The sequence below is a fragment of the Mesoplodon mirus genome (genome assembly GCF_964341445.2).
Source record: "Mesoplodon mirus genome assembly, chromosome: 17".
NCBI classification, from domain to species: Eukaryota; Metazoa; Chordata; class Mammalia; order Artiodactyla; family Ziphiidae; genus Mesoplodon; species Mesoplodon mirus.
In genome coordinates this window covers 29,664,477-29,808,655 of record NC_138993.1, presented here as the reverse complement: position 1 = coordinate 29,808,655, position 144,179 = coordinate 29,664,477, and positions in this window count along the sequence as shown.

Here is a 144,179-nt window from a genome sequence, read left to right as displayed (position 1 = left end):
CAGAAACTGTGTTGTAGGCAAATTATGGTGAGAGGTTCATGGACTTTTGCAAAACAGGTGGAGAGGAAGAAAAACCTATGAGTGTAGTTCTGAAGATAGTCTTGAGACAATAATTGTGTAAATATGGGAGATGGAAGGGGACAGGATAAAAGATTCATCTGTAACAACCCAGTTTTTGAGTTTGGTTATGAAGTGACTTAGATAATGCTATTCACTAAGATTAGGAATACAGGGTAACAAAAGATAAAGAGTTTATTTTCAAATTTATGGATATATTTATTAGATGAAGCTAGCTATTTATTTATGTTGTTCAACTTTTCTGGATTTTTGCTAATATTCTGTCAGATTGACATTTTAGCTGCTGAGAGAGGTGTTTTAAAATCTCCAAAGGTGGTTATAGATTTTCATAAATTTGTTTGAAATTCTAACAATAGTAGTTCTGTGTATTTTCATTCTTTGTTTTTAGCTAATATGAAGTTAGAATCATTGTAATCCAATTAATTCAAAATTCTTTGACCAGCCAACCACACAACTTTTATCTTCTACTTCAGTTACTCTATATTACTCTGCTTGAGCCACACTCTCCCCTACCTTGCTACTTGGAATATGCCTAACTCCCTTCTCAGACCATATACAAGTATAATACTTGCTTTGCCTTCTTCCTAAACAATCCACACTCTCCTCTCCCTTGTTACTTGGAATATGTTTAGCTCCTTTCTCAGACCGTATGCAAGTATAATACTTGCTTTGCCTTCTTCCTAAACAACCTTTAGTGAACATGACTTTCTTGAAGTATCTTTTGAAATGCCAATTCATTAAATAAATCTTCTCTGGGAACTTTATATAAAAATAACACTTCACTATATCAAAATCCATTCATTTACTATGTTGTATTTTTATTTCTAGCTCTTATCAATGAGTTATTTATTTTTTATTGATTGTTTATCTCCACTAGAGTATGAGCTCTGTGACAACTAGAATTTTATCTGCTCCTTCTTTATTGTTTCCCTGTTGTCTATCATATTGTAGTAGGTTAATAAATACTTATTGAAGAAAAATAGGAATTAAATATTTTAAAACTACACTATAACTTTCTTTAAGTCTATTAATAGCTTTGCCTTAAAGCCTGCTTTGTATCATATTAATGTATCTCAGTTGTCCTCAACTGGGGGTGATTTTGTAATCTAAGGGTACTTTTATAATATCTGGAGACATTTTTGGTCGTCACAACAGGGGTGTGGTAGTGCTGCTGGCATTGAGTGTGTAGAGGCCTGGGATGTTGCTAAAGAACCTACAAGGACACTCCTTCCTGACAATTATCCAGCCCCAAATATCAATAGTGTCACTGTTGGGAAACCCTGATATAGCCCCTCCATCTTCATTTTGATTAGAATGTTCTTGTATCATTTTAACTTATTTTACTCTCAACCCGTAGGTGAGTTTATGATTTAAATACATATTTCATTAAAGATTGCCTATGTTTATATTTTTATATTCTAACTGAATGGTTAATCTATTTGAATTCACCATGAGGCTTGATATATTGGAATAGTTTTTATATATGCTGACTATTTATCTTTTTCATTTTCTTCTTTACTGAATTCTTTATTATTGATAAGGAAATGTTTTTAGAGTTTTTAAAAACTTTTCATCAAAATATAATATACAAATCAAAATGCCCATAAATATAATAATCATTGAATTTCACAAGTTGAACATACCTCTATGTCCAGCATTCAGATTAAGAAACAGTGTATCACCATTACTCCATGATGTTCATGCTCCCTACCAGTCTCTAGCTAGTCATGAGGAACCACTATTCAAATTTTTAGCAACATAGGTGAGTTTTTCTTTTTGTACTTTAGATGAATAGATATATGGAGTATGTGTTCTTTTTGTATGATTTTTCATTCAATATTATGATTATAAGAATCATCCTTATTTTCCATGTAGTTGTAGATTCTGTACTCTAGTGGCTCTATTTTATTTGTGAATACACCACAGTTAACTTGTTCATTCTATGGCTGAAAGGCGTTTGAATAATTAACAGTTTGGGACTATTATGAATAGTACTGTTATATACACTAATATATATCTTTTGGTAAACCCATTCCACATTTAATCGGAAGATATACCTTCAAGTGAAATCATCAAATAATTTTCCAAATTGGTTGCACAAATGTATACTCTGACAAATGGCACACAGAATTCTGGTTGCTCCCCACCTTACTGACACTGACAATTAATATTTTTCACCTTTTTCATTTGAAACATTCTGGGCTTTAGATTTAAGGCATTGTGATTTTAATTGTCATTTTATTGATGGCTAATGAAATTGAACAATATTTTTACATATATTAATTAGGTATTTTGATAATATCATATTTTTTTGGTGAAGTGTCTTTTAAAATATTTTATTCTCTTCTTTTCATTATCTGACTTTTTTGCTAATAGATTTCCTCAAACACTTTATATGTTTTAAAGTTGTCAAATATGTGTATTGTGAATATCCTATTCCTTTTTGGGGGTTGCCAATAAATTGAGTTTTAATTACCTTATTTCTTCTCTATTGATTTGGAGTACATGCATTCTATTTCAATTATTTTAATGATTGGTTAGTTTTACATTTTTAACATACACAGAATTCTATGGCCAGTAATTTTCTCTACACTGTTCCCAAGGGGTATATGCTTTTAACCTATTTACTCAAACTATAAGAAACATTCCATCTTTTTCTGGTATTTTATTTCCTTCTTTGTTTTATAGCCCTACAAATTAGGCATTAATATATCATTATTTTATGTAGTCCATGTTTTGTAAAATTCATTACATATTGAACATTTTCTTTCATTTGAGTTTTTCTGTGTTAAAGTTGCTTCCTTTTGAAACAGTTATTTAGAACAGTGATTCTGAAATATACCATGTTTAAGAAAAATGTGAAAGACTTGTTGAACCAGAGATTGCTGGGCACCTGATAAGTGCACAACTCCTTCTAAGGAGACACTGGCAACCTGGAGTGGGCCAGAGGGAGAACTTGGAGATGGCACCTGCTGGAACTCCTTGGTTTCTCTGAAGAATCACAGTCAGCTCCTTGATGTGTGTTAAATTAGAAGCCTGACCTTACCATAGCACCTTCTGAAGTATGCAAATAGACCTCCTTCAGGGAAAGACTGGGAGCTGGATGTTTCTGTCTGCTCCTTCTGTGTTGAGCCTGAATCTTTGATGAATAGGCACAGTGAGTCCTCAGGAGCCAATTAAGAACGATTTCTTTGTTTGCTATTGTCTTGTAGGTCTCATGGATGCAAGCCCAATTGGCTTTCAGAGCTTGCCGTTGCAGTGGCCTGTCCCTCAGGTGGAAGTTTTACAAGTTGAGGTGCTAGATATTGGGTCCAGTGCCTTTGCTCCTCAAGGAGAAGCTGAGAGTTGTGAGTTCCCTCCTGATTGTATGACTCTGTGCTGGGGATGTGGTTTAGGTGGGAGTGTGTTTCAGCCTTTTCTACTCAGTTGATTGTGGATATTTTCTTCGTCACCTGATGTGTAGGAGTTACTCAAATAATTTCTGGGTTTCCTTCCATGGGAATTGCTCCATGTGTAGCTGTAGATTTGCTGAGTCAACAGCAGGAGGTGAGTTCAGAAGCCTCCTATTTCACCATCTTGGAACAGAACCCTGTCATTCTTTTCACTATTTCCTAATCTTGTCATCAAACCTGTTCCTGCACAGTAATCCACATCTCAGTGTATGGAATCTCACTGCTTTAGGTGCTTAGATTAAAAACTTTGGTATTTTTTGTTTCTTTGAATATTTTCTCATATTACTCTTTTTACTCACATTATGCTCCCCTCACTCTAATTTCAAGCCACACTGACTTTCTCACTGTTCCTAAAACAGACCAGCAAGTCCCTCTTCTTTGGGTCTTTTTAAAAAATATTTATTTTATTGAAGTTTCATTGATTTAAAATATTGTGTTGATTTCTGTTGTGCAGCAAAGTGATTCAGTTATTTATATATGTGTGTGTGTGTATATTCTTTTTGATTATGATTTATCACAGGATATTGAATATAGTTCCCTGTGCTATACAGCAGGGCCTTGTTGCTGGGTCTTTTTTGCACTTACTATTTCCTCAGCACAACAGTGCCTTGCACAAAATGTGTGGTTAATAAATCTTTATCGACTAAATAAATTGACCTTAAAGATCATATTATTTCATTTTCCTTGTTCTATATTATTACCTGATCCTGTTTTGTGTTTTAAACTTTTTAAAAATTATTTACCTCTATATAGTTTTTCTTCTTTTCCCCCCTAGTTAAAGAGATTATAAACTCCTTAGTGGTAGTATTCACATTATCCCATTTTTAAAGCTAGGTTTAAGGTAACTAATTCAAGGAGAAGATTACTTACTCATTTATCAATTTCTGTAAGTTCTTTTCAATGTAAATCTATTCTGTAGGATTAATGATTTATTCAACACAAAGTCTGGTACATGCCCAATAAATATTATTTTACTAAAGAACAATTTTTTTCATTAATATTTTAATTTTTTCCAAATTCATAATAGACTAGATATTCATTAGTTCTTTATCATACATATTGCTCAAATATTTAGAGTGGCTTGTATCTTATTCTTCACTTAATGTTTAATCTCTTAAGATTTTAAAGATAGATTATACTTTTAAAGCCTAAATCATGTTGTTGTTCTCTTTACTCCTGCTTTTTTGAGTAGTTTTGGTGGTGAGATTAAAAAATGTTCAGAATATATAGGCTTTCAATAGTCACTTTGATTTATTGATGATAGAACATTTTCTTAAAATCCAAAATGCATTACTTTATAGGATAGGTATTTGCAAGAAAAAGCAAAAACAGCAACACAATTTGTAGTATATTTAGTACTACTTTAGAGTTACTAACACATATGTTCCAAAATGTGTCATGAATAGAATGCTGAGGAAATTAAAAAGAACTTAAAAAGGAGAGACTTCAACTCAGTATTGAAGGAAGCATTCCATTTCAGCAAATGACATAAATAAAATGCTTCAAAGGGACAGAGCTGGGATGGATTAACTGGACTTTCACATCCATAATGAAGAACTAACATTGGTCAAAATTATTATGTTCCAGTGGAAGAAACAATAGAATGTATAGTTAGATATTTTTATTTTATGGATACCAATATACTTGACCTGTAGCCTATAGCACACATTAGCATTTCTTCTGAATTATTCTAGTGAGCTTGGAAATATGTATAATAAATCATGGGGAATCATTTTAATGATTTTTAAAAACATCTAAATAGCAAGCAGTACAAATTTGCTAAGGAAATTTTTTTTATCATTAAAGACTTTTGTAGGCCATTCCTATGTTTATTATTCTTAAAGTAGCTGTAATTTGTTGAAATTAGTCCTCTCATTCAAGAGAGATGAAAGCTGTTATAAGGGTCCTTTTGTCTGTTTAATTAGTCCTTGTTCTAAATCCTCTAAATAGCCTTAAAAAATGAGTTGCACATTAGTAAATCCAATAAAATTAACAGGTGGAAATGAGGGGTTGGAAGAAGTAAAACCTATGCAGAAGTATTAGGAGGATGGAAAATAGTCATGGATTTTTCTATGAATCACTGCATTTTGGTATAGGGGATCCTGTGGAAGGAGTTGATGTCCAACCAATCCTAGATCAATTCCAGGTAAAAGGTGATATATATGTGCTTATAAAGTTTTTCATTAAAATATTATAAGATTATAATATTACTAGTTTCTTGTTAACACCTTGTATTTTATCTTAAAATACACTGAACTGGATTATAAACTCCTTGGTGGCAAAGTTATGTATGATAACTTTTTATAACATTCGTAAGGAAGCACATGCCACTCATTGTAGAAATTAAATACCTAACAAATCATGAATGCTACATTGGATGTCCCTGAACCCTAAATTAAAACAGCTGCTAAGCATTTCTCTTTTTATTCTATATAATTATTTTGGAAAGAAGGACAGTGTTAGAAAGCGATTCCTCTTTCTTACATTCTTGTATCTCACAGGTAATCTTCTCAGGAACGAGAAGCCACCCTCTAGAGAAATGGCCTGCAACTACTCTTCTGAATTTCACTTCTCATTGTAATGCAGTGCATTACTCCATAAGGACTGTTGTAAAGAACATTTAGAATTTTGAAGATATGCTTTTATCGCAGACACATCTGCTTAAGCTCTTTTCATTTTTCCAAGGGTAAAGAGTGCCTTGTATTTTTGTTTTTCAGGCTTTAGAACTCAGCTGTAAGAATCCCATTTATTTTTAAGGTAGAAGAAAAAAAAAGAGGATGATTAGGAGATACACTGAATAGATGCAGCCACAAAATCTTGTGCCAAATACAGCATGTCTGCATGTGCAGGGGAGTTGCTTAAAGTGTCTGCTGACAAATAAATATTATTTTGTCCACTTGAGGCTATAGCAACACTTTGGCAAGATACATTTATGAGAAAGCCAGAATGAAATTAAAGAACTTAGTCATTCATTTTTGTCTTGTTTATACAACACTTTACGTTTGTACAGTGCTATACAGTTATCTTCACGGCTTCTGTGTGAACTTTATTATCTACATGTTATCACACAAGGTGGAAGCTTAAACACACTGAAGTTAGGTCACTCACCCAAGGTGACATGAAAGGATTCTGAGGAATTTAGTGCTCAAGAAACATCTATTTCACTAAGTAGAAGATATTCAAGATTGTTTTGTGCAAGTAGAAATAAAACTTGAAAGAAAATTCACTGCAATGTGTGAAGTGATGTTCCAGATAAAGCTAAAGGCTATAGCTGATTGTTAGTGACAAGATTACACAGTATCAGTGAGAAAGGACAAAATGATATTGAAATAAAGAAAATACTTAACGTGAAAAATCCAAAAAGTTATTTGAAGTGCAGTCATCATTTTAGGACCAATCTTCATTATGTGGTAGCAAGACCATCAAGGCTGAATTTTTTTCAGACACCTGAACACTATAATCCCCACACATAAAATCTAAAATAAGTTCATAATTTGAATACTATGATTAAAAGCAGTATAAAGGCATGATTTTAGGTAAAATAATTTTTCAATAATGTAATAAACTAATTTAAAATATCTGAAGACAATAGCTAGACCAAAGGATAGCACAGTAGTGGAAAGTGATTCAAAGTTGATAAAAAACAAATCAGAGGTACAGTAATTAATTTTAATGTGGTTAACCAGATCAAACAAAATGCATCAAAAGAGCTGTCTTTTTTAAAATTTTTATTTTATATTGGAGTGTAGTTGATTAACAATGCTGTGTCAGTTTCAGGGGTATGTCAAAGTGATTCAATTATACATATACATGTATTTATTCTTTTTCAAATTATTTTTCCATTTAGGTTATTACAGAATATTGATCAGAGTTCCCTGTGCTTTCCAGTAGGTTTTTGTTGATTATCTATTTTAAATATAACACTGTGTTCATGTCAATCCCAAACTCCCAATCTATCCTTCCTCTTACTCTTCACCCCTGGTAATCATAAATTTGTTCTCTAAGTCTGTGAACCAGTTTCTGTTTTGTAAATTGGTCCACTTATATCCTTTTTATTTGATTCCACATATAAGTGATATCATATGATATTGTCTTTCTCTATCTGACATACTTCACTTAATATGGTAATCTCCATGTCCATCCATGTTGCTGCAAATGCCATTATTTCATTCTTTTTGATGGCTGAGTAATATTCCATTGTATATATGTACCACATCTTCTTTATCCTTTTATCTGTCAATGGACATTTAGGTTTCTTCCATTTCTTGGCTACTGTAAACAGTGCTGCAATGAATATTGGGGTGTATGTTTCCTTTTGAACCATGTATTTCATATATGCCCAGGAGTGGAATTTCTGGATCGTATGGTAGCTCTATTTTTAGTTTTTTAAGGAACTTCCATACTATTCTCCATAGTGGATGTACCAGTTTAGATTACCACCAACAGTGTAGGAGGATTCCTTTTTCTCTACACCTGCTGCAGCATTCATTGTTTGTAGACTTTTTTTTAATTAATTTATATATTTTTGGCTGTGTTGGGTCTTCATTTCTGTGCAAGGGTTTTCTCCAGTTGCAGCAAGTGGAGGCCACTCTTCTTTGCCGTGTGCAGGCCTCTCACTGTCGTGGCCTCTCCCATTGTGGAGCACAGACTCAGTCTCAGTAGTTGTGGCTCATGGGCTTATTTGCTCCATGGCATGTGGGATCTTCCCAGACCAGTGCTCAAACCTGTGTCCCCTTCATTGGCAGGCAGATTCTTAACCACTGCACAACCAGGGAAGCCCTTGTTTGTAGATTTTTGACGGTGACCATTCTGACTGGTGTCAGATGATATCTCATTGGAGAAGCCCTTTTATAGTTGAGATCAATTATGCATCTATATGCATAATTTTAAAGGAAATGTTAATAATAGAAATTAATCCCACTTAGAACTGAAATAATGATCCTTGCAGTTAATTTTTAAAAGAATAAAAACTATTCTCAGAAAAGAGGGAGGAACTATCTGTGAACAAGTACAGAAGATAATTTTCAAATAAAAAAAAAGAAAATATAAGTTAAATTATTAATTTAATTACATTATTGCCAGTATTTAAAATAAATTGATAACATGCTAGATATATCTCTTATTTTTACAATCTTAATTATATATATATATATTTTTTCAGGCAAATGTTTTTTATACAGTAGGGTGTATTGCCTTAGGCAATTCATTCTCTGATGGATAAAGTCCATAATTACTGGTCTGCCAAAAGGACTCTCATGACCTTACCTTTTTGGGAACTCTAGTCTCTGTCCCTGTTTGGGATCAGGCTGTGTGTTTAACTGGCAAGAACTCTGCTGAAGTATATGGGAAAACTGTACTTGCATCTACCTCCCTTTCTCTGTGTTATCATTTCATTAGTATCAATTTAAGAAATTGCTACCCTGTCCTGTAATTGGTAATTTATATCACCTTGAGGACAGCTTATGCTTTATTTATGTTTTTTTTTCAGGAATAAACTATAGTTCCTGGTTTAGTCTGAGTGCTCAGTAAAAGTTTTTGAATACATTTGCCACTTGCCACATGATACTCTGAATAATGCCATTGTGTGGGAGGAAAATCAGTGTTATAATAGCTACACTAAATTATTTTTATTAGTGGGTAATAAGTTCCAGAGAAGACTGTATATGCATTTCAGGAATCTTCAAAACTCCTTAAATTGAATAAAAACTTAGTGCATATGAATGTGAGTATTTAACAAGAAATTTAAGAGTTTTCATCAGATTCTCAAATGGCCTGTTACACAAAATAGTTCCAGAAGTCTCTATCATTTCTGCGGAATTGCTTGGTATAACATGGACTGTAGGGCTTCCCTGGTAGCACAGTGGCTGAGACTCTATCTGCCGATGCAGGGGACTTAGGTTCGTGCCCCGGTCTGGGTAGATCCCACATGCCATGGAGCAGCTAGACCCGTGAGCCATGGCCACTGACCCTGTGCATCCGGAGCCTGTGCTCCACAATGAGAGAGGCCACAACAGTGAGAGGCCCACATACCACACACAAAAAAAAAAACCAACATGGACTGTAATTCTCACCCCTCCAGATTCCTCTACCTGTAAACAACTTAGAGTCTTAAATCTCTATGATGGATGATTACCAAGTTCTTAAATTAGATAATTAAGCTACAAAAAAAGAAAGAAAGAAAGGGAGAGAATTTAAAAGAGACATATGAGGATGTGTTCAATGATAAAAAATAACTGTGCCCTTAAATAATGGCTATGGCTTGCTCTATTCACTGAACTCTGTTCTTTAAAATTCATTCTTTGAAAGGAGAATTTCACAAGGTGAAATAATTATGCTACAAATTTGGCAAATTTCTTTAACAATTGATATAGTTGACCAATATATTTGTCTCTTACCTGTGTTAAAGAGATTTAGAAGATTTAGAATTTATTCCATTGAAATGTTACAATTTTGGGAATCACTATGTTTGTTAAAAGGTGGATTTCAGAGGTAAATAAATAACAGCAGTAAATGCACCCATAAGTACTATGTCCATACACATTTTTAAATTAATACATTTGTATTATCATTACATTATTTTACTATGCATTTTATTTGGAATCAAACACAAATCCCCTACTATTTTGCATCCTGCTTTGTTTAATTAACTTTTATCATAAACATTTGTCCAAATTGCTACATGATCTTCATAGCTATCAATTTTTTAACATCTTTATTAGAGTATAATTACTTTACAATGGTGTGTTAGTTTCTGCTTTATAACAAAGTGAATCAGTTGTGCATATACATATGTCCGCATATCTCTTCTCTCTTGAATCTCTCTCCCTCCAAACTTACATATCCCACAACTCTAGGTGTTCACAAAGCACCAAGCTGATCTCCCTGTGCTCTGCAGCTGCTTCCCACTAGCTATATATTTTACATGTGGTAGTGTATATATGTCCATGCGACTCACTTTGTCACAGCTTACCCTTCCCCCTCCCCATATCCTCAAGTCCATGCTCTAGTAGGTCTGTGTGTTTATTCCCATCTTACACCTAGGTACTTCATGACCTTCTTTTTTTTTTTTCTTAGATTCCATATATATGTGTTAGCTTACAGTATTTGTTTTTCTCTTTCTGACTTACTTCACTCTGCATGACAGGCAGGTCCATCCACCTCACTACAAATAACTCAATTTTGTTTCTTTTTATGGCTGAGTAATATTCCATAGTATATATGTGCCACATCTTCTTTATCCATTCATCTGTTGATGTATACTTAGGTTGCTTCCATGTCCTGGCTATTGTAAATAGAGCTACAGTGAACATTTTAGTACATGACTCTTTTTGAATTATGGTTTTCTCAGGGTATATGTCCAGTAGTGGGATTGCTGGTCCATATGATAGTTCTATTTGTAGTTTTTTAAGGATCCTCCATATATCCTACATAGTGGTTGTATCAATTTACATTCCCACCAACAGTGCAAGAGGGTTCCCTTTTCTCCACACCCTCTCCAACATTTATTGTTTATAGATTATTTGATGATGGACATTCTGACTGGTGTGAGATGATATCTCATTGTATTTTTGATTTGCATTTCTCTAATGATTAATGATGTTGAGCATTCTTTCATGTGTTTGTTGGCAAACTGTATATCTTCTTTGGAGGAATGTCTATTTAAGTCTTCTGCCCATTTTTGGATTGGGTTGTTTGGTTTTTTTTTGTTATTGAGCTGCATGAGTTGTTTGTAAATTTTGGAGATTAATCCTTTGTCAGTTGCTTCATTTGCAAATATTTTTTCCCATTCTGAGGGTTTTCTTTTGGTCTTGTTATGGTTTCCTTTGATGTGCAAAAGCTTTTAAGTTTCATTAGGTCCCATTTGTTTATATTAGTTTTTATTTGCATTTCTCTATGAGGTGGTTCAAAAAGGATCAAGCTGTGATTTATGTCATAGAGTGTTCTGCCTATGGTTTCCTCTAAGAGTTTGATAGTGTATGGCCTTACTTTTAGGTCTTTAATCCATTTTGAGTTTATTTTTGTGTATGGTGTTAGGGAGTGTTCTAATTTCATACTTTTACATGTACCTGTCCAGTTTACACAGCACCACTTATTGAAGAGGCTGTCTTTTCTCCACTGTATATTCTTGTCTCCTTTATCAAAGATAAGATGACAATATATGCATGAGTTTATCTCTGGGCTTTCTATCCTGTTCCATTGATCTATAGTTCTGTTTTTGTGTGAGTACCATACTGTCTTGATTACTGTAGCTTTGTAGTATAGTCTGAAATCAGGGAACCTGATTCCTCCAGCTCCATTTTTCATTCTCAAGATTGCTTTAGCTATTCGGAGTCTTTTGTGTTTCCATACAAATTGTGAATTTTTTTTTGTTCTAGTCCTGTGAAAAATGCCAGTGGTACTTTTATATGGATTGCATTGAATCTGTAGATTGATTTAGATTGCTTTCATGGAGTCATTTTCATAATGTTGATTCTTCCAATCCAAGAACATGGTATATCTCTCCATCTACTTGTTTCAGTTGTAATTTCTTTCACCAGTGTCTTATAATTTTCAGCATACAGGTCTTTCATCTCGTTAGGTCAGTTTATTCCTAGATATTTTATTCTTTCTGTTGCAGTGGTAATTGAGAGTGTTTTCTTAATTTCACTTTCATATTTTTCATCATTAGTGTATAGGAATGCAAATGATTTTTGTGCATTAATTTTGTATCCTGCTACTTTACCAAATTTATTGATTATCTCTAGTAGTTTTCTGGTAGCCTCTTTAGGATTCTCTATATATAGTATTATGTGATCTGCAAACATTGACAACTTTACTTCTTGCTTTCCAATTTGGATTCCTTTTATTTCTTTTTCTGCTCTGATTGCTGTGGTTAAAATTTCTAAAACTCTGTTGAATAAGAGTGGTGAGAGTGGGCAACCTTTTCTTCTTCCTGATCTTAGTGGAAATACTTTCAGTTTTTCACCATTGAGGACGATGTTGGCTGTCAGTTTGTCATAAATGGCCTTTATTATTTTGAGGAAATTTCCCTCTATGCCTACTTTCTGAAGGAATTTATCATAAATGGTGTTGAATTTTGTCTAAAGCTTTCTCTGCATTTATTGAGAAGATCATATGGTATTTCTCCTTCAGTTTGTTAATATGGTGTATCACGTTGATTGATTTACATATATTGAAACACCCTTCCATTCCTGGGATAAACTTCATTTGATCATAGGGTATGATCCTTTTAATGTGCTGTTGGATTCTGTTTGCTTGTATATTGTTGAGGATTTTTGCATTTATGTTCATCAGTGATATTGGCCTGTAGCATTCTTTCTTTGTGACATCTTTGTCTGGTTTTGTTATCAGAGTGATGATGGCCTTGTAAAATGAGTTTGGGGTGTTCCTCCCTCTGCTATATTTTGGAAGAATTTGAGAAGGATAGGTGTTAGCTTTTCTCTAAATGTTTGATAGAATTCGCCTGTGAAACCATCTGGTCCTGGGTTTTTATTTGTTGGAAGATTTTTAATTACAGTTTCAATTTCAGTGCTTGTGTTTGGTCTGTTCATATTTTCTATTATTTTCCTGGTTCAGTCTCAGAAGGTTTTACATTTCTAAGAATTTGTCCATTTCTTCCAGGTTGTCCATCTTATTGGCATAAGGTTGCTTGTAGTATTTCTCATGATCATTTGTATTTCTGCAGTATCAGTTGTTACTTCTTTTTCATTTTTAATTCTATTGATTTGAGTGTTCTCCCTTTTTTTCTTGATAAGTCTGGTTAATGGTTTATCAATTTTGTTTATCTTCTCAAAATACCAGCTCTTAGTTTTATTGATCTTTGCTATCACTTCCTTCATTTCTTTTTCATTTACTTCTGATCTGATCTTTATGATTTCTTTCATTCTGCTACATTTGTGATTTATTTTTGTTCTTCCTCCTCCAATTGCTTAGGTGTAAGTTTAGGTTGCTTATTTGAGATGTTTCTTGTTTCTTAAGGTAGGCTTGTATAGGTATAAACTTCCCTCTTAGAACTGCTTTTGCTGCATCCCATAGGTTTTGGGTGGTCATGTTTTCATTTTCATTTGTTTCTAAGTATTTTTTGATTTCCTCTTTGATTTTTTCAGTGACCTCTTGGTTATTAAGTAGTGTGTTGTTTAGCATCCCTTTGTTTGTGTTTCTTACAGATTTTTCCTGTAATTTATATCTAGTCTCGTAGTGTTGTGGTCAGAAAAGATACCTGATATGATTTCAATTTTCTTAAGTTTACCAAGGTTTGATATGTGACCCAAGATAAGATCTATCCTGGAGAATATTCAATGTGCACTTGAGAAGAATGTGTATTCTGTTGTTTTTGGATGGAATGTACAATAAGTATCAATTAAGTGCATCTTTTTAAATGTATCATTTAAAGCTTGTGTTTCCTTATTGATTTTCATTTTGGATGATCTGTCCTTTGGTGAAAGTGGTGTGCTAAAGTACCCTACTATGATTGTGTTACTGTTGATTTCCCCTTTTATGGCTGTTAGTATTTGCCTTATGTACGGAGGTGATCTTATGTTGGGTGCATAAATATTTACAATTGTTATATCTGCTTCTTGGACGAATCCCTTGATCATTATGTAGTGCCCTTCTTTGTTTCTTATAATAGTCCTTGCTTTAAAGTGTATTTTGTCTGATATGAGAATTGATACTCCAGCTTTTTGTTGATTCTATTTGCATAGAATATCTTTTTCCATCCCCTCACTTTCAGTTGTATGTGTCCCTAGGGCTGATGTGTGTCCTTTGTAGACAGCATATATATGGGTCTTGTTTTTGTATCCATTCAGCCTGTCTATGTCTTTTGGTTGGAGGATTTAATCCATTTACATTAAAGGTAATTATCAATATGTATGTTCCTCTTTCCATTTTTAATTATTTTTGTTTTATTTTTGTACTTCTTTTCCCTCTCGTGTGTTTCCTGTCTAGAGAAATTCCTTTAGCATTTGTTGTAAAGCTTGTTTGGTGGTGGTGAATTCTCTCAGCTTTTGCTTGTCTGTAGAGATTTTAATTTCTCTGTCAAATCTGAATGAGATCCTTGCTGGGTAGAGTAATCTTGGTTGTAGGTTTTTCTCCTTCATCACTTTAAACATGTCCGGTCACTCCCTTCTGGCTTGCAGAGTTTCTGCTGAAAGATCAGCTGTTAACCTTATGGGGATTCCCTTGTGTGTTATTTGTTGATTTTCCCTTGCTGCTTTTAATATTTGTTCTTTGTATTTAATTTTTGACAGTTTGATTATTATGTATCTTGGAGTCTTTCTCCTTGGATTTATCCTGTATGGGACTCTCTGTTCTTCCTGGAATTTATTACCTATTTTCTTTCCCATATTAAGGAAGTTTTCATTTATAATCTCTTCAAATATTTTCTCAGTCCCTTTCTTTTTCTCTTCTTCTTCTGGGATTCCTTTAATTCGAATGTTGTTGCATTTAACATTGTCCCAGAAGTCTCTGAGACTGTCCTCAATTCTTTTCATTCTTTTTTCTTTATTCTTCTCTGCAGTAATTATTTTCACTCTTTTATCTTTCAGGTCACTTATCTGTTCTTCTTCCTCAGTCATTCTGCTATTCCTCCTTCATCTGCTGTGTTTTCTCTGTCTTCTCATTTTGCTTAACTTACTGTATTTGGGGTCTCCCTTTTGCAGGCTGCACGTTCATAGTTTTCTTTGTTTTTGGTGTCTCTCGCCAGTGGCTAAGGTTAGTTCAGTCAGTTGTGTAGGTTTCCTGGTGTAGGGGACTATTTCCTGTGTTCTGCTGGATGAGCCTCTATCTTGTCTTCCTGGTGTGCATGTCCATATCTTGTGATGTGTTCTGGGGTGTCTGTGGACTTATTATGATTTTAGGCAGCCTCTGTGCTAATGGATGGGTTTGTGTTCCTGTCTTGCTAGTTTTTTTGGCATAGGGTGCCCTACACTGTAGCTTGCTGGTCATTGAGTGGAGCTGGGTCTTGGCATTGAGATGGAGACCTCTGGGAGATTTTGTGCCATTTGATATTACATGGAGGTTGGAGGTCTCTTGTGGAACTGTGTCCTGAACTTGGCTCTCCCACCTCAGTGGCACAGCCTTGATGTCTGGCTGGAGCACAAAGAGCCTGTCCTCCACACAGCTCAGAATAAAATTGAGAAAAATAAGAAGGAAAAAAAGAAGATAAAATAAAAATTAGTTAAATAAAGTAAAGTAAAATAAAATGAAGTTATTAAAATAAAAATGAAAAAAATATTATTAAGAAAAAAACATTTTTTTAAGTAAAAAAAAACAAACAGACAAACAAAAAAGAACAGAGAGAAACCTAGGACAAATGGTATAAGCAAAGCTATACAGACAAAGTCACACACAGAAGTATACACATACATACTCCCAAAAAGAAAAAAAAAAGGAAAAAAATATATATATCACTGCTCCCAAAGTGCACCTCCTCAATTTGGGATGATTCGTTGTCTATTCAGGTATTCCACAGATGCAGGGCACATCAAGTTGATTGTGGAGATTTAATCCACTGCTCCTGAGACTGCTGGGAGAAATTTCCCTTTCTCTTCTTTGTTCACACAGCTCCAGGGGTTCAGCTTTGGATTTTTACCTGCCTCAGCATGTAAGTTGCCTGAGGGCATCTGTTCTCCACTCAGACAGGACGTGGTTAAAGGAGCAGCTGATTTCAGGCCTCTGGCTCACTCATGCCGGGAGGAAGGAGGAGTATGGATGCGGGGTCAGCCTGCAGCGGCAGAGGCCAGCAGGATGTTGCACAGCCTGAGGTGTGCCATGCGTTCTCCCGGGAAGCTTTCCCTGGATCCTGGGACCCTGGCAGTGGTGGGCTGTGGGGTGTGGAGAGTGACCTGTGCTCGCACACAGGCTTCTTTGTGGTGGCAGCAGCAGCCTTAGGATCTCATGCCAGTCTCTGGGGTCTGCGCTGTTAACCGCGGCTCACGCCCATCTCTGGAGCTCCTTTAAGTGGTGCTCTTAATCCCTTCTCCTCACTCACCAGGAAACAAATAGGCAAGAAAAAGTATTTTGCCTCTTCGGCAGCTCCAGACTGTTCCAGACTCCCTCCTGGCTAGCTGTGGCACACTACTCCCTTTAGTCTGTGTTTACACAGCCAACCACAGTCTTCTCCCTGGTATCTGACCTCCAAAGTCCCTAGCCTCAGTTCCCCACCCCCATCCGTCCTGATGAGTGAACATACAAGCCTCTCGGGCTGGTGAGTGCTGGTCGGCACTGATCATCTCTGCGGGAATCTCTCTGCTTTGCCTTCTGCACCCCTGTTGCTCCGCTCTCCTCCACAGCTCCGAAGCTTCCCCCCCTCCACCACCCACAGTCTCTGCCCACGAAGGGGCTCTTAGTGTGTGGAAACCTTTCCTCCTTCACAGATCCCTCCCACTGGTGCAAGTCTCATCCCTATTCTTTTGTCTCTGTTGTTTTTTTTTTAATTTTTTATTTTGCCCTACCCAGGTAAGTGGAGAGTTTCTTACCTTTTGGGAGGTCCGGAGCCTTCATCCAGCATTCAGTAGGTGTTCTGTAGGAGTTGTTCCACATGTAGATGTATTTCTGATGTATTTTGGAGGAGGAATGTGATGTCCACATCTTACTCTTCCACCATCTTGAAACTCCTCTCTGGTTCTCTGTCCATACAATTTTGTTTCCTGAAATTAATCTACATGATCATCAGATGTCAGTTATTTGTTCCCAAACTAGTTTATCCCATTTTAATGTGTTATTGAAATGCTATAATTTAGTTAAGTCTTATTTAAAAAACAAAATATGATAATAAAGCAGAGTTGTTACTTCTATTAAAAATACGTCAAATTATTTGGAAAGACTCAGTAAAGATATTCCATAAAAGAATTTCTACTTAACTTGATGTGAAAGAATCATGTGTATGTATTGGAGGGGATCACAGAAATCTAGAAGGATAGTGTACTCATTGTTTTACAAAAGTCTTAAAATCTTACTTCTTTAGTCATGCAGTTTAATTATGAATTTTACATGAACCAGTGGATGCATAGCAGAGAAAACAAAAATTGCTTGAAGTCAAAAGTGGTTGAGTGAATATACATAGTATGTATAAAGGTAATATATTTATATACATATATATAGATAATATATATGAGTAAAATTTTCTATGTATGTATGTATCTTTCTATATATGTATATATATATTTGTCTATCTCTTTTTAGTTTGTCTTCTTTAATCTATTCTCATATTCATCAATTAAGACCAACTATATATTTCTATCTTATTAGATAAAAAGCTTCTAATATTCTTGAGAAAAACTTTGTTATACTTATTGATTATGGCCTTTTGAGTCAAATAAGCCAGTGATTAATCTCTACTAATTGTGTCTGTTTGATTTAGTTAACAAGCTTTCTGATATTTTTGGAAACCACTCAATAATAAGTTAGGTCTTAGGATTCCTGCAATCTCTAATTCTCATTGCAACCAGCCAGTAAATCAATATAATGTGCACTTCAGAGTTCCCAAAACTGAAGATCAAAAAGTCAAAGTTCTAGACCTATAGTGTCAGAGTTCTAAGTTATCTAATATGAAATCTATCAGCATTTCCATTGTTCTCTATATCTGTTCTCCCTTTCTTTCTGCTATTACATATTTAAATATTCAGCTTTGAAGCTCCACTGTCTTATGTTTAACAAACAACCTCTTCCCCAAATCATATCTCCTTCCTCTTTATCTTCATTTATAATGACCTTCATACCAACTATCTACCAAAATAAATGAAGACTCTGAATCCTCCAGATCTATATAGTATACTTTCAAGTGCATGAATGATCTCTTCATGACATGTTTTATTCATTTATTAAGAGAAATCTGCCCAGCAAAAAGTAGATGCTGCTCTAGGACCTGGAAATTAAATCATGTTTGTGTGTGTGTGTGTGTGTGTGTGTGTGTGTGTGTGTGTGGTGGCGGCAAGGCAGTTGTCTTGAGATATTGATAAAATGATCTTACAAACATTTGTAATCATCTGCTTTGAACAAGAGTATGTGAAATTTTGAGTGTCTATATTAAGTAGGTATTGGGAAGGCATCTCAAAGAGATTTATGGTCAACACACATTAAGCACGAGGTTCTATGTGGACATCTCTTGTTTCTCTTAAGAATCTGACTCTTTCAACAAATAAACCCTCAGGGTTTATAACTCCCTACTCCCTCAGGCTTCCGAACCATGCTGTGAAGGAGAGGTCAATATAAGTAACTCGTGTTTCTAGTGACTAAATTGTATCCAGAGGCATACATTCTCTTTATCAATATTATCTCTGATTGAAGAAGATACAATTACCCACATAACCTATTACATCCAAGTAAATATTCTGGATTAATGACTATTCTTTTGATTCAATCTCTTGTATGAAATGACTTGAAGTAAAACTGTCAAGACATAGAAGACTCAATCGTACACAAAAGGGAAAGCTTCCAAGGTCACCAGTAGCTATTGTCATATCCACATTCTGTTTTGCTCATATCCAGTCTCCAATTCTTCAGAATTTTCCAAATCATTCCACAGTGGCCCCTGAAACTCAAGGTCTAGCATCACCAAATTCCTCTCCTCAAGTAAGTCCTCTAATATTCCCTTAAATTCCTTGAGTTAACTGAAGACTTGCCATCTTCAGAAGACACAGGTTCTCCTGCAATTTACTTGTGACTGCCTCTTTGCAATACCCTGTCAGGCAATGCCTTCAGATACTCACTACTGTTGTCCCCATATAATTTATCTTATTTCTTACTTCGTAAACTATAGTTCTTGTGAAGCACGTAGTATCAAAATATACTGAACCTTATTCTTTCCAAATGAATAATATTTACAATTTCCAGTCATCCACATGTATCAGTAAAATCTTTAACATAAGGACCACTGACATTTGCTCTATTCTCCCCTTCTTATCATTATAACCTATTTCATTAACATTAACATATTCCTTTCTTCCCAACTAGTACTCACTCTCAATGCCCTGAGTTTGTCATCATTAATGATGGTTCCTGCTCCAAAATTTTTAATTTATGTGTCATACACTATGACTACCACCTTCTATACACCAACTCCCATAGGTAACTATGCCCTTCTGAACAAATTTTAGGCAGCATTAATTTGTGCCCATTTACCCTGTCCCATTCTCCACTATACATTACTGCCCCATTCACATCATATCCTGTCTTTTATCCTTTTGAGTATAATTTACACTTCTAGAGCCGCCTGTTACAAAGTACCACCAACTGGGTGGCTTAAAACAATAGAAATTTATTGCCTCACTGGTCTAAAAGCTACAAAATTTGATATCAAGGTGTTGGCAGGACCATGCTCCCTCTGAAACGTGCAGAGGAGAATACTTCCTTGCCTCTAGAGCTTCTGATGTTGGCTTGCAATTCTTCGTTTTCCTTGTAAGTGCATCACTCTGCCATCATTACCACATGGCCATCTCCTCCCAGTATGTCTTCACATTGTCCCCTTTCTTTACAAATCTGTATGTGTGTGTCCAATTTTCTTCTTCTTACCTTTGCTGGAACATATGTTAAGAGTACATTTAGTTTTGTAAACCACCAAACTGTCTTCCAAAGTAACTGAACCTTTTTGCATTCCAATCAGAGATGAATGAGAGTTCCTGTTGCTCCACATCCCTTCTAGCATTTTATCTTGTGTGTGTTTTGGATTTTGGTCATTCTAATAGTTGTGTACTGGTCCTCTTCTTTCTTTATTTAGAAATTGAGAAATCTTAGACCAGGAATTGGGGGTACTGTATATTTGCCCTATTTTGGACTATAAGGCAGTAGAACAGAGTAGAAATATGTAGGTGTTGATGTCATAGGAAATCTAATTGAATTCCATATTTACCATTTAATTGGCAGGATAATTTTATTATTTTTAATTTTTGATTTCATTGTCTTCAAATTAACTTACCAAGAGGTTTAAAAGAGATGTATATGCTAAGCATGTAACACTTTGCCTAGGGTGTTGTTTGCACCCAGTCAATATATATTTATATATTAATATAAATATAAATATGTTTAATTTAGTGTATATACATATATAATAGTGTTTTTAACTTTTTAAATATTTAACCTTATAAAAAATATAATAATCATATACTAAAAATACCTGAACCATAGGTCTCAATTCTGTCAAATTATATTTAGTTCTTTATTATTAAAATTATTTATTATTTATCATCATTATTTATTATTATTATCCATATAACCCCATGGATTCTCTGCTCAATTTATTTTCTTTCTATTTTACCATAAGCCAATCAGTATGTTGTACAAAGTTTTTACAATTCTCAAACATATTTTGAGGCTACTATTATATATGTCAGTATTCAAAAACATTTAGTACTTTTCACAGTTCTTCAAATTGTAATAAAGATATCATAGATTAAGTTTGCACCTTGCATTTTACACCTACCCTTATGCTTTTAAGCTTATTCTCATTGGTACTGTAACTTTGGTTCATTTATTTTGATTTACTGTATTCATTTTGTGAATATGCCACTTAGCAGTAACCACCATTCAATAAAAATCTTATTTCTCTATTAATTCTGGTCTCCCTTATATATATTAAAAAATGTTTTATAATACTCGCTGTAAAGGTTGTGCAGTTTGTTAGATTCAATCAATTCTCTTTTCCTCAAAGTAATACAAGGATATGATTATGTTTAAATATTACAAATATATGACAAAATATGATAGTTTCCTGCCTATCCTTTCCTAAGCATGATTCTGTGGCCCTGAGGAAATTACTTTTCAAATTTCAAATTCATTCTTCTAATATTCACTCAATATTTCTTAAGGAAAGAGGCTTTTTTTATTACTCTAAAAATTTGTGCTTTCCTCTTCTATTATAAATCATTGCATTTCAGTTTTTTGTAGTATGGAAACACATTCCCAAATTCCCTTAAGATTTTATCACATTTTTTTGGATAAAACAGTGTTCAGTGTCAACATCTTTATATATAAATTTTGCATATAGATAAACCTTCATTGTATAATTTTCATAATTAATTTTAAATTCTTTAAAATTATGTGGCCTTGGGTTTCTGTGCTTTCTTAATCATTTGACTCTAATGTCCTGACAAAATTTTAAAACAATTAACTGCATTTTGTTATCTATTAATTACATTTTCTTTTTTCTAGAAGCATCACTGATAGAGCTCTCTGACTTCCTTTTTTCTAATTTAGACTCTGTGTTAACTATGCTCACTACACAAATCTTACGTTAGGACTTTTCTGATACTGTCATCCTAAGATTTTACTTCACTTATCACCTATGTTGGATATCCTGCTTTCTGCACTTCCAAATCTTGCTCCTTCCTGACTTTTATTTATGTATATTTTTTTAACATCTTAATTGGAGTATAATTTATTTACAATGTTGTGTTAGTTTCTGCTGTACAACTAAAGTATCTACTGCATAACTAAAGTGAATCAGCTATACGTCTACATATATCACCGTATCCCCTCTCTCTTGCGTCTCCTTCCCACCCTCCCTATCCCACCCCTCTAGGTGGTCACAAAACACCAAGCTGATCTCCCTGTGCTATGTGGCTGCTTTGCAGTAACTATCTATCTTACATTTGTTAGTGTATATATGTCAATGCTACTCTCTCACTTCATGTCAACTTACTCTTACCCCTCCCCGTGTCCACAAGTCCACTCTCTATGTCTGTGTCTTTATCTTGTTCTGACCCTATGGTCTTCAGAAGCTTTTGGTTTATTTTTTAGATTCCATATATATGTGTTAGCATATGTTTTGTTTTGTTTTTTTTTCTCTTTCTGATTTACTTCACTCTGTATGACAGACTCTAGGTACATTCACCTCACTACAAATAACTCAATTTCATTTCTTTTTATGGCTGAGTAATATTCCATTCTATATATGTGCCACATCTTTTTATCCAGTCATCTGTTGATGGACACTTAGGTTGGTTCCGTGTCCTGGCTCCTGTAAATACCACTGAAATAAACATTGTGGTACATGACACTTATTGAATTATGGTTTTCTAAGGGTATATGCCCAGTAGTGGGGTTGCTGGGTTTTATGATAGTTCTATTTGTAGTTTTTTAAGAAACCTCCATACTGTTCTCCATAGTGGCTGTGTCAATTTACATTCCCACCAACAGTGCAAGAGGGTTCCCTTTTCTCCACACCCTCTCCAGCATTTATTGTTTGTAGATTTTTTGATGAAGGCCTTTCTGACCAGTGTGAGGTTATATCTCATTGTACTTTTGATTTGCATTTCTTTAATGATTAGTGATGTTGAGCATCCTTTCATGTGTTTCTTGACAATCTGTATATCTTCTTTGGAGAAATGTCTATTTAGGTTTCCTGCCCACTTTTGGATTAGGTTGTTTGTTTTTTTGATATTGAGCTGTATGTGTGGCTTGTATATTTTGGAGATTAATCCATTGTCAGTTGCTTCATTTGCAAATATTTTCTCCCATTTTGAGGTTGTCTTTTCATCTTGTTTATGGTTTCCTTTGCTGTGCAAATGCTTTTAAGTTTCATTAGATCCCATTTGTTTATTTTTGTTTTTCTTTCCATTTCTCTAGAATGTGGGTCAAAAAGGATCTTGCTGTGATTAATGTCATAGAGTGTTTTGCCTATGTTTTCCTCTAAGAGTTTTATAGTATCTGTCCTTACATTTAGGTCTTTAATCCATTTTGAGTTTATTTTTGTGTATAGTCTTAGAGAGTGTTCTAAGTTCATTCCTTTACATGTGTCTGTCCAGTATTCTCAGCACCATTTATTGAAGAGGCAGCTTTTCTCCACTGTATATTCTTGTCTCCTTTATCAAATGTAAGATGACAGTATATGCATGGGTTTATCTCTGGGTTTTCTATCCTGTTCCATTGATCTATATTTCTGTTTTTGTGCCAGTACTATACTGTCTTGATTACTGTAGCTTTGTAGTATAGTCAGGTAGCCTGATTCCTCCAGCTCCATTTTTCACTCTCAGGATTGCTTTGGCTATTCAAGGTCTCTTTTTTTTTTTTTTTTCCATTCAAATTGATAAAATTATTTTTCTAGTTCTGGGAAAAATGTCATTGGTAGTTTCATAATGATTGCATTGAATCTGTAGGTTGCTTTTAGTAGTATAGTCATTTTCACAATGTTGATTCTTCTAATCGAAGAACATCGTATATCTCTCTGTCTTTTTGTATCATCTTTAATTTCTTTCATCAGTGTCTTATAGTATTCTACATACAGGTGTTTTGTCTCCTTATGTAGGTTTATTCCTAGGTATTTTATTTGTTTTGTTGCAATAGTAAATGGGAGAGTTTCCTTACTTTCTCTTTCAGATTTTTCATCATTAGTTTATAGGAATGCAAGAGATTTCTGTGCATTAATTTTGTATCCTACTACTTTACCAAATTCATTCATTATCTCTAGTAGTTTTCTGATAATGTCTTTAGGATTCTCTATGCATAGTATCATGTCATCTGCAAACAGTGATAGTTTTACTTCTTCTTTTCCAATTTGGATTCCTTTTTCTTCTGTGATTGTTATGGCTAAAACTTCCAAAACTATGTTGAATAATAGCGGTGAGAGTGGGCAACCTTGTCTTGTTCCTTATCTTAGAGGAAAATGTTTCACTTTCTCACCATTGAGAACAAGGTTGGCTGTGGGTTTGTCATATATGGCCTATATTAGGTAGATGAAAGTTCCCTCTATGCCTACTTTCTGGACGATTTGTATAATAAATGGGTTTTAAATTTTGTCGAAAGCTTTCTCTGCATATATTGAGATAATCATATGGTTTTCATCCTTCAGTTTTTTAATATGGTGTATCACATTGATTGATTTGCATATATTGAAGAATCCTTGGATTCCTGGGATAAACTCCCCTTGATCATGGTGTATGTTCCTTTTTTTTTTTTATTTTTATTTTTTTGAAAAGAATTTATTTTCACTTGATTCATTCAATTTAATGGTAGAAAACAGTAAAACATTATTTGACACCAGATAGGCAAACATCTACTTATGTTGTTATGTCCATATCTTTCAACTTAATTCTTTTTTAAGTCCTTAATGAGTCTTCAGGATGATTTCATAAAATATATTAAGATGTAGTTTATGTCACTGTATGAATATATATATTACATTATATATTATTTATATTTACATTATATGTATTATATATCACATATGATTATTATAGCATAGTATGCATGGGGTACAATAGGAAGTTGAGAACATTGATTTTCATTGTCATTGTATCAGCACTCATAGCAACAAGCAACTGTCCTTTGTGTATGTTCCTTTTAATGTGCTATTGGATTCTGTTTGTTAGTATTTTGTTGAGGATTTTTGCATATATGTTCATCAGTGATATTGGCCTGTAGTGTTCTATCTTCGTGACATCTTTGTCTGGTTTTGGTATCAGGGTGGTGGTGGCCTCACAGAATGATGTTAGAAGTTTTCCTCCCTTTGTTATATTTTGGAAGAGTTTGAGAAGAATAGGCCTTAGCTCTTCTCTAAATGTTTGATAGAATACTCCTGTGAAGCCATCTGAGCTTGGGTTTTTGTTTTTTGGAAAATATTTCATCACAGTTTCAAATTCAGTGCTTGTGATTAATATGTTTATATTTTCTATTTCTATCTGATTTAGTCTCAGAAGGTTGTGCTTTTTAAGAATTTGTCAATTTCTTCCAGGTTCTCCTTTTTATTGACATAGTGTTGCTTGTAGTAATCTCTTATGATCCTTTGTATCCCTGATGTGTAAGTTGTTACTTCTCCTTTTTCATGTCTAATTCTGTTTATTTGAGTCTTCTCCCTTTTTTTAATTGATGAGTATGGCTAATGGTTTATCAATTTTGTTTATCTTCTCTAAGAACCAGCTTTTATTTTTATTGATTTGCTATCATTTCCATTATTTCTTTTTCATTTATTTCTGATCTGACCTTAATGATTTCTTTCATTCTGCTGACTTTGGTGTGTGTTTTTTTTGTTGTTGTTGTTTTTGTTGTTCTTCTTTCTTTAATTACTTTAGGTATAAGGTTAGGTTGTTTATTTGAGATGTTTCTTGTTTCTTGAGGTAGGTTTGTATTGCTATAAACTTCCCTCTTAGAACTGCTTTTGCTGCATCCCATAGGTTTTGGGTCTTCTTGTTTTCACTGTCATTGTTTCTAGGTATTTTTTAGTTTCCTTTTTGATTTCTTTAGTGATCACTTCGTTATTAAGTATTGTATTGTTTAGCCTCCATGTGTTTTTTATTTTTTACAGTTTTTTTCCTCTAATTGATATCTAGTCTCATAGTATTGTGGTCAGAAAAGATACGTGATACAATTTTAATGTTCTTAAATTTACCAAGGCTTGATTTGTGACCCAAGATATGATGTATCCCAGAGAATGTTCCATGAGCACTAGAAAATAAGGTGTATTCTGATTTTTTGGGGTGGAATGCCCTTTAAATATCAATTAAGTCCATCTTGGTTAATGCATCATTTAAAGCTTGTGTTTCCTTGTTGATTTTTATTTTGGAGGATCTGTCCATTGGTGAAAGTGGGGTGTTAAAGTCCCCTTCTATTATTGTGTTACTGTCATGTTCCCCTTTTATGACTGCTAGCATTTGCCTTATGTACTGTGGTACTCTTATTTTGCGTGTATAAATATTTACAATTGTTATATCTTCTTGGATTGATCTCTTGATCATTATGTAGTGCCCTTCTTTGTCTCTTGTAATAGTCTTTCTTTTTAAAGTCTACTTTTTCTGTTATGAGAATTGCTACTCCATCTTTCTTTTGATTTCCATATGCATGCAATAACATTTTCCATCCCCTCACTTTCAGTCAGTATGTGTACCTAGGTCTGAAGTGGTTCTCTCACAGATAGCGCATATATGGGTTTTGTTTATGTATCCATTCAGCCAGTCTATGTCTTTTGGTTGGAGCATTTAGTCCATTTACATTTAAGGTAATTATTGATATGTATGTTCCTATTTACTATTTATTAATTGTTTTGGGTTTGTCATGTAGTTCCTTTCCTTTCCCTGTGTTTCCTGCCTAGATAAGTTGCTTTAACATTTGTTGTAAAGCTGGTTTGCTGGTGTTGACTTCTCTTAGCTTTTTCTTGTATGTAAATGTTTTAATTTCTCTGTCAAATCTGAATGAGATCCTTGCTGGGTAGAGTACTCTTGGTTGTAGGTTTTTTTCCTTTCATCATTTTAAATATGTCTCGCCACTCTCTTCTGTCTAGCGGAGTTTCTGCTGAAAGATCAGCTGTTAACCTTATAGGGATTACCTTGTATATTATTTCTTGCTTTTCCCTTGCTGCTTTTAATATTTTTTCTTCATATTTAATTTTTTGATAGTTTCATTAATATGTGTCTTGGTGTGTTTCTTCTTGGATTTTTCCTGTATGGGACTCTCTGTTCTTCCTGGACTTGACTATTTAATTTCCCATATTAGGGGAGTTTTCGACTATGATCTCTTCAAATATTTTCTCAGACCTTTTCTTTTTCTTTTCTTCCTCTGGGATCCCTATAATTCAAATGTTGGTGTGTTTAATGTTGTTCCAGACGTCTCTGAGACTTTCCTCAATTATTTTCAATCTTTTTTCTTTATTTTCCTCCATGGTAGTTATTTCCACTCTTTTATCTTCCAGGTCACTTATACATTCTTCTGCCTCAGTTATTCAGCTATTGATTCCTTCTAGAGAATTTTTAATTTCATTTATTTGTTCATCATCATTGTTTGTTTGCTTTTTAGTTCTTCTCAGTCCTTGTTAAATGTTTCTTGTATTTTCTCCATTCTATTTACAAGATTTTGGATCATCTTTACTATCATTACTCTGAGTTATTTTTCAGGTAGACTGTCTATTTCCTCTTCATTTGTTTGGTCTGGTGGGTTGTTACCTTACTCCTTCATCCTGTGCATATTTCTCTGTCTTCTCATTTTGCTTAACTTACTGTGTTTGGGTTCTCCTTTTCACAGGCTGCAGGTTTGTAGTTCCCATTGTTTTTTGTTTCTGTCCCCAGTGGGTAAGGTTGGTTCAGTGTGTTATGTAGGTTTCCTGTTGGAGGGAACATGTGCCTGTGTTCTGGTGCATGAAGTTGCATCTTGTTTTTCTTGTGAGCAAGAATGTGTCCAGTGGTTTGTTTTGTGATGTCTGTGACCTTGGTATGATTTTAAACAGTCTCTCTGCTAATGGATGATGTTGTGTTCCTGTCTTTCTAGTTTTCTGACATGGGGTGTCCAGCACTGGAACTTGCTGGTCATTGAGTAGATCTGGCACTAAGTGTTGAAACGGAGATCTCTGGGAGAGCTGTCGCCAGTTGATATTACTTGGGGCCAGGAGGTGTCTGGTAGTATAATGTCCTGTACTCAGCTCTCCCACCACAGATGCTCTGACCTGACACCTGGCCAGAGTGCCAAGATCCTGTCAGTCAAACAGCTCAGAAGAAAAGGAAGAAAAATGAAAGAAAAAAATAATAATAAAATAAATTTATTAAAATAAAAGAAGTATTAAAATAAAAAATAAAACTTAATTAAAATAAGATTAGTGCAATCAAACCAATATACAAATCCACCAATGATAAAAAGCGCTAAAAACTATAGTAAGATAAGCATAAAAATCAGAAACTAGTCTGTAGCATACAGGAAACCCCAAGTCAATACTTGCTCCCAAAGTCCATGGCCTCAATTTTGGGATGATTCATTGTCTAGTCAGGTATTCCACAGATGCAGAGTACATCAAGTTTATTGTGGAGATTTAATCTGCTGCTCCTGAGGGTGCATGGAGAAATTTCCCTTTCTCTTATTTGTTCACACAGCTCCTGGGGTTCAGCTTTGTATATGGCTCCACCTCTGTGTATAGGTCGCCTGAAGGTGTCCAGGCACCTGGAGATTTTCTTACCTTTTGGGAGGTCTGAGGTCTTCTGCCATGGTTCAGTAGATTTTCTGTAGGAGTTCTTCCACATGTAGATGTATTTTTGATGTATCTATAGGGAGGAAGGTGATCTCCACATCCTACTCCTCTGCCATCTTGAAGGTCCTCCCCTTCCCGACTTTTACATCCTTGTTTTACTAGTGCACAGCATTCATTGTCTTCCTGGGTAAAATTCTTAATATGTGATATTACAAATAATATCCTATAAATGATATATGATAATGTGTATTTGTACTCATCCTACATAGTAAGTATACTTTATTGTTTAGAATTCTAGATTGAAAATACTTTTCCCGCAATATGCTCAATTGTCTGTAACTTCCCTTTGTTCTGGAAATAAATGTAGTTAGATTTAGAGGAATTTTCCTCCAGTAGTTGTTCAAAAATATCCTCTTTTAATTTACCTTACTTTCAATAATATTATCAAACAATTCAAGGATTCAAAAAAGTTTTAAAATATTATAACATAATCCCATTTACCTACCACCCAGCAAAAGTTGTTGTGAAAAACTATTACAGGTAGCTTACCATAAGGAAATGGATCAAAGAGTATGCATAGTTTCAAATAACATTAGGTATTGCTAAATTACCTTCTCAGTCATCTTCTTAATTCAGCTAGATCAACAGCACATGGGAGTTGCTTTTGTTCTACATCATTCCCAACACTTAATATTGTCATTTAAAAATTTTTCCCATATCAAGGGGAAGAAATATCATTATGTTTTGTTTGTTTCAGAAAGCAGCTCTTTATTCAGTGACAGAAAATAATAAGGAAAGGGTGGATTTAAAAAAATGCATATAGTCACCACTGTATTTTATTTTATTTTATTTTTTATGAAACAATCTGCTAAAGGCACTTCTTGTCTTTAGATAAACTCTGGTCTGAAATTTCTTTCTTTTTTTCTTTAATTGAAGTATAGTTGTTTTACAATGTTGTGTCAGTTTTGAGGGCTCAGCAATTCAGTTTAATTCAGTTATACACACACACACACACACACACACACATATATATAGCTATTCTTTTTTCAGATTATTTTTCCTTATAGGTTATTAAAAAATATTGAGGATAGTTCCCTGTACTATACAGTAGGTCCTCATTGTATATGTATTTTACATACAGTAGTGTGTATGTGTTAATCACAAAATTCTAATTTATCCCTCCCCCCACCCTTTCCCCTTTGGTAATCATAAGTTTGTTTTCAAAGTCTATTTCTGTTTTATATATACATTCATTTGTACCATTTTTTTTTTTAGATTCCACAAATAAGCAATATCAATATGATATTTGTCTTTGTCTGGTTTACTTCATTCAGTATGATAATCTTTAGTTCCATCCATGTTGCTACAAATGGCATTATTTCATTGTTTTTTTATGACTGAATAATATTCCATTGTATATATATATATATCACATCTTCCTTATCCATTCCTCTGTTGATGGACATTTAGGTTGTCCTTGATGTTTTAATTTGCATTTTTCTGACTTCCAGTGAGTTGGAACATTGTGTTTTCTTATGTTTCATGCTTCTTCCTTTCTTTCATACAGCACTTTCAGTGCCTACATATCAAGGGCCAAACCCAGATTCCAGATGTGAGGCATAGATGATATTGATCTCTCTCCCATTGAAAGTTAGAATGTCTTTTCCATTTCTGGTCTGTGGAGACATTCATTTTGTTGCTTTAGCTCAATTATGTGTTTTGAATGTACATATACACATATTTATACACATTCATGTTCATATATACATATGTGTATATGTTTCTGTGTTTTTTAATTGTATCTCTTTCTGAGGGGTATAAACCGTGTCAAAACTACCTTCTGTGACTTTTGCTGTGAATGAGAGTGGAACACTGATTTAGAAGTTGTTTTTTCATTAGATTTATAAAAACCTTTGAAATGTATAATTGAAAAACATTTGAGTTTATAAAAGTTGAAGCTATTCAATATAATCCATTAATGTTTTAATGTAAATTAAGGTTCTTTATGATTTGTAATATTTGTTAGTTATGAAATTAGATTTGCCATAATTAGCCAACAAAAATATAGGTTGTGCAATTAAATTTGAATTTCATATAAACAGCAAAATTTGTTTCAGTGTAAACATGTCTCAAGTATGCCCAGCTGGGACATCCAGTATTTTTTGTAGTAACAATAATAAATTCATATTTATAATTAAATACTTTGGCAAATATTGCCATCATTTTACAAACAGTTTCTTGAGTTTTTTGCTCTGGCGGAGTTTTCTACTCCTCGATTTTTCTAATTTATTAAAATCAGCAATAAAATGAATAATGTATGCTTTTGAGTGACAATAGACTGATGACTACAAAGTGTGACTGCATTGGGAGAAGTATAATATGGTGCCTAAGAGTACTTTCTCTGGAACCAGATTGCTGGGCTAGAATTCTGGCTTCAACATTTCCTAGCTTTGTGAATTCAGTCATACTCTGTAAACTCTCTGTGCCTTAGTTTCCTCTTTCAGAAATAAGCTAATATGTGCATTAAATATGTGACTCAAAAAAGTATCTGGTATGTGAAAAAAAATCTATAGTCTTAACTATTTTTATCTTCTATCACTACATTTATTTTTTAATATCTGTAAATGTGTTTGCATATTATAAATATTAGAAGATAAATAGGAATAACTTAATGATTCTAGACTTGCCAGCTTAAATTTAATACATGAAGGAATACTGAGACAAGCCATCACATTATCAATTTACAGTTCCCTACAATAAGAACGTTTGCAAGCACTATATTATTTTAGAGAGTACTTATTATAAGCCCAATTTGATATGTATCTGTAATAGAATGACTTTTTATCTAAACAGCAAAAGACCAAAATATAATCTCTATGATTTCAGTTTTATCTTGAGATTTTATCTTGTATCATATTTTCATAAATGACTAAGAACCTGCAGTGGAAATTGAAATACTGTTGTGTGAACATAACTGCCTAGAGAATGCCATTCAGAGATTCCTTGCCGTTAGTTAACTGACAATCTTAGAGCTGCACAAGACGAGTATCATTTAATTATTGTACCCTCTTCACCAGTGGATTAGTTTCTAGAGTACCACTTAAGCTGAGATAATGCATTAATATTGGTGAAATTCACCAATACTTAGGTGGAAAGTTTGGGAAGCACCAATCTCCAATCAATTTTGTTGGAAAGAAAAATCTGAGTGTTAATTGAACAACATCATGAACACAGGTAACATTTGAACAGAAACCTTAATGTATTAGAAATAGTAAATAAGAACAAAAAAAAGTTGACCAACAAACCTAAGCAAAAAAATAACTAAACAAATAAATATATATATGCTATGTAAAACAGCTATAGAGTACCAATGTTTTTTTGATAAAATAAACATTAGTACTTGACTAAATTAGTACTTGACTGAATAAAACATTATATATGACTATTTGAATTATAAAAATTGCCTCAATTACTTTTAATATATATTAATAAATAAATATCTTCTACATTTAAAAAATTAGGCAATATAATGAACATAACCATTCATAAAAGCAGAAAAAATATATAAGATATAAGAATATTATGAAGAAAAGAGTACTGCATATATGAATAAAATTTACAGCTATGGTGAGGATTTGTTCTAAAAAAATTGAGAGATATTTTGTGTCTTTCTAAGTAGCTGTCTTTGCCCCAGTTTACCATCCTTGTGTGTAATTAATTTGGTGTATGTGTGTCATTCATTAAAATGTTAACAATAATCTGCGAGTAGTGAGATTTAGCATGCTATTTACTTTCTTTCTCATTTTTTTCCTATAGTCTTTGAATTACTATCTTATGTATTTCTTTCACATTAAAAATATTTTCAACTAAACAATCAAGGAAATATCACTCACAGTACTAACATATAAGTTATACAAGACAAAGTTTTATTTATTTATTTTAATTTAACAAAGGAAGGTTTTAGCTAGATTTTTCCTCTTACTTTTAAACATACTTTCTTTTAACAATATGGGCATCTTCTCTTGTTAATTTCCTAATATACTTTCTTCTTCCCTTATAAACACAAATAACACATTTATTTTTTGCTTGGAATCTTTTTTTTTTTCTGCCCTATATGTCACATTATTTAGGCTATTGTTGAGCATCTCTGTTTCTTTTCCATCTACACAATTCTTGTGACAGAAAGCAGACAACATATTACTCTTGGAAGCTAACACTGTACCTTTAAGGATGTGGGTAAATCATTCTTAAAACGTGTAAAGGTGTTTTAAATGCCTTAAATACATTTTCCACTTAAATTTCTCTTTCATTAATTATTTTTTAAATCATTTGGTAATGGAGATACAAAACGCTTTATCTGTAAGTCTGTATTTTCACTTTTCAATTTCTTACAATTGAGGATAATTATATTATTTTAATGAAAGATTTTTGAACAGGGTAGAAAGACAATTTTCTAACTGCAATACATTGAACAAGTAACACAGTGGGGTATTTTGTTACTATTTTTTATAAAAAAAAATAATATTTTTGTAAGTTAAAGACAAATCCATTCTCTTTGAGTCTTTTCAAACAATAGCAAGGAATCTAGAAGGCAATTATTATCCACAATGATCTCTCCACTTGAAATAGTCTGTTACATATTTTTCCTGCAGTGCTTTACCTATACTACTTCACATTTTTACTTTTCTAAAACATTAAACTAATTTTGCATACAATTTTGCCTATTTTTTTCTTTCAGTAGATATCATATTATGAGAAGTCGTTTCTCATTCCCTTCACTTCCCACAAAGGAAATATTGAATAGGCCCATGCTCCATCCTTTTGACACTGCTAAACAACAAAATCTATTAAGATATTGAAAACAACAAAGGGAATGTAAACATTAGTTCAGAGGAAAGATGGGGAGAGAGAAAAAGAGAGAGAAAGTGAAAGAAGGGGAGGAGGAGGAGAGGGGAAGGAGGAAGAGAAATTAGGTTGACAATTGACTTCTTTTAAGGAGTATAATTGGGCTCAGAAGAACAATAGTTTATTATCTCCAAAATGTTTATGGAAGGTAATTCTCAACCAACAAATTATACTTTCAAAGAAAAAGTAGAGTTAGAAATAGTGAACAACCTCAATTTTGAAGTTGCCTGTAATAATATACAAATTGAATTGTATCTTCCACAGTTTTTTGTACACAAATTTTCTCTATGAATTCAAAGTGGTGTGTGGAAAACTTTGTTAGCACATGTGTGAAAGCAGCATAATATACTATAAACATCTTTTATTTTGCACTTTTTTTTTACTTCTCCATTTTTTTTCTTGACCCAGTCTGAAAAGTAAAGAAAGCACACAAAAAAGAATAGTATACTTGGAGCACTTCACAGGTGTTTTTACCTGCAATGAAAAATGTGGACACTCATAATAGCATGTTTGAAATTCTTATCCATGCACATTGTGATCTCTGTGTTCTTTTAGTTGATGACAAAAATTAATTAATAACCAATATTTTTTAGTAACATGCTTACAATATAATTAACTCTGGTGGGGCAAGTATAAATATGTCTTAAAATATGTACTTTTGTGTGATTTGTTTATTTTAAAATGCAATCCTTAGACTCAGAGTCATTATATAATTTAAGAAACATTTTTTTTTACTTTATCAATTTTAAAATCAGTTATATTTTTGCAAATTAACTGTTTTTTTATTAATCACTTAAAATATTTTAGAATAATGTTTTTTGAATATTTCCTTATTTGTAAAACAAATGTAAGGGCCCCATTAAAATATTTTAGTGTTAAGATATTTGCTTCAAAATAAGCATGACATCTGAGAGCAAAGTTAATGGAAAATCAGGGAAATATTTTCTACAATGTGTTTAACCCTGAATTATACAAATATATAGCATTTATTTTAATTGAATAAGTTTAGGTTATTTTACAATCATATGCTCTATTATATTAATCAATTTTATCAAATAATATCTGTTGTCCAAAAAATGATGTAAAAAGAGTTAAATATTTACAATTCATATGGTATATTATGTCAGCATGCATTTCAATTTAAGCATAATTACAATATAAACCATAGAAGTATGTCAAACTCTGGTGTTATAATTATGAATTTACTATGTGCTGGCATTATATTAGGAAAGATACAAATGTATTTGGGTGATGAATAACATGATATGTAGATAATTAAAAGGAAATTCTTAATCTAAAAATAATTGAATGATAGTATGAAGAATCCTTAAAAGGTCTTTCTTAAAAAAGAAGATTCTGCCTCTATTCATAACTATATTTCATCTAAGGTAGATAATCATCTTTCAAATTTTACATGGATCAAATCAAATTATACTTATACCTGTAATATCCATGTCACATGTGAACATCTATCAGTAATGTAAAGGTTTTAAAAATGTTCCCTTAATCTAGAAATTCCACTGAATGAAAACATTAAAATGGTGTTTTATAGTTATCATCATATCTCCTGTCCAAATAATTCTCTGATTCCCCACATATATTGTTTAACCAGCAAGATTTGTATTAGTTATATATTTATATAAATTTACCCACATGTACGTATGTACTTAAAGAAAAATGTTAGCAATTTCGTTGGTTTTGTTTATATATATATATATTTATTTATTTATTTTCCCTACTAAGCAAGAAAATTCTGTCTGTTACATAACATTGTGGTAATGGTTATTATGTCTGCATTAAAAACTGATAAAATGAGACATTCAAACAGAAGAAAGATTTCACAAAAATGATATGTTTGACAGTTTCTTGTCATACTCTTATTTGTAGCTTCACAAGTACCAAGGAAGTATTGGACATCTAGTAGGTACACAAATGCCAAGATGCTTAAAAATCAAATAAATTCATACTGAACTTGTGTTTTGAGGGAGAGTATAAAGGAATAGGGAAAATAACATAGTCTCCTTTTGAATACACTTATTGATTATCATAGTTATTTATTTAACAACTACTATGTGTCACTGTAGATATGTAGGTGAATAAGACAAAAGACAAATTATTACATATTCAATATATCAAATGGTGAAAGGTGATATTTAGAAAAGTAAATCAGGTCAAAGTGAAAAATGTTGATAAAGAATTTTTATGCATATGTGTTTTCATGAGCATGTGTATGGGGGGCACACACATGCTTACATGTATAGATGACCTGTTCCTTAATATTACTGTGGTGCCTCTATTATAAAAATAGCTTTTCCATCTTTATGCTATTCTCTTATTCTTTCCAGTTTCCATCTGGGCAGAGGTCAAACATTCATTTGAGGAACAGCCAATGTTTCTAAAATTCTAACCTGCTAAGAAACATTCAGATTCTGAAAACTTGAAATCTCACTCAAAGGTGTAGTTTAAGGGCAATAGTTAGATTTATATGCTTTTGGATTTCTTCTGAATGTATCACCAAGGCATAATACACTTTACAAAGGCCTGTAATGGTTCCAAATATCAATGTTATGCTCCAGGTCATATTTCTATTACAGGAGATATGAGAGTATAAAAATTGCATTGCATAGTGCATCAATAAAAGAACACTATGGGCCTTATCTTATCTTACATAAATTTCCAATTTGAAATGTGCATTTGTGTTGTTAAAATGTTTTAAAAGTTCACAGTACTTTCTGCCTCTACTGTCTGAATTATATCCAAGCCATTTTAGGCTAAGCTTTTGTTCTGGTTGAAGATCTATGAACAGAAGTGGTGCTTTCCTAAAGGAGAAACAGAGGGGAGTGGGGCAGAGAGCCTACTGCTGGATGATAAACTGAAGGCAACTTGGGAAAACATTCTCGTAAGAGATTCAAGGAAAGAGTATATCAATTTTGACCATAATATTGTTTTTCCAAGAAGAAAATAATAAAATAATTTATTCTAATATCTCCCAGCTTACTTTCTCAGAAACCATCTTTTAAAAAAATATCTCTATGAGTATTGTCAAAACAGCATATTCTATGTGGCTATTTACTTCACAATGGCAGAAAGCTAAAACGAATGAAGCACATCTGTTTTATTTTTTCTTACCTCTTATCATTACTGGCTTAAATTATTTACCAGTCTCTATTTTTTTTTTTTTTTGCTGTGGCCTCTATCTATTTGAATAATATTAATTCTAAATGGTAGCATATTATTTTTACTGGGTCATGCAAAGGTCTCCATTAATAAGATAGATGTTTGTTAAAAACCTTAATGAAAATAACCTAGGAATTATCTTCTTTTACTCAATAAAAATTAATTGATTTGTGAATGAGTGTAAAAATAATTAGTCAAATATAAGGATATTACAAGGAAATGAAGATAAGCTAATAAGAAACAACAGAAGTATTCAGCTTTATCTTTATCTGTATGTGTCACAGCCTCAAAGCAAAAACATATTGGACATATTTAGTGAATAAATTAATCCCTGGGCATAAATTAGGAATTTATAAGATTTATTTACTCTTACAGTGCCTGAAGTATCAGTTATAAGACCTAAAATAAATAAGTAAAAATGAAAACAAAATAATTTATTAATTTGTTCAAACAAGCACACAGCTTTAGTATGTTTTAATGCCCTGAGTCTGAAAAAGTAAACAATTTTTCTAAGATCCTAGCATCTATATTGCATAGATGAAATTTATTAATATGCTATGATTTATGTGAATATTATTTAGACTATTGTTTACCCAAATACCCAGTGCTATGAGATCATCATCCTTGAACATTTTGCAGATACTTGTTGACTACTTACTGTTTAGAACCTATGTACAATAGCATTGGCTTCTTTTTCCTGGCAGAGTTTTGTAACCCTGTGTTCTTTCTAGCCTCTATCATGGGCAACATTTTTGCTTGAAAAAAAGGAGAAAACAAAGAAAAAATAAGTCAAATAGTACATATTTTAGTGAAATATTTGGACTTAATACCATCAAAGCAACTAATTCAATTAAAAAAATTACAGTCCCTGTTAGATGTGTAGTTCTTGGCTATGACTTGGAAAGGAGATACTATTAGGTCCCAAACTGAATTTGAACCAGGGCTTAGGCTCCTGAACTAATCACCAAAATGAAACTGTATGTACTGAAACAACCTCAGAGAATAAATCGGAAGTGATGGTTGAAATGTTAATAAGTCCCTAAATACTAGCCTTCTTTACTGACTATGCTTGGAATAAATTGGGGAACCGACACAGGAGTTATACAGATGGAGACCAAATAGTCAGCTTTATTGGTAATAAAAAATAGATCAAAGGCTTAAGGACATGGCTTAGATACATAGCCAAACAGACTTGAGAACACCTTCTAGAACTGAACCAACTTATTTACCCAGTTACTAGAAGAATTTCAAGCTGTTCCCACAGAGCATCACCAGCACCCCAAACTCACCACAAAGCTGAGAAATCAGGTCAGACACATTGTCCATATGCAGGTTTGCTCCAAAGTGGAGTGCTCTTTCAAACTCATTAGCTGGATAACTCACTTCTCCTTCCTTGGAGAGGAGTAAATAAGGAGTCTAAGGGAAGGGGTTGGGTCAATGAGTATTTGTCTAACTGAAATCCCTCCACAGAGAAATCTGAGGAGCTGTGGTGACTGTTTTTCCCTAAGGGCAATGTCATGTGGTAAAGAATATATAATTAAAGTTGAGGAGACTTTGGTCTACCTTCCTCACTCTACAAATCTGCTTAGTTGAATTTCACATGCTCTTGGAAAATCCTTGATTTTGCTTCCTTTTCCCTCCTCCTAGTTTTAGTTAAGTGACCTTTCATAACAATGATTTATCTTCATCATCATCAAGGCTGATAGCATTTTTACTTAACAATTCCCCTCTTATGTTTGAACTCCTTGAGGATAGGGACTGTGCCATAATATTACATAATTATTACACTGTCTTTATCAGCTAGTATGGTGCCTGGTACATAGGTCTATTTAATTGAATCTGATGTTTTATTAAGACCATTCCTTCTTTCGAAATGTTGAGCATAGATTAACATAGGTAATGCACAAGTATGATATGGTCCACACTCAATAAGATGCTCTTTATCTCATTTTGCCTTCTTTGTGTGTCCAACTTATCAAAGCATAACTGGAGTAAGATTTGTTTAGAATGATTGCAAAAACACTGAAAGCTATGTATACTTTATTGCAGCATTTAGAAAAGATGACAGATAGATGATAGATAGATCATAGATGATAGATAGATAGATAGATAGATAGATAGATAGATAGATAGATGGAATGCTCCTTCTCTTGATACTTATCACTAAAGAATCAGAAACAATCTTATGGTAGCTACTAAGACTATTCATAAATAAGTGGTTCTCTCTCCTGAGCACATGGTAGAATTGACTTTCCCAACAAGTTGAACTCAAGTTTAGGTAGATGTCATGCTTTTTCTGCCTTTGGAAAAAACTCACGAATTTTCTAAACCCACTAATTTTCTTACATAGTTCCTTATTAATACATTAATTAACTACTTAACTATTTTATTCTTCCTGAATATTTTACAAAATCCATGCTGATAATTTTTTTATTATCAGAATATAAAATTATTTGACAACTGATACAATATGGGCACCATTTACAATCTTACCCTTTAAGATTGTTAGATCATGTGTAGTCTAGGGAGTCCAGGAAGAGGAGCCAGAGCTATCTGAGTCAATGTGGTCCTACTAAGTGAATTATGGTAGCAACTACTTAATAACTGATATGAAATATTGAAACATTTATATTCAGATTGTCTGTGATTTATGATGTTTCAACATAAAACTTTTCAAGATGGTGGAAAAATGATGCCCATTCAATAGAAACCTTACTTCAAATATTTTCCTAGGCTAGCGATAGGGAGTCCTTACTCTCTCATGATTCTGGGCAGTAAGCTGCAGCACCCAGTTAGCTTATGCAATAATGAGAGTAAACAACCCATAGACTTACAACCCTTCTGGACACAGACAACCATTCTGGTATTCACTTTCAGTACAGTATTTAGTAAATTACATGACATAGTCAACACTTTATTATAAATTAGATTTTATGTTAGATAATTTTACCCAATTGTAGGCTAATGTAAATGTTTTGAGTGTGTTTAAGATAGGCTAGGCTAAGCTATGATGTTTGGTATGTTAGGTGTATTAAGTGCATTTTTAACCTAACAATATTTTCAATTTATAATGGATTTATCAGGATGTAACCCCACAGTAAGTCAAGGAAGATCTGTAATATTTTAACAGTTTGTTCAGCTAGAAATCAATCCATTTTTTTTTCCAAAGAATGTTCTCTCTCCTTCCATCCCTTCTCTGTCTCCTTTTCTTTCACCCACCCTATTCCCTTTTCTGTTTCTTTCTTTGATTTTGCTTGTTCTACTGTCTCTCTTTAATCTTAGCCTTCTGTGTTCTCTGGCCCAGAGATTTATTGTCCTTTCCTATGCTTTGAAATAATGGGAGGTAAAAGTAAAATTTGTTAATCTTTTGTTTGTTTCTTGTCTTAATTTCTTAACCTGAAAACAGATAACTTTTTTGTGTGTGTGTATGTATATATCATGGCACTGTCTTCTACACTGGCTCAGCTCAAGGTTTGGCTGTTTAATACTGTCATAATCGTTATCATGTGGGCTACATGAGTCACACAGTCTTAGCCATTCATGTCCTTTTTCTTACTGACAAGTCTATGGAAGTAAGTACTGCAGTTGAAACTGAAGTCTGGGTGTGTTAATGCATCAATAATACAATGACACATCATGGTCCTTAGTCCAAGGGTGTCTCAGCAGTAGCAAAAATAATTTTTAACACTTTGAATAATCATTAGTTATATTTGATATGATACATGTACAAATTTATGTATCCTTCAAATAAATGTTAATTACATATACAGTTTTGGAAAAAGCATGAGTACTACCAAGGTCAGAAAGTATGATATTTGTTACAATAATGCTTTATTTTTTTTTTTACATTGTCCTGAGAGCAGGACATTAGATCTTACATTTTAATAGTATATTGTGAAGCAGTTTGATATTATTTACTAACAAGTCCCTATAGCTATGAACAGGCATAGTTAATCTCAAGGTGTTCTTTTTTAGGCCAATTATTCAATGGTTTTAATTTATTCTGATTCTCATCTTATTGCATGATTATGATAATACTCAGAGTGGTGTCAGTCTTTACACAGATTTCAGTTTGGGACAGGCTCTACAGTTATACTTTAATTTTTCCTCAGTTGAGTTTAACCTATTAATCTTGGAATGGAACATACATATGTTATTTTAAGTTTTTAATCTCCTTCCAAAGAAAATAATAAAAATAAAGGCAATTTACCACTCTCCTTATATTCCCATTATTTTGGCAATCTCAAAGAAAAGTAAAATATATCCTTACTTTATTAGAAAATTAAACATAGCCAAAACTTAATAATTTCTTTTAGTTTCAGAATAAATTTCAATATTTTAAAACAAGCACTTATCTTATACATTACAGTTTGGCAAATATATATCTCTTAAGGAGAAAGTTACTGTGTTTTCTAGATGTGGTTGGACTAAGATTTCCCATGCTTTTTAACTGAAAATGTGCTAACATGCTGCTGTCTTTGGTATTAAAATGAGAAAACTCTCCTTGGTCTTCATAGTCTTTAAAGTCCTCAGCAAATGAGGTTGCCAAGGTAATTTGAACTGTCCAAGATCAATATGCTTACATATTAATCACTTGAAAATATGAAATATATAAATGCCAATAAAATAAATGAGATTTTTACAAAATAGAAAAAAACACACAAATGAATGAAAAAAAAAAAATTAGGGTAGGAGCTTTTCACTGCTTTTTACTATGCATCTTCATGCTGATAATTCTTGGAATTTAGAAGGTACTCAATAAATATTTTGCACTAATAAACACTTTTTCACTAATTTTAAGCATAAGGTCAACACTGAAAATGTATGGGTAATATGTAAATTATATGTTGAATGGTATTTTCTATGAAATTTTCAGTGAGATTCTCAAATAGAAAAATAATTATTTCAAAATATAATAAATCATATATAAGAACACTAAATTCACTTCAAAGAGCATACACTCTACAAGAAATACTAAGTAAAATCCATATATGTGTGTATACTTGTGATGGTTAATTTTATGTGTCAGCTTGACTGGACTAACAGATTCCTCGATAGCTGGGAAAACATTATTTCTAAGGGTGTTTGTGAAAGTAGACATTCCAGAGGAGATTAGCATTTAAATCAATAGACTGAGAAAAGAAGATATTTCACCAATGGGTGAGTAATATCCAGTCTGTTGAGGGCCCAAATAGAACAAAAATGTGGAAAAAGGGTATATTTGTTTTCTACTTGACTTGGCACATCCAACTTCTGACCTTGGTTATCTGTGTTCCTGGTTCGCAAGGCTTCAGACTTGGACTGGAACTACACTACCAGCTTTCCTGGGCCTGCAGTTTGCAGAGAGCAGATCTTGGAACTTCTCAACCTCCATGACTGAGTGAACCAATCTGACAATAAATCTCTTTGGATATATCTATCTTTTGTATCTATGTGATTAGTTATTGGATAGCCCTGAATATTATATATGTATATATAGCATATATAATATAAAAGTGTAATATATTCTGTTACATATGATATATAATATATATAATATGAAAATTATCTTTTTATACTTATACATATATATATAATATATTATATTTTTATATATAACATAACATATGTATAATTATAATATATAGTATGTATAATATAAATTATATCATATTATACATATTATATATATTCTATGTGTCATATAGATGTAATATATAAAGTCTATGAAGTCTAATATATCTGTATGTATATATAGGCTACCAAGCCTAATGAATATTTTGATATAAAAAGATGAGGAGCAACAGTAAAATTATCTCTGACTGAAATAAATTAACTATGGAATGTATAACTTTTGGGTTGAAAACACATAAAGAATTTAAAAATTACAGATTCCTGAGATTGTAAGGGACTTAAGACAGCATTGTTTTCGTTTGTCATCATCCAGTGCACAATGTGTGAGGGTTGCAGTCTCCTGGTACAGCACCAACCAATTCAAGAAGTATCTGGAGTCTGTCAACACCTGTCTACTGTCTTCCTGACCAAGTGAGGTGAAAGGCTGTATCTATTGGAAAAATTGGGATGATAATACCTGAAACCCCTGATCAATCTTAAAAGTACCAAGAGAGAAACCACCAGATACTGTACAATTCTGATGTGTAATAGGAAGTACAGAGCGTTTTCTGTTAGTTAATCATGCCACAACTCCAACATGGATCTGAGCAAGGCTTCTGCCTTAAAATTTTAAAAGAAACAAAAGAGACAGAGGGCCAAGTTAAGCCACATCACAGGGAATCAATTATCAGAATCCAGCAGGTGGAGAATTATTTATAACAGATATCCTGCATTCTTTACCACAAATATTTCCAGAACAAAAAAGAGTTGGGGCACTTATAAGTGAAAAAGGAGAGTTAAAAGACTAACATGTATGGGCATTGTTTGATATAATTTCCAACAAACGAAGAGTCAAAATGAATTTATGAAATAAGTGATGAACTTGGAATTCTAATTAGATATTTAATAATATTAAAAGTGAACTCTCTTGCACTGTTGGTGGGAATGTAAATTGATAGAGCCACTATGGAGAATGGTATGAAGGTTCCTTAAAAAACTAAAAGTAGAATTACCATATGACCCAGCAATCCCACTAGGGTATATACCCAGAGAAAACCATAATTCAAAAAGACACATGCACCTCAATGTTCATTGCAGCACTATTTACAATAGCCAGGTCATTGAATCAACCTAAATGTCCATCGACAGATGAATGGATAAAGAAGTTGTGGTACATATACACAATGGAATATTACTCAGCCATAAAAATGAATGAAATTGGGTCATTTGTAGAGATGTGCATGGATCTAGAGACTGTCATAGAGTGAGGTAAGTCAGAAGGAAAAAAACAAATATCGTATATTAATGCATATATGTGGAACCTAGAAAAATGGTAGAGATGAACCGGTTTGCAGGGCAGAAAGAGAGACACAGATGTAGAGAACAAACGTATGGACACCAAGGGGGGAATGTGGCAGGGGGTGGTGGTGGTGTGATGAATTGGGACATAGGGATTGACACATATACACTAATTTTTATAAAATGGATAACTAATAAGAACCTGCTATATAAAAAATAAATAAAATAAAATTCAAAATTTCAAATTAATTAATTAGTTAATTAATTAAAAAAGAAACTCATTATATTTCTAAAGATTGATAAATTAATTTTGATTTTATGTTTTAAAATAAGAACATTTTCTTGAGGATACAAACAAATATTTAGAGTTATAATTTTTTAGACTACTCATTTTCAAACTTATGTATATTCAATATTTCATTTGTTTTAGGGATCTTTTTTTATTGTTGCACATCTTTTCAAATCAAAATCTTCAGTAGGGTTAGTAGGTAATCTTAATATCATCAATTAGCCACGGTATCAAGTCTCTATAGATCTCTGATTCCAAAGTTTTAAATTTGTTTTGTGTGTTATAGCTATTTAGAGATGAAATTTCTAGATAAACAAAAACTTTACAGAACATTCTAATCTCCATTTCTTTCTCAATTAAAGAAATAATTAGACAGTACTTTTCTTAAATGAGGGGAGAGTGGGAAGCAAACTCTGTGAAGGCTTTTAGCTCTGAACACTCAGTAAAATCTTTAGCAGGGTATTGGTTGTAATGTAACCATCTTTTACCAGCCAATAAACTCCAGACAGTGATATAGTGCAGCTACATCTGTTAAGGATAAATTAACTTGTTATCAATTTAATATTATGTGTCGGTGATAGGTTAAAAAAAAAAAGAGGAATAACATTACCCATGATTTGGATGTGTATCTGAGATCAAATATCAAATAGTAAATATACTATAAAGAGATAAAAATGCCCATAGAACTTGAGTATTTGTATAATAATTTCTGCTTTTCTCTCACTATATATTTAACAGTATAAAATTCATACTGATTTCAAACAGGTCATAGTTTATGCAAGGGCAAATTCTTATTATTTTGTATATAATTTTCATTTCCTAATTATTCAAGCCCTTTGTTCCTGCTTCTCTTTTGTGACTATATGCTAATAATGATTACATCAGTCTGATGTTAAAAAAAAAAGAAAAAAAGAAAAAGAAAGAGATGACAGAGAATTAAGGCACAAAGGTAAACTTGAGTATTGTTCTAGTAAAGTTTTATGAAGTCAATAATAAAAAATTAGATAAAATTAGGACTTAATGGCTTCAATGATCCTTTCAATTTATTATTTACATGCATCATGGTTACTATAGTTCTTGGAGTGAGAAATTTGCTTTAGGAAAATTGGGCACAGTGTGGCATAGGTCATTATATTCAAGCTAGATTGGGTCCTGTTCTGCCATCAACTATCTGTGTTCAGCTTACCATGTTACTAAATTGTTCTAAGTCTTAGTTGCTTCATTTGTCACACATGGATACCAAGTTATTTCAAGATGTTGTAAGAATTAAATAGCTTTGTATATGACACATATCTAGCATGTGGTTTCTGTCATGTATTAGGATAGTTAAGAGCCAGGTGCCTGGGTTTGAACCCTAGCTATGACTTAGAATCTTCATAACATTTGAGCAGTTACATAATATTGCTGTGCCTGAATTTTCTTATGTATAAAAGTGAGGAAAATAATATATGCTTCTTGAAGTTTTTATGATATTAAATAAGTTAATATATAAGTAAAATGCTTAAAATAGAGTCCAAAACATGATATCAATAAGGAAACATTAAGCATTATTTTATAGGTGGTGGTATCAATAATTGTTTCTCTTTACTTCCTCCTTGTATTAGAAAATAAGAGTTTTAAAGACACGGGTGGTCAGAAATCAGTACATCCTCCACCCTTTCTACCTTAGGGCCACAAGATATCACTGATAAGTGTTAAAATAAATAAATAAATCTATGTTCCTGAACAAGATGATTGAAAGTATAGTTTTTTTTAAGAATAAACAATTTCACTTGAAATATAATATCTGTATTTTTGTGTTTCTCAATATTTGGATTTAGGAATATCAACATGTTTCTGAAATTCCCTGGTAAGTATTATAATAACCTTTAACAGTGTTAAAAAATCAAAATTCAATCTGAGTAAATTTGAAGATCTAATTGGCTTTATTCAACAATTCATGGATCAGGCAACATCCATCTAGCAATTAGAAAGGAGCTTTGAATAGCTGTACAAAATGAAAGTCTTTTGTATTTAGAAAGGGAGAAAGACAAAAAAAAGTCTATTGTTTCAGGCAAGGTCACCTTCCTTTGGGGGAGGGAAGGAGTCTGTCTCTTGCACGGATTACCTCACTAGTGCTGACCAGGTAATTCCAGATTAACTGGTTAAAGGTTATATTCCTAGGAGAGGCTGAAATAAGTTAGATATTAAGTTTTGGTTTGCTGACATAAGACTTAGCCCAAGTGAATCCATTTGGGGCCTTTTTCAACAACAGTAAATACTATTATCAGGCAATAAGTGTCTGAAATGACCTACCAATTATTTTTCTATGCATTGTATCAAAGACAACTTGAATCTAGATGAAAGTACTGTATCATCAGGTACATTTATTATAATGAGAATTGCTAGCAGCATAAACAGCTTTAAATGGCCCTGTACTGTGGAAACTCTCCAGAATGCAGCTGGTTTAACTTGGGAAGCGGCTGTTTGTAACACCAACTGAGCTATAATTCTAATACTCAGAATTTTCCATTTATATGGGGTTTCCAAACCACCTGTGAAGTCTTGGAACATTCCATTTTCAACAGCTTATGGAATATTCATGAAATACTGCTGGGAATGCTGGATAGTACTTGAAATTATTATTCTAGATATGGTCACATTTAATTACTAAAATAAATACAATTGTTGCTATTCTATTCCATCAAATATGTAGTTTCCCTTGTAAGTGTATTAAATATGATGAGTTAATTCAGAAATAAATAAATATAAGCAGTACAGCATGGCCTCATCCATTTATTTTTAAAAACAATGTTGAATTACTGTAGAAAAATGGAAGAAATGGTAAAGGAAAAGTGGGACAGATTTGATTACAAGGAAGAAAATATATGCATGCACAACACATTATAAACAGAAGCAAACACATTGGGAAAGTATGTTAAATACTTATGACATTTAAAATAGAAATAGAATGCAAGCTGATAAGATAAACATGCTTATAAGCAGTTTTGGGTAGACTGCACTGCCTTTCATCATATACTCTCAGCTTACCTCTGGATCCTCATCTTTCATTACACCCTACTCCTACACTTACACTTCACTTCAGCCACATATTACTTGGAATCACCTTATTCCTACCCTTCTGAGACTTTAAACATACTACTATCTAAATTAAATGCAAAAACATTCCCAATTCATGACTAAGTCCCATTCTTTCCACAGGCAGTTTAAAAAATCACTTTATCCAGAGATCTCTGAGAAGCAAGACAGAAGTCTCTCTTTGCTCTCACCATACCCAATACTCATCCCACTCTACTGTGACTCTTTTTCATACCCTGTTGACTTCCCCTTCACAGTTATAGACAAAGTTATTGTATCCACTGTGCCTAGAGCACAGTATGTTCTCAGTAAATGTGAACAAAAAACAATGTCTCGATTTAAAATATGGGCCAAGAATACTGACAGTTCACAAAAGGGAGTACAGATTGTTAAAATAGGAAATAGAAACATAGAAACACATTCCAACACACAAAAATAAAATCAATAAAAGTCAGCAATAAATATATATTTCACCTATTTAATTTAATATCTAAGGGAAATTATAATTGTTAAAAATAAAATATTCAAATAAATGGGCCCTGTCATGTAAATATGAGAAAGAACATAAATTGTTATAAAATTTTCTTTAAAAAATAATAGGGCAGATATGACATGGTAATTTCCATTTAAACTTGGTCATAGGAAAAAAAATTGAGGAATAGCATTTTAAAAAGTGAATATTAAATTTGAAATAATATGAAGTGGAGAATTGGAAATGCTTCCAAGGCCAAATTATAGTAAAAAAGTTAGAGTAAAAAGGCTGTGAAAACCTAAGTATATTTATAGAATGAAGACTTTGTAATAATTTTTTGTAGTTGTTTTATAGAGATAATGGGTATTTTTTAAATGCTATATAAATAAATAAAATGGTATAGGTACACACACACACACACACACACACAAACTAAAATGAACAAAAACAATGTGGAAATGAATCTTACATATACCCTAAATTATAAAATGTGGTTACTGACATGTTCCTCTGCAATTCCAATAAGTTGTGCATGACATCTCTCTGATTGGGAAAATATCTACTGAGTTAGAAGACTCAGAGCCCAGGCTCCAGAGAGAGATAGCTTGGACTTGAGACACGATTATGTCATTTACTTGACTTGTGGTCATCAGCAGTTGACTTTACCTAGATGTTCCCCAGTTATCTTATCAGTAAAAAAAAAAAAAAAAAAAAAAAAATGCCATTACTAATGCCTGCCTTACATATTATGAAGATAAATGGCCTAATACTTATGACAAACCCTCTCTCTTTTGACCAAACTTTGAACAAGCTCTTCTGAGACCTCTTTCTGTCCAGATCTTGCCCTTGGACTCTGCCCTAAGCCAATTTATTCCAATTTTAGTGAGAACTTACTGCATCAATTTAGTGAAAATCCCCCACCCTTGAAAATGTGATCAAATGTCTTATGCTCCATCTTCAATATCTTATCACTTTGGCCTGCCTTTAACAAAAATTTTGTAAAATTGATTTAGTCATAATCCTCTTACCCTTAATATTATGTTTTAGTAATTTTTCATCCACTGACCCCACCCTGGCTTTTGGCTATAAATCTCCATTTGTACTTATTGTTTTCAGAGTTGAGTTTAATCTTTCTCCCTTACTACAGATCTCCACTGTAGTAGTCCCCGAGAATAAAGCCTGCCTTTCCATCTTAACAAGTGTCAGAATAATTTTTCCTATTACACCTACAAAGTACATACAAATGCACTTCATAGACTATGTGCTTGAGCAATTTTAGCTCTTTAAATCTTTAGTACTATTATTATAATTTTATATTATTATTATTACTATTCCTTAAAAGTTTTCATCCTTGTCTGGCTTTGGAAATTCACCCTGGGTAGGTGATCTCATAGCAGCTTATATTCCTCCTATCACTGCATTTATGACAGCTTATTACCTTAAATTCAATAAGGGCATACTCCATGTCTGACTTGCTTATGGTTACATCTCCAGTGTGAAGAAAGTTTTTGGATACATGAGAGACTTTCAATAATATTTACTGAATATTAATTAATTAATTAACGTTTGATTCTAACACAAAATTTTTATCTTTCTATTATCTTTCTCTTAACCCTAGGAGATTCTCCTCAGTCTCATCATTAAACTCTACTCAGCATTTCTTAACATGGTTCAATTTCTGTAAAATAACACTTTTTTTGGAGTGGGTCTATTTTCAAAACAATGTTGCTGTATAATTTTTTATATCCATGAAGATAAACCTCATATAAATTGTAAGCTACTTGAGAACAAATGATTTGTCTCTTATTTTCTTTATGTTGTTCCATGGTTCTCTTGGAATAGATTACATACAGTAAGTTTTTAGGCATGTTAAATATTACAGTAGTCTCACAAGAAAAGTGTCTAAAACTAGTGTTTGAACTAGAAACTTACTTGTAATTCCATCTTATATTTAAATAAATGCATTAATAGAAATGAGGTTTGTGGCTATAACCTTTTCCTCCTGGTTCAATTAAGCATAGGGAATCTTTAAGGATAAGGTAACACATTTGACTTATGATAGAATATGATTGTTTTTATCAAAATAGTTAGTTAAAGCTGCAGCCAAACTATTTAACTAGTCATCTTTTCTTTATGGTGAACTTTAGGTAAAGGAAATTCATAGAATATCTTCAAAAGTTTATTATTAGGCATGTGGCTAACTGACAGTGTGCACTGTCTGCTGTTATTTTAAATGTCGAATGTTAATTACAGCCCAGAGGTTACTATATGTTTTTATATTTAGGTTATTCCAATTTTAGGTTACTTCCTTCTGGGAAATTTTAATTACTTAGTGGCACTTCTCACAAGGTATCACGTGGAAGATTTTGAAATATATAAATTATTTTTGAAAAATTTGAATAATATTTGCAGTTTAAAATAAGTGTTCAGCAGGTGTCTTACAGAGGAACTGTTTCAAACCATATTACTATAGTGACTATGATACATATATCAATATAAAAGATGAACACATGTGAAGCTGGAAAGACTGTAAATTTTTAAACATCTGAACAGGTGGCCAACTTACCAAAACAACTTAAACCTTTATGATACCTTATCGTACTGAGACAGATCCTGGTGTTTTACAATGACATTAAAATTAAAATTTATTTTTTCCCATAGAGCTAGTAATTATCCAGTGTCAGAGACAATAGTGAGATCCCATCTTTTGAAAGAAAAGGGGAAGATATTCTTCCTGTCAGGGGCCAGTGAATATTGGCATATACGATGGTGCTAAAATAGGGAGCTGCGAATATGGAGGTAAGTAGTTTTTGATACTATTGCTGATCTTATTTTAGGAATTGAGGAAAGTAAATGAGATATCACATTATAAGGTGAAAAGTTAGGGAACCTGTATACATTCAGATGTTGATTCAGTTCCAGAGCTCCTCTTTATTCCAAAAGCAAATATTAACATTATATTAAACAAATGTCATAATAAACTATCAAATTTTTCATATTATAATATGAACTTGATAAATTTAAAGTACTTAGCCTATAGATATCTAAGATAGTTTAAATAAATTAATTATACTTAATAACCTATTTGCCTTGTTGGTTGGATGACACCCAATGAGAGTACACATTCTCCATGTCATAGAATAAATGGGAGTTCCATCGAGCTTTCCTCATTTACTGTTGGTTGAGCACATGTGTGTGCAAAGGCAAACATTAGAGTGGCTACATATTGAATTTACAGAGACATTTAGAGAGGCTTAGAAGTCATTTAGGAATAAAATGTCTTGTTCCCAAATTCTTCCTAGGTAATTTGTGCAGTTTATTTCTCTGACTGGTTTGTCTCTTCCTGAAATGTCATCTGCCAGGAACTTGACCCATTGCCTCCTTCTAATACCTTCTTCCAGTCCTTGATTTATTTTTCTCTTTGTCTTTGGTTCAGGCTCTATTCCTTAGTGTACCTCCAATTACTCCAAGTCTAGTGAGCAAACAGATGTGGTAACATACTGAGCCCATTGTTTCTCACTGCTTTTCTCTCTAACCCTGCAGCTTGAGGGTGAGACTTTCTTCTGGATCCAAGCTTCTGCTCTCTTCATGTTTTGAAGCTCTCCAGGTTGTATCTGGGATCTATTTTAAGACTTCATCGTTTCTGATTAAGGCTTTGTTCTATATATGAATATTTTTTGGCACTTTGGACGGATTTTGAAATCAGACTGTGCCAACTGGTACTGGCTGGCCTTCAGCCCATTCCTTCAGGAACAAGGGCTGTTTCACTGAAACTCTGCCAACTAGCTATCAGTCTGTTCCTTTGGAATAGGGGCTGTTCTATCACAACGGTGCTGAGCAACCTTTGTCCTGGGCCTCTGGGACCAATCTCATCCCTTAGAACTGGCTGGTATTAGGACTGTAGGCTGTTTGAACTGTTTGAGCTGTTGGAGGTATTTAGGTGGTTTGAAAATTATTATTTACTCTAGAGAAAAGCCCCTGATAAATGGGATCCCAGTTATCTAAATATTTAGAGGGAACCCCTCACCTCCCAACACGGCCCTGGCCAATTTCATGTTTACAAACCATTATCCTTTCTCACACATGTTTCTAACTAAATGGATTAACCTAGTCAAAGGCATTTTAGAATATTAATGGCCATTATGGGGAGCTTTTGAAACCCCCAAATTTACTTACTGTAAAAACAAATTGGACCACCATGGCCCTGATATTTCAAAACTAAATGGGAAACCAACTTTGATTGGTTTTGGCAGGCTTCCAAACAATTATCAAGAGCCTATAATTGCCTGTCTGCAAAATAAGGTTTTAAGATTAACCCAGGCATAAAAAAAATTAAAGAAAGTTAAAAATGAGTTCCAAAGACCAGTGTTTTCTTCCTTGATTTCTCTGTCTCAGGTTCAATCTCTGATGTTATCTTGTTTCTCCCTTGACTCCTCATGGTCAGACTGCCTGCAGCTCCATCATCCTCCTTCCCTCCTATACCACCTGCACCTCAACTATACCCTCAATACCTCCATATTAATTCTCTCACCAAACTTCCCCTTTTCCCTGAAACTGTCTCCACTTCCTTTTCCTCTGAACTTGTCATAACTGTTCTTCTAAAATTAAGACTTCTTAACATATTTCCTGGACTAAAGCTGAACTGAAAGTCATACTGACAATTTTCCCAAAGTAACCAAAGATCCTCACAGATTTGTTGAGGAATTTCATATAGTCATTAAAACTGATCAACCTGGTTTCTCTGACTTATATCAGCTAGTTCATATGCTTATTGAAGAAGGCTAGGTCTAACATTGGGTGGAAACTGCTATTTGGGAAAATACTGAAAGGTCCTAGATTTACAACCGGGAGGTCAGACTGCTAACATATTATATAATCAGGCTCTGGAATTTGTTAGGCAACTTCATTGAGCAATACCAAAGGATTAAAAAAAAAAAAAACTAGTCTCCTTTAATGTTAATTCCACCCAGGTAGCCTTTAACTTTATATTTATTAATAGGATGAAACAGGACCTTTCTCCTCTACTAAAAGGACCAAGATGGAATGAGAAATAATGTCCACTCCAGACTTAATCTGGCAAGCCATCTGTCTTGCGTTATAGATGTCACCTAAAATGAAGATCACTAAAATTCTTAATCATCAACTTCAGCAAATAAATACCTCTAGGCAAAACCAAAACCCACCTAGGTTCTCTTATTATTACAAAGAAACAGAATATTGGAAAGGGGATTGTGACAAATTGTTTTAGGCATCTTCAGCCCTCTAAGCAGCATTCACAAGTTCTCCCAATTCTTAATGACAGGGCTCAAGAAACTACAGAGGCTCTTCCCAATCCTCCCTCTGATTAAGAGGAGCCTTTTTCTAGAGGACTAAAGCAGCTCAATTGTGGGGATCTCTAATGTACCCCACGAGGTTCCTATCTCTGAACCAACCTCCTTTTGTTTAGGACCTTTGAGGGATATACACCCTTATATCCATAATTTTTCCACCCCTACCCATTTATTAGGCTGAGATTTCTTAGAGAAGAATCATGCCAACCTTTCGTTCTCCCCAAAGAGGAAAATAATTATAGAACTTGGCAGTAGTCATCAAAGCAGACATCCATGTGAATCAAATGAGCTTTTAACAGCTTTTATTTGCTTCATCTCTGACGGTACTAGAGCAAATTCAAAAAATATTGATCATTTGTCCCTACTGCATCAGATACCACCGTCCTTATGGGCAGTCTCCAAATTATATTGGCAAAATTCACAGTGCACCTCCCATCAAGAATCAAATAGAATCCTCAAAACCTCTCCCGAGAATTAATTGATATTTTATAAGTAAAGTAGGCTTTCAAGTTATAAAACATATAGTAGAAGATTACAGGACTCAAATTATCTATTGTACTAGACTCTGTAATACTCCTATTTTACCTGTGAGAAAACCTAAGTGTTGAGGGTGGAGAATTGTCCAGGACGTCAGAGCAACAAAAACAAACAAAAAAATTACCTTTTGACACTCTATTGTAACTAACACTCATACATTTCTAACATCTACTCCCATGAAAGCAAATTTTTTACTGTAATTGTTTATTCAGTGCATTTTTCCATATTCCAGTTGATGAAGCTAGCCAATACATTTTTGTCTCCACTTAGGAAGAAAAACAATTCACCTGGACATTAATGCCTTGTGGCTTTACTCAGACACCTTCTTATTTCTCACAAATTCTGAAGGCCAGAATTTTGACTTTGCTGCACTATATGAAGGACTTGCTTCTTTTTTCTCCTTCTCAATCCTTTTCACAGTAAGATAGCATCCAGGAGCTATAGCCTTTAGCCTTAAATAAGGTCACCAAAAAATCGCATTTTTCCTAGCCAGGTTTGATATTTAGGGCATCTGATATCAGAACAAGGACTATACCTAGATCCAGGTAGAATTTATGGTGCCTTAAGTTTCTCCAAATCCAAAATTAAGTACCAACTGTGAGGTTTTCTTGGGCTAGTTTGTTATTGCTGAAGTTCGATTTCAAAGTTCTCTCTAATGGCCAAGCCTCTGTATGTTTTTCTAAAAAAAACAACCTTGACCCAGTTTTATGGGAAGAACTGGACAACATAAACTTTAAGGTTTTACAGCAGAGTTTGATGAGCTTACCAGCCCATAGGCATCCCAATTATCAGATTCCCTTTTTATTTTTTATATAAGTAAATAAGGGAATGCCCTTGGCATACTCACCCCAAAACACAGGAACCACCATGAACCCACAGGGTATAATAGCCAGTATTTAGACCTTGTGGCATGGGAATACACCCCTTGCCTTAGAGCAATTACTGCCATTACCCTTTTGGTGAAGGTCACCAAGAAATTGTTGTGGGATCTACTTTATCCATTTTTGTACCTAATGTAGTAGAAGTCCTCCTGAATTCTCATCACACTCAACATTTCTCAGTCAGTTGCCTACCTCTTATGAAATACTTTTGTTACCTGTTCCCTCTTTTAATTTGCAAAAACCTTGACCCTCCTACTTTTCTCCCCTCTGTCCCTGAAGAAGTCCCTCTTGACTGCTTAACTGACAGATCACCACCTGACTCCTTGTGATGATCTGCAGGAAATTCCTTTGGGTAATACTGACTTCTCATAGTTCACAGATGGTTCTTATTTAACAGGTGACAATGGCAAATATTGTTCTGGGTATGCTATTGAAACTCTTTTTGATGTTGTTGAAGCAGCATCTTTACCTATGGTTATGTCAGCCCAACAGGTCAAATTATACACTCTTACATATGCCTGTACTGTAGCCAAGAGCAAAACTGCCAATATTTATACTGATGGTAGATATGGTTTCAGAGTAGCTCAAGACTTTGTAATGTTGTGGAAGCAATATGGCTTCCTGACTTTCAGCAGAAATGAAATGTAAAATAGACGTTATGTTCAGGAATTATTAGATGAAATAGTTTTACCTGCCTTAAGATTTGGGGATATGCTAAAACTGACTCTCTGGAAGCTAAGGTAAATCAACTTATTAACATTTCTTAAAGGAATGCTGCTTTTTAGGGGCTAGCAGCAATCAAACCTCTGTCATGGTCCAAAAGGATGTTTCCCCAAATGATGACTTAGAAGAATTGACTAGAGAAGTCTAATAATTGGCCTCAGGAAAGGAAAAGTAAAGAGAGAAAGCTCTGGTTGCTAAAAAGAGAACGCTCTGGATTGATAAAGAGAGAAAGCTCTGGTTTGGACCAAATAACACAGACTCTAAAATCCCCATGCCTCTTGATGTACATACATTAAACCATTAGTCTACTGACAAAATGATACCATTCATGAATCAATATATGTGTGGAAACATTAACAAGGCTGCAAAAGGTGCTTACCCTACTTGACCTACTTGTTCAAAGTACAGCTCAGGGAAGCCTGTTCATACTTCTTTCCAATATTTTTAACTGCCTAATGGACCACTCAAGTTCTGGAAAATGGGTTTCTTATAATTCCCTCCATCTAATGGATATAAAAATATGTTTTAGTCATTGTCTGTTGTCTTCATGCTAGACTGAAGCCTTCCTTTGCAGACAGTCTCCTGCCTCTTCTGAGGCTAATGTTCATTTGGAAATATTATCCCTACCTGTAGAACTCCTTTTGAACTTCGTCGAAATCAAGGAAACCATTTTACTAACCAGGGCTTTGAAAGTCTTTGCTCTTTAGCCAGTTTTACAACATTTTCACTGCACTTATCACCCTCACTTCTATGGTTTAGTCAAGCATAATAATGGTATTATTAAGACCTAGTTGGCAAAATTTGTAGAGGTCCTTCAAATACCTTGACCTAAAGTATCTCCATTGGTCCTTCTAAATATTCAATCCACCCCAATTGGAACTCATAAACCCCCACTCTCTGAGATGGTTTCAGAATTCCCAATGCACTTCACTCCTTCCCCTTTTGACTCACTGCTGATAAAAGGAGAGATACTCTAATATTGCAAAGGCCTAATTGTTTCTATTAAAAGTAACCATGTTTTGCCAGAGGAATCTTCACATGTGTACTTAGGAGATGAAGAACTTAAGGATCACACCTTGTGACCTGAAGATTTCCTCTGTTGAAAAGATATCACCAGAAGGGTACTTTTCAACCTCATTGGAAAGACCCCTATGAGGTACTGCTAACTAAGCCTGTGCCACTAAACTCCAGTTAAGAGACCCAACAGTAAAGATTTTCTGGGATTGAAGCAGACAACATCTGATGAGACAGTTCTTCCGAGATATCTGTACCAGGCCTTTTTGGAAGTTTATCTGCCATAGCTTTAATGATGACATAATGCTTCAGTGATATCCAGTGTTTATGATTTTGATAACATATAGATTTTAGATTTCAAAACTGCCTGAGACTTACTCAAGTGTGACTTCAATATGTTTGCAATCTGTGCATTTTCCAACATAGAAAACTTTATCCAGGAAAGCTCCGTTCTGGCATTGAAGGAGTAAAGACAGCTGAAACTAGAAAACTTAATTCTTGATCAGTGAACTTCTAGATAAAAATTTTGATCAAAAAATGGAAATTGTAAAAAATTAATAAGCAGAAAACTCAGTTAAATTAAATCAGAAGATCAGAATGGGGAGCTCTTATACAATGAGGAGGTACTGGAGCCCAAAAGGAAGAAGAAAGGCTTCTTTCCTGGCAAGAATTCAGTTAATGAGAAACTGTCACAATTCAGCCAATGAAAAGCCATAGGCTCTTTGTTTACTGTAGCCCTCCCAACTTTCTTTTCCCCTGTATAAAAGAGTTCTGTCCTTTTTTTTTTTTTTTTTTTTGCCCCTGGGGACTTGCAAGTGGCTCATCATATTTGAAGACCACAAATTGCAATTCTCTGCTGTACTTCAGTAAATGCATTAGTCAGATCAACCTAAGTTACCTGTATGGCAAATGAGACTGTGCAAATGTCATTAATTTAAGGACCATGAATCAGGGAGATTATCCTGGAGTATCTAGGATGTAATCACATGGCTTCTTAAAAGCGGGGAACCTTTCCTGACTATGGTCAGAGGGAGATATGACTATGTAAAAATGGTCAGAGAGATGCAATATTGCTGACTCTGAAGATGAAAGAAGTGGACAATGAGTCAAGGAGTGTGTACGGCCTCTAGAAACTGGAAAAACGTAAGGAAAAGGACTCCACCTAGAGCCTAGAACGAAACAACCCTGCCAACACCTTGATTTTAAACCAGTGAGACCTACATTGAACTTTTGACCTACAGAATTGTAAAATAAGTTTAGGCTGTTTTAAGCCACAAAATTTGTGGTAATTTTACAATAACAATAGGAAAACTATACAGATGATAAAATCAGGTTCAATTTAATAAGTAGAATACCAATTTCTTTATAATAGTCAAAACTCTAAGATTGATTTGTAGTTGAAGCCTTCTCCTATTCCTCCTCTTTAGCCTTTTCCAGGCAAAATAGTTTGTGGATGGATTCTAATTTTTGACCTTGTCATCTTTCCTGTTTCTAATCCTTGTCATCCAGCTAGTTACCTTAAATTTCTGAAGCTTCCAAGGTTGGAATATTGAGATGCAAAATAAGAGATTTGGGGGTGAATGTGTGCTAGACTTATAACACTGTGGTGATCTATAATCTCTGTTCTTTTTACTTAGGGTATGTGTAATTTTCTTTTTTCTGGGCACTTCTATGCATTGTTGAAGACACCAACACCCCACCTTCACTCCTGCAGCGTCTATTCCTCTAAGTATCTTAAATTCCCACAAGAATTACTAAGTTATATGATGGCTAGTTATTTGCAATTCCTTTTGTAGCCCCACTATATGAACGTCTACTTTTAGCTCTCACCCACTGGGTGGCCCTGTTAGATATAGAGAACTTGTGCATCCTTCATCCACTCTGAGTACAAGTAACTCTCAAACTATAGTTAATCTTGTTCTTTAGATTTCTCAGACGTTTACTTAGACACTATTTTTCTGTGTATTTTCATACCTTGTTTAGTATGAAAACGCTTACTAAACTCTCTCAATACGGATTTCACAATTCTCCTCTTCCTTGTCTTAAGGTAAAAGAGGAAGTACTTATTTTCTGCCTCTACTGAGGTTTGGGATTCACAGTTGACTGCTGATAGCTCTCTCCAAAGAAATCCTTCTCAAGAACGGTCTTCAAACGTAGTCTAACTCCCATACTTTTATATATTTGCCATGAAAGTGTGGTTTCATAGACTTTTTACCCCTTTTTTAATGTCTACATTTAACCTTCTTCGAGTTAGTTTCACTTTGTCAAAATCTGGAAAGAAAGGACCCAGTTTAAAACTTTGTTTCACCTAACGAAACGTTATTGCTGTAGATTTCTCAGGCTTTAGTCATTTTGTGATTCAAATGTATTTTTACTCACTTCCATTTTCCTTCATCTCTTAATTTCTCTCTTTCCTCTATTTTTGTCCCATATTTCTTGCTTCTATTGCTTGGGAAACATAAATAGTCTTGGAGAGGTTCCTATTAATTATCCACTTATTCATTGAATCAATATTTTGACTAAATATTATTCACAAAATATTGTGCCCATTGATAAGGGTGATACAAGATTATTCACCATGACCTCAAAGAGGTTATAGCTTCATAGGTGCAACAACCCACATAATTAACTCATTTATCCCTGAAGTAAGAAATCTAACATAATCTTCAAGCTTCTGCCTAAATACCATTATTATAGCCCCCTTTCATAGTATAATTTCAATAATTTCACTCTTTTCATTATTTACCAAATTTTTTCAAACTTGTAAAATGCCCAGCTTATTAAAAATAATATTTGGTTAACGTGTGTGTATATTTAATTACATGTGAGATAAATATATCTATTTTCATACCTATAATAGTTATTTTCTCTTAGAGTAACCTAGATTACAATGTCAAGAACTCATTTTTTTTTTATATTCTAACCTCACTGATAGCCATATGCAAAGGCAATTTAAGTTTTATATGCTTTATTTTATCTTTACTGGTTGAATTTTACTATTTTTCTTTAACTTGAAAAGAAAGCATACAGAACTACAAAATAATTTCATTTATTGCCTTCTCTAACATGATGGTTACACTCTCAGCTCTGTCCTTTCTCGACCCAGTAAGTCTGACCATTGTAAGTGGGAAAATAAATTGCCACATGTCAAATTTCATGGATGTTGCTTTTTATTCTTGATCACTTATGTATGGGTCTTCTGTCTTATTCCCTATTTCATAGTTAATGATAATCAGTTTAGAGTTTTATCTTTTACCTGCTCTTTAGTAATTCGATTTATTTCTTACGCCTCTAGTTCTTGTTTCCTTCCTCTTACTTCAGTCCACTATGTATTTGACTAATTTTTATTCTCATTTGCAGAGGTGGCTTCATGAATTGTACTTCAAAGCTGTATTCTCTGTCTTCCTTGTCTCCGTCTTCTCATTAATTGTCCTTAATTCTCAGGTATATATTACTCATTGATTGCATCAATGTATTTTGAAGCTCTCCACCAATCACTGGCTGGATTGAACACATATTTCAACTCCTTTCGAACATGGACTAATGTTCTTTATATCTTATGTGTTATTTTCCATGAGGATTGCCCTCAGAGTTGAAGGTCCATGTTGAGAGTTCCTCTGTGATTTTTCCTAAAATAGAATTCTGCTGCTTATTTCCATGCAGCTTTACCTGATTCTGCATGTTTCCCAGAAATTCTTGTACTATTTTTCCTATACATTGAAGTTCCTCCATTACACAAACCTCAGCTTAATCAGTTAAATAAACATAGAAGAAAATATGGGAAGTAGAGAAAAATTACTGGGAGAAGGTACTGGGAGGAAAACCATAGGTAGTAATGAAAGATAGGAACAAAGATAATTTTAGAAGAAACAACATCATAAAATAGTACAAATGTTACTAAAGAATTGTTTTATTTTCCAAACTGCCTATGAAACATTATTTATTTATTTATTTATTTATTTATTTATTTATTTATTTATTTATTTTAGTGTCTTTCTCTTTAGGTCATTGAAGTGGGTTGAATGGTGGTTCCTCAATAAGATGTATTCACATCCTAATTCTCAGAACTTGTGAATGTTACCTTATTTGGGAAAAGTGTCTTTGTAGATGTAATTAAGTTAAGGAACTTGAGATAAGGAGATTATCCTGGATTGTCTGAATGGGTTCTAAATCCAATGATGAGTGTCTTTCTAAGACTGAGGAAAAGGAATATTTGATAGATATAAAGGGAGGCAGCATTGTGACCACAGAGGCAGAGAACAGAGTGAGGCTTCTACAAGGCAAGAAATGCTAACAATTACCAAGAGCTGGAGGAGGCAAATAATGTCTTTTCCCTTAGAGCCCCAGAGGAAGTGTTGCCATGCTGACACCCTGATTTTGGAATTCTGGCATCCAGAACTGTGACAGAATAAATTTTAGTTCTTTTAAGCCACAAAGTATAGGGTAATATATTACAGCATCCACAGGAAACTAATACAGTCATTCTACTGCCAAGATCCAAAAAAGACCAACTGAACCATAATCTGGATTTTTACATGATGGACCATTTAACTTCTCTCAGAATAGAGCCTTATTTTTTTCCCAACTTTAACGAGGAATTAATATACAAAAGTATATTAATTATATACAAAAATATTAATATAATTAATATACAAAAAGTTCACATAATTAATGTCTATATTTTGATGAATTTGGACCTGTACATATATTTGTGATAAAGTTTTAAAAAATTCCAAACAAGAAAGAAATGAAATATATTAAATAAATGAAAAAAAAAGATAGCACTTTTTTGGTCTCATATTATTTTCACTAATTTTTTTTTTTACTCCAGATAATTAAAAATCCCTTTCCTAAAAAAAGAAGAAAAAAAAATCCCTTTCCTAGTGAATTTTACCTTCTATTTCTGTGCATTTTCACATACTCTATCTAACATTGTCATTCTCTGATAATTCTCATTATAGTAATTCAAATAGATATGCAAAAATAAAACAAATGAATACTTTCAAAATTTTCCAAGCCTATTATATATATGTTTTCAATATTAGAAAGTATTCAAACCTATATTTTTGTATTCCTAAAATTACTTTGCTTATCTTAACTTTTATGAGAAAAATACCAAAGGGAATTATTTCCACTGTATGCATAGAATATACACATTTTTAGCATATGTGAAAACAAAATATTTTAAATTAATTTCTTTAAATTGAATTAATTATAACATTTTATAATATATTGCATGTTTAATTTTTGTAGCAACAATATTTTCTTTGAAGAAATATGTTTAAGGTGATTTCCTTACTGACAGCCAACCTTACAAAATATTATATAGAAGGGTGTACTAAAAATGTTTTCTAAATCACACACACACAAAAAAATATCCATACTAAGCACATATGACAAAAAATGGCTTACTAGCTTCTTTTGCAATAACAAATAATTTAAATAAATTATTGTAAGGTCATTTTAAGCAAATGTTTTTTTTTAAAAAAAACCTGATTCCTATAAAGGAATAGAGTATGACAACCACTAGTTTTCCTACTTTATTTAGAGGTAGGACAGCAGGGTCATTTTCTGTGAACTGTCAACCCTGGAGTGTTACCTTGTGCCACCAAAAGAAGCATCTAGACCTGTTGGTAAATAAACCTAGAAGGACTAAACTCTTAGGAATCACAAGTAACAATGATAACAACTGTTGGAATAAAGGCTGTGGCTGCAAATGTATGCAGAGAAGTTATGAAGAAGAACAAAATACACATCCTAGGTCAGGAAAAGAAAGTATCAGTTCAAAACTATAAGACTCAAGTCGGCTCCAAATATTCCTCTCTGACATATTTGAATCTACAAACTTAGCTCTAAGAACTATTTTTTCAGAAGGCAAATCTCATTAACCCACAGAATTTCCAAATATATTTCTAAAAAATATTTTGTGGGGCTTCCCTGGTGGAGCAGTTGTTAAGAGTCTGCCTGCCAATGCAGGGGATGCGGGTTTGTGCCCCAGTCCGGGAAGATCCCACATGCCGTGGAGCAGCTGGGACCGTGAGCCATGGACGCTGAGCGTGCGTGTCCAGAGCCTGTGCTCTGCAACGGGAGAGGCCACAGCAGTGACAGGCCTGTGCACCAAAAAAAAAAAAAAAAAATTATATATATATATTTATATATGTGCATCTGATAGTATTAAAGAAAAAAGTACCTTGAACTTACATTAGCGATTCTACTTGCTTTTAGAAAGAATGTATATGGAGAAAGAAAGTTTTAATTTGTAGCATATATACTAGGAGCATCTTAATGAGGGAATGAAAGTCTTTCAATTCATATAATTAAAATATTAAAAGATAAAAAGTATTACTTTCTAAATTTTGGGAATATTTTTTAAATAGATGAGTTTTTGGTTCCCTTCTCTGAATCCAACACTGAACAGTGAAGATGGCCTGTTTGATGTTTTTTCTCTCTCTCTCATATGCAGAGATATATATGTGCACATGCATAAACACAAACACACATGCACACACACACACACACACTATGAGAAATAAGCAGGAATTCTAGAAATGGTTGTATCTGATTTGTATGTGTATGTGTGTATGTGTGTGTGTATTTAATTAAGCATCAGCTGGGGGAAAATGTTAATAAGATGTGGAATAGCTGTACTACTCATACATTGTTATGAGAGTGAAAATAGATGGCACTGCTCTAGAAAACAGACACTACTTACTAAAATTGAAGATATATATTTATACAACATATGGTAGTCTTCAATTGGTAGCATAAAAGAGGAAAAGCCTTTTACATAGCTAATAATTTTGTATATGTCAGTGGCGGGGGTTGGGGGTTCACAATGCCAAGCAATTCTGGGGCACCAGCTGGGTGTCCTACAATTCAACTCAATTCTGACACTATCTACCAGGAGATATTACTAGATTCCACAGGTTAAAGCCTCAGTCCCATAGGACTGCTTTCCCCCACTTCAGATGCCAATGGTAAGTCCAGGTTGTTAACTGTATTTCTGACTGACTGACTATAAATCAAAGGTTCCTCCTTGACTTATTAATTCACAGGACTGAACTCACAGGACTCAGGAAACCAGTTTACTCACTAGGTTACTGGTTTATTATAAAGTATATCAAAGAATATGACTCAATAGCCAGTTAAAGAGATACATAGGGTGAGGGTCTGAAGAAAGAAGGTTCTGCCATTTTGGAGTTTGGGGCCTGGCATGGGGGCATGTGGAAGTGTTTTGGTTCACCAACCTGAAAACTCTCTGAATCCCCTTCTTTTGGGTTTTTTTGGAGACTTTATTGTATAGACATTAAACCATTGATTAAATTATTGTCCATTGGTATTGATTCAAACTCCAGGCCCTCTGTCCTCCCTGGAAATCAGGGGGTGGGACTGAAGGTTCCAATCCTCTACTAATGTTGGTTCCCCCTAAGTCACTCATTAACATAAACTCAGATGAAGTTGAAAGGGGCTTGTTATAAATAACAAGAGACATATTTCACATTTATGGCTCTGAAGCTTTTTAGGAACTGAGCATAAGAAACCAAATATAATAACAAAAGAAAAAATATGTCTCCATTGTCCATATTCTTTAGAAAATCCCAAGGGCTTTTGGAGCTGTAAGCCAGGGACCATGGATTAAGACCAAATATATATGGAATATATTTTGGTCATCTGAATGGCCAGGTATATTTCTTATAAATCACAATACTGTAGGAGTCTCTGCAGAAGAAAAGTTATTTTTTTCTCTACCTTCCTAGGTTCTTCGCTGAGACACTACCCCCATAATAAAATGAGAGATTAACAAGGGAAAAACAGATGTTTAATAACTTGTACACCTCCTGTATACATAGTAGACCATGAAGCAACTGTGTAGCTCCCAGAAATTGCCCAAGCCATCCCCTTAAATACCATCTCCAGCTATAAAGACAAAAGAAAATGTTGGGGATGGGGGAGGGGGAGGTTATGGAATGTTACCAAGAAAAGCACAGTAAGCAATGTTATGCTTGCTATGCAGATTTAAATCTTTACCTTTTCCATTGATCAGAGTTTCTAAAGATTTTGGTCATCCTCCTCTTCCTGGTACAGAGAGGGAGATACCCTTACAAAGGAAGATTTCCCTTTCCTTATGAAAGGGTAACTTCCACTCAGTTTTCAGAGTTTTTTCCTATATTTGCTCTTTCTTAGAATTAACCAGTTCAAAATAACATTTATGCCAAGAGGCATATTTTGGGGGTGGTATATTCTGATCTTCAATGCCAATACAGCAAAGAACTTAGAGTAGGCTCCAGCCAATAGACAGCTGGCAAGTTAAGGCTTCAGGTCAGAAACCCAAGAAGGAATTGCATCTGCAAAAACCATGTAAGTAATCTTTGAAGCAAATCTTCAAAAAACATAGTGAAAGAAAAATTCATTGAATGAAATATGTTATTTTCCCATAACTTTAAGGATTCCTGTTATTATATTTTCTCTGGATAATTTTACCCAAAGGACACAAATTCTACCATACTGTAAAATAGAGCTCAGTTACTTGTTAGAATGACTTCTGCAAAACGTCCACACTCTCTCTCCTCCTTCCCAGTGAAATAGAAAAGAAATCCACAAAGTTTCATATGATTTTACTGTGTGAAAAATGATACATTTCACAAAAACAGTGTACAGATTATAAAACATCCTTTTACAACTGTCCCTGATGTTGAAGGTTGTTCGTATATGTATATACAAGAGGGATAGTAATATTTTAAAATATATAAAATACTTCCCTATTGTTATACAAGACATTTATAATAATCTTGATTTACTCTCCTTTCAGATTGTAATAACCTAACATTAACAGAAAATAACTTTGAAATATATTTTAATCATATCATTGTATATTTTATTTTTAATTCTGTCTCAGATCCACTGATAGCTTGTTTCACTCCTTGAAAACCTCTAAGGATAGCTGATTTTATTTGCTGAGAAAATTTTGGGGATAAAGTTATCAAAGGGACATATTTACCCATTGATTGACAATCCAAGTTATAATTTCTCCAAGAATTTTTCTCAGTCTCAATTCAACAGTGTCAATCAGTGAAGAAATCAACACAAATAGTTGGACTGATTTTTCAGAGTTGTTTTCAATAAAAATAAGACACTTTACATTTATTGAATGTCCATTGAATTATGAAACTAGTATTTTATGATTGTTCTCATATTGTGATTTATGGAAAAATTTGAAAAGAAATACAAAAATAAAGGTGAAATTTACTTTGGAAAATGAGCTACAAAATACATTTTTAATATAAAAAATGATGTTGAGAAATTCAGAAACAAAATAATTGTTACGACTTGTTGACCTAAAACAAATAGACTGCTAGATATTTCTCCAGCAAAAATGGGTTTATTCAGAATAAATAGAAGATTGAAATTCAGTGTCTGCAAACATGGTGAGTCATGTGCAAGTCCCCACATAGCAAGAGAAGTACTGTTTTATAGAAGGGAAATAGGAAGATGGGAGGGCTATAGTAAACAAAAAGTCCATGGCTTTTCATTGGCTGAGTCCTCGCCAGAAAAGAAGAGTCTTTCTTTTTCCTGTTGTGCCCAACTATCATTGCAGGGCATGAGAGCTCCCAATTCTGGTCTTCCAATTCTATTTGAGCTTTCTGTTTATTAATTTTTATAAAACCCAACATAAATAAAGGTATTATTCTTACCCATTTATACAATAGAGAATATCTTCAAGTTAAGCTGTGGTCTCCATATTAGTAAATGTAAGTTGCTTAATATCATTTATATTAAAAATAAATAAGAGCAGCTCATTTGGATGATACTCTTTATTTATACTAAAAGGGAGTTTTTGTTTGAATTGGATGTAACAGTGTTGTAGCTCCAATAAATTTCTCCTCAAACAAAACATCATTATATGATATAATAGTTAAAAAATATCAAGAGTTTAAAACATTAATACATTATTTTGAAGTTTCATTTTCAGGGAAAGGGAAAGACATTATTTTATTTGTGAACTATTCCTTTTTGCTTATTAATATTTGACTTAAAGAAAAAAGAAAATTTAACCTTCATAAGTTTTAAAATCTCTGATTCTAAATATTCAACATTAAGTATCCTTGTAAATCCCATATGATGTTGGAATACCTTCAATATATCCAACAAATAATCATTTATAATTTTATTAAAGACTTTAGGGACAGGTACCTAGCTACATTCTGGGGAAGTTCACTGATGTTTGGATAATTTTGTTGGCCAAAGATTACTTTTTATAGTCCTTTGTAACTTCCCCTTATTAATTATTCTTCTGTACTATGAATTCTTACATAGATATGAATAAAGTAACTTCCATATGATAGCCTTTAATATACATGCAGATGACTATAAAAAAATACCTAGTTTAACTGTCCTGCTTTTCTGAACCATGCTATATAGCTTCTAGTTTTCATTTTGTCTTATACTTATTTTCATTTATATTTTTATAATCTTTTAGAAATGTGCTTAATAGAACATTTAAGTGGGGAGGGATAGATTGGGAGTTTGACACTGACATGTACATACTGATATATTTAAAATAGATAACCAACAAGGATATACTTTAAAAAAAAACTGAATGTAATTTTCTAAGTCAAGGGAACTTACAATAGTGTGACTATGTGTCCCTAAGCTCCATGGACTACCTGAAACTATGTGCAAACTATTATTTCCATATACATTTCTTCTGCAGATGAAGTGTATAGTTTTCATCTGACTCCAAAAATATTCGAAGCCCCTCAATTTTACTAATTTGTAAGATAGTAATCACAACCTTTTAGATATATTAGCAAAAAACAAAAACAGAGAGTGTGAACCTATTTGCTTTCTTGGATCTCACATTAACACAAAATATGAATGTTTTTAAGAAAATTAAGCTGTCTAAAATGATATGCATAAATACAGCCAATCTTCATTTTTGGCAGATTCTGTATTTGCACATTTACCTGCTTGCTAAACTTTATTTGTAACCTCAGATCAATACTCGTGGCACTTTCACTACATGCCATTCATGCACTTGAGCACAGCAGTGAAAATTGGCATCACCCAGTATGCAAGTTCCCAGCTGAGGCTGAAGAAGGGACGTTCTTCTTTCTTATTTAAGCTCTCATACTGTAAACAAGTGTTCTTTTCATGGTCTATTTAATACCAGGCTTGTCACGTTTTTGTCTTGTTGTTGTTGGCAATTTCTGTTTTAAAAATAACCCCCAAACATAGTGCTGAAGTATTGTCTAGTGTTCTTAGTCAAAAGAAGGCTATGATGATCTTATGAAAAAAAATATTTGTTAGATTAGCTTTATTGTCATGAGTAATAGTGCTGTGGTTATTTTTTATTTTTATTTTTTTTAGAAAAAAAAATTAAATTACGTTTCTGGCTGTATTGGGTCTTTGTTGCTGTGCATTGGCTTTGTCCAGTTGTGGAGAGCGTGGACTACTCTTCATTGTGGTGTGTGGGATTCTCATTGCAGTGGCTTCTCTTGTTGTGCAGCACGGGCTCTAGGTGTGCAGGTTTCAGTAGTTGTGGTGCGTGGGCTCAGTAGTTGTGGCACACAGGCTTTGTTGCCCCGCAGCATGTGGGATCTTCCCAGACCAGGGCTTGAACCCATGTCCCCTGCATTGGCAGGCAGATTCCCAATCACTGGACCACAAGAGAAGCCCTGCTGCTGTTATTATAATGTTAAAGAATCAATAATATTTTAATGATTTTAATGTGATTTTAATGACAGAGTCAGTATTGTATAATAATAAAGAGTCAATAATAACATAAGTTGTCTTTAAACAGAAACACATATAAAACAAGGTAATATATTGATCAGTGGATGGAAATGTAACCAGAAGCTCACAGGAACCTAACTCACCTGTATTTTATCAAGGAGCCATGGTTCAGTATTCACTAAATTAGTGTTTCTAGCATTTTTATAGAACATGACTATCGACAAACATAAATAACAAGAATTGACTGTATAAGCATATATATGTTAAATAATCTTAAAGATTTATCACATGCCATTTTATCTCTTTTATTCAGAGAGCTCTGTTTTGGAACAAAGTGTAAAACCTTTACATTATTCCATTAAATTTTAGCCCATTCTTCCAGTCTATCAGAAAAAATTTTAATACAGAATCTTTGTTTTATTCAACTGATTAAAATTTTATCTAAGCATATAACCATATTTTCTGGTACTGTCTAAAGTGATATCATTAAGAATATAGTCATGGTTACTTACCAGGTAGTGCAAAGGTTAGGAATCTGCCTGCCAATGCAGGGGACACGGGTTTGTGCCCTGGTCCCAGAAGATCCCACACACCAAGGAGCAGCTAGTCCCATGCACCACATCTATTGAGCCTGAGCTCTAGAGTCTGTGAACCACAACTACTGAGCCCACGTACCACAACTGCTGAAGCCTGTGTGCCTAGAGCCATGCTCCACAACAAGAGAAGCCACCACAATGAAAAGCCTGCTCACCGCAAATAAGAGTAGTAGTCCCCGCTCAACTCATCTAGAGAAAGCGCGTGCACGGCAACGAAGACCCAACACAGCCAAAAATTAAATAAATTGATTAATTAAGTAAAAAAAAAAAATGAAGGTTGGGTATGCGACTTAAAAAAATGAATATAGTCAGTTTGTCTGAAGGACAAATAAATTATTTAATTAAATATATTTTTTGAAATTCTCTTTCAAAGTATTTTCTCATTTACTTTTGGAGATATAAAGATAAATAAAGCCAGGAGTTTTATTTTTCAAAGAATTTTCAGTTTAGTTGAAAGAACTGAGAATGATGAGATGAATTATTATTTAATGGAAGAAGAATACACATTTTAGGGGCAGAAAATTGAAGTTCAAGTGACAGTTTTTGTTTGTTTATTTTTGTTTGTTTTTTTGCAGTACGCTGGCCTCTCACTTTTGTGGCCTCTCCCGTTGCGAGCACAGGCTCCGGACGCGCAGGCTCAGTGGCCATGGCTCACGGGCCCAGCCACTCCGCGGCATGTGAGATCTTCCCTGACTGGGGCAGGAACCCATGTCCCGTGCATCGGCAGGCGGACTCTCAACCACTGTGCCACCAGGGAAGCCCCAAGTGACAGTTTTGTATGATTTTGGTCAAACTAAAGTTTGTGAGCCTTAGGTACCTCAGTTGTAAAATAAATATACCAATATCTGACTAACATGGCACAGTCAGTATCAAATGACCTCATATAGGGAAAAACAGCTTGTAAAGTACTAGCAAAATTTACTATTGCTTTTAAAAATGCAAGTTCACAAGAATCTTTAATACATAAAAAAGCGTGAGTTTTTAAAATGAATATGTAGTTTTGTTTCAATATCAGATGGCTTATGTCTGCTTAGATAATTACAAATGGCTAAATCCATGATGTCTCTATCATTGGAAATAACATAGGAGGTTTTTCTATAAAGGATAGGAAAGTAGTATAATAGTAAGTTAAAAAGAGCCTCATTTTGAACATTATGAACGTGATATATGCTTTTGTTAATAATTTTGTAGCTTTTAAAGAGAGATAATAGGTTTTTGAGTTATATGAAGCTACATGTAAGAAATGTGTAGGATGGACTGAAATAAGAAGATGCAGAAAGATGAGAAAAAACTATTTCAAGGATAAGGTAACTTCAAGCTGAGTTAAGACAGTTGGAACTTGAATAAGAATTCCACTACTAGGCATATACCCTGAGAAAACCATAATTCAAAAAGAGACATGTACCAAAATGTTCATAGCAGCCCTATTTACAATAGCCCAGAGATGGAAACAACCTAAGTGTCCATCATTGGATGAATGGATAAAGAAGATGTGGCACATATATACAATGGAATATTACTCAGCCATAAAAAGAAATGAAATTGAGCTATTTATAATGAGGTGGATAGACCTAGAGTCTGTCATACAGAGTGAAGTAAGTCAGAAAGAGAAAGACAAATACTGTATGCTAACACATATATATGGAATTTAAGAAAAAAAATGTCATGAAGAACATAGGGGTAAGACAGGAATAAAGACACAGACCTACTAGAGAATGGACTTGAGGATATGGGGAGGGGGAAGGGTAAGCTGTGACAAAGTGCAAGAGCGGCATGGACATATATACACTACCAAACGTAAGGTAGATAGCTAGTGGGAAGCAGCCGCATAGCACAGGGAGATCAGCTCGGTGCTTTGTGACCGCCTGGAGGGGTGGGATAGGGAGGGTGGGAGGGAGACGCAAAAGGGAGGGGATATGGAAACATATGTATATGTATAACTGATTAAATTTGTTATAAAGCAAAAAATTAAAAAAAAAACTGGAAAAAAAAAGAATAAAATTCTAAAAAGAACCAAAGGGAGAATTATTCTTTCAAATGTTTTTGATCTTCAAATTATAGAAATAATGTACATTGTAACAATTGAAATGCAATACAACATGTAGAAATGCAAAGTTAATCTTATCTGTTACTCCTTCTTCAAAACACACACACATACAAACAAAAAACACTTTCTCTCACGTTCTTTAGGTAACCAATTTTTAACCTCTTGATATGTATCCTTATGCTTTGTTATCTCTATTTCCTTAAAAATGTACAAGCATGTGTTTCCATATATTGAGGTATATTCTTTTTCAAAAGAGAATCATACTATATGCGTTGATGCTTTAGATGACTTCTTTTGAAATTGGCAATTAACTTGATTAATGATGATTTAAAAGAGGTAAAGAAATAAAGGGTAATAGAAACTTCCACCATAGTTAACGAAATAATAGATCTTTACAAGGAGTAGGCGAAAGAAGTACTTTTTGTTAAGAAGGGGCAAACAACTGAATTATCATTTCAGTATTTTATACTGAAATAGAGTATTCAGTTAATCTAATAAATAAGATTAATGTCTTGATATTTGTGTCTTCAGAAAAACCAGTACAAGTGGGTTCTTGTCTACCCTCTTTCCCAGGAAGACTCTCCATTTATTACATGTACTTATCACTTATTATTTGAAAGATAAGTTCTTTGCCCTCATGGGGCTTGTGTTCTATTGACAAGACATAGAAAATATACAAACAAACAAAAGATAAACAAATAAATTAATGAAAAAATGATTTTCAAAGAGGATAACTGATATGAAGGATATTAAACAGGGAGATATAAAACATAGTGAATGAAAGCAGATAGGAGAGGTGATGTTTGGGTTGAAATCTAAGTGTTTAGTGGGAGCCAGTCTTCTTGTGCATGCCTCTAATAGCTGTTTTTATTTTTTCTTACATATATATGTATATATACATATACATATGTATATATGTATATATTTACATATACATATGTATACATGTATCTATATACATATACATATGTATATATGTATGTATGTATGTGTGTGTATATATATATATACATACACACACATATACATATATATATACACACATATATATATATATATATATATATATATGTATATACACATACATACATACCCTGGAGACTGCTGTTACAAATTACTACAAAATTGGAGGCTGAGAACAACAGAAAGTTATTCTCTTACAGTTCTGGAGCCCAACATTTGTCAGGGCCCTGTGGTCTCTGGGGATTCTGTGGGAGAATTCATTTCTTGTCTCAGCTTCTGATAATTCCAGGTGTTTCTTGACTTATAGCTGCATCACTCCAACTTCTGCCTCTGTGGTCACATTATCTCCTACTCTTATCTATCAGACTCTTTCTTCCTTACGCTTATGAAGATGCTTGTTATTAGATTTAGGGCTCACTTTGAAGATCCAAAATAAGCATACCCTCTCACAATTCTTGATGAATCATATGTTTTGTTGAATACAGTAATAATCACTCTTTACCATATAAAATAGTACTCAAAAGTTCTGTGAATTGGGATGTGGACATATATTCTTGGTGGCCACCATACAACCCACTATAACATAAGTATTAAAATACTATATTAATGTACCATAATTGTATATGTGTCCCTGTCTTCCAATCATTTGTGAGAATTTTTTTTCTAATTCTACAGTATCTATCACAAAATAAGTGCTTATTAAATAGGCATTTGTTTAATCAAGCATTCTGTTAAAAAGGCAATAGAATGTTTGAGGAAAATGAGTGACAATGGTGAAAGAAATAATTTAAAACAATGAAATAAATGGAGAGGAGCTAGCACTACATATGAGCTAAACTTTACCCTCAAAAAACTGTCATTTAGATGGGAGCCTGATAGCAAGTGAACATTACTATTTTTATTTGTGAAAATAAATATATATGTATTTCTTCATTTGCATATTTTATCTTAGCTATCTCTATCTCTTGCATGTTTCATAAAATATTTTATACTCTATTTTCCTCCTTTTTCCCCCCTTAAAATGGTAAAATAAAGGGTTATCAAAAGAAACTCCTAGGGAGCATCAAGGACATCAGTCTGTATTATGAGCCTTCATTTTCCATGATTAAAAAAAAAAGTGGTTTAGCTAATAAAACTCAGTATTTGTTATATAACAGATGTTTCATGTGTGCTGTGAATAATTAAATGGATGGATTAGTGAATTAAAGTAGCTAGCTGCTAATTCATGTCCAGTGTAAGAAAAGGGAAAGGAGAGCTCAAGACTGAGAAGGGGAAGGCATCTAGCATCATAGCATTGTTTTCTTCCCACATGAATTTAATAAGAATTTTATCCAGTTAAAAAGTAATAGAGAATATTCTTATTCCAGGTGTATGCTGCCCGTTAAGAAGCAGTAAGCTATATAACAATTGTGGCTATAACTTAAAAAAACATTTTAGCTCATTTAAAATCAAACGTCTTTGGTCTAAATTATATTATAGCCATCTTTAATTAAAGTTTTTTTAGGTATTGACATGGATATTGATACAAAAGTGGATTTTTAATTAACAAAATGAAAAAGAAAGACTAATTTTTTAATTTGTTGTTAAGTTTGTAATTATACAATCAGTCAACTATACTGATTGGGACAATATGTGAATTTAATAATAAATATAGCACTAATTTCTCTGAATATAAGAAAATTACAGGAAATGACTAATAAAGGTAAGGAAATGTAAGAAATTATGCCTTTCAGTTTATGTCCAAAAATTTGGAAATATTGTAGTCTATGGGGTAGTAAACCACCTACTTGTTATAGATGTTTAGACGTCATTTTAGCTGGAGTTTAGGCATCAAGGTTAATTGGAATGTTTGTTGAAGTTATAATGAATGTTGTTGCTTATAAGACTCTGAGAACTGCCATGGGCTTATATGGAATCCTTTTGGCTACTAGGCATTATGTTTCAGTAATGTTATTAAAAAAAAAAAGAAGAAGAGGGGGAGAGCAACTTATACATTTTTAACATTTTTATCAGAATTGTTCTAAGCTGTATAGAACGTATGTCACAGAGTCATAAAGAAGGAAATTAACATTTCTGATAGGGATATGAATCATATTACATAATATCTTCATTTCAAATACTTAGAATACAAGCAGAAGGAAGTAGATATGACAGATACATCTAAAAGCTCTGCTTTAAAATTTATGAAACTCATTTGGATACAGATATCTAGTCAATCATGCATCTCTGGGGCTTCTCAGCTCTTGCTAACAAAGAGGTAAGGCAATTACATGTCACATTTCATACATTCATTACAACACAAAAGTAACATATGCCATAATGCAAATTAATATTTCCAAATATTGCCCAAGATTTAAAAATGTTAAAGACTAAGACATAGTGGCCTATTAATATATATCTCATTTACATAATAAAAATATACTGCTATGCAATAATTAGTTATCAAAAGAGGAACAATAAGAAGACTGAGAGAAAAAAAATTAGAAAAAATTGTTGAAAATTATTTCTACACAAAAACCAGCATGCAAATGTTTATAGTAACAACTTTCATAATAGGCAAAAGTTGGAAACAACCCAAATGTCCATTAACTGATGAATGGATAAATATGTCTATATCCATACAATAGAATATTTTTCAACTACAGAAAGGAGTGAAATACTGATATAAGTTGCAACATGGATGAACCTTGTAGTGGGTGATAGATTAAGAGTACAGGATTTCTTTTTGAGGTGGTGTAAATGTTCTAAAATTAACTGTGTCTATGGTTGCACGTATCTGTGGAATACTAATAACTATTAATTTTATGCTTTCAATTGGTGAATTGTATGGAATATGAATTATATCTCAATAAAGCTGTTAAGAAAAAGTAAAATAGTATGGAAGCTACAGTTATACTCACCATTTATTAACATCTTATATTTGTATCATACATTTGTCAAAATTAGTGAACACATATTCATACATTATAATTAATGAGTATGCATATTTATTCAAATTTCCTTAATTTTTTAAATGAATATCCTTTTTCTGTTCCAAGACCCCATCCATTATACATTTAATAATCATGTCTTCTCAGGCTCCTCTTGGTTGTGACAGTTTTTCAGACTTCTATAGTCATATCTCATTTTATTGCACATCACTTTATTGTACTTCACAGATATTGTGTTTTTTCCAAATTGAAGGTTAGTGCAACCCTGCATCAAGCAAATCTATTGGCACCATTTTCCCAACAGTATTTACTAACCTTATGTCACATTATGTCTCTAGATATTTTAAACTTTTTCATTATTATTGTATTTGTTATGGTGATCTGTGATCAATGACCTTTGATTTTACTATTGTAATTGTTCTGGGGTGCCATAAACTGTGCATGTATAAGACGGCAAATTTAATAAATGTTATGTGTTCTGACTGCTCCCCTACCAGTTGTTCCCTCATTGTTCTCTCTCTCCTTGGACCTTCCTATTCTCTGAGACACAATAAGATTGAAATTAAGCCAATTAATAACACTACAATGGCCTCCAATTGTTCAAGTGAAAGAATGATTAAGCTTAGTGAGAAAGGCGTGTCAAATACTGAGTTAAGCCAAAAGCTAGACATCTTGGGACAAACAGCCAAGCCGTGAATACAAAGAAAAAGTTCTTAAAAGAAATTAAAAATTCTATTCCAGTGAACTCAAGAATGATAAGAAAGCAAAACAACCTAATTGCTGATATGGAGAAAGTTTTAGTGCACTAGACAGAAGGTCAAACCAGATACAACATTCCCTTAAGCCATAGCTTAATCTACAGCAAGTTTCTCTCTTCAATTCTGTGAAGGCTGAGAGAGGTTAGGAAGATGCAGAAGAAAAACTGAAAGTTAGCAGAGGTCAGTTCATGAGGTTTAAGGAAAAAGCCATCTCCAAAACATAAAAGTGCAAGGTGAAGCAGCAAGAGCTAATGTAGAAAATGCAGAATTTTTTTCAGAAGATAGAGCTAGAATAATTAATAAATATTCTACATTATCAATGTAGAAGAAACAGCCTTCTATTAGAAGAAGATGCCATCTGGGGCTTTCAAAGCTAAAGAGAAGTCAATGCCTGGCTTCAAAGCTTCAAAGAACAGGCTGACTCTCTCTTTAGGAGCTAATGCAGCTGGTGACTTGAAGTTGAAGCCAAAGCTCATTTACCATTCTGAAAATCCTACAACCCTTAAGAATTATGCTAAATCTACTCTGACTGTGCTCCATAAATGGAAACAACAAAGTCTGGATGACAGCACATCTGTTTACAACCTGGTTTACTGAATAGTTTTAACACACTGTTGAGGCATACTTCTCAGAAGAGAAGTTTCCTTTCAAACTATTACTTCTCATTGACAATGTACTTGGTTATCCAAGAGCTCTGATAGAGATGGATGAGATTAATGTTTTCATGCCTGTTAACACAACATCCATTCTGCAGCCCATGGGTCGAGGAGCAACTTTGACTTTCAAGTCTTATTATTTAAGAAACCCATTTTGTAAGGTTATAGCTGCCATAGATAGGGGTTCTTCTGACAGATTCTGGGTAAAGTAAATTGAAACCTTCTGGAAAGCATTCAACATTATAGATGCCATTAAGAACATTCGTGATTCATGGGTAAAGGTCAAAATATCATCATGAACAGGGGTTTGGAAGAAGTTGATTCCAGCCCTCATGAATGACTTTAAAAGTTTAAGACAAGTGGAGGAAGTAACTGTAGAAGTGGTGGAAATAGAGAGAGAACTAGGATTAGAAGTGAAGCCTGAAGATGTGACACAACTGCTGCAATCTCATAAAATTGAACATATGAGGAGTTGCTTCCTATGGATGAGCAAGGAAAGTGGCTTTTCGAAATAGAAACTACTCCTGGTGAAAATGCTGTGAAGATTGTTTAAATGGCAACAAATTATTTAGAATATTACATTATCTGATAGAGCAACAGCAGGGTTTGAGATGCCTGACTCCAATTTTGAAAGAAGTTCTACTGTGGGTTAAATGCTGTCAAACAGCACAGCATGCTATAGAGAATTAATTCATGAAAGGAAGAGTCAATTTATGCCACAAACTTCATTGTGTCTTATTTTAAGAAATTGCCATTACCATCTCAAATTTCAGCAACCACTGCTCTGATCAATCATCAACCCTCAACATCGAGACAAGATCCTCCAGCACCAAAATATTATGATCCCAGCAGCAAAAAAATTATGATTCACTAAAGTCTCAGATGATGGTTCACATTTCTTAGCTATAAAGTATTTTAAAAATTAAGGTATGTGCATTGTTTCTTTAGGCTAATACTATTGCACACATAATAGACTACAGTAAAGTGTAAACATAACTTCTATATGCACTAGGACACCAAAAATATTGTGTGATTTGCCTTATTGTGATATTAACTTTACTGTGGAAATCTGGAACCAAACCTGCAATATCTTCAAAGTATGTTTGTATTTTGATGACTGAATTCTGCTAGAATATTTTATAGATTGTCAATCATAGGAATGTGTTTGTTGTTTTTCTCACTATTACAATGAAGAAGTGTGTTTTTGGAGAAAGACTACAAAAGGTAGTAAGATTCTCATCACATTAGTCAAGAGTACATACTAACAGTATGACTAATCATTAATACTAATCACCTGGCTTGAAATATTGTTTATCATGTTCCTCCACTATAAAATTACTGTTTTGTTTACCCTTTCTCCTTTGTTTTAGAAAGTGAATCACTGTGTATACCCCACACTCAAAGGATAGGAGTTATGAGCCACCTCATTAAGGCCAAAGTATCTACATACATTATTTAGAGTTCTTTTGCGTGAGATATTTATTCATTTGTTTAATTATTCATTTATTTTTCAATCTATATCAATATAGACTCATGGATATTTATTTTATAGTTTATATTATGATTCCATACTACCTTATTTATTTTGTTGCTAAATAATTGCAAATTTGTCAATTGGGAGCTCTTTCATTTTATTCCTGTGTCACTTTTACACACCCCCACACTGTGGATGTTCTTTTTCTTTTTCTGTTTTATTCCCTCAGCATTTTCATACTCTCTGGCAATATGAGATGCTCTGTGCTCATTCTGTATATTCCCTGCCTCAGCCCTAGAATTAGTGATTTCTTCCATGATCCTTGTTTTTGTTTGTTTGTTTAAATTGGAAAATCATATAAGAAACCAAGGGCTGGATATGAGATATACTTTTTGCTTTGGGGAAGTTTTCGCATCTAGGCTCTTTTAACTGACAGAACAAGGAGATAGATGTGTGTACACGTATTTATAAATATTTCCATTTATAACCATTTGTATCTATATTAAATGAAACCTAAGTTCATACTGATGTCTCAAACTCTAATCCGTTACCACATAGATCATTCTATCTTCCTCCCCTGTAAATTCCCATGTGAGCAATGAGAAATCTGGATCCAAGATTCTGCCTTTCATTTACTCAGTCATTTAATTACAGTATACAGTTGACCCTAGAATAATCCAGGAGTTAGAAGTGCAACCCTCTGTTCAGTTGATAATCTGTGTTTAACTTCATATTCGAGCCTCTGTATCTGGGACTCCACATCCACAGATTCAAACAACAGCAGATCGTGTAGAACTGCAGTATTGAAAATAATCCACATATAAGTCGAATTGCAGTTCAAACCCCTGCCACTGAAGGGTCAAATTACTTGTAAAATGGTTTCAGAATTTTAAAAATATATATTTTATATGTATTTCCAGTTATATTAAGATATAATCAGCATATAACTTTATGTAACTTTAAGGTAAACTTAAGAGTATTTTTATATGTATATATTACAAAATGATTACCACAATACAGTTAGTTAAGATATTTATCACCTCACATAGTTACAGTGTGTGTGTGGTGAGAACTTTAAAAGTCTACTCTCTTAGCAACTTTCAAATATACTCTCCATAATACCATGTGATACTTTATCAGCAAGAGTGTAGTACTTAAGTACAGATTTTTTTTGCCTTTAGTCTTACAGAATCTGCTTATTCCCAAAGTGACATAGGTTAACCCCTTATTCCCCACTCCTTTTGGTGAGGTTGTTTCGTACATTTGTACTACATTTATATTTTTGTCACATTCTGCATTCTGCAGAGGAAATTCATGATCTCATTAATGCTTTCTTTTTTCAAAAAATATATGTATATATAATAAATTTACTTTTTGTGCTGTAAAGTTCCATAAGTTTTGAAAAATGCTTAAAGTCTTATATTCATAATTATGGTATTACACAGAATAGTTTCATTGCCCTAAAATATTTTTATGTTTCACCTATGAACTTTCTCCACCCAGTTCCCTGTCAATCACTGATCCATTTACTTTCTCTATAGTTTTGTCTTTAACAGAATAAAATGTAATTGGAATCATACATTATGTTCCTTTCTGAGCCTAGCTTCTTTCACTTATCAGTAAGTATTTAAGATTTATCTATGTATTTTCATGGCCCGATAGTTCATTTCATTCTATCACTGGATAATATCCATATTCATATGGATAAAATGAAGGTTTTTATTCCCTATTAAAGAATATCTTCATTGTTTCCATTTTTGATGGTTATGAATAAAGCTGCTATAAACATGTGCATTTTTTTTTTTTTTTGTGGGCATAAGTTTTCAAGTTAGTGTGTAAATTCCCAGGAGAGCAATTGCTGGATCATATGGTAAGATGATGTTTAATTTTATAAGAGACTGCCAGACTGTCAAAATAGATGTATCAATTTTTATTCCCACCAGCAACTGATGAGAGTCCTGATGCTCCACATCATTATATATTGTCAGAGTCTTTGTTTGTTTTGTTTAAATTTTAGCCATTGTAAAATGTGAGTTTGGAAAAATCATTGCTGTTTTAATTTTTAATTCCCTAAAGACAAATGATGTGAGCATCTTGAGATATGCTTATTTCCCATCTGTATGTCTCCTTTAGTGATATGTCTGTTCAGATATTAGTCAATTTTAATTGCATTTTTTGTTTTCTTATTGTTGTATTTTAAGATTTGTTAAGTATATTTTAGTTACGAGTCCTTTATCAGACAAGTATTTTGCAAATATTTCTCCCAGTCTGTGATTTATCTTCTTAGTCTATTAACAGTGTCTTTCATAAAGAAGTTTTTAATTTTAATAAAGTCTAACTATTATTTTTCCTTCATGGATATTGCTTTTGGTGTTACATATTAAAAACTTATCACCAAATCCAAGATCATGTAGATTTTCTCCTAAGTTATCTTCTAGAAGTTTAATAGCTTTTTTTTTTTTTTTTCATTTTGGTCTAGAATCCGTTTTGAGTCTTTTTTTTTTTTATAATGTGTAAGGTCTAGGTTAATTTTTGTTTGCATATGGATGACCAATTGTTCCCATGCCATGGATTGGAAATATTATGTTTATTGATTTGTATTTGAATCTTTGTCAAAAATCAGTTGACTATATTTGTTTGGATCTATTTCTGGGATCTATATTCTTTATTTTTTAACCAAGTATATTTGATTTACAATATCATATTAATTTCATGTGTACAGCATAGTGATTCAGTATTTTTACAGATTCTCTCCATTAAAAGTTACTACAGGATAATGGCTAAAATTCCATGTGCTATCCAGTATACACTTGTTGCTTATTTATTTTATACATAGTAGTTTATATCTCTTAATTCCATACCCCTAATTTGTCCCTCTCCTTTCTCTCTACTAGTTTGTTTTCTATATCTGTGAGTCTGTTTCTATTTTGCTATATACATTTGTTTATTTTACTTTTTAGATTCCACATATATGTGATGTCATGCAGTATTTGTATTTCTCTGTCTGACTTATTTTACTAAGTGTAATATTCTCTAGGTCCATCCACATTGCTACAAATGGCAGAATTTCATTCTTTCTTATGGTTGAGTAGTATTCCATTGAATATATACGTATCATATTTTCTTTATCCATTTGTCTGTCGATGGGTATTTGGGTTGTTTATTTCTGTTATCTATATTCTGTTCCATTAATCTCTGTGTTATTCTTCCATCAATATCACATTCTCTTGGTTAATATAGCCTTTAGAAAATTTGAAATCAGGTAGTATGAGTCTTATAACTTTATTCTTCATTTTCAATGCTGTGCTGATTCTTTCAAGTCTATTGCCTTTCCATATAAATTTCAAATCAGTTTGTTGGTACCTACGAATAATTTTCTGGGATTTTGAATAGGGTGATAATGATTGTTTAGATCAAGTTGGAAAAAATTGACATCTTAACACTTCTAAGTCTTTCAACCAATGATTGAGGAATCTCTATCCATATATTTAATTACTAAAAAAACTTTTTTGGTGTTTTGTAATTTTCCACATGCATATTTTTACATATATTTTGTTAGATTAATGACTAAGTATTTTATTTTTGATACAGTTCTGTATGGTATTTTTATGACAAATTTCAGGGATTTTTTTGTTTCTGTATAAGAAAACAATTTACATTTGTATATTATCATTTTATGCTACAATCTTGTATAACTCAATTCTGTGTTATAGGAGGGTTTTTGTTGTTGTTGCTCTATTCTATGTTGTTTTCTGTATAGACAATCATTTCATCTTCAAATAAAGACAGATTTATTTCTTTCCATTTAGTATAGTTTTATTCCCTTTTCTTGTCTTATTGCACTAGTTAGAACTTGCACAATGATGTTGAATAAGAGTGGTGAGAAAGGACATTCTTGTCTTCTTCCCAATTTTTGGAAAAATGTTTCCTGTTTTGTTCCATTAAGTATGTTGCTAGTTCTAGTTTTTGTAGTTTTTTTTTTCCTTTTTACATGGCTCTTGAGCTAAGAATAATTTTTACATCTTTAAATATTGTAAAAGCTAAAAAAAATCCATCCTGAAAGACAGTAATGAAAGAATGAATGGAAAAAAGGACAGAGAGAAGGAAAGAAGAAATGAAGGGAGCAAGGAAGGAAGAAATTTAAAAAAAAGAAATGTGACAGAGACATTACATGGCCCTCAAAGCCTTAATGATTTACTATCTGGCCCTTTACAGAAAAAAAAAAAAATTGCTAACTACAGAGACCTCAATTATCTGTCCTGAAAAGAAAGACATGGAATGACATTTAGGGTAAATTTAGATATCTGAGTCATAAAAGCTGACTAGAGAATGAGTGGAGGTGAGAGGGACATGCCTCACTGAGACACATCAAATGATCTCTATTTTTAGTTGAAGAATGTATATTGAAGAGTTAAATGACTTGTTCAATATTATACAATGTCTGAGACACAAAGTTAGGAGACAAACTTGGTCATTTGATCAAATATCTTTAGCTCCTTCCACTAAAATACAATTTCTCCCTATGGGACTATCTCTTGACATTTCTTATTTATTCTTCATTGATGAAGTAAGGGAAGAAGGTGACCAAGATAAGCAGAGTAGATAGAATGAAAAGAGTCATTTATGGAATTATGCCAATAAAATAGTATAAATATACTCCCATACCAAAAACATATATACATACAATTCATTGGTCTTTTGTGCATTAAGTGTATACCACTTGGAAAATATGCATCTGCAATCCATTAAACCAAGATTCTTTCCTGAGGCATTAAAGTTTAGTTTCAGTGAAAATGAGCCATGAAGAGAGAAAGAACCCTTGGAAACTTGGCAGAATTTTGAATGTAGAAGCTTTGCAAATGGATCCACTATTTGGAAAGAGAAAAATAGCAAATAAAAAGAATATACTTACTGTCTGCTATTTTGGACACTCATAAGGAACTCAAAACCAAATGACTGTTTCACAGTGTCTCATTTATGTCATCTTGGAGACAAAAACTTCATTGAGAATCAGGTAAACTAATTGATTTTCTTCTAACACTGTTATTTTATAAATTCCAAATGCACTTATTAAAACGTATTTTTGAGAAATATATTAATTTTGGTTTTGTATTTTTTGTTGTTCATTAAAATTCTCACTTTATGTTTCTTAACTTGCTTCTTACTACATTTCTAGAATGTTACATTAGAAATTTTAAAATACTTTATAATTTTGCTGTGAACTATTTTATCATTCAGTTATCTAGCATAGTGCTATTTAATGTAGCAAAAATTATCTAAATATTGTGCTGCTTCAGTTTCCCAGCTATACCTTAAGAACAAAAATCATAACTTTATGGTGGCCAAGGGTTTGAATATTTGAAGAAAAATGGCAATTGTCATTTTAATTTTAAAGATTTACTGTGTCATCACTAAAGGAGAACATTTTATGAGCAAATGTCTTGATCAGCAATATTTCAATATAACATTAAATTTTATTTTACTTGCTTTTTTATTTTTTTTATTTTTATTTTTTTTTAGAAGATGTTGGGGTAGGAGTTAATTAATTAATTTATTTATTTTGGCTGTGTTGGGTCTTCGTTTCTGTGCGAGGGCTTTCTCTAGTTGTGGCAAGCGGGTGCCACTCTTCATCACGGTGTGCGGGCCTCTCACTATCGTGGCCTCTTGTTGCAGAGCACAGGCTCCAGACACGCAGGCTCAGTAGTTGTGGCTCATGGTCCTATCCGCTCTGCGGCATGTTGGATCCTCCCAGACCAGGGCTCGAACCCGTGTCCCCTGCATTGGCAGGCAGATTCTCAACCACTGCGCCACCAGGGAAGCCCCTACTTGCTTTTTTAGTATAAAATATTGTTGAGTTTAAGAAATAGTATGTTCTGTAAGGCATAATTAAATTTTCTTACCACGGTGCCTAGACTATCTTGATCATATTTTGGGTCCAAGTGAGAGCTAAAATTCAGGTATAATTTTCTAAAAAATGGGGGAGGGTAGTGGAAAGTTGATAAAAAATCTGAAGGAGACTAAAATGAGTAAAATATTCTAAAAAGTTGTGGTCTCTATTAAGAAAATATTTTAAGAACCCAGTGAATTAGCTGTGAGTTTAATCCTAATGACTGTCTACTGCTCACTCTTTTGCAACATTTTATGAGGATTAGGTGAGTCATTGCTGTATAATTCTGTTATGGAGATGAATAACTCTCTGGGAGGGCCAGCTAAAGTATTTTATTTCTTTAAAAAATTATAGCTTTCATTTCATTAATGTAATGTCTGTAATAGGCAGTATCTCACATTTTTTAAAGGAGACAATAGTAAGCTTTTGAATTTTGGCCAGTTCTGGTGAAGGATAATTGTATTTGAGTTCCAGATTAACTGCCAGGGAAAACCACATTTCCCATCATATCTTCAGTCACCCTTACAGTCTCTGAACATATACTATCATTTCTCCCTTGTCTTTTTTTTTTTTTTCTGGAAAGAAAGTTAAAGAAATTAGGGTAACTTATACACAAGAATCTATTACCCCAGATCTCATATCATAGAGCTTGAAAATGACCACTATTTCAAAGGTGATATTTGAATTAAAACAGTGATAGAGGGCATAAAATTTAAATGCACAAGCTACACAGTCATGCATATTTTCTTTGTTAGGAATCTGTCTCCTCCACTACATGTTGTATGGCTTTAGAACAATTATGTAATGTCCCCAAGCCTCCATTTGTAAAACTGGAAATAAATTTAAAGTATTCTTGAGAGAAATAACAACCCATATGAAGTCCTTAGTTCAATATTTGCAATAGAGTAACTTAAATATTTATTATTATTAAGCTGGCTTTCAACAAATAGCCTCACATGACACTGGGTATATGGTCTTCAGGTAGGATTACTGTATACATGTCTTAAATGCAACTCTAAACTAAAAATTAAAAGTAAGTAATATCTACAGCAGAAAACCACTGAGCACCTCTATTGATTTCAGCTTGATAAATATATGAACCTTTAGCTTGAGCCACTTCCAGTAAATGGTACTGTCAGCTAACAAAGTCATGATCACATTTCCTTATCCCCACACACCTGCAGGTTTTATTCCAAACGAATACCCACATTATCTATTGCTTGATTACATTTTTTCTTAATTAAATGGTGTGTACAGCTTGCATTTTCAGTTAACACAGCAAAAGAAGCCTTCATTCTCATAAGTTATTTTTATAAGTTGGACCCCTATCATTTTAATGTGGCAATTAATTAAGTGCTTAATAAAACTGTGCTTTATTATAGCAAAGCCTGGTTTCATGAGTCTAGTTATGGATGTGTCAGCATTTTTTGTTACTAACTCCTTTTTACCTTCTCAATAATTTTTCTATAAAAATTTGTTTTGGGTACAAATTTTGAAATGATGTGAATTGCCAAGCTGTCCTTCAGATATAAAAGTAATTTTAGTATAGCCCTAAGTATAAGAGATGGTTAGCTAAATTATTTTCTTGCCCTCTTCCCAGGATTATTGTTTACTTAACAAAAAAATATATAGTCTTTCTGACTATACATTGATATTGCTCACATTGACACATTTTCTTAATTATTTTGCCTGAATGGTTACATCTCCAATGAGAATATGATCCTAAAGAAGATTAGACTTTCAATTACTGCATAAATGTTGGATTATAATTTAATTATATCTCGATGGGGAAAATGCATATATACCCTTATGATTACATGGTTCTTCTTAAAATATATTACATAGGAAAATACTGTTATAGCAATGCTTTCAAATAAAAATATAAAATACAATAATTAAGTTTGTTACATTTTAAACATTACATCCTGAACAAGAGTTCAGAAACTTGAGTTTTCAGAAATGTTCTGTGAAATATTTACCTGAAAGTTGCTGAGTGTTCCAAATTGTTAAATACACAAAAATTTGTCTCTGGTGTCCTGGTTTTCCTATACAATGATATAAAATTATTCAAAATATATAAAAATTAACTATCTAATGTAAATTTTATTAAGATATATTTTTATCTAGTTTGTCAGTATGAGCATTTTAGAAAAATGATGGAATTTTTAGAAGAATAGTTAACTAGGTCAGTTATAAAGCAAATAATACATTTAAATGACAAGCTAGTTTAACATAAAATTATTGCTACTCTTGAAACAGCTGAAACAAAGTGCTACATTTTTCTTCAAGAGTGGTTAATTTTAGAGAAAGGTGAAACACAAGAGGAGAGTAGAATTATTCAGTACCTTTTAGAATGTGTGTATGGTTTCCCTCTCCTGTGTAAGGTCACCAGTTGTGATCAGATATGCATGAAAACATAAAGTATATTGATTGTGCTCATTGAGATGACTAATGAAACACAGAACAACAAAACAACATAAAAAAGTGGTGTAATATTCACCAGAATAATCTACATAAACACAGGTCAGTTTAAGAGGTGCTTTTACCATCTGAACTCAGGAAGTATGCAATCATACTCATAATAGAAAGAACTGGACAAAATACATGGATGGATACAATATATATGATTTATAAAAGATTTCAAAAAAAATGCCTAAAATGTCTACCTCTGAGTCTTTTTTCCAAAACAAGATTTTAAATATATAATTCAATGCAATTAATTCAGGTATAAAAAATTTGCCTGAATGCAATCAGCCAATATTCTTATGTCCACTTTATGGGTGTTTGAGCCAAGTGCTTTTGATTTGTAATAGCTAGTAGATGTTTATAACTCTGTAGGCCAATGGGACATGGTGTACAATTTAAGAGGATAATCCATTATCACTAGGCTTACTGGTAATTTTGACTTTTTGATAAAGAGTTTCAATATAATTTCTCATGAAATATCAGATAGATGAAGAGATAAATTTGGAGGTGGGCAGAGTGGTCAGCACCTTAGCACAATGAGTGAAATACTTGCTGCTTGCAGAGGGAGGTCTCAATTAGAAATAATACAGCTTTCCCTGAAGAACTCCTGAAATGTATAGAAAGTGGTTACATGAGGAACTGTGGAATATAGGCGTGAGAACAGGCAGTAAAAGGTAAGAGGTTGATCTAAAGAGCATGGAGAAAGATAAATCATATCATCAGAAAGCTACAACCAACCAGAAACACAAATGTGTTCTCTATCTATTCATCCTAAGAATCAGGAGGAATATAAATTGGAGAAATTGAAGCAAAAATCTCTGGACTGGTAGGCATAGGCACAGTGTATGGCAGAATTAAACTAGTAGAGAGACGGTTGAATATTAAATAAAAAGAAGCTAAATGAATGGTGAGAACTGTAAGACTGATTTCCCCTATCAGTGACTTCAAGGATCTTCTTTTCTGGAAAAATTAGCGTTTTAGAGAGAAAGCATATGGATACTGACTTTTAGCTTGCCTCCACTAAATAATCTCACTCTCTCATCATCAATTCCACCAGATAAGCAAACCTGTTCTTAACAGAACTTTTATTCACATTTTTAGTACTTAACTTTTAAACATGAAAGGCCAAAAAAGAATCAGTAGAATTTGTTGTAAACATTCATCAGGAAAGAAGCCAAACAAAACAAATTAAAAATAATAGTAGAGAGAGGAAAGGAAGACAGTAAATGCAATAAAATAAGTTATCAGAAATGTAAACTTTAATTTACGGCCTTAAACAGAAAAGTTATTGCCCTTATAAAAGATCACAAAAAACTGAATACCAGCTTCAAAGTAAGTAATTTGATAGTTTGAATATTAAATTGATAACATCATTGAGTGTAGGAGGAAATTTGAGGCATAGAAAGGAAAATAGATGAATTCGGGAAGTTTGACTTCCAACTAACAGCATTTTCTGGAAGAAAGAATACATAAAATGAAGGGGAAAATATTCAAATAATGAACCAGGAAAACATTATTTTCAACGGTAAGTAATCATCTCAAAAGTGAAAAGATCCAGACAGGACCCTAAGAAAGAAAGAAAAGAAATATGAAGTCCAAGGCATATAAGTCAGTGTGAATTTTCAGAACAACAGAAGTAGAATAGATATCCTAACTCCTTCCAGAGTGAAAAAAAAAAAAGTACACAAGGATTGGAAATAAACAATAACAATATCATTGAGAAAAGAGAATTAAAAAATGGAGCCATAACTTCAAACTTCTTAGTGAAAACAATTTATAGTGGAGATTTCTATTCTAATCAAGTGAAGGTATAGAATATAATAACCTTCTGATGAACAAGAACTTTAAAAATATATTTTCCATGGGTCCATTTTACAAATCAACTGGATTTATTTTTCGCCAAAAAGTATAAAACAAGAAAAAGGGGAAGATTACTGCTCCGTGAATGAGAAAGTAATGGGAAGGAGGAGGAAAAGGATATGGAAAGAGAGAGAGAGAGAAAGGGAGTAAAATAATCCTAACAGTAGCTAAAATTTCTTCAACACTTAATATGTATGAAGTATAGAATTAATACTTTAAATAATTGCCGACAATATAGGTAAATCCCATAATTAAACTATTGAACAGGAGAAGACAACACAAGAGTACAAACTGTATTATTTGAACTTTTATAAAATTAAAAAGCAGGCCTACCAACATGAAAATCTTTATTCTGATAGAATGTCTAAATTTTAATAACCCAAAATAAATTTGAAAAACAATTAAGAACCAATATTTAAAAATCATATTTAGAGGACTTGACTTTTCAAACATAGTATTTTGTTGTTGTTGTTGTTGTTTTCAGAGACAGGGTTTTTGGTCAAAATTAAGCCTTTGGGTGCACAAAATTGAACAGGCAAAGATATAGGATAATTTTCAGCAATGTGAATAAATTGCTTGCTGCAACTGCAGATCATTCCAAGTCTTTGTGTACTACTCTATGAACATAATGATTACCTCTAATTGCATGAACTACGTTTCTAAAGGTTAAGAAAGAAAAGTAATTTGTGTGCCACAAGTTTTCTCAGACTAATTTCTGTCTTCTCATTAGCATACTTATTCTCTCCAATTTCTAGTCTTATTTGTACCTTGTAAAATGTTTTACTAATTCCCTTTTCCTTTCCATTCAAATTCTGACCTTTCATTTAAAAAGTAAATTAGTAGTGAGGAAAGCTCCCCCACCCCTCAAAACACACACACACATACACACACACAAAGCTGAGGACAAATTATTTAACTTACACTTTGAACATTTTTCTTTCTTAGTTCTCATAAACTCAACTTGCACTAACTTTTTCACCTCATATGTATAAAAGAGATTCCTCTTTCCATTTAGGACAACACTTTAACTGACTAACTTGCTTGTAGAGAAGATCATTTCTGTTATTTTGCACTTTTGTAAATATAAATTGTCTTTTAAAATTTACTATGCATATCCTGTAGGTTTTTCATAGTAGCATGGGCTCCTACAAGAGGTAAGAATATCACTGTAAGATTAAATGCATTTAATTGAGTTAGGCACAACAATGATCTTTCTATTCTTTTTTTTTTAATATCATGGCTAAACTTTATTGAGAATTTCTTGTTCGATTTTTGACACATAAATTTTAGTCAAAACAAAATTAATTAATGTACTTTAAGTTTGTTTTAATTCACTATGGGTAAATAGATACCTTTAAAACGATCCTGTATATGGAGTTTTTATTTCTTTAATGTTCAATTGTCATTTTAATGCATTTTTTCATGGTTGTAGTTACCTTCTGTTAATTTGGGAACACTTTAATGTTAATGTTGTTTTGAAAATAATAGTAAAAATACTCCAAAGTCAATAGCATATCTCAAAAATAAGATTAGAGGAATGGAGAGCAATACATTAAACTTTGTGCTTTTCAATAATTCATAATTTCTGAAACATTCACATCCATTACCTCAGTTTAAAGAACAATCTGTCCTTATAACTCTGTTGGAAATGTGCTTTGTTTAGACAGATGAACATGCCCGGGATTCATTCTCTAACTTAAATGCAGAATTGGCTTTATGATTTTAAGAAGCAGCTGATGAAAAGAGTTGTATATGCAATAGCTTGTTTGGGGTATACAACAAAGGATATGCAATGTGATAAAATCATACAATAGTCAAGAGTCCTAAATTTTTTTTTTGGTACTCAAAATGCATTTTAAAATAATTCAATTGTAATAGTAAACTAAATTTAAAAGCTTATTAATGCAAACAACTAGAATTTTAACTCTCAAAATCTGTCCCTCAAAAGAAAAAATAACATGCATATCATCATTTAAACTAAGTAGTAATAATCACTACCTATATTACTCAGTACCTATATTACTCTATTTATTACTTTTCAGATCAAAAAGCAAATTGTCTCATGCTAGAAAAACTTAACTTTCCCATTACTTAACACAGTATTTAAATAAAAATAATGTTTTTTTATGTTAATTTTAGTGTGACTAAATATTTTTCGGATTATATATATAGAATTTCAATACAATGATAGAAATTTTACAATATTCTCCAATAAATAACCCTGAAGACTTAAAGAAAATAGATCTGTGTTTTAGAATTTCATTTCTTCTTAACTGACTCACCCTAAGGGCGAGCCTCTTAACATCTCCATGTCTCTGGTTCTTTCTTAGTAGTTTATAAACAAAATTCTAACATAAGGATGTTTTGAAAAATGTTATACCAAATTTTAGAAATATGAAACCCAAACAAACCATCAAAAAGAATAATTAAGCAACCCAGAATAGTTTTCTCAACTATGAAAATTACCTTCAACACACTCTTGGGAATGTTGTGTCAACACTGTTGGTGAGACATCCAAACAGCATACTTAATGAAAAATCTTTACAATAGATTGATGGACGTTGTTTCTTACATACATTTTTTCCAGGATGTTTTTTGCAAATCTAGAGGGTCAGTTAGTTAAAACTTCCTTTATGCCAAGATAATGCACATTTTTGTACCTGAAGCTACTGGCTAAATCTTTGACACTTATCTTCATTGTTGTAATAGCTATTTTTTAAGGCAAATACCCTGAGCTCTCTACCATTACAAATTTAACTTTGGTATTAATAAATTCTTGATTTATCTTTTCATGTAGTTCAATAAAAGAATAAATGAATCAAATTCTAGATTGACTTGTGCTTCAAGTCTAAAAGTGTGTTTGGAAGTGGTAAGGGATATGGAATTCAAGTTATTTGCAATTCAATCAAATTGATACATTTTATAGAGATTCAGACTATTATTCTAATCATCATCATCATAATATCATTATCTTGGATAACATTATTGAAATAGTTAAGAGAAGGCAGCAAATATTGGACTTGTATAATAAAATGTTGCAGGGACATACATTTCTTGTTGAAGCTTCCAATGACTAAAAGTAAAATTTATATTTATTTTCATTATAATTTGAGGGCAATTCTTGCTTGTGGTCTTCCTGTTTTTAGAAAAGTTTTAATTCTCTCGGTTCCATCTCTTAGATTTTTTTCAAACTCCATAGCCATTTATTTGTTAGTCACAGCACAGAATGCCAAGATTTTATTATTTCTGACAATGAGTCAGCCTTATTTCTTTCTTTTTGTTTGTTTGTTTGTTTTTTTTTTTTTCCGTACGCGGGCCTCTCACTGTTGTGGCCTCTCCCACTGTGAAGCACAGGCTCCGGATGCACAGGCTCAGCGGCCATGGCTCACGGGCCCAGCAGCTCCGCGGCATGTGGGATCTTCCCGGACGGGGCACGAACCCATGTCTCCTGCATCAGCAGGTGGACTCTCAACCACTGCGTCACCAGGGAAGCCCAAGTCAGCCTTATTTCAATTAAGTTTTAGAAACGTGGGGGGCAGCATCAATATCTAAGCTATCATCATCATTCATGATTACTCTCCATCAACTGGTCACATTTTATGAATGGCATAGAAAAAAAAAATACTAAGAAGCTCCAAAGTGAATTATTAAAGGGAGATGGTAAAATAATTGATAGGTTTTCTTTGCTCAAGGTGTCACTCTGTATGTAAAATCAGGGGTGCTAAATAACGGCGAGCATATTGGTTCAAATTATAACCATTCTGACTCAATAGTTGAAAGCTCAAGCAAGAAATTGGTATACTAATCCTAGCCTATATACTGTGCTCCACTGAATTAACAGAGGTCAAGTTTATTATCATAGAACGTTCTTTCCTTTGCTGAATCCATATCCCATCCAGCCATCACTGGCTGCACTTACTACATTCACAAAGTATACACTATAGAGAATGCTATAAATTAGAAGTTGGCAAACTAAGCGCCACCCCTTCCCCACGCCCCGGCACAATCTAGATCATGGTCTGTTTTGCACAGCTCATGAACTAAAGATAAGTTTTACATTTTAAAGAGCTGCAGGACTTGAGGGAAGATGGCGGAAGAGTAAGACGTGGAGATCACCTTCCTCCCCACAGATACATCAGAAATTCATCTACACGTGGAACAACTCCTACAGAACACCTACTGAACGCTGACAGAAGACCTCAGACCCCCCAAAAGGCAAGAAACTCCCCACATACCTGGGTAGGGCAAAAGAAAAAAGAATAAACAGAGACAATAGGATAGGGATGGGACCTGCACCAGTGGGAGGGAGCCGTGAAGGAGGAAAGGTTTCCACACACTACAAGCCCCTTCGCGGGCAGAGACTGCAGGTGGCAGAGGGGGAAAGCTTCGGAGTAGCGGAGGAGAGCACAGCAACAGGGGTGCGGAGGGCAAAGCGGAGAGATTCCGGCACAGAGGATCAGTGCCCTCAGCCACACACCAGCCCAAGAGGCTTCTCTGCTCGGCTGCCGGGGTGGGCGGGCTGGGAACTGAGGCTCGGGTATCGGGTTTCAGTCGGAGCGCAGGGAGAGGACTGGGGCTGGCGGCAGGAAGAGAGCCTGAAGGGGTTAGTGCACCACGGCTAGCCCGGAGGGAGTCCGGGGAAAGGGTCTAGAGCTGCCAAAGGGGCAAGAGACTTTTTCTTCCCTTTTGTTTCCTGGTGCGCGAGGAGAGGGCATTAAGAGGGCTGCTTGGGGAAGCACCGGAGACCCGCGCGAGCCTTGGCTAAAGGCGCAGACCACGGAGACGGGCGTGGGACGCTGGGGCTGCTGCTGCTGCCACCGCGGGGCCTGTGTGCGAGCGCAGGTCACTGTCCGCCCCGCCTTCCGGGGGGCCTGTGCACCCCGCCACTGCCGGGGTCCCGGGACCCGGGGACGGCTTTCCCGGGAAAGCGCATGGAGCGCCTTGGTCAGGTGAAACGTCATGCCGGCCTCTGCCAACGCAGGCCCGCCCCACACTGTGCGCCCCTCCCTCCCCTCTGCCTGAGTGAGCCAGAGCCCCCGAATCAGCGGCTCCTTTAAACCCATCCTGTCTGAGCGAAAAACGGACTCCCTCTGGCGACCTACGCGCAGAGGCGGGGCCAGGTCCAAGGCTGAGACCCGGGAGCTGTGAGAGCAGAGAAGAGACAGGGAAATCTCTCTGTGCAGCCTCGGAGGCAGCGGATTAAAGCTCCACGGTCCACTTGATGTGCCCTGCGTCTGTGGAGTGCATGAATGGACAGCGAATCATCCAAAATTGAGGAAGTGGACTTTGAGGACAAGATTTAAGACTTTCCCCCCTTTTCCTCTTTTTACAACGAATTATTCCAAATTAAGGAGGTGGACTTAGAGGGCAAGATTTCAGACTTCTCGCCCTTTTCCTCTTTTTACAATGAATTATCCCAAATTGAGGAGGTGGACTTGGAGAGCAAGGTTTTTGATTTTTCCGCCTGCTCTCTTTTTGTGAATGTGTATGTGTATTCTTCTGTGCAAGATTCTCTCTGTATAGCTTTGCTTCCACCATATGTCCCAGGGTTCTATCTGTCCGTTTTTTTTCAATAACTACTTTAGAATTTTAATAACGCTACTATATTTCATACTTTATTCTATTTTACTTTACCTGCTCTTTCTTTTTTTCCTACCTTCCCTTCCTCCCTCCCTCCCTCCGCCCCTCCTTTCCTTCTTTCTCTCTTTCTTTCCTTCTCCCCCTCCCTCCCTTAATCTTTCACTCTTTCTTTTTCTTTCCTTCCTCCCTCCCTCCCTCCTGTCTTTCTTTCTTTCGTTCGTTCTTTCCTTGCTCCCTCCCTCCCTTCTTCCATTCATGCTTCCTTTTTCTTTCATTCCTCCCTCATTCCCTCCTTTCTTTCTTTCCATCCTTCCTCCCTCCCTCCCTCCTTTCTTTCTTCCTTCCTTCCTTTCTTTCTTTCCTTCTTCCTTTCTTTCTCTCTCTCTTTCTTTCTTCTACTAATTCTTTCTTTCTACTTTTTCTCCATTTTATTATGAGCCAGGTAGATGAAAGGCTCTTGGTGCTGCAGCCAGGAGTCAGTGCTGTGCCTCTGAACTGTGAGAGCAAACTTCAGGACATGGGTCCACAAGAGACATCCCAGCTCCACATAATATCAAGCGGCGAAAATCTCCCAGAGATCTCCATCTCAAAACCAGCACCCAGCTTCAGTCAACGACCAGCAAACTACAGTGCTGGTCACCCTATGCCTAGCAACTAGCAAGGCAGGAACACAATCCCACCCATTAGCAGAGAGGCTGCCTAAAAACATAATAAGTTCACAGCCACAAAAAACACGCAACAAGACGTTGACCTGTCCATCAGAAAGACAAGATCGAGCCTCAATGACCAGAACACAGGCACTAGTCCCCCCCACCAGGAAGCCTACACAACCTACTGAAACAACCTTAGCCACTGGGGACAGATACCAAAAACAACGGGAACTATGAATCTGCAGCCTGCAAAAAGGAGACCCCAAACACAGTAACATAAGCAAAATGAGAAGACAGAAAAACACACAGCAGGTGAAGGAGCAAGATAAAAACCTACCAGACCTAATAAATGAAGAGGTAATAGACAGTCTACCTGAAAAAGAATTCAGAATAATGATAGTAAAGCTGATCCAAGATTCTATTTCCAAGATCCAAAATCTTGGAAATAGAATAGACAAAATGCAAGAAACAGTTAACAAGGACCTAGAAGAAATCAAGATGAATCAAGCATTGATTAAAAACACAATAAACAAAATGAAAAATACTCTAGATGGGATCAATAGCAGAATAACTGAGGCAGGAGAACGGATAAGTGAGGTGGAAGATAAAATAGTGGAAATAACTGATGCAGAGCAACATAAAGAAAAAAGAATGAAAAGAACAGAGGACAGTCTCAGAGACATCTGGGACAACATTAAATGCACCAACATTCGAATTATAGGGGTTCCAGAAGAAGAAGAGAAAAAGAAAGGGACTGATAAAATATTTGAAGAAATTTTGGTTGAAAACTTCCCTAATATGGGAAATGAAATAGTTAATCAAGTCCAGGAGGCAAAGACAGTCCCATACAGAATAAATCCAAGGAGAAATACGCCAAGACACATATTAATCAAACTGTCAAAAATTAAACACAAAGAAATCATATTAAAAGCAGCAAGGCAAAAACAACAAATAACACACAAGGTAATCCCCATCAGGTTAACAGCTAATCTCTCAGCAGAAACTCTACAAGCCAGAAGGGAGTGGCAGGACATAATTAAAGTGATGAAGGAGAGTAACCTGCATCCAAGATTACTCTACCCAGCAAGGATCTCATTCAGATTTGATGGAGAAATTAAAACGTTTACAGACAAGCAAAAGCTGAGAGAGTTCAGCACCACCAAACTAGCTTTACAACAAATGCTAAAGTAACTTCTCTGTGCAAGAAACACAACAGAAGGAATATACCTACAATAACGAACCCAAAACAATTAAGGAAATGGGAATAGGAACATACATATCAATAATTACCTTAAATTTAGATGGACTAAATGCTCCCACCAAAAGACACAGAGTGGCTGAATGGATACAAAAAGAAGACCCATATATATGCTGTCTACAAGAGACCCACTTCAGACCTAGAGACACATACAGACTGCAAGTAAGGGGATGGAAAAAGATATTCCATGCAAATGGAAATCAAAAGAAAGCTGGAGTAGCAATTCTTATATCAGACAAAATAGACTTTAAAATAAAGACTATTAGAAGAGAAAAAGAAGGACACTACATAACGATAAAGGGATCGATCCAAGAAGAAGATATAACAATTGTAAATATTTATGCACCCAACATAGGAGCACCTCAATACATAAGGCAAATACTAACAGCCATAAAAGGGGAAATCGACAGTAACACAATCATAGTAGGGGACTTTAACACCCCACTTTCACCAATGGACAGATCATCCAAAATGAAAATAAATAAGGAAACACAAGTTTTAAATGATACATTAAACAAGATGGACTTAATTGATATTTATAGGACATTCCATCCAAAAACAACAGAATACACATTTTTCTCAAGTGCTCATGGTACATTCTCCAGGATAGATCATATCTTGGGTCACAAATCAAGCCTTGGTACATTTAAGAAAACTGAAATTGTATCAAGTATCTTTTCCGACCACAATGCTATGAGACTAGACATCAATTACAGGAAAAGATCTGTAAAAAATACAAACACATGGAGGCTAAACAATACACTACTCAATAACGAAGTGATCACTGAAGAAATCAAAGAGGAAATTAAAAAATACCTAGAAACAAATGACAATGGAGACACGACAACCCAAAACCTATGGGATGCAGCAAAAGCAGTTCTAAGGGGGAAGTTTATAGCAATACAATCCCACATTAAGAAACAGCAAACATCTCGAGTACACAACCTTACCCTGCACCTAAAGCAATTAGAGGAAGAAGAAGAAAAAAAAACCCCAAAGCTAGCAGAAGGAAAGAAATCATAAAGATCAGATCAGAAATAAATGAAAAAGATATGAAGAAAACGATAGCAAAGATCAACCAAACTAAAAGCTGGTTCTTTGAGAAGATAAACAAAATTGACAAACCATTAGCCAGACTCATCAAGAAAAGAAGGGAGAAGACTCAAATCAATAGAATTAGAAATGAAAAAGGAGAAGTAACAACTGACACTGCAGTAATACAAAAGATCATGAGAGATTACTACAAGCAACTCTATGCCAATAAAATGGACAACCTGGAAGAAATGGACAAATTCTTAGAAATGCACAACCTGCCAAGATTGAATCAGGAAGAAATAGAAAATATGAATAGACCAATCACAAGCACTGAAATTGAAACTGAGATTAAAAATCTTCCAACAAACAAAAGCCCAGGACCAGATGGCTTCACAGGCGAATTCTATCAAGCATTTAGAGAAGAGCTAACACCCATCCTTCTCAAACTCTTCCAAACAATTTCCAAGGAAGGAACACTCCCAAACTCATTCTACGAGGCCACCATCACCTTGATACCAAAACCAGACAAGGATGTCACAAAGAAAGAAAACTACAGGCCAATATCACTGATGAACATAGATGCAAAAATCGTCAACAAAATACTAGCAAACAGAATCCAACAGCACATTAAAAGGATCATACACCATGATCAAGTGGGGTTTATTCCAGGAATGCAAGGATTCTTCAATATACGCAAATCAATCAATGTGATACACCATATTAACAAGTTGAAGGAGAAAAACCATATGATCATCTCAATAGATGCAGAGAAAGCTATCGACAAAATTCAACACCCATTTATGATAAAAACCCTGCAGAAAGTAGGCATAGAGGGAACTTTCCTCAACATAATAAAGGCCATATATGACAAACCCACAGCCAGCATCGTCCTCAATGGTGAAAAACTGAAACCATTTCCACTAAGATCAGGAACAAGACAAGGCTGCCCACTCTCACCACTCTTATTCAACCTAGTTTTGGAAGTTTTAGCCACAGCAATCAGAGAAGAAAAGGAAATAAAAGGAATCCAAATCGGAAAAGAAGAAGTAAAGCTGTCACTGTTTGCAGATGACATGATACTATACATAGAGAATCCTAAAGATGCTACCAGAAAACTACTAGAGTTAATCAATGAATTTGGTCAAGTTGCAGGATACAAAATTAATGCACAGAAATCTCTGGCATTCCTATATACTAATGATGAAAAATCTGAAAGTGAAATCAAGGAAACACTCCCATTTACCATTGCAACAAAAAGAATAAAATATCTAGGAATAAACCTACCTAAGGAGACAAAAGACCTGTATGCAGAAAATTATAAGACACTGATGAAAGAAATTAAAGATGATACAAATAGATGGAGAGATGTACCATGTTCTTGGATTGGAAGAATCAACATTGTGAAAATGACTCTACTACCCAAAGCAATCTACAGATTCAATGCAATCCCTATCAAACTACCACTGGCATTTTTCACAGAACTAGAACAAAAAATTTCACAATTTGTATGGAAACACAGAAGACCCCGAATAGCCAAAGCAATCTTGAGAACGAAAAACTGAGCTGGAGGAATCAGGCTCCCTGACTTCAGAATATACTACAAAGCTACAGTAATCAAGACCGTGTGGTATTGGCACAAAAACAGAAAGATAGATCAATGGAACAGGATAGAAAGCCCAGAGATAAACCCACGGACATATGGTAAACTTATCTTTGATAAAGGAGGCAGGAATGTACAGTGGAGAAAGGACAGCCTCTTCAATAAGTGGTGCTGAGAAAACTGGACAGGGACATGTAAAAGTATGAGATTAGATCATTCCCTAACACCATACACCAAAATAAGCTCAAAATGGATTAAAGACCTAAATGTAAGGCCAGAAACTATCAAACTCTTAGAGGAAAACATAGGGAGAACAGTCTATGACATAAATCACAGCAAGATCCTTTTGGACCCACCTCCTAGAGAAATGGAAATAAAAACAAAGATAAACAAATGGGACCTAATGAAACTTCAAAGCTTTTGCACAGCAAAGGAAACCATAATGAAGACCAAAAGACAACCCTCAGAATGGGAGAAAATATTTGCAAATGAAGCAACTGACAAAGGATTAATCTCCAAAATTTGTAAACAGCTCATGCAGCTCAATAGCAAAAAAACAATCAACCCAATCCAAAAATGGGCAGAAGACTTAAATAGGCATTTCTCCAAAGAAGATGTACAGACTGCCAACAAACACATGAAAGAATGCTCAACATCATTAATCATTAGAGAAATGCAAATCAAAACTACAATGAGATATCATCTCACACCAGTCAGAATGGCCATCATCAAGAAATCTAGAAACAATAAATGCTGGAGAGGGTGTGGAGAAAATGGATCACTCTTGCACTGCTGGTGGGAATGTGAATTGGTACAGCCACTATGGAGAACAGTATGGAGGTTCCTTAAAAAACTAAAAATAGAACTTCCATTTGACCCAGCAATCCCACTACTAGGCATATACCCTGAGAAAACCATAATTCAAAAAGAGACATGTACCAAAATGTTCATTGCAGCTCTCTTCACAATAGCCCAGAGCTGGAAACAACCTAAGTGTCCATCATCGGATGAATGGATAAAGAAGACGTGGTACATATATACAATGGAATATTCCTCAGCCATAAAAAGAAACGAAACTGAGCTATTTGTAATGAGGTGGATAGACCTAGAGTCTGTCATACAGAGTGAAGTAAGTCAGAAAGAGAAAGACAAATACCGTATGCTAACACATATATACAGAATTAAAAAAAAAATGTCATGAAGAACCTAGGGGTAAAACGGGAATAAAGACACAGACTTACTTGAGAATGGACTTGAGGATATGGTGAGGGGGAAGGGTAAGCTGTGACAAAGCGAAAGAGAGGCATGGACATATATACACTACCAAACGTAAGGTAAATAGATAGTGGGAAGTAGCTGCAGAGCACAGGGAGATCATCTCGATGCTTTTTGACCGCCTGGAGGGGTAGGATGGGGAGGGTGGGAGGGAGGGAGATGCATGAGGGAAGGGATGTGGGAACAGATGTATATGTATGACTGATTCACTTTGTTATAAAGCAGAAACTAATAAAATATACAAGGCAAAAAAAAATAAAAATAAAATAAAAGAGCTACAAAATAAATGAAAACAAAACAAACACAAAGAACAATATGAAAAAGAGAACTCAGGTGTCCTGGAAACCTAAAATATTTACAGTCTAGCCCTGTAAAGAAAAACTTTGCTGGCTTCCATAATAGTGTATTATTCACTCACAAATCTATTTTGCTTTGATTTACTCCCAATTTTTTGTACTGTTGTTAATTGGTTTGGAAATAAAGAATGAAGCCAAAAATCCTTTCTATCTCTTTCCTTGAAAATAGTCTGAGGAAAATTTGCAGGCATATTTATTTTTATGTTTTTCCAGTTTATTTTTCTTGATCCTATCCTATCTATCTTCAAGTTCCAATAAGCAAGGCAGACCCAAACCCACTATGTGTGTGTGTGTATGTGCCTTTGGATATATATGTCATATATATGTCTGTGTGTGTTTATTTATATACATATACAAAAATATATATTTCTATGCTTTCAGAAGCAAAAAAGACGCATCTTCTCTCAAATTGTCTACTCTCTATAAACACCTTTGTTAATTGTAACTAGGAATGGAAAATTTTCCTGTTTCATGTGAGGGGAATTTCTTTTCCTATTTCTTTCTTAAATTCCTTATGGAAAGTAGTGTCATGGACTAGGACTAACAAATGTATAATAAGAGTGTTTGGCTGAATTGGCTGGGAATATCCTATAAAAGATCCCATACACCAAGGACCTTGACATACTTACATTAAAGTACATGAAAGAGAGGATATAAAATAACAATTATAGCTATTATGAATGATTCTGTTAAAAATGTTTTATATACATTATTTCATTTATTTCTCAGAACACTTCTTCAAGTACTACTATGCTTATCCAATACATGGACAAATTGAGGTAAAGTTTAATAAATGCCTTAAGTATCAACTCTTCCAAAACAACAATGAAAACAATAAAACCAGGGAATAAATGATGAAGAAATGCAAAATGCATGAATTAATAAATTAGAGAGGCTGGATAACTTGGAAGAAGGGGAATCACAAATGCTATGTGCTAGAAGTCTTATCACATGAATTTTCTGGCTGACAGTCAAGGTCATTAGGTCTAAAAACTGAATGAAGCAGAAAATCTATTCAAAACGCTGAAATCATACGTAGTCAAGACAAAATGTACTTTAGTACTATTATAGCATCTTAGGCCAACTTCACCAGGAAGTAAACTGTAAGGAAGATATTTGCAAGCAGGTCAGATATGCAGAGTGCTTTTATTACAGTACATATAAGAGGATAAGTGGGGCAAATTTGGAAAAGGTGAGACACTGAACAGTGACTCAACATCAGAGACACTCACCAATCCTAGCAGGAGCTCTGGAGCTAGGATGGTACCTTAGAATTTGTGAAAATTGAAATTGGAGGGATAGGCTACTATACCATGCACTAGCAGTCAATTTTTTAAGGTTAGCTGGTTAGGGATTGTAACCTTCTCCACATAAGTGCTCAACTAAGAGCTATCAGCAGCTAACAGTCTGACTGGAAATGTGTCAAGTTCCTAAAGAGAATAGGCTGTCAGATCACAGCACACACTATTATCCATTCTTTGCATTGCTCAAGTCCTCTTTCTTTGTACAGTAATTTTATCCCAACTGGGAACAGCTCCATAAGATTCTGGTTGTTCTTTTGTTTGTTTGTTGTTTGTTTACCTGTTTCCACCTGGGGAATCATACAGTAGGAAAGTTTGTGAGAAAAATATAGCACTGGTTTTTAGGCTGCAACTGCTGTTCATCACCTATTTTCTCCTCATTTCTACTAACCATTCTAAATTCCCCTTATTTTTAGCTAGAGCTTTGCAGGTCTAGGCTGCTTACCTAGTGGGGGGACCTACATCCTTCTACCTAAAGAGTCTGAGTCTCTGGTTAACATGGGTGATCCAGAGGCTAAGGGAGGTGGTACCAATAAAATATCATGATCCCTTGCCCTGTTTCCATACTGAGCCAGTTCTCAGACTCAGTAAACTTTGACTGAGGGAAAAAGAAGCTCTGAAACAACAAGGTAAATTTATTTTGGGAATGAATCTCCTAATTCTTTTCTAAAGAGATGTACAGCCATTGTTTGGGTAGCTATACACTAGGTAAAAAAGAATATCATATGTATTGATAAAAGTAATAACACAAAACAGTTGATCCAGTAAACCTGGGAAATTAATAGCAATATATTTTGTTAATAGTATATGTGAAAAAAAATGTATGACAGCATTAAACCAAGATATGGGAGAGAGAAATTGGGAACATACTGTTGTAAAGTCCTTTTCCTATGCATGAAGAAGTGTATTGCTGTTTGAAGGTAGACTCTGGTTAATTAAAACTATATTGTAAATCCTAAAGCAACTGTAAAAAGTAAAGAAAACAATATTTTAAAAAGAGGTATGTATAAATAAGTTAACATGGAGGTAAACAGGATTATACTATATGATCAATTAGTCCAAAAGAAGGCAGATAAAGAGGGGGAAAAAAAGAACCGATGCAACAAATAGAAGACAGCTAGCATGATGTTACATTTTAATCCAAACATAGCAACAATTATAAAATATAAATGTTCTGAACAAGCCAATTAAAAGAGATTGTCAGATTGAGGAAAAAAAATAAGACCTAATTCTGTTTTAACTACAGAAATGTCACTTTAAATACAATAAAATAGGTTAAAAGTAAAAGGGTGGACCACTAACTAAAAGACAGAGTAGATGTCACAGTAGTTATCAGAAAACGAATATCACTAGGATAAAAACCGGCATTACATAATAAAGGAGTTAATTCTCCAAGAAGATGTAACAATTCTAAATACATGTGCACTTAAAGAGAGTTTAAATACACAGATAGTAAAAGTTTTATTTTTTTTAATTTAAAGAAATAGATAAGTCCACAATTTTAACTCTAGACTTTAATTTTCCATTTAATAAAATAGAGAACACACCTACACAAATTTAGTAAGGATATAGATCTCAAAAAATCAATCAACTTGGCCAAATTGCCATAACGTCCTGCATCCAACATCAGGAGAGTGCATGTTTTTATCAACTGCACATGGAACATTCACCAACATAGACCATAGACCAAGCATCACTAAACTTAACAAGATTCACATCAATGCATTTTGTTATTTGGCTTTGAGAGTATTACAATTCATTTCATGGTTTTTTATTTAATTTATTTTCTATTACTTTCCCTTCTGTTATGAATTATAGAAGCCTTAAGCAGAAAGATGTAAAACAAAACAATCAAATAAAACAAAAATTATAGATAGAAAAATATAGGAAATTATTAGTTACTCCAGGATATTGCTTTGTCATAATCATGAAAAGTAAAAATAACTGTCAATTTCTGAACATTTATTCTGAGTTATAGTTTGTACCACAGAGTCATACCTAAATGATGAATTATCATGGTTCAGATATGATAATCCAGCACAGAAATCAAGGTTTATCTAGACTGTATCTTATAATTATTATACTGTGCCATGTTATCCTTCTTTTGACTGTTTAAATGAGGTCCCACCAATTCATTTTTATCTTAAAATTTCTTGACACAAAAAATGACTCTGGAAAATTTTCAGACAAACACAAAAAATCAAGAGTTACTAGCCTTATTCAATCAAACATATGAAAATACATATTCTTCCAGATTTACTCATATTCATCCTAAATCATAATTTAACCAACATCTTAAATCTCTTTTTGGAAGAGGTGGTACATAAAGTCAATAAAATGGTTAGTACCCATGATCTATATTCCTCTATTAGAATAATTATTGGAATAATATCAAAATTCCACACCAAATTATCTGTGAAACTAAGTGAACTCTACAACATGTGAACATTTAGGAAATAAGTAAATGTAGTGCCTTGTTGGATAAAGGAAACAACATATGTTGTACCTTATAAATATGTATTTAATTTAATCCCTGACAGGGCAAATAAAGCATGTATAATAAATGAAATATATTTAAGAATAAAACTTATTTGTAAATTAAAGTAGTTGTCAGTATTAAGAAGAATAACAGTTTTGATTTTAACAAAGAGATTTTTGTTTTGTTTTGTTTGGTTTTTTTGTGGTATGTGGGCCTCTCACTGCTGTGGCCTCTCCCGTTGTGGAGCACAGGATCCGGACGTGCAGGCTTAGTGGCCATGGCTCATGGTGCCAGCCACCCCACGGGATGTGGGATCTTCCCAGACCGGGGCACAAATCCGTGTCCCCTGCATCGGCAGGTGGACTCTAAACCACTGTGGCACCAGGGAAGCCCAGCAAAGAGTTTTATAATGTGTTATATAACTATTGTACAATATAAATTCATATGCTTGAATTCATGATTACAATGTAAACCCATATCAGAACTATAGTAACGGACTGTCAAATAACAGACCATAGGAAAATGTTTATGGTAAACATCAACATAAGCATCAACTGCCTGATGGAAGACTCAGATACTTTTGTTATTAATGATTTGAAAGAGCAAACATATTTTTAATAAGATTTTCATAAAATTTATAAAATGGGGATACTTAATGGAAGTTTGCATAATATATTACAAAGTGAGGAAGTCAAAGAGCTACATTTTATAGTGATAAAGGGATAACTAGTTGAAGTAGAACATATACAAACTAAAGCTTATGAGGAATAAAAATCAGGCATGTTATCAGTGGAATGGTTTATTTGGGAAAAAAAAATATTAATGTCTATGAAGGGTGGTGCTGGATGGCAAAAGAAATGAGTGAACACTGTGCTGTGGCATCAGAAAATGTCAGGATATGTGTGCCACAATTTTCAGTTTGTCTGTCATTATAGAATGCATTTCAATTTCTTTTCAAGTGCCCCTGTTGAAAATTAAATCACATATTTGTAAAAATATGAGCTTTATGAACATAAAATATAAAGAGCATTAAACAGCTTTAAGAGAATAGTATAGCACAAAACCTTGGAGGAAAATGATATATCAATAAAATCTTAGAGTATTAATAATTTTGCCTGAGCAAAATCTTCACAGTAACATTATTACATTTAAATAATATGCATTTTACTATTTGATTTAAATATTTTTACCAGAATATCATAAACTACGTGCAGATTGTCTTTCATTTATAACTTACTTGAATACTAAACATAATTTCGAAGTACTTAAACCATTAATTTTTCCTGATTGACTTGAAAATAATTAAGGTAGACTGAAAGAATTCTGCAGGTGAGAAAATGCAAATGAGCTAAGAATCCTGAAAGATGTGGCTTTCTTAAATTCTTCTATTTTATTCATTGTATTGTGTTCTTATTAGAAAGAATAAATACATATTTTTGTCCCAGTGTGATCCATTCCTCAAAACTTACTGATTCAGAGATAGCTGATCTCTTAATCTGACATTTAGGTTATCTCTCCCACACTTAGTTTTTTAGTACAGTCGGCCCTCTGTATTGCGGATTCTAAATCTGCGAACATGGAGGGTGTACTGCACTAGCCATTTTACAGAAAGGACTTGAGTCTTTGAGGATTTTGGTGTCCTCATGTCGGGGGGGAGGGGGCCTTGGAACCAATCTCCTGATGATACTCAGGGACATCTGTGGTTGCAAGCTTAGTAGAGCAGAGTCAATGACTCAAAGAGACAGGTAATCCTGACATGGCTGTGATTTTTGTTAGAATATTAGGAAATAACTGCTTTTATCCCCCCACTCAGACACAAAGAAGTTAGTATGAATTCAATATTACTTTACTTTAGTCTTTACTTTTAAAATTCAGCAATATTGTCAAATAAATAGAAAATGTCTGACCATACATCTAGTTACTCCACTTCCAGATCCATGATCTTATTCTCTGTATATTACCTTTGCTAGGAATATCCTTAATTGTTTTCCATAAACAATTTTAATTTATATCAACAAGCTTGAACTAATAGTTTAATTGAGGATTATGAAAATAAAATCATTTTTGACACATAGCTCATATCAAAATAATTATTTCAATGAATACTTGCTACAGAGCATTTAGAGTATTTATTGTTGTGAAAATAAATATTGAATGTGAAATTAATAGTAAAAATTGATCAAATTACTACATCTACACCTCACTTTTTGCTGTGTATATTATAGACAATTTTTTTACCCTCTGAATATGAAAAGTTTTTCAAGGTCTACTTTTGAGGAGATATGATCAAGATAAAAGGAATGTGAATTCAGTTTGGTCACGAATGCAAGGACATCTCATTTTCAGAGCTAAATAGAAGTGAACTGTCCTAAGTGTGAAAAGCTATTTCTCAACTAAAATAGGAAAAGATCTGATCAGACCACCTGTGACCATTATCCACATCTAGCACAAATAGCCCTGGTGAGAGAAGAAAATCAGTTCATTTTCTTCTTGAGAACAGGTATATTTGCCAGGGATTTGTTGTTTCTCTGCCTGTCACTGACATAGAGAAATAATAAGCCAGCTTCATCCCAGTGCCGAAGTCACTCCTGGAGAGTTCAGATATGTACTGCAGGAGAGAATGTTACCTTCTTCTGATCCATAAACTTCTATTCAAGGCACCGTTACTAAAAAATAATTTTTAAATAAATAGAATATCTATGAAATATGTATATTTTCAATTGTATGTTTGTTTATATATAGTGTGTGCATATATATATACATGTATATGTGTACATATGTCTGTATTTATTCTCAGGTATATTATATGAAATGAATTTATGGGCATAATTTACAAATACATGATGCTACTATTTGTCTATTTACAATTATACTTGACTGAATAGATAGCCTAAGTATATAAAATATCCTAAGTATAAATATAAAATATATTTTATATAAAATATACTTAAAATATTACAAAAAATATAAAATAAGGTAATTGATGTACTTTTAAGCACATGAAATACATAGCAGCTTTAACACTGTTTAATAGCAAATACAATCATAGTTTTAAAAATACAGGTTTAACAAAACTTTCTTCATTTTTTGTGAACATTCGAATTTAGGAGGGAATTTCTTGATCTTTGTGTGATCTTTGGGAAGTAATTTCACTTTTCTGAGTATGATTTCCCTCATGTCTAAAATTGTCTTGTTGAAATATTTGCCTTCTGTGGTTGCTTCTTAATATAGTTCTCTAATTCTATGATTTGATAAACTATCTAAGCACAACACATGTATCGATTTTGACACTTTGATATTCCTTGTTTAAAATTCTAACTTTCTTTTTATTTCCCCCTTCACCCATTTCTCCTACTCCCCACCCCCTGCCTATGGCAACCACACATCTGTTTTCCTATCTGTGAACTTGTTTTTCTTTTGTTTGGTTTTGTTGTTGTTTTTAGAGTCCATATATGAGAGATCATATGGTATTTGTCTTTCTCTGACATTTCACTTAGCATAATGCCCTGAAGACCCATTTATGTTGTTGTAAATGACAAGATTTTATTCTTTTTAATGGCTAGAAATATTCAATTTGTAATATATATGTATGTGTATATATATATATATATATATATATATATATATAATCAATCAAAATTTCTTCATCCATTCATCCCTTGATGGACACTTAAGTTGTTTCCATATCCTAACTGCTGTAAATAATGCTGCAATGAATGTGGGGGTGCATATGTCTTTTTGAGTTAGTTTTCTTTTTCTTTGGATTAACCCTTAGAAGTGAAATTACTGGATTATAAGATAATTCTATTTTCAATTTTTTGTCCTCAAAAATTTTTGAGGACAAATTTTTTCCACACTTTTCCATAGTGATGCATTAATTTACATTCACACCAATAGTGTATGAAGGTTACCTTTTCTCCATATCCTTGTCAACATGTTATTTCTTACCTTTTTGATAATAGCTATTCCGACAGGTGTGAGGTGATGTCTTTTTGTGGTTTTATTTGCATTCCCCTGATGATTAATGATGCTGAACATCTTTTCTTGTACTTGTTTGCCATCTGTAAGTCTTCTTTGAAAAAAAAAGTCTATTCAGATATTCTGCCCATTTTCTAATCAGATTGCTTTTCTGTTATTGAGTTGTATGAGTTCTTTATATATATATATATATATATATATATATATATTTTATTAAACCCTTATGAGATATGTGATCTACAAATATTTTCTTCCATCAATAGGTTGCTTTTTCACTTTGTTGATGGTTTCCTTTGCTGTGCAGAAACTTTTTAGTTTGATGTAGTCCCATTTACTTATATTTGCTTTTGTTTTGGTGTCTTTATTTAATTAAGATTTATTGAACAACTATCATGTGTCACGGTCTATGATAAGCAGGAGACAAAATTACACCAAACCAAATTTATCAACATGAATATCAAATTAAATTATTAAAATAATATTGTGTGAAAAGGTCTTAAATATCACTCTGGGAAATATTTATTGTAATAAAAATGAGTAATCTGAGTCAAAAAGATGCTAAGTAACTGATTAAATTGAACTCAGTTCTTAGTGAAGTTTGAACTCTATCATATTTCCTGTTTTTGGTTTTACTATTGCATTTTGCTTCAACAACACATATATAATTACTTAATAATGCATTCATCATATACTCACTTAATAGAAGTTTAAAAAAACAGAAAAAATTCAAGAAAATCATAGTCTCACTGTTAGTATTTTGGTACATTTATAACATATTTTATTTATGCACATTACATATTGTTTTTAGTTCTTTATTTAGCATTATACCATAAGTATTTCCCAAGTTTATGTTTTTCAAAATCATAATTTAAATACTTTTATAATAACACTTTATAAGATACAATATAATTTTGGCATAGTCAATTTCAGAAGTTAATTCTCATTTCTTTAGTAGAGGAGTATAAATATTAATTTTACTCATTAATACACATACATGTATAATTCAAGTTTGTGCTTAAGAAAGTAATTTTTACATGATCATCATTATAAATAATGTGATTAGAATATTTATGAATAGTTTTTTGTCCTCTTTACTCATTATTTCCTACTAATATATTCCATGTAGTAAGAGTCTCCTTTAAATTCAAGTGTCTGTAAAACTACCTCCCAAAAGCAACAAAATTGTGCCTAGACAATTTGCAGTTTTCTTCTCAAATCATAAACCGTGATAATTTCTCAAATCTACACTTCTAACTGAATTATTTTTACACAAATTGTTTTGACGCAAATGCAAGATATTATTTACATGTATTTCTTCAAATGTCTTCAGTGGTTCTCTATTTATTAAAGTAAGAAATATAAATCTCCTGACTGATATTCAGAATGCTTTTTAACCTGCTCAGGTTTACTTTTCCTAATATATCTTCATGTCTTTTCCCGACAAGAAAATTATATGCACACAGCTCAAAGAATCACATGACTTTTAAAAATTGCATATCTATGCCCTTGATATTCTTGTGCTAACTTAAATCCTACCTTTCTGCCCAAATTTTGGTTGTCCATCACCAACAATCCACCAGGGAAAGTGGCCTTTATCAGAATTTCTATAGCATTCATTCACACAGCTATACATTTAGTGGCTATGGACATAAAAATTCCTCTTAGTGTTTTGTAAAATTTTAGTTATATTTCTTATATACTAACCCATATCAAGTTCATTGGAAATGAGGGTTTTATAAGCCCTTCTTTCTTAGTCACAATCGTGTATAGTTCTGCATAACATACAGTGACTGTTTGAATATAACTTTATTTTGCCTTTGTTCCGAATTATGTATCTTGAATATTTCCCATAGCCTTTATTTATCAGGTGAATTGATCCATCTGAAGTAAACTGAAATAAAAGAAAGCTTTACTTATTGTTACTATTATTTCTTAGATTCACAGACCAAAGAAAAAATAAATAAATAAACTTATGGTCACCAAAGAGGAAAGGGGTGGGTAGGAATAAATTAAGAGTTTAGGATTAACAGATGCACACTACTCTACATAAATAGATAAACAACAAAAACCTACTACATGGCACAGGAAACTCTATCCAATATATGTGATAACCTATAATGGAAAAGAATATGAAAAAGGATAGATACATATGTGTAACTGAATCACTTTGTTCTATATCTGAAACAAACAAGACATTGTTAATCAACTGTACTTTAATATAAAGCTGTTTGTTTTGAAAAATAAGTACGATTATTTCTGTCTATATATAATTAACAAGAGTCAAATTAAACATTAAGTAAAATGGGATTGGAGGAGAACATATGTATCAATTTTGTTAACTGGAATGGTCAGTCAGTCATAATAAACATAGATGTAACCACAAGCCATACTTGAACATACTTGTAGGTTGGCTTGGGGGAGTATAACCTTAAGTGAAAATAAGACAATCAGGAGGATTTAAACAAATGAAACTTCTTATGAAAGTTACAAACACTCAAATAGAAGTAAAGAGGGAGAGTCTCTGGCATCTTTTCATCTCCCACATTAAGAAAGTTTGGAGACTGAATTATAATGAAATGTGCATTTGCTTTATAAAATTTGGGGCATTTTATGTATGACAGAAAAAGTCAATGTCTCTTTCTAAAACAGTCTTCTAGATGCATCAGTATTTGCTGTCTTCACTATGAAAATCACCAATCTGATGACCTGACCTTGAAATATATAGTAACCCCCGTATTATTTTCCTCAATTAAGCTATAGTAGTTAAGGGTGACAAAGAAGGGTAACTGGCACATTTAAGTATTCATAAATGTTTGTGGAATGAAATAAATAAATATATTATTTAATTATGACTGGATTTATACCATAAGGCTGATATTTGTTTCCTAATGCCCCCAAACCAAATGCAATTTAGAGAATTAATCACTGAAATATTGAACTTACTTGATATTCTGCAGAAAAAACAAAATTAGAAATGTGGCCAATAAATTAACAGATCTTCTATCACTCCACTTAACCACTAATAACTCTAAAGTGACCCTTCCTAACAAAATAATTATGTCTTTTAGATTTGAATAAAAGATCATTTACAATCACCTTTTCTAAAAAGTTAGGAATTTCAGAATGTGGCAAAAAATAGTAGTAACTTATTTTTTCCTTTTATAAAATATCAACATTAGAAGCACTGAGATGTTGTTGTAGTGGAGAGCCTAGCCTGTGATTTTCAAACAGCTGTGATTTTCTGAAAACTGCTTTTCAAAAATCAGGTTATTTAATTGATCCAATTTTACTGAAAAAGAAAATGTTATCTAACGCAGATCTGGATTAGCATTTAAACATATTCTAATCTCTGGTGAGATGACCTCAGTACAAATATCTGTTTGGATGTCTTGGCTGAGTTCACATACAACCATCTGTTTATGCAAGGATAACGTCTTCAAAATTGATCAGAACCTTTGATGAGACATTAAGAGCACAGATTTTTTTTTTCATTATTGTTGTACTTTCATACCATGTTACACTGAAAAAAAATAAAGCAGAAGAATATCCATGTTCTAAGGTGTATCAGTCAGTCAGTGACACACTAGTTGAAACAGTCCAAATTCTTCCATAGAAAGTTTAACTTCTGTATAAATGAAGACCAAAGTAAGTGGACCTGTTTAATCTAATATTCAGGTTTTTAACAAATATCTCTGAGAAATCTATAACAAAAGTTATAAGTAATAACCTATTAGAAACAACAAAAACAAACTTCTGATTACAAATTGGTACTGTCATTTATTTAATGTTAAAGAGAATGGGGAAAACAATTTCAAGAACAACGAATCTAAACCTTTTTAAAAAAATTGATTTTGCTCTGATTGAAAAACAAATGGAAAATAATACCTACCAGTCTGTCAACATGATAATAAATTTGATGAATAAAAATTGCCTAGCAGGTGGTGAGAATCATGAATATTTTAAATTTTCATAGAATAGTAGAACAATGGTAATCATATTTATAAAAACAAGAAAACATATTATATCAGAAAATGTGGCATTCTTTTTTCTTTTCTTTTTTTTTTTTTTTTTTTTTGCGGTATGCGGGCCTCTCACTGTTGTGGCCTCCCCCGTTGCGGAGCACAGGCTCCGGATGCGCAGGCCCAGCGGCCATGGCTCACGGGCCCAGCCGCTCCGCGGCATATGGGATCCTCCCAGACCGGGGCACGAACCCGTATCCCCTGCATCGGCAGGCGGACTCTCAACCACTGCGCCACCAGGGAGGCCCGGAAAATGTGGCATTCTTGAGCTGCTTGAAACCACCCTAGCCTGCTGTTAAGCTATTTCAGGTGTATTATCATTGAGGCTCTCAAGATACTTAAAAAATGGAAACTCTTATGATGATTATTATCTCAGTCAATATAAGCTATGTGCTCTGTATAAACACAAAATCTTAGTAGCTAATGCAGCTGAAGTCTCTCTCTTTTTTTTAAATTGAGGGGCTTTAAGGTTTTGTTTGTGTTCATTTATTTATTTATTTTTGTACTTTTTCCCTTGCTCATACAAAATCTGCTGCAGGTTCATCTGGGTTATTTGCCAAGGGAGTTGACTTCCATTTTGTGGCTTAAACATCTCAACACATACTTCCATGATCACTGCAAGAGAGAATAATCTTGCACTAGCAATTGAAAGCTTTGGCCATGAAGAGACACATGCCATCTCTGCCCCAATCCATTGGTCAAAATTAGATGCATGTCACTGTCTAGCTAAAGGATAGAGGTAGGAAATATAATCTTGGTCCTGGAAAGAAAAAAAACAAAAAAAAAAAAAACAAAAAACTAGATATATGTGAGCAAATATACATTTGTATATGTGTGGATGTAGATTGTCTACACACATAAATATATATGTATATGTGCATATAATATGTATGTTGGTATATATATAGTGTTCTTTATTTTGAAGATCAAACATTAACCCATGTGATGATGTTAGATGAGCTTGATAAATGTTTTAATTTTGCCATCCTGCATCTTTTGTTACCATTTTTCTTGAGTCAAAATTTAAAAAGAGGGCTTCCCTGGTGGTGCAGTGGTTGAGAGTCTGCCTGCCAATGCAGGGTACACGAGTTCGTGCCCTGGTCCGGGAAGATCCCACATGCCACGGAGCAGCTAGGCCCATGAGCTGTGGCCGCTGAACCTGCGCGTCTGGAGCCTGTGCTCTGAAACGGGAGAGGCCACAACAGTGAGAGGCCCACATAATGCAAAATAAATAAATAAATAAATAAATAAATAAAAATAAATCAATCAATAGCAAGTCCTAATTTCACTTTTATCAGAACATTTTTCCTCATACTATAGATTATTTTCACCTTTCAGGAAAATATACAGTTTAGGCTACACATTTTCAAAAAATGAGAATATTTGCCCATATTCCTTTTCTCTTATGTCTTATGGTAATTGAATTGTGGTGTCTGCAAAAAACAAATGGGATTACTTTAAATGTTGTTGGTTGGGATATCAGATTTGTGGCTTCCTAGGTGCATGTCTTATACATGAGGCTTAGTTCTGGGCTTGAAACTTTAATTTATTTCATTGTATCTCCTGGATTTTTTTCACAAAGAAGAATCATGATTTATATAAATTTTACTTTTATTTTCAGAAAATTGAACTCCCAAAATAATATGTTTGCTTGTTTTTCAGATTACTTTTGGCAAGGTATTTGAAATAAAATGGGTCCATAGAAAAGACTAGAAGCAACCAAAAGATTCAGGGAGTACATAATGAACAGGTATATTCATAAATGCATAACTTCCATAGTAGTTCTATTTCAGATAAATCAGAAAGTAAATGTTAACTGCCTCTACATCCTTGATTTTATGGACAAGAATGGGTCCAGCTAGGTTTTGGTGACCACGAGCATCTAATTTCAAAGTCTTCTTAGTGAAGGAAATGAAGATAAAGAGAATGCAGTCTAAATTCTCTAGCTTAACAAGCTTGAGATCCTTATTCAAAAGTAAACATTATCTAATTATTATGTTCCCACATACAAATGTTTATCTAAATAACTTCAGCAGAGTTTATCTTTGTTTAAGAATCTGGTGGGTGACAATTTGGGAGATTTCAGCTAGAATCTTTTGCCTTACTAGGTCTGCAGCTGGGAACAATGTAAAGACCAATAATCTGATCATTTAATTTTGTAGATTTTAGAATGTTCAAAAGGGTTGGGAAGGGGTCTCAACTCACAAAGCTCACTAGAGATGGTGGCAAGATTAGTATACATCCCTCATAAGTTACATAGTATCTGTTCCATTTCAAAGCAAGCTTTTTTTTAAGGTAACTACCTGAAATCATACTTTTGATTAGCTTTCCAAACATAACTTAGCCTTCTTTAAATTTATCTGTTTCAAGCTCTGCCATTTTTAATCTTGGCTCATTTTATGCTTTCCACTCAGAGCATCAACTAAATCTAAAATAAGTATTACCTAAATAACTTTAACAAAAAATAAGAAGAATCGGTCTATTTACCTGAATAAATGAATGCATTTCTTACTTTCCTTTTATGTCTGATACACTATCAGCCTTGTCCCAGCCTCCTACTGCACAGGTAAAAACAGTCGGAGAAAAATCACACACTGAGAAGATTGTTAGCAATATAAATTCATAGTCACTGACCTCAGCTGGACCTCAATACTTGTTGAAATTTTTATTATTACATTTGTTTTGTCTAGTTTTTATGGTCAAATTTTTCTGTTCTCCAAACTCTTCTACCTGTACGACTCTCAGCAGATGACTTTGCCTCCTATTTCACTCAACTGCACTGCTTCACCATTCTTCAATTTTCACAACTGAAACAAAATTTGGCATAGTCCAGGTTTTCCTAATTGAGTGATGGTAACTTCATAACATGTTGTTTCTACTTCATAGAAAAAAATAAAGTCTGTCAGAAACAACCACTTCAAATTCCTGCCACCAAGTCTTCAATTCTACTTGTATCCACACTTATTTATTTGTAATATATGCAAGTAGTATTTTTCAATAGACCCTAATTTTCTCTCAATAATATCTTTAGGGAATATCCATGTTGGAGGATGTCTGTGTCTGGGTGAGTGTGCATGTCTCATATTGGTTGCGTCTAACTGCTGCATTGTGTACAGTGGTGTATATCCATCACAGTTTTATTCCCCCAGTGGTGGATTTCGGAGTAGCCACCAATTTCCCTCTACCATAAACAACTCTGTGACGAATTTCCTCAAACACCTACGTATGTGAGAACTCTTGAAGTTGACGTATTTAAGAAGCAGGATTTTTACCTACACCTACTTTGAGTACAACTCTTTATAAATAGAATGACTTAAGTTATTTTATATTCTCAACTGCTGTGCTTCACCATTCTTCAGTTCACACAACTGATATAAATTTGGCATATTCCAGGTTTTCCTAATGGAGTGATGGTAACTTCAGACGTTTTTATTTTTTAATTCCAGTTTTATTGAGATATAATTGACATATAGCCCTGTATGAGTTCAAGATGAACACAATAATGATCTGACTTACATACACAATGAAATGATTATCACAAAAAGAAAAGTGAACATCCCTCATCTCATATAGATACAAAATACAAAAAAGAAACAATTTTTTTGTGTGTGATGTGAACTCAAGATTTACTCTCTTAACAAGTTTCATGTATAACATACAGCAACTTTCATATATAACATACAACAATGTTAATTTATTATGTTGTATATTATACTCCTAGTACTTATTTGTCTCATAAATGGAAGTGTGTACCTTTTGACTGCCTTCATCCAAATCATACTCTCCAACCCCTAACCTCTGGTTGTAACCACAAATCTGATTTCTCTATGAGTTTCTTTGTTTGTTTTTGAAGTATACTTGACCTGCAACATTATGTTAGTTCCTGTTACCACTACATAGTGATTTGGTGCTTCTGTGCATTTGAAAATGATCACCATAGTAAGTGTAGTTATATCACCATACAAAGATATTTCATAGATATTGATTATATTCCCCTGTATATTTTGTACCCATAACATTTATTTTGCAAATGAAGTTTGTACGTCTTAATCTCCCTCACCTATTTCTTTCTTCCCTCTACTGTCCTCCCCTCTGGCAACAGCTTATTTGTTCTCTGTATTTATAGCTAGTTCTGTTTTGTTATGTATGTTCATTGTTTTGTTTTTTAGATTCCACATATAAGTGGAATCATACAGGATTTGTCTTCGTCTGTCTGACTTATTTTACTTAGCATAATACACTCTAGTTCCATGCACGTTGCTGCAAATGCCAAACTTCCATTCTTTTTGATGGCTAAGTAGTATTCCACTGGATATCCTTCTTTATCCATTCATCTGTTGATGGACATTTAGGTTGCTTCCATATCTTGCCTATTGTAAATAATGCATTAATGAGCACAAAGGAGCATATATCTGAGTGTGTTGTCTTCCTTGGATAAATACCCAGGAGTGGAATTGCTGGATCATATGGTAGTTGTATTTTTAACTTTTTAAGAAATCTCCATTTTGTTTTCCATAGTAGCTGCACCAATTTACATTCCCAAAAATAGTGTATGAAGGTTTCTTTTCTCTACATCCTTGCAAACACTTGTTATTTGTTATCTTTGATAATAGCTATTCTGACAAGTATGAAGTTATATCTCATTGTGGTTTTGACTTGCATTATTCTGTTGGCTAGTGATGTTGAGAATCTTTTCATGTGCCTGTTGGCCACTTATATGTTTTCCTTAGAAAAATATCTATTCATATCCTATACTCATTTTTAACTGGGTCACTTTTTTATGTTGATTTGTATGAGTTCTTTGTATATTTTTTATATTAACCCATTGTCAGATATATCATTGGCAAATATCTTTCTCATTCAGTTGGTGGCCTTTTAATTTTATTGATAGTTTCCTTCACTGTGCAAAAGCTTTTTAGTTTGATGTCTCATTAAAAAAAAAATACTTTTGTTTCCCTTGCCTGAGGAGACATATCCAAAATATATGACTAATAGTGAAATTGAAGACAGTACTGCCTACATTTTCTTCTAGACATTTTTTATTTCCATTTGCATGGAATACATCTTTCCATCCTCTCACTTTCATTCTGTGTGTCTTCAGATCTGAAGTGAGTCTCTTGTAGCCAGTGTATATATGGATTTTTTTTTATCCATTCAGTCACTCTATATCTTTAGATTGGAGTATTTAGTCCATTTGCATTTAAAGTAATTATTGACATATATGTACTTATTGCCACTTTTTAAATTGTTTTGGTATTGTTTTTCTAGTGCTCCCCCCATTCTTCTTTTGTTTTATTCCCTTGTGATATTTAGTGTCACGTTTGGATTCCATTTTTTAATTTTTCTGTGTGTTTTGCTCCTATAAATGGCATTTTTATTTTTGTAAGACATTATTTTTGTTTATTTTATTGACATCATTGAAAAACAGTGAAACCCACTGACCCTGTTTACACTAGGATAAGTTTTGACAAAGGAAAAACCTGTGTCACCCACATCCTTATCAATATATATTTACTAGATCCCAGAAGTCTTCTTTTTGCTCATTACCAGTTAAGGCCCACGTTTGCTGACATAAGCATTTCTGATTTCTGTCTCCATGGGTTTTTCTGTTCTTGATCTTTACAAAGGGAATTATGTAGTTATGTATAATTATATATCTAACTTCTTTTACTCAATTTAATATTCTTGATATTATCCACATAATTCTGCATAGCATTCCATTGTATAAATAGGATAGATTGTGTATTTGTTTTCCTGTTGATGGAATCGTGGCATGTATCCAGTTTTTGCTAGTATGACTAAAGTTATCTTGAACATTCTTGGATAAGGCTTACTGTGAACATATTTTCATTAAAAAATAATATCTATAGGGGTTTGAGATTAACATATACACACTACTATATATAAAATAGATAATCAGCAAGGACCTACTGTATAGCACAGGGAACTCTACTCAATATTCTGTAATAACATATATGGGAAAAAATAGATATATGTATATGTATAACTGAATCACTTTGCTGTATACCTAAAAATAACACAGCATTGTTAATCAACTATATGCCACCATAAAAAATTAAAAAATAATAAACAATAATAATATCTAGAGTGGAATTGCTGAATTAGAGGGTAAGTGAATCTTTAAGTTTATGAGAATTGCTCAAATGTTTTAAAAAATATTTGGACCTGTTTACTCTGATCAGTAAGAAAGTTTACGTTCTCCACACCTTCATCAGCATTTGTTATTGTCAGATTTTTTTTTTAATAAGTCTCTTTGCTTTCCTATTTTAGATGTTAAAAACCATACATTTGCCTCTGAAGATTGCTAGGGCTACATCCTACAAATATCAGAATGATGTGTTTTTAATATTATTCAATTAAAATGTATTTTTAAAAGTTTTCCTTTGATTTTTTGCTTGACACTGTTATAGAGATGTGTTGTGTCTCATTTTCAAGTATTTGAAGATTTGCTAAATATCTTGATGTTAATTATATCTACTAGTACACCTTTGTGTTTCAGAAAATATGCTTCATATGATACCATGAAATTTATAGAGACATTGTTTGTTCATTCTTAATGAATATTTCATACACATTTGAGAGGAATCCACTCTGTTTTTGTGGAATGGGGTTTTCTATACATATATATTACATCATCATGGTCATTTGTGTTTTTCAAACTACCTACATCATTTCAGATTTGTTTGTCTACTTTTTCTTTCAGTTATTGACAATGTATTGTTAAAGTCTGCAACTGATTTTGGATGTGTTTGTTCTTCCTTTAATTATGTCTTTTTTCCTTTATCTGGGATCTATATGATTTCATACATACTTATTTCACACTGTAAGTATTTTTGATAATATTAATTGTTTTGTCAAAATGAATGGGCCTTATGTATATCCAGTACTATTGTTTTTTTTTTAATCTACTTTTTCTGACATTAGTAGAGTCACTTCAGCTTTTTATGTTTGATGTTCACATGGAAACACTTTTTCCTTTTTAGATTTTCAATATCTATGGCTTTATGTTGAAAATGCTTCATTTTATATTTGTGTATTTGTTTGTTTGTTTTTTATCAGCATATTTACTTCAAAAGACAAAATAATTATGTATTTTCCTACAAAGAAATCTCCCAATGTATTATTGCCAGCTAGGCAAAATATTCGTATTCTTTCCCTTAAGTAAATGTTTATATTATTGAGGTATTTATTGGGATTAGATTTAGATGAGAAATAATTTCCTGGGTATTAGCTTTTTAGCTTCTCTGAAGCTAAGGCTATATTTCTCTCTGTACTATATGATTTTCTAAGACATTCTTAGGGGCTTATAATTATTTTATTACTTTATTACAAATTACACCTGAACTCTATCATTTTACATATTTAATTCTAGGTGTATTCTATTTTCTTATCAGGCTTTTAAAACTACAATTAGTCTCATCTCCATTACTCTCCAAATGTCTAGAATTCTTTCTCCCATTTTTTTTTTCCTTCAAGACCAGTTTAAAATATTAATTCAGTAGCTTGGCTACTAAAAACATCATTAATTTTATTTCAGTCCTAATTTATAGAAAGCTATTATCCCTCCTGTCTCATACCTTTCTGCTACATTTGTTGCTTGTATCTTTTATTTTATGCTCTCACTTATTTTCACTTGCTATCAAGATTTTACAAATCAATGTGTGTGAATGTATATGTGTATATCTGTGGCACCTTTTCACTTTTATTTTGTACCAAGAAATTAAAGTTTTTTGACCTTTTACATCTTTATGTCTTCTTTGTGTGGCCTTTCTATATTAAAGATTATTGTATTTCCTGTGTGAAATTCAATACAAATTCCATTAGTAAACATTCCTTTCAAATTCTCTTATAAAAGGTACCCACTCAGGAGGATACTACTTTCTCCCTTTTCCTTTTTGTTTCTCCCCAAACACCGTAACACAATTATAAAGTTTATTTTTAAACAGATGGGGCTTAGAAGTTAAAGTTAGATGAATGGTGATGGCAGTGATAACATAGTGAGAAGAAAACTGGCAAATTATTATACCAGAAACCAGATTTCCTTTTCTATTAAGTATATGTTACTGTTACACACTTGGGCAAAAAGTATTCTTCAAAATTTTTGCAAACCAGGAAATATCATATTTATATACAGGTGAGTAAAAAGAGTGAAAATAAAAAGGGAAATTGAAGAAAAATAAAGATGTGGAGGAAAATCATGATTTGTAAGTGCCATCCTAAACAGGAGCATTTATGATTGAAAAATCTATCAACTAATACCTAAGAGTATTAAATAATATATTTTGTTTTATTCAGGAAAAATAATCTTGCTGTTTAAATGGGATTTCTGCAGATTTAATTTATCTATTTTGTGTGGTGTTTTCATTACCTTCTGTAGTAAATATATATATATATATATCTTCCATAAGAAATTTCCAATTGAAAAATGGAAATTGAATATTCAAACAAAGCAAATACAAACTCTGTGGAATTGGGTGGCGAATATTTAGGAAGAAATGTCCCTTTTAGCCAAGACCAAGTTTTAGAAACAAATTGACTACACTAACTGCGTTTTAATAAAAATCATTTCACTGCCTCAATATGCATGGCAAACGGCTGCAAGTGTCAGGTTCAGATAAGCTGAAAGCAAGATGACTGAAAGGTACATTTTTTAATCAACTTCCTGAATTATCTTTGACTCCTGGTATGGCTTCACATGTGACGTAATTATGAAGCATAACATGCCAATATTTTCATAACAAAAAATAAAAATTGGTCTTTTAATTCTTTGGAAATGGTTCATGATGTTATCCTTGTCCTGTTACTTCAGTGAATTTTAGATATACTCTTCCCCTTAAACTTTGTCTTCTGACTAAAAAGTGCCAGACACCAAATTTTGGTGACATCACTTTCATTCTGTGTTCCATTATGCACATTTCACAAGTTCTGAAATTTATGCATTTCAGTAGCTAATAATTTTTTTTCCTGAGGCCATAGTTGGGTAAAGTCTTTTAAAAATGAATTTTATCTAGGCATGGCCAAAGGGGCTTACTTTTTTAAAGTAGAGAGTTAAAGACATGTGGATTAAAAATAACATGCTTAGTTGTGTATATTAAAAGTAGGATGGGAAATATGGTTTAGATTTTATTTTCTTTCCTGCTCTATGCTTCAAAAAGTTTTAGGGTCTTCACTTTTATGTTAATCATCCTTTGCTCTTAACGTCCAAATTCCATCCTATCCTTCCTCCTTCTGATCTTTCTTTCTTTCCTTTGTTCTTTCTTTCTTTTTTTCTTTCTCCTTTCTCTCTCTCTCTCTCTCTCTCTCTTTCTTTCTTTCTTTTTCTTCCTTTATGACCTTTTTGACCTAGAAAAGGCATGATATAGAATCAATATTTTCTAAGCTGTAGTTAGCATTAAAATTTTGAGCATGAAAAGATAATTTGGGGAAATAGGTATAAAGGCTCTGATGTAGAAAAGAGCTTGTCTACTTCAGGAAACTAAAAGAAGACTAACAGAGAAATGAGCATTCTAATTGATGAAATGTTATACATGTGGATTTTGATATTGCCGAAAATAAGAGTTTGAGAAGAGAAGAAAGATTACAAAGTATTTAAATTCTTCAGTGATTGCAAAGAGAATGACTAAGAGGTAAATAGGTGAAAGTATTTAAGAGAGGTGAGAATGTTTGAACTTTGTGTAATATACATGAAAGATAAATTTTGTTGTTACTTTTCTGTTGTTGTTTTTGTTGCTATATTTTAGGACAGAAAACGTCCAGCAACAGTGACAACTGCAAGCAACAGGTATCATTTTACCCTCCAAGTATTGGTAGGCAAAACAACAAAAATAGTTTCAGATCAATGAGACTATAGGGGACATTATTGTGCAATTGATAACTGGTTTTTCAGAACAATAGTAAATTGTGCAAATATAGGCAAGGTTGTTGTTCTTAAGTAGTAAGAGGTATGGAGAGAGCAGGAAGTGAAGGAGGATTGGATTAGGTTAGGAAATATATATAAATGATATTTTAGGTTGAATTGGAACGATGGACATTCTGTCAGGAATTGTGGTCAGCAGAACTCTGAGGCGAGATGGATTCTAACAGTCTCAGATGAGACAGGATAAGGAGACTTATTGCTATCTTCCTGAACACATCTTCTCAGCTATAGCAGCATATTACGTATAGACTCTTGGAAGCTTCAAGCTACACATGGTGCTTGTACACAAAAGATAACTTATTTTTTCCTGCTTCTGAACTAGTTATTCCAGTGAAGGTGAAACAATGACAAGTGTATTTGTAGCAATAAATAAATAATAGAAACCAAAAGGCCCAAAGCAGTGAATTACTTATGATACATATTCACAAATTAAAACAGGCAGTGTATTAGTCTGGTAAGGCTGCCATAAAAAAATGACCACTGACTGGCTTGCTTAAATAACAGAGATTTCTTTTCTCACAGTTCTTCATGTTGGATATCTGAGATGAAGGTTTCAGCAAGATTGGTTTCTTCTGAGACCTCCCTCCTTGGCTTGCAGATGTGTCTTCACATGGTCATCCCTTTGCATGCACATGTAACTCATGTTTCTACCTATGTGTCCAAATATTCTGTTTCTACAAGGACACCGGTCCTATTGGACTAGGGTCCAACTCAAAGACCTCATTTTAACCTAACCATCTCTTCAAAGACAACCCCCATCTCCAAATATTACCACACTCTGAGGCACTGGGGTTTAGAATATATCAATGAACATATGGATTTGGTGGGGGGGTGCACAATTTAGTCCATAACAAGCAGGTAAGGTTAATATGCTTTTACCTTAAGGGTCCATCTGTGTACCTTTACAACAGAGGATAGTCTATCCTAACATCTACTCATAAGTTTGGTAATGAGCAACAAGGACAGAGTACAATATACTTAAAGAGAGCACTATTATTGGAGTTTATTCTTTGGCCTCTTGGCACTTCATGAAAATGCAGAACTAAGGATAAATAATTTGCCAAACAGACATAGTATGTGGTTTTCATTCAGCACAACCAAGATAAATTGTAAACCACTTCCTAGTGTGTATAAATAAACATAAATTAGATTATGCAATACAACACAATTTACCATGGTTTTAAAGAAAAAGAAAACAACTATAGTAAAATTTCAGATCTGCTACTAATTCCTTACGTGACATTAAACACCTCATCCAGACATTATAAACCTTTTTCTACTCTCTTCAAAATGAGAGATATGGATATATGATACCTAGGGATTCTTTCAATTCTAAAAGTTTCTGTATTTTTTCAAATTTTTGATAAGACTAGCATAAAAATGAAGTAAGTTTTGAAGAAATGTAACAATATGACAAATATATTATTTTCCTCACTTTATAAACGTAAATATATTTTTAACATCTTTATTGGAGTATAATTGCTTTACAAGGGTGTGTTAATTTCTGCTTTATAACAAAGTGAATCAGTTATACATATACATATGTTCCCATATCTCTTCCCTCTTGCATCTCCCTCCCTCCCACCCTCTCTATCCCACCCCTCTAGGTGGTCACAAAGCACGAGCTGATCTCCCTGTGCTATGCAGCTGCTTCCCACTATCTATTTTACATTTGGTAGTGTATATATGTCCATGCCACTCTCTCACTTCGTCACAGCTTACATTTCCCCCTCCAAATATCCTCAGGTCCATTCTCTAGTAGGTCTGTGTCTTTATTCCGTCTTACCCCTAGGCTCTTCGTGACCTTTTGTTTTTTTTTTCTTAGATTCCATATATATGTGTTAGCATACAGTATTTGTTTTTCTCTTTCTGACTTACTTCACTTTGTATGACAGACTCTAAGTCCATCATCCACCTCACTACAGATAACTCAATTCTGTTTCTTTTTATGGCTGAATACATAAATACATTTTACTTTCTTATAATTCAATGTTGTGTTTACATTTTTTTGGGAAGGGAAGGACTGACATTAAGCCTAGCTTCAACTCTATATAAATCTTCTAGTACTACTTCCCATCTCCAGTTAAATCCTGTTTTCAACAACATTACTCTGATTGCTTGAAAGGTGTATCACAAACTTCAAATTTTCTGTGTGCTACAAGGTGGAAAAGAGTTTTAAATATTCTTTTGTAATTAGGTCTACTTACCATGTGGTCTTATAATATAAACCACCCCCCCTACAGCTCCCCTGCTAAACTTCTAGCAGGATACTTAAAAAACAGTGTCTGTACACTCAGGAAAGGAGCAAAACCAAAGTAAAACATATGAACAAAAAATAGAATAACTATATAAAAATCTAACTAGGTTCCATCATAATCTCTGAAAAATACCTTCCATCTCAAAAGTAATTTTCTTTAAACTTACAAATGTTAAATTTATCCACTTATTATTTCTTTGAAGTTCACATATACACTCACTTATTTTGAACATAAGGGTCAAAATAAATGCTCTGGGTCTTCCCTGGTGGCGCAGTAATTGAGAGTCCGCCTGCTGATGCAGGGGACACGGGATTTTGCCCCAGTCCGGGAAGGTCCCACATGCTGCAGGGCGGCTGGGCCCGTGAGCCATGGACGCTGAGCCTGCACGTCTGGAGCTTGTGCTCCACAACGAGAGAGGCCACAACAGTGAGACGCACACGTACTGCAAAATAAATAAATAAATAAATAAATAAATAAATAAATAATAAGTAAATAAATGCTCCAACTTGGGAATATAGAACCTTTGTAGCTCAGCATAGGTAGTCAATGTTAAAGTCTTTCAATACTAAACAAACAAAAAAATCATAAGAACGATATGTTTTCTTATTATTCACTAATCCATTTGTTCAAATCATTCTTTCTTTTTTTTTTTTTGATACTTCTTTGAAGACTTCCTACTTGCATATTCTGTGATATTTGACTGTCTGTAACTTAGAACTCCTTGACGTTTTATTCTTCTCCAGGAAGTCACAATGTGAATATAATTTTTTTGTAATTCTATTTTACGGCTTAATTAAAACATATCATCCCCTTTTAGGTACAAAGAAATTGTATGTAAATTGTATATAAGAATACACAGTTTATTTTTTTTTAATTTCCTTTCTTTGTTATAGTCCTATAAAGGCCCTGCATTTTCCTAATCCTCACCACCCACAATTTAAGTAACAAATCAGCTTTTTTTGACCAAAGATGGAAGTGTTGGCAGATATATGAACTATACTCACTAGGTTTTCTATGGTATTTATCTGTCTCAAAGGTATCGATTGCATATCATATTACTCTCCTTTTGTTCTATCATTGACAGCTCTTAAATCAGATTGTTCTATTTACCAAATAATTTTTCACATATACTTCTTTCTTCTTTTCTTTTTAATTTTTTTTTTCTAGTTCTTTGGGTGTTCTGCATGTAGTATTTTTCCTCCTTTCTTTTCTCTGGACCTTTTTCTCTATTTTATGTTGTTTTAAGCAAATGTTTAAATTAAGAGACAAATATACCACAATCCTCATTGTTAATTTAAAGGAAGCTTAAGGTAAATTAATGATGCACTGATTATGGGATTTGTGTCATAGGTACTGTCACATTATTGATGGTATGTCATCAATGTCTCAAGATACTGATGAATTTTAAAAATCTCACTGAGATCACCCTCAGTATTGTTTGTCCATCCCCTCCAGTGCTCATAATTATATTTTCTCATGTTGAAGGTTAATAAACACTTGCTTACAATTCAGTGCATTTTTTTTTTTTTTTTACGGTACGTAGGCCTCTCACTGTTGTGGCCTCTCCCGTTGCAGAGCACAGTCTCCGGACGTGCAGGCTCAGTGGCCATGGCTCACGGGCCCAGCCGCTCTGTGGCATATGAGACCTTCCTGGACGAGGGCACAAACCCGTGTCCCCTGCATCGGCAGGCAGACTCTCAACCACTGTGCCACCAGGGAAGCCCCAGTGTAATTTTTAATTACGATTTTTAGGACAGTGTTTCCTTTGTTTTTCATTTTCAATTAAGAGTATATCATTCGTGTGTATTAACTCTTAATAATTGTGGAGAGCTACCTGGCTTACCCAATCAGAGTCTGTTAAAATTCCGTACCAAGTTCCAACACACTTATCTGAAATTGAGGATGAGGATGTGAACTGAGATCTCTACATGAGTGTTAAGATATAACTATATCTTTATCTACATATGTTCTAGATTCTATTATTGGTTAAACATATTTATTTCCTTTTTCTTCTGGGCCCTCTCTTGCAGCAGAATTATACTGATATAAGGCTTAACAATGCAACCTGCTTTGTTAATTGGAATGTGTGTGCCATTGGTTATTGGGAGTATGTGTCATTTCCAAGTACCTTATGTTGAGCGACCAGGGATTTTTCCTTGTTTGTTTGTTTGTTTCAGTTTCATTCTTGGACACAAGATGCACATGCTTGATCAAGAAAGGAGCTATTCCATGTTATAGCTTGGTTTCATTTGCATCAATTATTGATAAATTTAAAAGTAACAGAAAACAGAAACATTGCAGGAAACAAAGTTGATTATATAGTTGGCATGCTCATTTTCCCTAAAATTGCTTAAAACTGTTAGGTTTGGATGTGTTGGCATTTGTGTGAATTAAATGAAATATAAAGTATATGAATTAACATAATTATTATTGAAAAATTATTAAAATAGTATAAAACAAGTAGTTCTTTTGTATTTATTAAGTAAACTCAGTTGCCTTTTCATTGGATTTTACTTCAACCTAGAGTTTAAATAATTAATTGATCTAATTTTATGTAAAAAAATAGTGCTTGCTACGTGTTTTTTTAATAATATTTATTTGTAAATTTAATGCCAGGCAATCTCTTACTAGGAAACATAGACGGATAATGTCCTTGTGCTTTTTCGACTCAGGAGAATAAGCCAGGGTTACAGGTGTTGCTTTGTCACAATACACATCCCATAGGACTCTGCAGTGAACAAATAGCCCTTTTGTGTGAATCCAGAATACTTTTCCCTTCCTGCACACAAATCCCACCACATTTGTTCAGCCACATCTGCTGCAGGTTAAACAAAAATTGTATTGATGAATTGCAAGTCTTGTTTCACATTCTGTTATTCCTGACAGCAAATTCCTTTTTTTGCAGAAGCAAAACCAAAAGCCAATTTTAGTTCTACATCTTGTTTCATGAAGTCTTCCCTATAAACACAAGCTACAAAACATTGTCAAATTTTCCTTTAAATTATAGAGTTTTTCATATTTAAATATAAACTATGATATATTCTTTGAGTGTCAAATGGTATTTTTAAATATATCTAAATCTTGTGGAAGACACAGACAAAAAGAAAACTAATGAGAGAATCACCTTCACTGATATTGGCAAATCGGACTGCTTCCTCTCTGAAGGATGATTCATGGAATGTATTGAGGTCACTTTCCTTTAGAAGAGAGTGCATTCTTAAAACATAAGCAATATATAATACAAAGTAGCTTCACTGTTTTTAGTCCATTTAATAAATAAAAATAAATCTCTTGTCCATTTTGAAAATATTTTTTTCTGAATTGTTTACATTGCTCTCTTCTGAATTTTGCATTTCCATTGAACTAAAAAGTTAGCACTAATCCTGCCAAATAATTTAGCTTAGAAAATTTCTAGCATCTAATATTACATAGAATTTTTAACCTAAATATCATCATGAGTTTTCTTTCTCAAAAGACATCAATATAAAATTTGAATTGAAAACTTGGAATATGTGTCACCTCTGATACAGTAATACAATCAGAGGTATTAAATATAATTTCATCTAATAATGGTAAATTACTTAATAATATTTCCCAATATTGATTATCTAACATATACATGAGTATCTTTAATGATACACCTCCAAAGTGGTATATTTATCTTTAGGCTACTATGATGGATTAAGTTATTTCTGAATGAAAGCATATATCTCAATGATTTATTCACATTGGTTCTGATGATGTCTATCCTTCAATATCATACACAAAATGTGGAATTTTCCATCTGAAAATCCTTTCAGTGGTTTTGAACACATAGAATATCTTCCATAGGCTTTTCTTTCTCATGGTTAAACATGCCTTGATTTTTCAAACAAATTCATTTTGAATGGTTTTGAGTACTATCACATTAAATTACAACCTATTGAATGATTGCTTGCGGTAGGCCTCTCTAAAAGGTTGCTCTTCAGGTTTGCAACAGAAATCAAACTGTGGTACAACCAGTGGTGAATAGACATAATATGTATCCATTTGGTATAAAAGGGGACATTTTGCCACTAAAGCAGCCTGTAATTCCATAGAATTCTTGGATGGTTATATCAAACTGTGACACACATTAAGCTCATTATTTTCAGCATTGTCACTTTAGATGTGGATTCTCTGGTACAAAACACCTGTGATAGTATTCATTTGATGAACATACCTGCAGGACCAGAGGTTTTCTTCCTTAATGGCTGTTACCCTCTTGGCTTTTGAATCCTTCCTCCATACTGTATACCAGAGAAGTTCTGTCATTTGCAGCCCTCTCATCTCCGTTACACTATCATTTTTGCTCAATGCTTGTTCATATGGTGGTGGGGGCAGAAAAGTGGGGCATTCTCTAATGTTGTGATTAAGCCTCAGTCTCAAACAGGCATTTTGTCCCTGGGTCTTGGGAGAGGGGGACTATTACCTGGGCAATTTTTTTTCTAAAATGATAGTTCTGGACCCAGCATATATTACTGTTCAGAGTTTTTTTTTTTTTTAATCTCTTTTTGTTTCTTTTACCCCTGTTCTCTTTCCACAATGTGCAATGTATTTGCACCAGTGCTCCAAGGGAACAATTTTTGTTGTTCTTTCCTCTACATATTACACATTTTATTTGAAGAATGAGGGGATGGAATGGTCTGTGTAGAACTTCAGCAATACCTGGGATGGAATGGTCTGTTTAGAACTTCAGCGATACCTGCTATGTCCCTGACCCAGCCAGCATCACCATAAAGACATTCTTAGGATTATCTCCACTTCTATCTGCCAATTCCTTATGGGGTTAAAAGAGGAAAAGCCCTCAAACAGGTGTGAATCCCCCTACAAGAGCAGGCTCCAGAGATTTCAAGTTCTCACATAATTCACACTTAGGTTTAGAAATTGATTAAATTTTTTCAGCCATGTTTTTTAACTGGCTTATATGGCACATGGCAGTATGTACCCCAGGCGAGCAAATATTTGTGTCCTGTTTTTACCTGCAGGTGTCTATCACTCCTTATATTTTAAGTTTATATGGTTTGCCTGAAACCTCCCTGGTATGTTAGAAAAGAATAACTTTGCAATTTTTCCATCTTTCTCCTTATTGTAAGGATGAGAGCAACCCCCTTTCCAGCTTACTAAATCTCTGAGGTGAAATTCAGAGATGTCTTATTAGGGTGTTTTCTTAGGATTTTTATAAGTCTGGATTAGTTTGCCCCCATTTAATTAATAACTTATGCCATATACTAATCAGCTTTTGATATTTCTTTTACAGTTCATTCACCATTTGCAATTTATTAATTTTTCTGTAAGGCCGTCTTAGGTTGAGACAATTTTAAAACAAAACACAAAATGAGTATGTAGAAGGAGGAGTGAAAGCCTAGAACCCACCTAATACTGACTACCCAGATATCTGAGAGTGGGTTGGTAATATTATTAAGTGCCTGTGGGAAGGGGGATTCTGTCATTCTCAGCCCAGGCTCAACCACACCCTATTTGCCATATTCTCTCCTTAAAGGAATGACCATGAATCAAGTAAAACTTTCAGAAGTTGTATACTGAGAACTTTATTTTTTCCTGAAAAGGTGAATCAATTGTTATTTTGTGACCCTTTGGTTTGGGGAGTGTCATTAGCTTAGGACCTAACTAGTTAGATTTCCCCTTTCATTATCTTCTCCACACTTCTCCTGGGTTCATACTGTTTGATTATCCCTCCTGATCTGGGCATTTATATTTTCTTATTCTGAACTGATGATGAATGGGACAAACCTGAGAATAGGAAGGACACTGCTAGAAAACTCAGCCCATGGCAACTCTCTTGCTTTCTTCCCAGATTTCTTTACAGCAAATCCCACCTTTCCAACCACCACACACACACACACACACACACACACAAACTAATCCCAAGTTTACTTTTTTTTAAATTTTCTATGATAAGTGTGGTTTAATACTCTTTCTGGTGGAGTTGTGGGTAGAGGGTCATCAACCCCATGCTAATATGTCATCTTGTCTAAACTGAGAATGGTTCTGGGGTTACCTTCCCTTTCTAGTGGATTGGCATGATTGACATTTCTTTAATCAATTTGAATGTTCCTGGGGAAACTCTCCTTTCTTTGCTGATAAGTCTCCACATGAAAACCAGTAACATGGATTTTAGACAATCTATATGAATTTTAAATTCCATGAAGTCATTCAGAATGCTTTTGTATCAGAATCACTAAATGCACAGACTGTGAGTTAACTAGAAGTAGACTTTGGCATAGCAGATCAAAATCATGACAGGACTTCGAGGGAGTTCAGAGACCTATGGGTAGGATACTTAACACAGTGTTAATACTTGTGGTGTAAGTAGGCAACTGTAAAAGCATTTTCCTATATGATGATTTTTTAAGGCGTTATAATTGCCTAACAATAGGAAACATGTTTGTATTAGAGTCTTAAGTCTTATATTTCTTTCTGGTAAAGTCAGTACTACAATTTTGCTTATTTTCCAGAGTCTATAAATATTATTTGTCATTGTAAATGATAATTTATTTTACCACTTGTCCAAAGGGGCTATGGAGAAAGTATACATTTAGATCTAAAACACTTTTATTATTAATTATGTGGCATATTTCCACATATGCTTCATAGTTAAGATAAAATTATGAATAATGTTAACATTTTAAAGAAGGTTGAAGCAGAATAATTTTTTTTTGGCTAATAAAATAAGCATATAGTTTTAACAGTTTTCTCACTAGACTGTATGCTCTCTGCTTTGCCTGATATTGTCACTATTCTATCTTTGTTTCCAGGTTTATAGTAAACACTCAATAAATAATAGTTAAATAAATGTAATGTTGGTAACAAGTTAAGGCTGCTGTCATCTACATACTTCATTTTCAAAGGTGTATCCTCATATGAATCTATTTATTTTACCTCATGTTATGGTACTATTTTTTGTTACCTACCTTGAGCATAACAATTCAAAGCTCTTTCATTATATTTTATTTTTATTTGTTTAAGCACATGGTAAAATAATTACAGAGAAATGAAGTTGCTGGAATATCACACTTAGAGTGAGAACTATATAATATAATTTTATTTTAGCTTAATTTTATTCTAATGGAAAAACCGAATTTAAACAAATATTTTTTAGTTAATTTTTATATAACAAATCAATTTCCATTCTCACTTGATAGTTTATAACAACAACGTTTTGCTGATATATCTTTAGTTAGAATAAGCAATATAAATGTTTGGAAAAGATGACCTACACATTAAAATCCTACTTAACAAAGATGTCTATTCGGTTTTACATTAATATATAATAATGATTGTTATGTTATCAACACAATAATAGATATTCTTCAAAATGTTATGTGTGTTTCAAAATATTGTTAACTTTTATCTGGAGAGAGGCTATGTCTTCTATGTCTGCCAACAAATGTATTTTTAAATAACTTCTTTGGGTGGCTCTGGGTGGATGGAGCTCAGCTGGTCCTCCTGAACTTCCAGTGTTCAGCTTTTATCTTAGTATAATAGGTAGAAACTCTATGGAATTCTATTAACTTTAATTAAATTATAGTACTCATTCAGATACTGAAGTATAAGATTTATTTAAGTCAGGGATCTTTGATTAGAAAATCAGAGAGAAATTTTAAACTATTATAAGCAATTATTGGCTAACTTAGCTTAATAGAATCAGGTTGAAGAGATTCATCATTTTTAAGGTAAGGAAACCCAAGCACAAAAAATACAGAAAAACTCAGTCAGTCTTGTTCTAATTTTACCCCTTCTTTCTGCTTTGGTGTAGCTCTGCTTTGGTCTGGAACACCAAAGAGTTATGATCACTGCCTGGCTCTCCCTGAGAAGAAAAATTAAACTAGAAATTGTGGGGCCTGGGGCAGGCCCTTTTCTAAATACAGTATAAATTCTTACTCTAGTTGGTTATGTAAGGAGTAGTTGATATAAAATATGTTTTTCAAAATATTATAATTACAATTTATTTTTGTCTTATTTCTATGAAAATATATTATTATTTTTAAGGATACTTAACCAACATTAGTCTGAGACTACATATTATGTATTATTACATATTACATATTATTAAATGGCCTATAGTATCACTCTAAGAAAGAAAACAAATCACCATTAACAGGTTTTATTAAAAAAAACAATTTTTTTCAAGGAATCAGCATTAGATTCAAGGTAGATAACATTACTGTTGTGCTTTCAGGAATTGTGGTCCCAAAAGAAAACCCTTATTTGTTAGGAAAATAATAAGTCAATATGTTTAAGTCCAATTGTCCTTATGACATTTCACACTTAAAAATTATAATATTTCTGGAATTCCCTCACGTTCCAGTGGTTAAGATTTAGTGCTCTTACTGTCGGGGTCCCGGGTTCGATCTCTGGTTAGGGAACTAAGATCCTGCAAGCCGTGCGGTGTGGCTAAATAAATTATAATACTTCTAAAAATAATAAAAATATGTATCAAACATATTTTAATCTTTCCTGAATTTTCCCCTTTTCAATTGAAATTATAAACTGGCTGCTCCTAATAAAGTGTAGTTCTCAAGATAAGTAATGGAGCTTTTTAAAAGGGAACTATGCCTGGCACCTGAATCCACAGCTACTGATTTTGTACTTATTAGGTGGCCCTAGAAAAAGGAGCTTTTAAACCTTCCACGGGTTATTCCTTGTACATCCAGGATTGAAAATTGTAGTTGAAGAAGATGTGTCCTCACAGAAGAGAACATTCCTGTTCTTTTATTTATTCCCTCTCTCTCTCCAAATTTTTCTTCCACATTCTTTCTCTTTGACTTGTTCAGAGAATATAGAGGTGCCTGGAAAGTTATCAAAAACATCAAAAAGTTATATCATGACAGTCTTGTTAAAGAAAGAGATGTCCAGAAGAACACATGGGTGGCTTTGAGTATTGCCACACAAAATACAGGTGAATGTAATTGCTGTTGAAACATTTATAGGGTACCATAATTCAAGGTACTTCCAGATAACTCATTGTCTAACTCACCCATCTCATAAGTTAGCATCTCATGTCTTACCTTGGCTCCTCAATATTATCTCATTTTCTGTCTTAAGAGTAGTTGTGAAATAATCTTTAGGCATAAGTAATCTATCCCTTTGTATGAAATGGATCAACATTGCAGAAAAATTACTGAAGGAAGTACATTAATATTTTTAGAACATTAACACATTACACTTTACTCTGAAAAATGGTAGAAATTATAGCTTCTTGCTCATTCGTCATTTGTGCTTTACACATCACCATATACAATCAAAATTAAATATATTATATTTAGTTCTAAAATGAGGTTCTCTCCTCCCAATAAAAGACTCAGTTTTTAAACCTATTTTCAAAGCTAAAAACATGGAAATTATCAGTTATTTCTTTTTTGGCCTTATTGACACTATTCAAACACCAAGTACTGACATTTTCATTTCCTAAGCATCTAGCAAATTCATCTCTACTCATCTGTCTAGAAAGGACAATGATCAGATCATCTTTTGCCTGAATTAGTACAATAGACTGTTAAATGGGTTTATTCAACTTGAACACTGTAGTAAGATCGTCTCTTAAATCATTTCTGCACAGCTGTATTTCCTTCTTTGGATTCCCATTGTCTTAAGAATAAGGCTGCCTGCCTTATGGGGCCTTATATCATAAAGCTTTTCCTTTCTCTCCAACCTCATCTCTTGTCTTTTCTCCATCACACATTCAGTACCCATAAACTCTGTACCTCAGATATACTGAACTATCTTTGCCCACCAAAGTGACCTGCTGTCTCTTCCTTTTAAGTTTTGCACATATATTATGTCCAAAACTGAGTCTCTTATTATTCATTCCCCCACCACCCATACTTCTCCACATTTCTCCACTTTTTCTGAGCAATTCATATTTACCTTTCAACTCTTTCCTTTAAATAGGGATTCCTCTGGAACACTTTTCTGGCCCTAAGACTAAGTTCTACCTGTTTTTTCACTTTTGTTTCACCCAATATTACCCCATCACAATACTTTTCAGACCTTAGTATAATTACCTATTTTAATTGTCCTTATATCCCCCAAATTCTACTAGAGAAGAGTTGTGTCTATCTTTAGGTGTGGCTGGATTCCAAAGATTTTACAAAAAATAAGTACCAAAGTAATATGTATTAAAAACATGGAATAAAATCTAATAGTCTCCCAAATGTATTAGCGGATTTGCTATTTGAAAGATTCAAGTACAGTTAGAGTAATTTTGTAAACGGGAAAAAAATAATATGATATTGGAACTGGGAAGGCTATGGGGAGAGATTTATTGTGTTTTCAGGCACCAGGGATCATGGTAAAACTACATTTATTTTTTTCTAAAAGAAGACATATAGAAGGCCTTTGGGTGGCACTTTTTTAGTGACTTCTGTGCCTAGCAGGTTTTGATTGTCATAACCACATTGTCTCGAGACAAATGGTTGTGAACGTTCTGGTACATGGAGGTCAAGGGGCAGCCTCACAGCATATAAATTGGCAGCACTTTAAGACTTGGTAAAGAACACATTTTCATAATTAACAAAAAAAAGAAAGAGTACAATAATGCAATGCATCACTTTTATTAGGATTAGATTCCAAGCTCACTAGCATAAAGTGGTGTTAGGACAAGGCATCCTTAAATTCTTTCAATTTTGTAGGTTAACTGCTCAAATGTACTTGGAGATCATTTGTTCTTAACACGGTATCATCAACCCTTTAATAATTGGTAGAAATTGATCCAAGATTCAAACAAGATTATGGCTTCCTCCTGAAACTTTGGAGCCTGTATTTTTTGTACTTGCTGCTTGGAACACTTCTCTGTCTTTTTGGTAACAGCCCTTCACCATTCTGTAATAACTTGAAATGTCTCTTCTTCTACAAGGTTTTCCTTGACAACTTCCTCCTAAAAAAATGGTCTTCTTGTCTCATAGAACCCTGCTTTCTTAAAGCACTTATTTTAGTATATAACTATATTTTAATTAGTTTAATTTCTGTCTTTCCAACTCTGCTATAATAGTCCATTAGTATAAAAATGTCTGTTTTCTTTCTTTTCCAATAGCATGTCCTTAGAGTCTAATATTGTGCTTGAAACACCATAGGCATTTAACACAGATTTTTCATTAATTCACAATTGAATTAATTAATATACATAGAAACATAACTAGAAATCATTACATTATTGCTGTATTACTGAATCATAATTTTTCTTTTTACATTTTTATTGTTGATATTTTTTATATTATTGTGTATTTTTTATTGTGATTAAAATGTTTAAATACAGTTTAATATAGCTTTACAACAGTTACAGTTTTAGTATGACAACAAATATAGACTGGGCGTTACTGTGTACCAGACACTGTTTGGAGAGCTCAAGACACATCAATATTCCTGATCCTATTTTACTGATATTTAATTAATAAATATTTAAGAATGATAACTACAATAATAAATCATAGCTGTAAATTACACAAGAAGAGCTTGTCTTTATGATTGATTTCTGCAGAATATTGACAGAGCAGGACCCTAAAGTTTCATATGATGAGATAAATAAATCAAACTGGTAGGTTATGTATATTTACAATCTTGATCAAGAATATTCAGTTAGAAGATATGTAATTTTACAAAAAGAGTGGTTAAGTTACTCACTATTTTCTGCCAATTTTGTTAACTAATGTTCTTTTCTTTAGACTTTAAAACCAGGTTACATATTTTGGGGATTGAGCAATTATAATATTTATTATCTATTATTTAACTTACATCAGCACTTATGACAATAACAAAATAACAATAAAACTTTTGATCTCTAATCATTGTGATTGACATGTTACATTTAACTGATGACTTGTATATGCATTAATGCTGTAGTAGTTAAGATAGTTACATTGCCAGTGATAATATTAAATATCCACTAAATTATTTTACTTCATTAATTTATTTACACCAATAATGTGCAGAAAGCAGTTTAAAGGCACTTTATATATGTAGCTTACAGTGTACTTTCTTCCTCTAAAAAAGATATAAAATGCTTGTGAACATTTTTCAAAGATGCATTTTAAGTGAACTTATCTTAAAAAAAATAAATAAATGAATATAACAGAAAAAATCTCACAGATATGGAGATCAAACTAGTGGTTACCAATGAGGTGGGAAGGGAGTGAGACAAGATGAGCATAGGGCATTAAGAGGCACAAACTATTATGTATAAAATAAATAAGGTACAAGGATATATTGTACAGCCCAGGGAACATAGCCAATACTTTCTAATAATTTTAAGTGGAGTATAATCTATAAAAATATTGAATCACTGTGTTGTTCACCTGAAACTAATATAATGATGTAAATCAACTATGCTTTAATTTTAAAAAAAGAAAAAAAAGTCATTTGTAAATTCATTTTTAAATGACTTTTAAACGAAAAAAGACAGTCATTTTTTTTTGAAAAATGAAAATGTTTTATTTAAAAAAACTTATTTTATATTTCTGTGATAAGGACACTTAAGATGAGATCTAACCTTTTAAAAAATTTAACTGCATGATACATTAAAATCGACTGTAAGTGCCATATTGCACAACAGATACGTAAAGCTTTGTCATCATGCTTAACTGAAACTTTATACCAGTTTATTAGTAACTGTACACTTCCCCCTCCTACCAGTCCCCGGTAATGACCATTCCACTCACTGATTCTGTGAATTTAACTATTTTAGATACCTCATATACGTTGAATCATGAAGTATTTATACTTGCCTTTGACTTCCCTTGTAGCACAGTGGTTAAGAATCTGCCTGCCAATGCAGGGGACACAGGTTCGAGCCCTGGTCAGGGAAGATTCCACATGATGTGGAGCAACTAAGTCCATGTGCCACAACTACTGAGCCTGTGATTTAGAGCCCATATGCCACAGCTACTAAAGCACACATGCCTAGAGCCCATGCTTTACAACGAGAAAAGCAACCGCAACGAGAAGCCCACACCCCACAACAAAGAGTAGCCTCCACTCACCACAACTAGAGAAAGCCCACATACAGCAACAAAAACCCAATGCAAGCAAAAATAAATAAATAAATAAATATATAAATATTAAATTAGAACAAAAAAACTTGCCTCACTGTGATTGACTTATTTCACTTACATTAATGTTTTCAAGTTTCATACTTGTTGTTGCATACTGCAGAATTCCTTTCTTTTTAAGACTGAATAATGTTCCATGGTATGTACATATCACATTTTCTTATTTATTTATTTATTTATTTATTTATTTATTTTTTGCTTTATAACAAATTAAATCAGTTATACATATAAATAAGTTCCCATATCCCCTCCATTTTGCGTCTCCCTCCCACCCTCCCTATCCCACCCCGCCAGGCGGTCACAAAGCACCGAGCTGATCTCCCTGTGCTATGCGGCTGCTTCCCACTAGCTATCTACCTTACGTTTGGTAGTGTATATATGTCCATGCCACTCTTTTACTTTGTCACAGCTTACCCTTCCCCCTCCCCATATCCTAAAGTCCATTCTCTAGTAGGTCTGAGTCTGTATTCCTGTCTTAACCCTATGTTCTTCATGACATTTTTTTTTCTTAAATTCCATATATATGTGTCAGCATAGAGTATTTGTCTTTCTCTTTCTGACTTACTTCACTCTGTATGACAGACTCTAGGTCCATCCACCTCATTACAAATAGCTCAATTTCATTTCTTTTTATGGCTGAGTAATATTCCATTGTATATATGTGCCACATCTTCTTTACCCATTCATCCGATGATGGACACTTAGGTTGTTTCCATCACCGAGCTATTGTAAATAGGGCTGCTATGAACATTTTGGTACATGTCTCTTTTTGAATTATGGTTTTCTCAGGGTATGTGCCCAGTAGTGGGATTGCTGGGTCATATGGTAGTTCTATTTGTAATTTTTTAAGGAACCTCCATACCGTTCTCCATAGTGGCTGTACCAATTCACATTCCCACCAGCAGTGCAAGAGCATTCCTTTTTTTCCACACCCTTTCCAGCATTTATTGTTTTTAGATTTTTTGATGATGGCCATTCTGACTGGTGTGAGATGATATCTCATTGTAGTTTTGATTTGCATTTCTCTAATGAGTAAAGATGTTGAGCATCCTTTCATGTGTTTGTTGGCAGTCTGTATATCTTCTGTGGAGAAATGTCTATTTAGGTCTTCTGCCCATTTTTGGATTGGGTTGTTTGTTTTTTTTGTTATTGAGCAGCATGAGCTGCTTATAAATTTTGGAGATTAATCCTTTGTCAGTTGCTTCATTTACAAATATTTTCTCCCATTCTGAGGGTTGTCTGTTGGTCTTGTTTATGGATTCCTTTGCTGTGCAAAAGCTTTTAAGTTTCATTTGGTCCCATGTGTTTATTTTTGTCTTTATTTCCATTTCTCTAGGAGGTGGGTCAAAAAGGATCTTGCTGTGATTTATGTCATAGAGTGTTCTGCCTATGTTTTCCTCTAAGAGTTTGATAGTTTCTGGCCTTACATTTAGGTCTTTAATCCATTTTGAGCTTATTTTTGTGTATGGTGTTAGGGAGTGATCTAATCTCATACTTTTACATGTCCCTCTCCAGTTTTCCCAGCACCACTTATTGAAGAGACTCTCCTTTCTCCACTGTACATTCCTGCCTCCTTTATCAAAGATAAGGTGACCATATGTCCGTGGGTTTATCTCTGGGCTTTCTATCCTGTTCCATTGATCTATATTTCTCTTTTTGTGCCAGTACCATACTGTCTTGATTACTGTAGCTTTGTAGTATAGTCTGAAATCAGGGAGCCTGATTCCTCCAGCTCCATTTTTCGTTCTCAAGATTGCTTTGGCTATTTGGGGTCTTTTGTGTTTCCATACAAATTGCGAAATTTTTTGCTCTAGTTCTGTGAAAAATGCCAGTGGTAGTTTGATAGGGATTGCATTGAATCTGTAGATTGCTTTGGGTAGTAGAGTCATTTTCACAATGTTGATTCTTCCAATCCAAGAACATGGTACATCTCTCCATCTATTTGTATCATCTTTAATTTCTTTCATCAGTGTCTTATAATTTTCTGCATACAGGTCTTTTGTCTCCTTAGGTAGGTTTATTCCTAGATATTTTATTCTTTTTGTTGCAATGGTAAATGGGAGTGTTTCCTTGATTTCACTTTCAGATTTTTCAGCATTAGTATATAGGAATGCCAGAGATTTCTGTGCATTAATTTTGTATCCTGCAACTTTACCAAATTCATTGATTAGCTCTAGTAGTTTTCTGGTAGCATCTTTAGGATTCTCTATGTATAGTATCATGTCATCTGCAAACAGTGACAGCTTTACTTCTTCTTTTCCAATTTGGATTCCTTTTATTTCCTTTTCTTCTCTGATTGCTGTGGCTAAAACTTCCAAAACTATGTTGGATAAGAGTGGTGAGAGTGGGCAACCTTGTCTTGTTCCTGATCTTTGTGGAAACAGTTTCAGTTTTTCACCATTGAGGACGATGCTGGCTGTGGGTTTGTCATATATGGCCTTTATTATGTTGAGGAAAGTTCCCTCTATGCCTACTTTCTGCAGGGTTTTTATCATAAATGGGTGTTGAATTTTGTCGATAGCTTTCTCTGCATCTATTGAGATGATCATATGGTTTTTCTTCAATTTTTTAATATGGTGTATCACGTTGATTGATTTGCGTATATTGAAGAATCCTTGCATTCCTGGAATAAACCCCACTTGATCATGGTGTATGATCCTTTTAATGTGCTGATGGATTCTGTTTGCTAGTATTTTGTTGAGGATTTTTGCATCTATGTTCATCAGTGATATTGGCCTGTAGTTTTCTTTCTTTGTGACATCCTTGCCTGGTTTTGGTATCAAGGTGATGGTGGCCTTGTAGAGTGAGTTTGGGAGTGTTCCTCCCTCTGCTATATTTTGGAAGAGTTTGAGAAGGATAGGTGTTAGCTCTTCTCTAAATGCTTGATAGAATTCACCTGTGAAGCCATCTGGTGCTGGGCTTTTGTTGGTTGGAAGATTTTTTATCACAGTTTCAATTTCAGTGCTTGTGATTGGTCTGTTCATATTTTCTATTTCTTCCTGATTCAGTCTTGGCAGGTTGTGCATTTCTAAGAATTTGTCCATTTCTTCCAGGTTGTCCATTTTATTGGCATAGAGTTGCTTGTAGTAATCTCTCATGATCTTTTGTATTTCTGCAGTGTCAGTTGTTACTTCTCCTTTTTCATTTCTAATTCTATTGATTTGAGTCTTCTCCCTTTTTTTCTTGATGAGTCTGCCTAATGGTTTATCAATTTTGTTTATCTTCTCAAAGAACCAGCTTTTAGTTTTATTGATCTTAGCTATCATTTCCTTAATTTCTTTTTAATTTATTTCTGATCTGATTTTTATGATTTCTTTCCTTCTGCTAACTTTGGGATGTTTCTGTTCTTCTTTCTCTAATTGCTTTAGGTGCAAGGTTAGGTTGTTTATTCGAGATGTTTCCTGTTTCTTAAGGTGGGATTGTATTGCTATAAACTTCCCTCTTAGAACTGCTTTTTCTTCATCCATAGGTTTTGGGTCGTCTTGTCTCCATTGTCATTTGTTTCTAGGTATTTTTAAATTTCCCCTTTGATTTCTTCAGTGATCACTTTGTTATTAAGTACTGTATTGTTTAGCCATCATGTGTTTGTATTTTTTACAGCTCTTTTCCTGTAATTGATATCTAGTCTCATAGCATTGTGGTCAGAAAAGATACTTGATACAATTTCAATTTTCTTAAATTTACCAAGGCTTGATTTGTGACCCAAGATATGATCTATCCTGGAGAATGTACCATGAGCACTTGAGAAAAATGTGTATTCTGTTGTTTTTGGATGGAATGTCCTATAAATATCAACTAAGTCCATCTTGTTTAATGTATCATTTAAAGCTTGTGTTTCCTTATTTATTTTCATTTTGGATGATCTGTCCATTGGTGAAAGTGGGGTGTTAAAGTCCCCTACTATGAGTATGTTACTGTTGATTTCTCCTTTTATGGCTGTTAGTATTTGCCTTATGTATTGAGGTGCTCCTATGTTGGGTGCATAAATATTTACAATTTTTATATCTTCTTCTTGGATTGATCCCTTGATCATTATGTAGTGTCCTTCTTTGTCTCTTCTAGTAGTCTTTATTTTAAAGTCTATTTTGTCTGATATGAGAATTGCTACTCCAGCTTTCTTTTGGTTTCCATTTGCATGGAATATCTTTTTCCATCCCCTTACTTGCAGTCTGTATGTGTCTCTAGGTCTGAAGTGGGTCTCTTGTAGACAGCATATATATGGGTCTTGTTTTTGTATCCATTCAGCCAATCTGTGTCTTTTGGTGGGAGCATTTAGTCCATTTATATTTAAGGTAATTATCGATATGTATGTTCCTATTCCCATTTCCTTAATTGTTTTGGGTTCGTTATTGTAGTTCTTTTCCTTCTGTTGTCTTTCTTGTCTAGAGAAGTTACTTTAGCATTTGTTGTAAAGCTGGTTTGGTGGTGCTGAACTCTCTCAGCTTTTGCTTGTCTGTAAACATTTTAATTTCTCCATCAAATCTGAATGAGATCCTTGCTGGGTAGAGTAATATTGGTTGCAGGTTTCTCTCCTTCATCACTTTAATTATGTCCTGCCACTCCCTTCTGGCTTGTAGAGTTTCTGCTGAGAGATCAGCTGTTAACCTGATGGGGATTCCCTTGTGTGTTATTTGTTGTTTTTGCCTTGCTGCTTTTAATAGGATTTCTTTGTGTTTAATTTTTGACAGTTTGATTAATATGTGTCTTGGCGTATTTCTCCTTGGATTTATTCTGTATGGGACTCTCTGTGCCTCCTGGACTTGATTAACTATTTCCTTTCCCATATTAGGGAAGTTTTCAACTATAATCTCTTCAAATATTTTCTCAGTCCCTTTCTTTTTATCTTCTTCTTCTGGAACCCCTATAATTCGAATGTTCGTGTGTTTAATGTTGTCCCAGAGGTCTCTGAGACTGTCCTCTGTTCTTTTCATTCTTTTTTCTTTATTTTGCTCTGCAGCAGTTATTTCCACTATTTTATCTTCCACCTCACTTATCCGTTCTTCTGCCTCAGTTATTCTGCTATTGATCCCATCTAGAGTATATTTTATTTCATTTATTGTGTTTTTAATCGATGCTTGATTCATCTTTAGTTCTTCTATGTCCTTGTTAACTGTTTCTTGCATTTTGTCTATTCTATTTCCAAGACTTTGGATCTGGGAAATAGAATCTTGGATCATCTTTACCATCATTATTCTGAATTCTTTTTCAGGTAGACTGCCTATTACCTCTTCATTTGTTAGTTCTGGTGTGTTTTTATCTTTCTCCTTCTCCTGCTGTGTGTTTTTCTGTCTTCTCATTTTGCTTATGTTACTGTGTTTGGGGTCTCCTTTTTGCAGGCTGCAGGTTCGTAGTTCCCGTTGTTTTTGGTGTCTGTCCCCAGTGGCTAAGGTTGGTTTAGTGGGTTGTGTAGGCTTCCTGGTGTAGGGGACTAGTGCCTGTGTTCTGGTGGATGAGGCTGGATCTTGTCTTTCTGGTGGGCAGGTCCACGTCTGGTGGTGTGTTTTGGGGTGTCTGCAGACTTTTTATGATTTTAGGCCTCCTCTCTGCTAATGGGTGGCGTTGTGTTCCTGTCTTGCTAGTTGTTTGGCATAGGGTGTCCAGCACTGTAGCTTGCTGGTCGTTGAGTGAAGCTGGGTGCTGGTGTTGAGATGGAGATCTTTGGAAGATTTTTGTCGTTTGATATTATGTGGAGCTGGGAGGTCTCTTGTGGACCAGTGTCCTGAAGTTGGCTCTCCCACCTCAGAGGCACAGCACTGACTCCAGGCTCCTCAATTTGGGATGTTTTGTTGTCTATTCATGTATTCCACAGATGCAGGGTACATCAAGTTAATTGTGGAGCTTTAATCCGCTGCTTCTGAGGCTGCTGGGAGAGGTTTCCCTTTCTCTTCTTTGTTCTCACAGCTCCTGGGTCTCAGCTTTGGATTTGGCCCCGCCTCTGTGTGTAGGTCGCTGGAGGGCATCTGTTCTTTGCTCAGACAGGACAGGGTTAAAGGAGCAGCCTCTTCGGGGACACTGGCTCACTCAGGCCAGGCGGGAGGGAGGGGCACGGAGTGCGGGGCGAGCCTGCAGCGGCAGAGGTCGGCGTGACGTTGCACCAGCCCGAGGCGCACCATGCGTTCTCCCAGGGAAGCCGCCCCTGGATCCTGGGACCCCGGCAGTGGCGGGCTGCACAGGCTCCCGGAAGAGCGGTGTGGACAGTGACCTGCGCTCGCACACAGGCTTCTTGGCGGTGGCAGCAGCAGCCCCAGCGTCCCACGCCCGTCACTGGGCTCCGCGCTTTCAGTCGTGACCCGCGCCCATCTGTGGAGCCCCTTTAAGCAGCACTCTTAATCCCCTCTCCTCGCGCACCAGGAAACCAAGAGGGAAGAAAAAGTCTCTTGCCTCTTCGGCAGCTCCAGAGTTTTCCCGGACTCCCTGCCGGCTAGCTGTGGCACATTAGCCCCCTTCAGGCTGAGTTCTCGCCACCAGCCCCAGTCCTCTCCCTGCGCTCTGACCGAAGCCCGAGCCTCAGCTTCCAGCGCCGCCCACACCGGCGGGCGAGCAGACAAGCCCCTCGGGCTGGTGAGTGCCACTCGGCACCTATCATCTGTGCGGGAATCTCTCTGCTTTGCCCTACCCATGTATGTTGGGAGTTTCTTGCCTTTTGGGAGGTCTGGGGTCTTCTGCCAGCGTTCAGTAGGTGTTCTGTAGGAGTTGTTCCACGTGTAGCTGTATTTCTGGTGTATCCGTGGGGAGGAAGGTGATCTCTACCTCTTACTCTTCCGCCATCTTTCCCGGAAGTCCCACATTTTCTTAATCTATGTAACTGTTGACAGATATTTATGTTGTTTCTACAACTTGGCTATTATGGATAGTGCTACAATGAAACTAGGAATGCAAATATCTCTTTGAAATTCTGCTTTCATTTTTTTTTGCATCAATACCCAGAACTGGGTTTGCTGGGTTATATGGAAGTTCTATTTTTAAGGAGATGAAAGACTTATGTACTAAAAACTATGAAAGATTGATGAAATACATTATAGAAGATACAAAGAAATGGAAAGGCTTCCCATGTTCATGGATTGAAAGACTTAATGTTGTTAAAATCTCCATACTACTCAAAGTGATCTACAGATCAATAAAATCCTTACGGAAATCCTAAAGACACTTTTTTTCAGAAATAGAAGAAAAAATTCTACCATTCATATGGACCACAAAAGACCACGAATAACCAATTTAATCCTTAGAAAGAAAAATCTGGGGGCCTCACACTTCCTGATTTCAAACTATATTACAAAGCTACAGTAATCAAAACAAAACATATGGCATTGGCATAAAGAGAAACATATAGATCAATGGGACAGAATAAAGAGCCCAGAGTTAAATTCTTTAATATAGGATCAATTATCTTTGACATGGTGCCAGGAATACACAACAGGGAAAGGACAGCCTCTTCAACAAATTGATACTAGCAAAACTGGAAATACACAATCAAAGGAAGAAAATTAGCCCTTTATCTTATATCACCATATACAAAAATTAACTCAAAATAGAATTAAGACTCTAATGTAAGACCTGAAACTATAAAACTACTAAAAGAGAACATAAAGGGAAGCTTCATAACATTGGTTTCAGCTATGATTTCATGTTTTAAAACTTTAAAAATTTTATTTTATTGAAGTATCATTGTTTTAGAGTGTGTTAGTTTCTTGGGTACAGCAAAGTGATTCCATTATCTATCTATCTATCTACATATATGTATATATATATATATATATATATATATATATATATATATATATATATATATATATATATATTCTTATTCATATTCTTTTCCATTATGTTTTTTTACAAGATATTGAATATAGTTCCCTACACTAGACAATAGGACCTTATTGTTTATCCATCCTATATATAATAGTCTGCATATATTAATCCAAAACTCCCAATCCATCCCTCCCCCAGCGCCCACCCATTTGGCATCCACAAGTTTGTTCTCTTTGTCTGTGAGCCTGTTACTCTTTCATAGATAAGTGTATTTGTGTCATATTTTAATTCCACATATAAGTGATATGTTGTCTTTCTCTTTCTGAGTTAATTTGGTTATGATTCCATGATACGACAGCAAAAACACAGGCAACAGAAACAAAAATAAACAAGTGGGACTACATAACACAAAAGGTTTACACACACCAAAGGAAAAAAATGACAGTGGAAAGGGAGCCTACAGAAAGAGAGACCATATTTGCAAACCATATATGAAATAAAGAGTTAATCCTCAAAATATTTACAGAATTCCTGTAATTCAA